Here is a 144,179-nt window from a genome sequence, read left to right on the forward strand (position 1 = left end):
TGCAAAATAGAATTCGCCTGATTCAAGCCTGTCGAAAACGTTATGCATTCACAACTCACCAGGAAGCAGAAAAAATACTACTCAGTTTAGATAAATGGTCACTTCAATAACGTAAGGAAAAGCAATATCACATCACTAATATCTATCTGCCATTTTCATGAAAACATTTGTCCCACTTGGTATTCCTGCCGCTTGTTCTAAGTCATAAAGTGTTGGTTTTATAAGCATCTTCACTGGGATGGAAATTTTAGCTTTTGAGATTATAACATTACCTCATAAATCTCTTGGGAGACTAAGCAATATACCTTCCAGAAAACTCATTTTAATAACTCATTATGATGGACATATTGTAAAGAATACAAATCCGGCAGGAGTTCTTTGAACTTGACAAATGTCCTGCATCTCATAGATGAGATTTAATCTAATAGTAAGTTTAAGTTCATCTGGTATTTAAGGGGAGGGGTGAGAAGGGAGAGCAATGGAGTATTTTCTTTCAAAGAAGTGATAACTGGCAACAGTGAATTAGCTTTGGCTTACTGTAGACACAGAATAGAGTTCTCTCTGCCAACTGATAGACCCACATCACCATTTGAGGATCAACCTTCAGACTGACACTCCTGTTTAGAAATGGATCAGTACAAATCGTAGAAAAATTGGGACCCAGGTGGAATGCCCTCCCGAGGGGGTAACAGAAATATGACCAATTTTCCAAGTACAGCTCCTCCACAGCACTTTGTCATCTGGCAAGAAACTGTCATTGAAAAGGTCAATTACCTTTGTTCATGGTGTTTCTTCCTTTAAAAAGACCATTTCTGGTTCCCAGCCCTGGTGTCCCAACCGATCTCTTCTGATCAGTTGCGCTTCCCCAAAAACCTTTTCTCAACCAGCCTAGACACTGCTTCGAAAACTACCTATAGTGACTGTCCAGACCTGTGATTCTTTGTTTCATTATTTTAATCTCCAATTCATCACAGACCAATATTTTTGTAATACCCAGTTAAAATTAACTACTAGAAAAATTATATTAAAAAAAGGCATATAAAGTGCATGTTCACTTTTTAAAAATTACTTCAACAGACATAAAATTACTCTGTTTGATAGCTGCAAAAGTTTCTTCATGCTTATTCTCAATATCTGTGCTTATCTCTGTGCAGACTAGTCAAACTCAGTTTGTGGACCAGGACCCATTCGTCAAATGCATCTTGAGTGGCTCCATTCTAGATAACACAGATCATTTCTTCTACTCTTCTCTACAACAAACATTTTGGCAACTTCCTACGCAGTTATTAAATCTCCTGAATATGCCTTATAACTCTAGCTATAGGGAAACCTCTTGAAAACAAAGACCATGTCACTGAATTTTTAGTCAAAGAATGCTTCATCAGGTCTCCTCAACTTTAACAATACAAAAAAAAACCAAACAAAAACAGAAAACAAAACATTTTTCTCCCTAGTGAATTTACCAGATTCATAAGTATGTAGATCCCAGGGTAAGTAAAGGGGAATGATCTACCCTCTGATTCAATAAACGTTTTCTCTAAGGCTATCCAAAGCAAGCTCTGAGAACCCAATCCCACAATGCTAATGCCTGTTACATACAGTACAGTAGGGTACTGTACGTACATATAGTACAGTATAGCAATGTACATACATATGGTAATGTACATACAGTACAGTATAGTAATGTACATATAGTACAGTATGGTGCTGTATGTACATATAGTACATATACCATAGTACAACTATCCTTAGCAAAATGCCACCTTTCTGAACAGTCACCATTCAGAAAGTACTAGCTACTAGGAGCATACAAAGATGATGAAACGTGCACTCTATGTTCAAGGAGGTCTTAAGAGAACCCGAACCATAGGATAAGTGTGTGTGTGTGTGTGTGTGTGTGTGTGTGTGTATATACACACACACACATGTATATGTACATCTATGTCTGTGTGTGTGTGTGTATATACACACACACACATGTATATGTACATCTATGTCTGTGTGTGTGTGTGTGTATACACACACACATGTATATGTACATCTATGTCTGTGTGTGTGTGTGTGTCTGTGTGTGTGTGTGTGTGTGTGTGTGTGTGTATAAAGACAGCGATATAGAGAAAAAGAGAGACATTGAGATTTATTTTAAGGAGTTGGCTCATGGGATTGTGGAGGCTAAGTCCAAAATCTGCAGGGTGGGCGGGCAGTCTGAAGACCCAGGGAAGACCTAATGTTGCAGTTCAAGTCTGCAAGCTGTTTGCTAGAATCCCCCTTTGCCCAGGGAAGGTCAGAGTTTTGCTCTATTCAGGTTCTCCACTGACTGGACAAGGCCCACACAGATTGGGGAGGGCAATATGCCTTACTCCAAATCCACTTATTTACATGTTATTCTCATCCGAAAACACCCTCACAGAAACTTCCAGAATACTTGACCAAATATCTGAGCACTGTGGCCCAGCTAAGATGACACATAAAGTTAACCATCACAATATCCTAATTACAGCCATGAGTCATGTACACGGAAGACAGTAGAGCAGGGGAGAAGGTGTTAAGGGCCAATGAACAGAACACATTCTTTAAGACTTCCTCCCATTGTTTTTAGGATACGGACCAAATTCTTAATAGGACTTTTAAAGCCTTGCATCATCCGGGGCCCAGTTCCCTGTTAAGTCATGTCTACGGCTACTCTATCCCTTGCTTTCAGAGCTCAAGCTACTGCCTTTGTTTTGACGCCTCAATCATTCCATGTCCTCTCCATACGTGGGGCTTAAATCCTTCCTCCCCACCCTCCCCACATCCTTTTACCTCTCACCTCTCACCTCCTACTCATCCTACACTCTCAGCTCAAACTTTATTTTCTCAAAGAATCTTCTGTGACCCTGAGCCCAAGGCTACAGTCTAAGTCAGGCTAGTTTATTTTACCTTTTCATTAACTGTGGTCTTCTTCTTTTTTGCACTGACACTGACCTATAATTATAGATTTATTACTGTAATTAGTTGATGACTTCCTGCTTCCCTCCACTAGATCAAAAGCTCCATGAGAACGAGTGGTAGGTAGGACTCTCCTACCACTGTAGCCCGAGTGCCCAACTCACCATTCTGTCCCCAGAAAAGCAGGCACCCAGTAAATGTGTTGGTTGAAGAGATGAATGAATAAACTCCAGAAACCAAAGGCAAAATGTTTCATAGGTTTTCATGGCTATTCAGAATGAAAAAAAAAAAAAAGGAAGGAGAAAGCAAGAAAAGTTACTAGAAAAACATGGAGTGAAGTTCCTCAAAAAATTTAAAATAGAACTACCATATCATCCCGCAATCCCACTTCTGGGTAGATATCCAAAGGAATTGAAAATAGGATATCAGAAAGCTATCTGAACCCCCATGTTTACTGCAGCATCATTCACAAGAGCTAAGAGATGAAAACGACCTAAGCGCTCATCAAAGGATGAATAAAGTATGATGTGTGTATATACATTACATATACATTACATATACATTACATACATGTACATATATTATATATACACACATCACGTATATGTTATATGTACATATATATTATGACAACATGGATGGATCTTGAGGGCACTAAGCTAACTGAAGTAAGTCTAACAGAGAAAGACAAATACTATACGACCTCACTAATAAGGGAATCTAAATAACCAAACTCATAGAAATAGAGACTAGAATGGTGGTTTCCAGGGGCTGAGGAGGAAGAAAATTGAGACGATGTTGGTCCGAGGACACAAACTTGCAACTAGAAAATGAATAAGATCTGGGGATCTAATGCACCACACAGTGATTATAGTCAACAATACTGTATAGACCATAATATTCCAAAGTTGACAAGAGATTAGGTCTCAGACTTTCTTGCTATAGAAAAGAAATGAGAATTATGTGACAAGACAGAGGTACCTGAGGCTAAGGTGGCAATCGTATTACAACATATAATCAAATCAACACGTTGTACACCTTAAACTTAAACAATGTTATATGTCAATTATACCCCAATAAAAATAAGCAAATAAATATCAAAACTATTGAAGTAGGGTTACTTTCTCATTTATCAGTAATATTCTATCACCAAAAGAAGGCAAAGAGGAGCTCCAAAGATCAACTATGTTCCTACATTATGGCAGAATGAGACTCCTAGAATGACTTCCTTCCCGTCTCTTCCCTTTTCCTCACACCAATATGAGGTCATAAAGTCCTTCAAAATCACCAGGCTTTGGTTTATTTATACTTTTGAATACCTTGTTGGCATTTCGTTACCTTTTTAAAAAATATGAATGCTCACTGATTTTTGAGATTAAAGATAGAAATCTGAAAGGTAACCGTGTAATAACACATCAACCAGATAAAACACACAATACAATTAAGTAATATTAATAGCACACTAAAAATATCAGCTCTTGCACATGTGTGTCAAAGGATGACAAGGATAATAAAGGTCGAAAGCATTGTTCGGTAAGAGCATACTGAGAAGCACAGTAGATGAGGTACCTTTAAATAAACTGCTTTCAGAATAAGGACCTGTTGTTGCAAATTACAACATCAAGGACGCAGTAAAAGGAACTGAATGCTCTAAAGGTTTGTAAATTAGAGCAAAAATGAGAACTTTAAGTATCGTTCATTATCCTGGCTTAGCGGAGGAGATTTGGAAAGTCAATCATAATTACCAAGCTAAGTTGCAGAAAAACACCAGCAGAATCAGTCTCCACAAAGAAGTTACCGCTGATGGGAAAAAAAATATCCATCAAAGGCACCCAGAAAGCTTTCTGCGCTTTCGTTTTCTTTGAGTCTAGATGGCAGATAATTTTATCTTCTTTTGGAGACTTTTCTGCATTCTTATTTTTCTAAATTTGAAAAAATGTGCAAAAACAACCAAGAAGCAGTTTAAGTACAAAAAGGATACAATATATTTAAAGTCGTGAAAAGTTTTTCAGTCAATACTTTTCGAGATAGACAGCGAACACTTTCTATTCACTTGCATTTCTTCATTTGCTTACTTCACGTGTAGTTTCTGAGATCGACCACTTCTGGGACATTGGCCGAGGTCCTATGAATACAAAGATGTCACCAGTCTCCTCCTGTTACTTTCCCTCCAGGGCAGGAGATCTGGACACTGACAAGAGTCCAGGGAATAAGCCTTGCTAGTTCATCCTCACGCCACTGATCATAAATTTAATCAGCTACAATCTCTATTAAACGTACACTATGCATTTTATTCAGTAAATTTTTTTTTACTGCGCACCAACCCCCCATGTCGAGTACCACGGACATATCAAGGATAGAGACAGCCCTTGCTTACAAGGAAATCACCAGCACAGCCTGCAGATCAAATGTAGAAACCTATAACGTTTTTCAAACTTGCGTCTATTTCTTGGAGCGATATTTTTGTGACTCTGTTGAATATTTGTTTCTTGATGACCTGAGTAAACTAGTCCAGTTCCTGAATGAGCAGTATATCAGTTAGGACTTCATTTGCCTGAATGCAGCAAAAAGCCCAAATACTGTGGTTTACCCATTTGGGGTTTATTTTTCTCACCAAATAATAATAATAATTAGGAAGTAGTTAGTTCAGAATGCTATGTAAGAGACTCAGGTTCCCTCTGCCCTTCCATCTTTCCATGAACTTGTTACCTTCCATAGTGGGATTTCTACAAGAGAAGGTGGTATCCAGCAATATGTTTGACTAACAAAGGTAAAAATAGGAGTCATATCCTAGTTAATATCTACCTGAGAGCAGGTCTGAGTGTAAGAAAGTGCTAGCCAGCAAGATGTGTTCTTTCTGGGAGGCCCACAGTGAGCCTGCAGTGACCCCACAGGGAGTGAGCCGGAGAATACAAGCTCCTTATTTCACTCTCTGTCAGCACTTAGATCTCCCACTGGTATTCCCCGTCGGCTGAACCCAGTTGGAAACCAGAGGACAAGAGGATAGGTCAGCTTCCTGGGCCACAGTGCAAAATAGAGAAGTGAAGAAAATGGAAGCGGAGAGACAAACAAAAGATCTCCAGCACAAACCCTACAAGACAGGCATTTTCGTTGTTCCTTTTTTTACAAATGTAGAAACACAGGCTCCAAGATGTTAGCTCACTCCCCTGAAGAGCAAATATGAAACCAGTTTTGCCTCCAGAGCCCCAGCACTCATCTATCCAACTACACCATTAATCAAGATGGACTTGAATGGCCAAATGCAGTAATAGGATAGAATCTCTACCCCTAGTCTTTGATGTGTAAGAGATGCGATATATGGACGGTCTAGCTTTGTATAGTTTATTCCAGAATTAAGACTGCATTGGGAAATGACCCCCAGATTACCTAAGCTGTAGATCAGTGATACCCAAAGTCTGGTACCCACACCTGCAGCATCAACGTGGCACACTGCTGTTCTGTTACGTGCAATATACTCACTGCCAACTCCCCATCTACTGACTCAGAAGCTCTGGGACGAGGCCCAGCATTCATATTTAACATTCCCTGCAAGCGATTCTGACATATGCTCCAGTTTGACAACCCCTGCAATAGATGCTCTACCTCTGATATCGAAGGAAAAGTCTAAACCCTTGAGAGTCACGTCTCTCAACCTCCTTAGCCTCGGCAGCCATACGCAGGAAGACCCCTCAGCCTACCATATGACAGCGTGCTCCATCCACCTGTGAAAGGAGACGTCACCAGACTTTGAATCCACACAAGCAGGTGACACATGCTACCGTGGTGCTGGCTGATGCCCTATTTTGCAGTTAACCTCAAGTGGCCTCATTCACGAGAGAACTGGTCATAGATGCTGAGGAGAGGAAAAAGGGGAGTGAGCCATCAGCACCCCTAATCCTCTTCCCTACAAGCTTTGCGTTCCGTCATAGCTCTGGAGCAACTGTTCCCTGCTCCCTGAGGCTAAACCAGGACACGCCACTTTGCACACAAACATGATGATTCTGAGCGGAGCTTCCATTTTTAGGTTCCCAGTAATTGACAGACTCCTGTGGATTAAATAATCACTTCAAAACTGTGCTTTTTCTACCATTTGCCACGAATGTGAAATGCTTCTAACACTTCAGAGTACGCGAGAACCGTCTCAGGTGCTTCTTAAAACGCAGACCACCCCCCAGGCCTCACTTCCCGGACTGATTTCATATGCCAGGGTAGGGCCGGGGGAATCTGCATATTTACTAAGTTCCCTTGGTGCTTCTCGAGCATCTGTTCCAGAGACCACACTGAATAATAACACTAAGTGGTCAAAGATGCAGGCTCAGGAGCTGGACAAGCCTGGGTCCAAGTTCTAGCTCCACCTCTAGGGCATCCATTACCTTGGGTAAGTTATTCACCTCTTCGTACCTCTGATTCCTACTTTGTAATCTTGGGATAAACTAAAGTACCTATATCACAGACTCGGGATTTTTTTGGTAGCTCTTTAATAATTTTAACTCATTTTCTTGAAATGTTATTAGACCAAAAAACTCTTCTGCCTTCTTCCAGTGGACCAATGTATACTAACAACTCCCTCCCTACAAAAAACCCAGTGTTCTTTCTTTTCCCTATTCCTTCAACAGACAATGTCCTCTATACGTATATTTAATGGCGCATCAGGATGACTAAATGGACAGTCACGATGTAAATCTCGCACCTTACTAAGGAAACTAGTGCCTTAGAAATCTGCTGCTAGCACATGTGACTCTTTGACACTTCCTTTCCTCATTTTCAAAAAGAGAAATCTTCCTTACCTGTGTCAGCTGATTTCTAGAGCATTTTCCCAAATAATCAGGCCCAACAAATTTCCTTTAGAAGAAAACAGTGAACTACCCAACAAGCCCTTGTGTCATCATGTCACGTGATGGTCTACACAGATCTCGCTGTCAGTGGGCCACGACGTGGACACGGCCAAAGAGACAAGCTTATCAGGCTTATTTTAACACTGTCACTTCCTTTAACAAGGAAAAAGGAAGGGTTAGGACTAGCTATTACATATTCCATCCAAGTGTCTGCCTGTCCCCTTGATGGGACACCAACAGCAGCTTCAGTGTATGGAGAGCAGTGTTAAGGGTAGGCGGACGCACCTCACTGAAGTTTCTTCCTGATGAAACAGTATACGTGGAACAGGTTCTGAAACTGGAACACTTAGTTGCTCTAGAACTTGTTCTCTCTGAAGAATCCTTCACTCCCTTTGGACTTCTCTTATTCCACTGCCATTTGACATTTTATTTATCTGCACTTGGGTCTCTATTTGGATTATAAGAAACATGAATGCAAGAAGCATATTAACAACCTTACTATTAGCCATAGTGCTTAGAATCTTGCTGTGAGCATAACATGCCTGTAAATAAGTTGAGCCATGTGACATATCTGATATTCGACAATTTCTGACCTTTCAAAGCAGCAATTTCATATGGTTCAACCTAACACGCTCTGTCTCCTCTGCCTGGAAGCCTCTTCTCCATGCCTCTTTGCCAATAATGCCCACTCTTGCTTCAAAACCTAGTTTAATTCATCATTTCCAAGACCAGTCTCCCCTAACAAGGTCAATTCCCTCTAGGATAGGCTCGTGTGATCCCAGCCATTGTTTCTCCACAGCTCCAACCTTAGTTATAATTTCATATTTTTGACTAATTATTTCAATACCACCACCCCGTCTCACAAGAAGATAAATTCCATGAAATCAGACTGTGCTCTTTTGCTCACCCTTGTTTCTCTAGTACAATGCCTGGTACTTAGTAACTATCAATAAATACGTGTTGAATGAATAAATGGGTTCCTTTAATGCACATGCATCTGGTATGACCAGGATATTTCCACGATACGGCAGAGCAAAAGCTACTCAACTCTCCAGCTTTTCCCCATAATTAAGTAGCTAACTAAACGTACGAGTCCCATAAAAGTTGAGACAGACTCAGCGACTCAATAATGATCTGCGTGATTTTTGTGACCTCGTATTGCTTGCTACCTCCTTTCAGCTTCCTTCCTGCTTTAGCTTCCACTAGTAGGTTCTGTCCCCATTTTAGGCACCGAGGTAAATTCCCTTCTGAGCTAGGGCAGATTTAAGTTCTTAACCTCAAAACCTTTGAACATTAATGAATCTGGTTGTCGAGCCTCTGATTCACCCATGGGTCTGATGAATTGCCACAGTCCTTTCAGTCCAATCCTGCCAGCTGCTTGGGTCTTAGAGTCTAGATCTCTGTTATTCTGGCCCCGTAGCTCCAAAACCTTTCCTTTGTCCTTATCTGCGTGCAAGGCATTGTTGAGTGCCTGCTTACCATCCTAATCCCAGTTTTGCCACCAGAATGTCCCACCAGGGACATTGATGAGTGAGGATAAGATAGCACATGGATTCATCACACACATTTAGGAGCATTTCAAGGAAGAAAAAGAGAGAAACTCACAAATATAGAATGCTAATTCTTAGCACAGTTCACTGAATTCAGAGAGAATGAGCTCTAAAGCCTGACTTGCCCCTTTGTAACCCTAGGTAGTTCTTCAAACTTGCAGATAATAATACACTTAGGTCACTAAGTTGTTGGTAAGATTACATAAGAAAACCTCTGCATCTAGCACGATGCCTGGCAATATAAGAAATGTAGACTAAATTGTAACTATAATGATTCTTCACTAACAAAAAGAGACTGTACCTATTTAAGTTATACGTTTTTCCCCAATACCAGAATAAAAAGAAAATTGCTTTCACTCCAAAGTCTTTACTTGATCGCATCTTTCTTGGCATGCTGTATCCTGTAAGTGACTGGACTGGGTCCATTAAAAACAAGTGGTCATTAAAGACGCTGGTAGCTGACATTTGTACTGTTCACTAAAATCAAATAACTATTTTTGCTTCTAATTGCTTTTCTGTATTTTTCCTTTTTTGCGTTACACGGGCCTCTCACTGCTGTGGCCTCTCCCGTTGCGGAGCACAGGCTCCGGACGCGCAGGCTCAGCGGCCACGGCTCACGGGCCCAGCTGCTCCGCGGCACGTAGGATATTCCCGGACCGCTGCACGAACCCGGGTCCCCCGCATCGGCAGACGAACTCTCAACCACTGCGCCACCAGGGAAACCCTGTATTTTTTCTTTTAATCGCATCCTAATTCCCAGATCTGAGCAAGTCTGGAGACCGTGGCTTCTGGCGAGCACCATCGCCATTAGCATCCCCACTCTCTGGGGATCTCCAAATTTCATTTCTGCAGTTTGGGGCCCATTTGTAGGTGCTTCTTTCTGAGCAGTCACCAAAACTAATCTTTGACATAAAACTGGTCCATTTCATATGAGAATTACTGTCTGATCTATTAGCTTTGGCACCATTAACTCTAAACCATGCAACCATGCTCCTTAAGCATCTATCCAGACACCAATGCTGTTGATCATGCGCCCTTTCTGCAAGCAGGGGTCTCACACCATCTTTACCATTTTTTATTTCCAGTTTCTTTCATTTGTTTATTTCTGTATAATATACACAATACTGCATTTTGCATCATATAAAAACCATTTATGGGAGGATTTCTAGGTTTAAAGTGGTTTAGTTTCCTGTTAATTTCTCTGTATTTTTTTACGCCTTCCTCTTTTTTTCTATGTGGGTGGGGTTTTCCTTTTAATTATTTGTTTAGTTTTTAAGTAGCTCATTCAATAAGGCTTAATATCAAAGTGCTTGCAATGAAAACTCTCCCTCCCACCCTAAGTAGTCACTGTTGTTCACGTCTTATTTACTATCCAGAGATTTTTATTCACATACCGACCAACACAGCCAAGTTTTTCTTCTTTTTATACAAACAGTAGCATACTATACCTGCTGTTCTATACTTCACTTCTCATCCATTTAAATTTATTTATTTATTTATTTATTTGTGGTACGCAGGCCTCTCACTGTTGTGGCCTCTCCCGTTGCGGAGCACAGGTTCCAGACGCACAGGCTCAGCGGCCGTGGCGCGGCATGTGGGATCTTCCTGGACCGGGGCACGAACCCGTGTCCTCTGCATCGGCAGGCGGACTCCCAACCACTGCGCCACCAGGGAAGCCCTAAATTTATTTTTAGTATTTTGCCACGTGAATGCACATTGAGCTTCCTTATGCTTTTTTACAACTGGATATTCTCCCATGGCAGGGATATACCATAACTTATTTAGTCAATGTACTACAATGGACATTTAAGCTAAGTCTAATCTTTATTACAATGATGCAAATCATTTAACATAGATCATTTCAGTTCTATTTGAGTATAATCATAGGACAAATGTCTTGAAGTAGACTTGCTGGGTCAGAGAATATATATACACATTATAAATTTTCACATATACTACAGCCCTCTATAGGGTTAAACCATTTACACTCTAAACAATAATGTGTCAGAAACTCACCAACAAAATACATGAAGTTTCTAGAATTTTGCGATTTGATAGGTGAGGAATTATATCTCACTGTGGATTCATTTACATTTTTCTATGAGTGAGGTTTAGCATCTTTTCAAATGTTTAAGAGTAATTTTTATTTTCTTATCTCAGACTTGTATATTTATAAACTTTGGCTCTTTTTATTTTATTTTGAATTTTATTTTTTTATACAGCAGGTTATTAGTTATCCATTATATACATATTAGTGTATAAAATGTACATATCTCAATCCCAAACTCCCAATTCATCACAACAACACCCCTCCCCCGCCACTCTCCCCACTTTGTGTCCATACGTTTTTTCTCTACATCTGTATCTCTATTTCTGCCCTGCAAACCAGTTCACCTGTACCATTTTTCTAGCTTTCACATATATGCATCAATATACGATATTTGTTTTTCTCTTTCTGACTTACTTCACTCTGTATGATAGTCCCTAGATCCATCCATGTCTCTGCAAATGACCCAAATTCGTTCCGTTTTAGAGCTGAGTAATATTCCATTGTATATTGGTACCACATCTTCTTCATCCATTTGTCTGTCGATGGGCATTTAGGTTGCTTCCATGACCTAGCTATTGTAAATAGTGCTGCAATGAACATTGGGGTGCATGTGTCTTTTTGAATTATGGTTTTCTCTGGGTATATGCCCAGTAGTGGGATTGCTGGGTCATACGGTAGTTCTATTTTTAGTTTTTTAAGGAACCTCCATACTGTTCTCCATAGTGGCTGTATCAATTGACATTCCCAACAACAGTGCAAGAGGGTTCCCTTTTCTCCACACCCTCTCCAGCATTTGTTGTTTGTAGATTTTCTGATGATGCCCATTCTAACTGGTGTGAGGTGATACCTCATTGTAGTTTTGATTTGCATTTCTCTAATAATTAGTGATGTCGAGCAGCTTTTCATGTGCCTCTTGGCCATTAGTATGTCTTCTTTGGAGAAGTATCTATTTAGGTCTTCTGCCCATTTTTTGATTGGGTTGTTTTTTTCATATTGAGCTGCATGAGCTGTTTATATGTTTTGGAGATTAACCCTTTGCCCGCTGATTCATTTGCAAATATTTTCTCCCATTCTGAGGGTTGTTTTTTCATCCTGTTTGTAGTTCCTTTGCTTTGCAAAAGCTTTTAAGTTTCATTAGGTTCCATTTGTTTATTTTTGTTTTTATTTCCATTACTCTAGGATGTGGATCAAAAAAGATCTTGCTGTGATTTATGTCATAGAGTGTTCTTCCTATGTTTTCCTCTCAGAGTTTTATAGTGTCTGGTCTTACATTTAGGTCTCTAATCCATTTGGAGTTTATTTTTGTGTATGGTGTTAGGGAGTGTTCTAACTTCATTCTTTTACATGTAGCTGTCCAGTTTTCCCAGCACCACTTACTGAAGAGACTGTCTTTTCTCCATTGTATGTCCTTGCCTCCTTTGTCATAGATTAGTTGACCATAGGTGCGTGGGTTTATCTCTGGGCTTTCTATCCTGTTCCATTGATCTATATTTCTGTTTTGGTGCCAGTACTATATTGTCTTGATTACTGTAGCTTTGTAGTATAGTCTGAAGTCAGGGACTTTGATTCCTCCAGCTCCGTTTTTTCCCCTCAAGACTGCTTTGGCTATTCGGGGTCTTTTGTGTCTCCACATAAATTTTAAGGTTTTTTGTTCTAGTTCTGTAAAAAATGAGTAAACTTTGGCTCTTTTTAATTGAATTGTCTTTTCATTATAAATTTTTGAACTTCCTTTATATATTGGTAATACTAGCCCTTTGTCTATAACATGTGTTGAAAATACTCTATGCTTATCATCTTTTTATTTTGGTTATTATCTTTTAGAAAGAAAAAGGAGAAACTTAAGTTCATTTAATTTTTATTTTTATATAGCTAATTTTATCATTCTTTTATTGTATGGCTTCTGGATTTTGAGTTCATGTTAGGAAAGCCATCTCATCCTGAGGTTTAAAAACATTCTCCCATGTTTTTGTCTAGCAATTTTATAAAATTTTTTTCTACTTAAAACCTTGATCCATTGGAATTTTTCACAGTGTATGAAGCATGGATCCAAGTTTTTTTTTTCTTCCCTTAGATGTCTGCTCAGTAGTCCTGAGATGACGTCTTAATGGTCCAGCTTTTCTGAATGCTTTGAGAAGTTGCTATCCTCAAATATTAGTCCCATATTTAAATACATCTACTTCAAGACCTCAAATTCTATCTCACTGATATTTCAGCTCACATGTATTATACTTTTTATTATGAAACTTTATTGTACATTCTAATATCTGGCAAAGCTATTTATCCTTTAATATAAACTTTATATCACCTTGTCCAGATCGCAAAGACAAAAACCCACCTCTTGGCCTCTTACAACGGAGCATGTCTAATATATAGAATAATTGAGAGAGGGCTGAGATCTTTACCACACTGAGTCCTTCTGCTCAAGAGTACTGATTGCCTTTTAATTTGTTTATGTTTTCTACATAAAGATCTTGTCCATTTCTGGTTAATTCCTTGGTAATTTACCTTTTGTGTTACAAATGGAAGTAGAGTCTCTTTTTTTAAAAAAATGTAGTTTCTAACTAGTTTATTTGAATATATGAAAACTACTGATAATGTGTATACTTTCAACCCAATAACTTACTGAATTATTATTTCTAGGAGTTAATTCTCTTATATTTTCCAGGTATACAATCATATCATCTGATAATAAAGATATTTTATCTCCTCATTATACATTTTTATATCTCTAACATTGTTCTTGATCCAATTATGTTAGCTAGTACCTCTAATGTAATATAAAACACAGTATAGCACATACCTAACACCAACTTCTGCTGACTTCAGTGGGAAATAATCTTCTAGTGTTTTTTCATTTAATATCATGCTGGCTTATGGGATGGGCTGTTCCTTAAGATGATATTTTATCAACTTAAGAAATAATTCATGTAAGTTTATTATTTGTACTTATTCTGAGTGGAAGTTGAATTTTATCAAACGCTTTCTCAGCATACACGAAGAAAATCATGATTTTTCTCTTTATATCATGACTGATCTGGTCCAATATAACAAAATCTCTTAATAGTGACTATTATTTATGAATACTAATTATTTAGGCATAGGTGCTGGCATTGGGGTTAGTGATCTATAGTATATGTTTTCCCTTCTCAACAATCTGTGTCCAATTTTAATAACAGTTCTGTACTTTTTTAAAAAATGGAAAATTTTCATCTCTCTTTTCTATGCTCCAGACCAGTTTAAATAGTATTATAATTTTCTATTCCTTAACAGTTTGGTAGAACCCCAAGGTGAAACTATCCTGATGCTTTTTTTGTGCGTTATCACCTTGGCATTTTTCTGTTTCTTCTACAGAAATCATTCTGCTTTTATTACACATTTTTTCCTGTGGACACTTTTGGAAAATTAGCTTCTCTATCAAAATGTCCATTTTAATTGTGGTCAATTGCCACACACACACATACACAAAACAACTTGTAGGAAAATGGACGTTTTGTACGATTCTTTATGGAGCCTCATTCCCATTGGTTTTCAGAACCATGCTGCGGCCAGATGGCTCTGCTGCCACCTACTTTACCCCTGTTTCTACACTGAATGCTGCAAACAGAAACATCACTTTTTGCCTTTCACATTGTGTTCTTGACCTTCAGGAACTGTTGACAGTTTCTGGGCTCTGTCAAGACTGGGCTCTTCCTCTCGTGTTTTCTCTGGTTCTTTGGCGTGGTCTCTGCAGGAACTCAGTTTTTTGGGGGTTTTTTTAAGCCTTTTCAAATATTTTGGATCATTTCCAGATTTGATTTTAAAAACTGGAGTTTGTTTCACATTTTTCTTGATGTTTTGGGACAGTTTGCAGAATGAGAAGGGGAAATACTCAGTTAAGGAGCCTTTTTCCTATCAGATGTCCACCTTTTTGTCATTCTTTCTAAGCATTTCTGTAGTGTTGAAATTATTTGGGGTTAAACTTGAAAAGAATCAGAATCAGAATTTTGTTTTAGAAAAACTGTAAATATCTAGGAAAGAGACTCAAACCATGAGAGAAACTCCATGTTGAAACACAAAAGGTCTAGTAAAATGCCTCTTACCCTCCTCAAGTCCTGAGTCTCTGCATTTACATAGAGTGGGCGCCATAGATTTAAAGTGAACATCAAGAATATAAGAAAAGGGAGAGACGCACAGTCTTATTATACAATTATAAGAAACTTATAGGCTGGTTGATTGAGTACAATTCTCACATCTGAACAATATTATTTTATCCTTTTTCGTACACTGCCCACACCCTCTGCCCAACACCCAAGAAAAAGAAAACTGTTGCCTCCATAACGTAACAGTGATTATTTGCCTAGACTCAGCAAGCGATCGCCTCCACTCACCATTTCCTAGGCAAAGGTCTCAAATAACAGACAATCCGAAATCCAGTCTCTGGTCACGCAATATGAACTGTGCTTGCAGAAATGAAATAGGGACTGCTCAGAACTCCGAAGAGGAGGAGGTGTTAATGCATTTTATAGGGTTGGCAGCAAGATACAAAAGTTTTCTAACCCAAAATAGAGATCAGAAGCAACTTGGTGGGAACATATGCATTAAGCAGGTTTTCACAAAGGCCTCTCAATCTCTGTCCACACCATTCATTTCCTACATGGCACAAACTTGCAGATTAATGGACCATACTTTCACGGTTCCTCCCACGCTCTTATGGGGACAGACAGAGGCTCACAACTACCCAAGAAATCAAGAGGTACAGGACGCCCTGGGCCTTGACAGGTATTTTGAAAAGCTATAAAAATGGGTCAATTGTTCTACAGGTCACTAGGTACCTGTTTCAAAGAGGCATTCAACCTATCACTCAATACTGGGGAAAGAACCTGGCAGACAGAAATCAAATGTCAAGGCTGACATGTTTTGTGGTTGCTGTCATTTTAACCCAATAAAGTAAAAATGCCAAGGCACAAAACAGGGAAGTTGGAAGTAAACATTAAGAATTTTTTTTCTTTACAGAAGAGTTCACTACAGGGATTCTTCTAAAGATTCCACTCTTCTAAGACTATTTTTGGGGAATAATCTAAAATTTTCAGAACCTCTCTCTAACATACATGTGAAATTCTAATAGCAATACCTATTGCCAATCGTTGGAAGAAACAAATTTTTTTATGTATTGGGGTCCAATTTGATTTCAAAACCACTGTAATCAATTCTAAACTCTATATACTTTTCATCTTTACTGAAAACCTTTTCCTCTACTCTCTCTCTTAGTGGTGACAACATATTCCCAATTTTTGAGGCTGAAAACTACAATCATATTTATTTGCCCAGTTTTCCCAATTAGCTGTCAAGTCCTGATTATTCTTCCTTCACACGACCAGTCTCTCCCAGGTGCCATAAACCATGTAATGTTTTATTGGCATTCTCTTTTCTAGACCCCTCCTAACTATTTTTCAGGATTCCAGCCTGGTGAACGTAATGCCTATTTCACTTTCCTGTTCAGACCTCTTCAGTGTTTCCTATTTTCTATTGGCCAAAGCCTCAATGCTAAGTCTTGACCTTCAAAGCTCCCCATGATTCACCCCACTTCTATTTCTAGCATCCTTTACCACTTTCTCTTACCTCTGCAATTGTAACCAGTTTCAGATACTACATGGCTCTGTCTAGGCTTCCCCACTAGACAGAATTTTATAAAACTTATAGCAAGGGTTGTTTCTCCATGAAGCTTGCAAATGATTCTTACATATTTACCTGGGCATAGGGCAATTATAAGAAAGAACACGGGAAAGGAAAGGCACCAAAACTTGCATTTAAATATTTCCTATATTGCAAGTACTGAGAACAAATACGGGTTTATCTGTACATTTAGATTTCTGCACACATGCACAAAAACTGGATACAACAATTTTACAATAAAAAGATACTCTTTTTTAAATTACTTTTTGTTTTCGAAAAAGTATTTCCATTAATAAGTGAGAAAACGTGGCCCAAAGAGGTTAAGTAACTTCCCAACATTGGATCACAGGGCGAGACAGATTTGAGTCTATGCCTACCTATCTGGTGCTAAATGTTGTTTAATTTTATGCCTCATCTGGTTAGCCTATCGATGGGAGGTTTCTCTCCTCCTGTTCACTTGAGGTGACCGAGCTTGTGTTCATGTTACCTATTTACTAAACAACCAAACAGTTATGACAGATCTTTAACACGAGGAGAGTTAAATAACTTGCCAAGCATTAGCTGATGAAATTCCAGTTCTCTGATTTTCAGCTGACTCTCTGTCCCCAGGTGGATGCTACCTTCAAGTTTTGTGAATCCAGTGAAAAATCAATCACAACACCTGTAATGTTTTGTCACATTAGAGAGGAACAAATGATGGCAATCTGAAATCTATGAGCCCCTTGACTCTGTTAAAATCTTGGGCTGCATTTCAGAGAGAAATATACTACTGCCCAGAGAAATCCATCGAAAGACGCATTTATCCTGACTGGGTATAACACTGCTTACCATCACCACAAAAATTTTGTTTACTTTGGCTTCAATCATTAAGACAATTCTATTTACTACCCTCTTCCATTTGCCTATGTCGACGCCCAAGGAAAGAGTTAGGATGAGTCTTCTGTAAATGGATTGCCATGATTAATTTATACTGCACAGTATACTGAACTTAACAGTTCACAGTGTGAGCCCTTAACTTCATTAAATGTAGCTTTTCAATTGTCCAGGGAAGGGTGGGGTTTCAAAAAATAAAAAGATGGAGCGAATGGACCGCGGCAGCTGATTCAATTACCAATGCAATGCAACGTAAACCATATTAAACATTTAAGGTTTAAGTCACTCCAAGCAAGATCAAATACTTTCTGAGAATGTGAGCAATCTCCTTTATTAAGAATTCAGCCTTAAATGAAAAAAGGAAGAATCCAGTAAGATGAAAAATTACATAATCACCCAACATACAGTCATTATCGTTTATATTTCCAGTAAGTAATTTTGGAGAGGAATGGGGATAAGGTATATGAGTTAAGAGTCTGGATCACTTGTCTCCTTGTACTGGATACAATGAGAAGAATAATTTGTCCTTTGTCAATAAGTGTAATGGGCTGTGACTTTAAATCCCCCGTGGGGAATAACTCTGTTTTATTGTTTATCTGCAATGCGAAGACTCCCTCTGAAGACTTGGTACAACACATCATTCAAGCAGATGAAAAATGCACTCTGTGTAAGTGCTACCTGCACCTTCTTTGTAAAGAATAGCTTTCACTGAAAGAAAACTGTACAAATATTTGTCCTGTTTTGAGCCCTAAGAAGCATTAGCTGTGTTAGCAAATCATCAGCTAGCTGGAGAACTTCCCTGAATGCAAACAGAAATACAGGAATAATCAGCTGAAGAAACGTCACTACCTAGCACAAAATTTTTTTTGAGATTCTCGGTGTATTTACCCATATGGGTCAAGTGATTTTAGAATTCAAACGGGGACACACTGGTTTAGTGATTTAGCATGACTTCGGAGAGGTACCCACTGGCTAATGATCTAGAAAATGAAGGATGCTGGTGCCATGTATGATGGAGAGTAGTGTGATGTAATAGAGGCTTGGTCTGAAAAGGGTTGATATAACCAATCATATCAGGAATGCAGGGGCATCTCATAGGGCAACAGAGTAAATGTTCTATTTCTACGTGCAAGTTGTGAGTTATCCCTTCAACTATGAATGAAATTGGCCTGAAGGATAATTCAGCTACACAAAAATCCAGAATCTGGGGTAAGCTATCTGATTCTTCCAGCTAGGACATTTTTATGGGAAAGAAGTTGGGGAGTGGTCTGTAATAGTGAGAGGTCATCTGCCCATAGGAGTTGCCAAATTTTAAGTCCAAAGGCAGGCAACTCTGAAATAACAGGGCCTGGGGAAAAATAGAAAAACTGGAAAGTTTTGCTTAGATCTTATTATAAAACCACCTTTTCAAGTGAGAAATTTCCACATTTAATTAAAAAATAACTATAACATAATATATATATTTAACTCCTTAAAATTGATAATGAACATGATATACAGTAATAGAAGTACTAAGTGTACCGAACCAAAACACATGACTCCTAACTCATTCATTCATTCATTAAGTCATTCTTTCATTCCTTCAACCAATATTCATTGAGTACCGTCTATGTATTTAGCACTTGGATAGCAACGAATAAGATAAAAATCCCTACCCTTATGGAGTTCATGTTTCATCATCTTACTCCTCCTAGATGAACACAAATTACTCCATCTGAACTTGAATCAGTAACTGTTCCTGATTTTCAGAACTTTATTTGGTAACAATAATGGACATCTGATTGCCAAAGAATACAACATTCCCGAAATCTAAGAATATCTGTTCAGAAACAGCAACTGATCACTAATCCTTCTACTGTCTGCTGAGTGCGTTCATATTTTACAAACAAAGCTAACAAAAACATTTCCTCCTCAGACCCAGAAGGCTTCTATCCGTAAAAACTAGAACAAGAAGAGGGATCAGTAAAAATAGAACAGATGTAACAACAAAATGTCTCAAGTCAGCACAGAAAGCTTTCTCTTTTGGGCTAATAGATGATACCCTTTTTCCTAACTCATCACAATAAAAAGTCTCAGCGTGAGCTTGTTAAATCTTCCCAAAGGAAGAGAGTAAAAACAGAAATAGAGAAATGGAACAAGAAATGGAAAGACAGAAACAGGAGAAGAGAGACACAGAGAGATAGACCAAGACAGACAGAGACAGAACAAACCAAAGTCATCCTATTTATAGCCATGAGGGAATCGGATCTAGTTTCAGACCAGTGGGTATCAAAAAGGGATATATCAGGACTCTTCAACTGAAAATTACAAACTACCCTACCCAAATGAACTTGAGCAAAACTGGGAACTTATCTGTTCATGTAATAAAACGTTCAGGAATATTGGTTTCAGACAGAACTGTTTTCAAATTCCCAAATGACATAATCTAGACTCAGTTTCTCTTGTCCTTCCAGTTCAGCCACCCAGGCTGTTGGCTGCATTCTTGGAGAATATTCCCCGCTGTGGTCTCAAGGCCACCACAGCAGCTCCAGCCCTCACACCCTCTTTTGTTGAAGCCCAGCTGAACAACAAGAAACTCCTGGCCAGTATTCCCAGGAAAAAATCCCACTGTATCTTTTTTTTTTTTCTTGATCAAGCAGAAAAGTCATTTTATTATAAACAGATTCTTGCTTAAATTCGGATGGAGGACAAATAAAAGACAGACTCTACACGTACAGGGAAATAGTTCCCCCGATAGTCAAAATTTCCTGACCTTAGATGGAAATATAGTTTTATACTAATTCTCTTGAAAAGATAAGAAACAAAATAAGGTACAAAGACCAAAATGACAGACTTAAATCTAACTAGATCAATAATTAAATCAAGTGCAAATGAAAAAAGTAATCTTGTTCAACTAGGACCTTTGGCAGTGATACTAAGTAGAGAAAATTTTTCATTAGAGAAATCCCACTGTATCTTCTTAACCCTGGTCGGTCAGGGTCCCCTGCGGTCAGGGAAGCATGATATGCTGACTGGCCTACATCTAGGTCAGATGCTTCCACCCCTGCTGAGCCCCTTCCCACACTCCTGGGTTGAACATATCGGCGGGAGGGACTGTCTGTAGAAAAATCAGAACAGTTACCAAAAGAAGGGAAAAGGATGCCGGGAGGCAAAAAAATAAAAACTCAAGTGTTCCAGCGACAGTGTTTATCTGCGTGTAAGTGAGAAAACTAAATTAGGAGTTCTTTAAACTTAGACTCCTTGAAAGATGGTAAGACAAACCCTAGAGACAATGAAGACCGAGGGACGACCGGATAGAAAACAAAAGAGAACAGATTATGACCGTGGTATCAGGAATCAGATCTGCTGCTGGCACAAACTATGCCCTCCTTGTTTGAATTATAAAAAGGCAACTGCCCTGGGTGGACAAATTAAAAACAGCAACCATTCTGAGCAGACGGGTTACCAACAGGCTCTCCTTTCTGTGGGCGGGTTCAGCCGGGCAGGACCAGGGCTGGTTGAAGAGTGCTGGTCTGATTGCAGCATCCCCTTGGCCAGACACCACTGTGCAGCATACAAACTGACAATCAGAATGAGTGGCCCTGTTAGGAATCTTTCTCCAGAGGAAAAGGAGTTGTTACTGGATTGGGAAGAAACATGGCTTTTCACACCTTAAGGAAAGGAGGCTGTTGAAGAAATGAAAGCATTGCACTGAGACCTGATGTTTCGGCATCTCGGGGCCTGCTGTTCATTTAATGAAGGTATGCACCAGATTTTGTCAAATCCAACGTACCACTGATCATAAAACTCTCTATTGTGGCCCGAAGTGAAAAAATGTTGCCAATTGAACTGTGGCATAATACCAATTACAACATGTAACCCAGTATCAGATGTGAGAGCAGGAAAAATTTGCATCTTACAACGGATAAGATACACTTTTAAAAGAAAGCTAGAAAGCAACTGTCAATGAAAATAAAGTGTCTTCTAAATCAGACAGGCAACGGTTATACCAAAGTACAGGATATGATTCTGGTCTTCAAGAAAATTTACTTATTTTTTGTTTTCTATATGTGTTTTTTGAGAACTGTGACCTGGGGAGCTGCTAGGCATGGAGGTGACGTTAGGGACAGAAGGACCCTGTTTCCGGTAGCCTGCGCTGGCTAGACCCACAGGAATGCCATCCCCGAGTAACCCCTGTGGTCTTCAGGGAAGGTCTTCAAGAAACTTTAAATAATTAACCAGGACTATCTACTCAGGAGACAATGAAATGCCTAAAATTGATTGCAAACTGCAGTGTGTTTGACATTTGTGAATTCTTCCATGGAGAAATTTGGAAGAAGTTTCTTAGGAGAAATGGTTTCATCAGACTAATTCTCATCAGAACACTTTTTCTATGACCCTAAAATGTTCATAAATCACTGCTGTCAACAGGGAAAATACGTTTTCTCAATACATAATTTAAATCCTAGGAAAACCAGGTGATTAACACTAACAACCAAAAGCGTCCAAGAGAAGGGATGAGAAAACTGCAACAACAAAAATAATATCAACGGTAATAATAATGGCTGATATTTATTTCATGATTATATGCCTGACACTGTTCTATGTGCTTCTACATGTATTACCTCACTTACTATGTTTAAGCTAAGGGTAGAAATCATATCCCCAAATGGAAGCCACCGGAAGGCTTCACTAGGTTGTAGACACAATGGGTTTCTTCCAGACCCTGGAACATTCGAGCTCACTTTCTGCCTTGGGGATACTGCCCATGCTGTTCCCTTTGCTAGAGTGTTCTCCCCCAACTCTACCTGCATGCTTCTCCTTTTCCAAATCTCGGTCCTTCCTCACAGCACCAATTCCATGTCTAACGCTGGTCTCTCCTTTTTGCTTTCTCTTGGAAATCTGTTCTTTTCCTTTATAGCATTTACTCCAGCCCAAAAGTATGTATTTGTACATTTCCCCAAAATAAAAAGCACTAGCGGGCTTCCCTGGTGGCGCAGTGGTTGAGAGTCCGCCTGCCAATGCAGGCGACACGGGTTCGTGACCCTGTCCGGGAGGATCCCACGTGCTGCGGAGCGGCTGGGCCCGTGAGCCATGGCCGCTGAGTCTGCGCGTCTGGAGCCTGTGCTCCGCAACGGGAGAGGCCACAACAGAGAAAGGCCCGCGTACCGCAAAAAAAAAAAAAAAAAAAAAAAAAAAAAAAAAAAAAAAAGCACTAGCATCTATATACACCTACTGTGTGCAGACAATATTCCAAATGCTGAGTCTGGTATCTTGTTTTAGTCTCACACTAACCCTACAAGTTTTTTTTTTCACATTTTTTATATATAGGGAAGCGGAAGCATAAGGAGGTTTTGAAATTTGGTGAAGCTCACCTAGTGAGTCAGTGGAGGTGTTGGGATTTGAACCCTGGCGACCTCACTCCAAAGATATTAACAACTTGTTTAATGGTCCCCACACTAGATTAGGTTACATGAGAACAGAGCCTATGCCTTGTTTCTTCATCACTGTATTCTAGGCCTCTTACACAATACCTGGTACACGTTTGCAATAGGCCCACTAGAAACAGCTGCTGAATAAATGAGCACATATATTAGGCAGATGTAGCAGGCACCAAAAAGTTCTAAGTATTCTGAAAGGGAAAAACTTGAAATTGATTAGCTGTATCCATTAATTTTTTCCTGTTAAATTAAAACTGTTCATTGTTCACTTTTCATGGGGGAACATTTTGTTTTAACTCACGAAACACAATTTTTTTTTTTTTTTGGCCAATGTAGAAACGCTAGACGAGATAAAAATAGAAGTCCCAGGAGTCTGTGCATCTGGTACTCTTTCCTATCAGGGGCCAGCCCTGCCCAGACCTGGGGGACGCTCCGTGTAGGTCCTTGCTGGTGTTGCATAGGGAAGGAGGTTGCAGTGCGGCTTTTAAATATTTACCCCCCAGAGCAACCAGGGCCACATAGGGCCCCACGAATCCCTACCGGATCGTCCATGGGACATCCTAAAAAGCTTTTATACCAATGAGGGCACTGGATTGAAGAGCAGAAATTGTACCATCTCTTTATTTTGGAGGAGGGGACTGTAGAATTTTTTTAAATTGACGTATAGGTGATTTACAACGTGGTACCAGTCTCTGCTGTACGGCAAAGTGACTTCGTTTTACACATATAGATATTTTTTAAATATTCTTTTCCATTATGGTTTATCCCAAGAGATTGGAGACAGCGTTCTGTGCTGTACAGTAGGACCTTGTTGTTTATCCATTCTAAATGTAACAGTTTGCATCTACCACCCCCAAACTCCCAGCCCATCCCTCCCCCCGCTACCGCCCCCTTGGCAACCACAGTCTGATCTCCGTCTGTGAGTCTGTTTTGTACATAGGTTCATTTGTGCCATATTTTAGATTCCACATATAAGCGATCTTATCTACCATTCCTTTACACTGGTGACAAGTTCCTAACACAAACACCTGGATTAAAGCGGCCCTTTTCCACCCCTTACCCCATTCCTTGTGTCAGTAACAGCACCAGCCTGAACTTGGAGACTGACATACACCACCTTTCCATGTTAATCCATCCATCCTGACCATCAACATGGCCAGGGACCAGCAGACTTTTTCTTCAAAAGATGAAATGAACGTTTTAGGCTTCTAGGCCATATGGTCTCTGTCACAACTATTCAAATCTGCTACTGCAGCGTGAAAGCAGCCACACACAGCATGGAAACAAATGGGTGTGGCTATATTCCCCTAACACTTCCTGTATGAAAAAGGGCCTGACTGGCCTATAAAACTGCAGTTTGCTGACCCCTGGGCATAGACCTTATTTAATTAACAACTGTCCTTCTTAAATTGTCATCTCCTTCTGGTTAAATTTCCATCTCATCTGGGATAAATTTTCAACCTGCTGCATCCTATCTTCTTCGGAAAATCCAGAAAAAAAAGTGTCAATAAAAGAAACTAGGAAGATTCAAATAATGAAACAGCATTTGCATGAAAAATGTAACCATTTCTATGGCTTGCTCTTTGCCTGTCAGATAAAACAGTGTATGTGCTGTTTTCTGAAGAGACTTAGCTCAGAATTTTCTCCATTACTTTAAATAAAATATGGAATATTCATTGCTGCATTTCTTCCCTTGCTAAATATGTTGATGCAGAAAGAAATGAAGGGAATTACTATCAACTCTGTTAAATCAGACTCTGAGTTTACAAAAGGTAAATTAACAGTCTAAATCCTCTAACTTACTGTTCTGCGGAAATTCTATTCTATGGATAATTAATGACACTGAGAAGTCATTTTAATTATGTATCATTTCCATAAACTTTTATTCTTTTTAAGAGTTTTAAGAAGCTGACGGAAATAGTCCAAGCACATAATTCTCCTTATCCACAGAAACAGCAACCTCGTGGTGTCTTTCCGATTACTGTAGGATGGTGTTAGCTGCTAAGAGAGCTTTTAGATTGACGTGGAGATGACATATCTTATTTTCAAATACTTTTTTGACATTTCCAAAGGATTACCATTCTGTCTTTTCTTTTTTTAAAGCATTTCTGTACCAGGCTTTTAAAAGGGATCTAGTACAAGACACACTTTGAAGTCTGTACAGAATCCACCTTAGACATCCTACAATACATGTCAATACCACAACCACTAGGGACCCTGAAATCCTGGGAAATACCCACTCCAGGAATCCCAGGTCTTTAGAGCAATAATAAAGGAAGCCAATTAACACCCACTGAACAGTATTCTAACAGACACTGTGTCCAGAGCTTTGTAAACATACTCTCCCGTTGCATCATCAAGGCAAGTAAGAACACAACTCAGTTTCAGGTTGCCTCAGATAAGAACTCATTTGGGAAATGTACGCTGTCATACTTCTCAGCATCCGTTTTGCCTCAGTTTTTTCTTTTATGTTTAATAAACTTGAAAACTGGATGGTTAAATGGCTTGATATATAACTGTGGATCTTGACTTTCTAAAGTGTAAACCAGCTTTCCTCACTTTACATCTGGCCAATGCTTCCAGCACTCATTTATGGTGGGATTTCCAGGTTAGCCCACAAATACTATCTTAAGACAAAATGGAGCTGAAGATTTCGAGTCATGGTGTTAGGGAGAGGAGGTAACTCGCTGTTAGAAATACCCTGTTCTGTTCCCAACCCTGTGTCAGATTTTTCCACTTCCTTCTACCTTTCGGTCCCTAAAATAAGCACACTACTTTCTGGAAAGATCTGGGACTGACAATGGCCATTATGTATTTATGTATTATTATGCTGACTATGGGCCAGGCATAGTGTTGTATACCTGACCCTCCATAAATGCGGACGCAGAGCTCTTGAATTCAGGGCCCGTGGAGGCAGAGGGCTGACTGTACCACACCAGAGCGTATAAGGGATTTCAGCATCTACTTATTTTGGTATCCACGGGGGTCCTGGGACCAATCCTCTGTGGGTACCGAGGGACAACCGTACTTCGTGCAACCCTTTGAGGTGTAAATTATTAACCTTGTTTCCCAGGTTAAAAATCATAAACTCAGATGTTGTGATTTGAACAACGGCACACAACTAGATAGTGGCTGGGACAGAATTCACCCCGGGTCTGTCTAACCCTGAAGCCTATGCCCTTGACCACAATGCTATGATTCTCAATATTAACTATAGGTACAAAGATCTTTAGAAAATCTTCATCTTGCTTAACTGAAACTTTATGCCCAATGAACACCTCTCCATTGCCCCATCCCTCCAGTCCCTGGCAACCACTGTTCTACTCTCAAATTCTCCTGTTTTCTAATGACAGCTTTCAACTTGATTCTAGAAAATCTTTCCCAATTCATCTACCCCTACCCGTAGCACTCCTAGAAAACCCCCATCCTCACACGATCTTCCGTAAAGAAGGCTCGCTCTAGTGCCCCAGATGGCTCAAAATCCGTTCCTCCTACTCTTCAAGGTTAAAAGGAAGCCAAATTGCAGGAGTTAGAATCACAGGTCTGTCAGTTACCAGCTGAGTAACCTGCAGCAAATTACTTAACCTCTCTGGGCTCCAGTCTCCCTAACTATAAAACTGGGATTAACTTAGGTAGAGCACCCTGGAAGTAAACTCTGAAATAATCCTCTATGTGAAAATTTGGATTTCCTAGGAAATATTCCCTGGAAAACTAGTAGGGGAGTGGGGAAGTGGGGCAGGGATGAGAAGGGAACATGTGACATCAAGCAGAATCCCAGAGAGGGAAACCTTGGATCAGTCCCATAGCAGAGCTCTGGAAATAGTGCAGGTCTTACTTGGAAGTCATCTTAATCGGGGTCAAGAGAGCTTGAGCAACTATACTCCTGCACTGCTCCATCCCTGGTTCAGGACCGTGCCAAGGAGACAAATCCCCAAGCAGGCGCCTGTAGCCTGGGGGCAGGTCTATGACAGAGAAGCAAGTGCTGTCATTGGGGGTGAAAGAGCACTGAGGCTAGTCTACATGAAAAAACTAAAGGGAGCTGTGTGGATCTGGGCAGAGCATGGATTCCATCTGCCAAGGGACTAATAATCGTTCCTTCTCATGGGGTTATTCTGAGGGGTTTTATTTATGAAGAGCTTATAAGAATGTCTGGTGCATAGTAGGCACTATTAAGTGTATGTTACACCAAACAAACAAAAAGGCTACAAAGGTGATGATGTTAGGAGTCCTCAAAATGGTAAAGGAAACTCCCACTAGAGCATGTCCTGAATTTAAGAGCCACGGGTCAAGGTTATGATTGTCTCGTTGTCCGAAATGAATGGACTCAGGAAGGAATAAAACCCAAGGCTTACATCTCACCAAAATCATCCAGACCACCCTGGCTCAGGAACCAGAAAAGTGCTCCCTAGAATGAGAAGGAATCATGAATCCTCTGCTGCAGAATCAGGTCCCATGGGTAGGGGAAAAAATAAAAACCACTATAAATTCATTTAGAGACATAGTCTAGTTATTCCTGGACAGAATTAAATCTAAAAAATATCAGTGACTGGTCCCCGTCAACTCTCAAATTCTTCAGTGAAACAGTAGGCAAGTTCAGAAAAACTGGTTTAAATTTCCGCTACTGAGGCTCTATATTAAAGACTACCTTTCTGTTCACTTTTTTTTTTTGCTGCACTGGGTCTTCATTGCTCCACGCAGGCTTTCTCTAGTTTCGGTGAGCGGGGGCTACTCTTCATTGCGGTGCGCGGGCTTCTCACTGCGGTAGCTTCTCTTGTTGCAGAGCACAGGCTCTAGGCATGTGGACTTCAGCAGTTGTGGCGTGCAGGCTCAGTAGTTGTGGCTCGCGGGCACTAGAGCGCAGGCTCAGCAGCTATGGTGCACGGGCTTAGTTGCTCCGCGTCATGTAGGATCTTCCCAGACCAGGGCTCAAACCCATGTCCCCTGAATTAGCAGGTGGATTCTTAATCACTGCGCCACCAGGGCAGTCCCTTTCTGTTCACTTCTGATGAGCACATTTCTCAAGAGAACGTTGTCTATGTCAAATCACAGGAGAAAAGATCTCTGTGATTTCCCCAAAGAGACAAGGAGGGCGTGTTAATCTTTCAGCAAGTATCATGCTGAAACTAAAAAATTCCTATTACTTTTTGGATTTACATTGTGTCTCCCTAAGCTCTGGGGACCATGGGAAGGAAAAGCAGGTTAGCCAAGCAGTAGTGAGAAGTGCTCCCCAAGGGACATACGACTAACCTCCCAGTTAACAGCTCTATTTCAGAGAACTGCGAGTTGTCATGCATTGAACTAATCATGGCAATTAAGGACAGACTGAACTCACAGTTACTGCAAGTGGAAAACAGGAAAGCGTTCTCGGAAAAATCTATGTTAATCATCTTCATACCATGATTATGAAAAGACTTGGTCTTTTGCCCTTAGCCTGCTTGCTGTCCAGCATCTAACACAATAGTGCTTATGCCCAATAAATGCAGGTGGGAGGGACACAGTAACAAACACATGCACACATATTACTTAAAAGCGGATACTGAGAGACCTCCCTGGGGGTCCAGTGGCTATGACTCTGCGCTCCCAATGCAGGGGGGCCGGGTTCAATTCCTGGTCGGAGAACTAGATCCCGCATGCATGCCGCCGCTAAGACTTTGAATGTTGCAACTAAAAACCCGGTGCAGGGCTTCCCTGGGGGCACAGTGGTTGAGAGTCCGCCTGCCGATGCAGGGGACGCGGGTTCGTGTCCCGGTCCGGGAAGATCCCACATGCCGCGGAGCGGCTGGGCCCGTGAGCCATGGCCGCTGAGCCTGCGCGTCTGGAGCCTGTGCTCCGCAACAGGAGAGGCCACAGCAGTGAGAGGCCCGCGTACCGCAAAAAACAAAAACAAAACCAGGTGCAGCCAAAGAAACAAATATATGTTTTTAAAGTGGATATTGACGGTTTAGGCGGACTTGAAGACACTTTCCCGTGCATTCCTATGAAGCTAAATATGACGTTTTTGAAATAAGGATGAATCACAGAGAGAAAAGTAAAAGGCCTCTTAGAAGTAGAGAAAAAGTACAGGAGGTGGTGATAGAAAGGACAAGCAAGGAGCCATAAAAATGAGCTGTTCCCCATAAGCAACTGCTTGGTTCTCTTCCTACACACTTTTGTGTTCCAGATTCCATTTTCTCTAGCCCATGTATTTCTGCTTTATTTTTTAATTTAAAAATATCTATATTACCTCCATCATGGAAAAATATATGAACCATAATAACTGGAGTCCAGGCTGAATGAATCGCAGGGCAGCCTGTTTACTATTTGGCCTCAGCAACCCATGCTGCTAGCCTCCCAGCATCCTCAGAGTTGCATATATGATCCAGTTTCTGGGTTTCCTCCCGGTTCAGAACATGTTAGGTGCTAGTTCAAAAATATCTTTATTTGCTGCTTTAACTTATCCATTAAATACAATCCGTAAAACCCTTTGATCCAGCAATCCCACTCCTGGATATATATCGGAAGCAACTGAAATCAGTATCCCAAGGAGATATCTGCATACCCACATTCGCTGCAGCATTTTTCACAATAGCCAAGATCTGGAAACAACCTACATGTCCTTCGACAGGTGACTGGATAAAGAAAATAATGTGTCGTGTGTGTGTGTGTGTGTGTGTGTGTGTGTGTGTGTGTGTAACTGGAATATTAGTCTGCCATAAAAAAGAAGGAAATCCTGACATTTCTGATAACATGGATGAACCTGGAGAGTACTATGCTATGAAATAAGTGAGGAAGAGAAGGACAAATGCAGCATGGTACTGTATGGTATCACTTATACATGGAATCTAAGGACAAAACAAATCTGATTTTATAAAAACAGAGAATAGAATGGCCGTTGCCAGGGGCTGGGGGGAAGGGAGAGATGGGATGATGTAGGTCAAAGAGTACAAATTGTCAGTTATTAGACGAATAAGTTCTGAATGTGTAATGTACCTCATGGTGACGATCGTTAATAAATGGTATTGATACTTGAAAGTTGCTCAGAGTAGACCTTAAGCTTTCTCACCACATACATACATACAAAAAATTAACTATGTGAGGGGATGGATGTACTAATTATCTGAATCTTGGTAACCTTTCCACAATGTATATGTATATGAAATCATCAAAATGTATATTTCAAACAGACACAATTATTTTGTCAATTATTCCTCAATAAAGTTTAAAAACAATCTGTTCCTTCAACACTACCATCTTCTTAGAAATAACGTAGTAAGGTAAAATAGGAGATAACCAGTCAAATGTGAATTTCAGATGAACAACTAATTGTTTAGTGTATGTATGTTGCCCGTATTGTATGGGACTGCCCCCACGACCCTCAGACAAGAATTTTGAATTTTCCATTTCAGTTTTATGACTTTGACAATGTGGAGCTGAAAAGATGTGAAAGGAGAGACAGACCTTGGAGAAGTAGGGATGAGGGTATAAATCAGATCAGAAAGTGTTGAGGTTTCCTTGGAAGAAAAGAGGAAGAATAGAGGGATAGGAGTAGGAAGAAAAGGAGCGGCAAGGACTTGGCTTTAGAAATGCTCGGATTTTGCTCTTTTGAGTCAGTGAAGTAGAGAGATTTTGGTGGGGCAGCTGTTTCCAAGTGAATGTCATTGAATGTGGCAGTGATAGGGAGAGAAGATTTTTGATATGTTTGGATGGATGTATTTTCCTCCCATCGATAGGTTTTGTGATCCACAGCACTAAGACTGAAGGGTTTTGCATTACTGTTAGTGGAATATTTCTTTGAAAGTAACATCACACAGACAATGGACCATAAGGGCTCTACTTATATATAAGGGGTATGCACAGACACACTACGGGCAGGCAGAAAGTGAGACATGGGATTGAAAACCCTATCTTCCCCGCCCTTCAAACCCCATATACCCTTGTATGCCTTCTTAAGTTTGTAAGTTTTTCATGGGTTCAAGACCTCATTAAAAGAAGAAACACATACTTCTATAAGAGAAAGAAATTTCATCATTTTAAAAAACTCATTTAGGACAAAAATAGTCCAGAAAATACCCACGATAAAGAAAGGAATGTGCTATGTGAACTACACTGCTCTTTCTTACTTCCTCTATCATCACTGCTCCGTCCCTGTATCATCAAGCATGTCAGATTTACAACAAACTTTCACTACACTGTGTCCTAAGTTTGATGTCACCTTAATTAAGCTGGTGATGGCTGACACAGATAGATCTTTTTAAAATGCACCACTAATAAGTGGCTCTTCTTATTCTTCCCACCTCTCAACTACACACTATTATAATATCCCAGTTATGATTTACATATGCACTCTGGCATCAGCATTCAGTTCTAGCTCACAGATATGAATAAAATATACATATAATGGCAAGGGCACGTCTGAGAAAGCCTGCCCTTCAAGCTGGACCTCAAGAGCACACATGTGTAAGAAATGGAGCTAAAGGAGAAGAAAAAGACATGGAATTCCCTGGGAAGTACCCCGGGGATCTGGTATAAAGTCACTTCTCTAGTTTACTGCCTACTGCACCAGAGAACGGACCATAAAAATGATACCAGGATGAAGAGACAAGATAAAGAAAAACCAAAGCAATGCAGTCATATCGCCTTGTTCTGATAACCAAGCCTTCCAAATGACAAAATTTAATATAATTTAATGGAATAAAAGGAGAATTTGTTTTTTTCCCCCTAAGGTCAATTTTACTTTTAAAAATCAGAACAAATCTAAGCAGTGTGGTATTGGCATAAAAACAGACACATAGGTCAGTGGAACAGAACAGAAATCCTGGAAGTAAGTCCACAGCATATAAAGTCAATTTATGGCAAAGGAACCAAGAATATACAATGGGGAAAAGACAGTCTCTTCAATCAATGATGGGAAAACCAGACAGCCGCACGCAAAAGAATAAAACTGTACCACTATCTTATACCATACAAAAATAACTCAAAATGGATTAAAGACTTGAATATAAAGTCCTGAAACTATAAAAGTCCTGGAAAAAAATACAGGTGGTAAGCTCCTTGACATGAGAGTTGACAAAGATTGTTTGGATTTGACACCAAAAACAAAGGCAACAAAACTAAACAAATGGGAATACATGAAACTAAAAACCTTCTGCACAGCAAAGAAAACGATCAACAAGATGAAAAAGCAACCCACAGAATAGGAGAAAATATTGACAAATCTTATTCCAGGTAAGGGATTAATATCCAAAAATTATAAAAATATAAAGAACTCATACAACTCAATAGCAAAAAAACCAAAACCAAAAACAAACACACACACACACAAAAATTATAAAACAGGCAAACAGGCAGAGGATCTGAACACACTTTCTTCCAAAGAAGACATACAGATGGCCAAGAGGTACATGAAAAGACGTTCAACGTCGCGAATCATCAGGGAAATGCAAATCAAAACCACAATGAGGTATCACACATTTTAGAATGGCTATTATCAAAAAGACAGGAGATAACAAGTGCTGGTGAGGGTGTGGAGAAAAGAAGACCCTCGTGCACTCTTGGTGGAAATGTAAATTGGTGCAGTCACTATGGAAAGCAGTATGGAGGTTCCTCAAACAGTTAAAAAGGGAACTACCGTATGATCCAGCAATCCCACTCCTGGGTATATATCCAGAAAAATTTAAAACTTATCCACAGGAAATGAAAATACTAACTCAAAAAGATATATTCAAATCCATGTTCACTGCAGCATTATTTACAATAGCCAAGACACGGAAACAACCTAAATGTCCACTGATGGATGAATGGATTAAGAAAATGTGATATATACATAGTGTACACACACACACACACACAATATTATTCAGCCATAAAAAAGAAGGAAATTTTGCCCTTTGAAAAATCATGGGTAGAACTTGAGGTCATAATAGTAAGTGAAACAATTCAGACAGACAGACCAAGGCAAATACTGTATGATCTCATTTACATGTGGAATCTAAAAACAACAACCAGCCCCCAAAACAAAACAGACAAAAAAAAACAAACTCAAGGAAACAGAACAGATTGATGGTTATCAGAGATGGGGTGGGAGGGGGTGAAATGGATGAAAGAGGTTAAAACATGCAAACTTTCAGTTATAAATTAATAAGTCCTGGAGCTGTCATGTATAGCATGGTAGCTATAATCATTAATACTGCATTGTATATTTGAAATGTGCTTAAAGAAAATACTACATGGAAAAACAATTTCTAACTATGTGCAGCGATGGCTATTAACTAGACTTATTGTAGTGATCATTTCCCAATATATACAAATATCAAATTATTGTATTTTATACCTGAAACCAAGATAATGTCATGCATCAATTATATTTCAATTAAATAAAAAAAAATCAGAACAGATCATATATGAATTTTAAAAAATAAACTGATGCAATATTTTGGTAGGGTCTGTCAACATTAACCAGTATGTTAATCTAATTTTCAGCACATCACCTCTGGTAGAAGGGCAAGAAAAAGTGTGAGAGCTGGAGGGAGCTGGGAAAATACAAAACACACAATTAACTGGCATAATTACTTCTGAAATAATTAAGAATATGTAAACATTAACTTTGATACAAGCCAGTTTGCAAATATTTCATTAAAGTAGAAAGAATTCATGCTTTTAATGGATTTCCCATGATTTTCCTTCATTTAACAGTATTTCCAGTTCATGTTGACCTCTTACAGGTAAAGTTCAATCCCTCTGCCAGACACATTTTACACACCAAGTGCTCAGAAGTACAGGAAATGAGAGGAATAGAGAAATGGCGGGGTGGGGGGGAGAAAAACAGAAATGAGGGCACGAGAGAGAAAACATAGTCTACAAATGAGCCAGAAATAGCCAGGAAGGGGGCAGGAGGGTAGCCACTGGGCAAAAAATGATCATTATAAACCTGACAAAAATAGGAACAGGAGGTAAGGTTTTCAGATGAAAAGGTGAAAGTGAATTATCAATAGCTGAACAGGTATTATTAAATCCTGACTATCCTCAGGAGAGCACAGTGCTTCTGCCCATAAGCGCAGCGCTTGGGGGTGGCTGGAAAGCATTAACATTTAGGAGAACCTTTAGCTACAGGATGAACTAGGAGTGTTTTTCTATGTTTGATCCCTAACTCTTGGCCATTCTCTGGGTACCAGTGTCTTTTGCGTGATGGGGCATAGCTGAAGGAACAGAGCCATGGTATGTGTTCATCAGATTCCACCCACACTGTTGGCATTAATGCTGTTTCGTCACCAAGGAGAGAGCAGCACTAAAAACCATTTGAGACGGATGATAACGGACAGTGAACCTGTGAAGCCGCCATCTGACTATGCGTACGCCAACCTGCCGCTGAAGTTCTGCTGAAGAGCAGGAAGAAGTTTCCTTTAGTGGCCCTCCCTGGAATGACCATCCCTCTCCAACAAGACATCCCCCAAGCGGCAAAGACCTTCATGTTTCCTCCTCGGTGACCAAGAACTCTCCAGCTCCCTTTTGCTCAAGATACACATTTTGGGGCTTCCCTGGTGGCACAGTGGTTGACAGTCCGCCTGCAGATGCAGGGGACATGGGTTCGTGCCCCGGTCCGGGAAGATCCCACATGCCACGGAGCGGCTGGGCCCGTGAGCCATGGCCGCTGAGCCTGCGCATCCGGAGCCTCTGCTCCGCAACAGGGGAGGCCACAACAATGAGAGGTCCGCATACCGGAAAAAAAAAAAAAGATACACATTTTGTATTTTACTCTTACAAGAAAGTCATCAAACATGAACAAAGAAAGGGACTTTTAACGGATCAAGATGCCGTTGTCTATCCAGAGTTATGTTTGCATTCTAAAATACATTCAGGACTTCTGGCAAAATTAGTTGCTGGGGGGTGTGGGGGTGTGTGGAGCATTCGCTGGCATTCCAAAAACCCGCTACATGGATGAATAATGCCTCTCCAATCTCATTAAGGAAGGCTTGTGTTTAGAATGTTTTTCAGAGGCTGGGGAAGGAGCATGAGCTTAGAAAGGAGCAGCTCCATGTGGAATTCACATTATCATACAATTGATCCATTTAGTCCCAGGATCTTCTCCAGGAAACTGAAGTGGTTTATGGTACCCATGCTTTGGGCCACTTCTGGCAGAGCCCATACCCTTCAGTATGAAGTTTTCTCCTTCTCTATCTGAGCATCCCTCCCCACATGTGTCTAGTTATGGGGATCTCTCAGTAGCTATTATTTCCGTCCTTTTTTCCCTCTCCTTCCCTCTTCTTTCCTCCATCCAGCACTCCATCTATCTACCCATCCAAGAAACTTACAGTGGTTCTCCAAATGGCAAGGACCACCGGCCTGCTAGCTCCTGAGGCAGAGCTGAACAAGCCTGACAAGGCTGCTGCGCTCACGGAGTTTATGTTCTAAAAGGGGTGGGGAATAATCACCGAGTTTAAGGATAAAAGGCAAATAAACAAAGCAGTATGATAGAAAGGAAACTAGAAGGAAGGGTGACCACTTTCTAGAGGGTGGTCAGGGAAGGTATTTCTAAAGCAACAGCATTTTGTCTGAGACACGAAAGAAGAAACAGGCCACCATACAGAGAACTGAAAATAGAATATTTGAGAAGATATAACTCGTAGGAGAATTTTGAGGTGGAAATGGCTTTATATGTTCAAGAACCAGAGAAGAGGATGACATGCCCAGAGCATAGTGAGCAGGACAGAGAGTGGGTACGTGGTCAGGGGGGAGAATTTAACAGGAAACAGAGCTCATGGAATCCTGTGACTTAGCAAAGAAGGTGGATGGTAATCTAAGAGTCATGGAGGCCAAGGGATTTTCAAGTGGGGGATGACAAGGTGGGATTGGTGCTTTTAAACAGATCCCCCTGGTTAATCTGTGGAGGAGAAACTGGGCGGAGGGCACTGGGGAAACAGCAGGTGGAACACTTTGAAAATTCCTGTAGCAATTCAGATGTGAGAGGGTGGAGGCTTGGACTTGAGCAACGCAGGGGATGGACAGAGGCAGATGGATTTCAACTACATTCTGGAGGTAGTAATAAGAGGATCTGCAAATCAACGGGATGCAGGGAAAGAAGGAAAGTAAAGAATCAAGGCTCTTTGGCTTGCACAACTGGAAAATAAGGAGACAGGCAGAGTTGAGGGAGAAAATCATGAAATTAGCTTGGGACATGGTAATTTAGAGATGCCTAAGAGATATCCCCGCAGAACTGACAACATTATAGTTGAATAAATGAATCTGAAAGGCACGGAGTGGTTAAGATGGGAGAGCCTCCTTCTAGGAAATGACCGAGGTCTATGGGAATCTCCCAGCATGTCTTCAGCAAAACGAGTCTACTGGGACCACACCTGTCAAATACCTCCTGTGGACAAGATGTTATAAAGGATAGAAATGCTGAGAAGCTGAATATATAGCAACAGTTCTCAGAGAGCATACATACATTAAAAATAACGTAGAATATGTTCAGTGCTAAATGAATGACTTGAGAAAAGACCTGAGGTAGACATGGCTGGGAGGCCACAGGGTCACAGTGTGAGGAACAGCGTGCATAAGGTTCAGCAGACGTGAGTTTCATTCTTAGCTCCTTACTGGCTGTGTGAGCTCGAGCAATTCTTTGAAGTTCCCTAAGCCTTGGTCTCCTCATCTTAAAATGGGCATATTACTGCTATACTCAAGGTGTTAGTATAATGTACGGTGGAGAGTGTTATTCCAGTGTAAGACTGGCATCTACCATGGACAGAAGCAAAGAAGCAAAGTTCCCAGAAGAGGTGGGATTTGGGTTGGGTCTTGAAGAACAGGTAAAATTGGGGACCACTGACAGGCAGGTGAATTCAAGATGTTTCGGTTCAGGAGAACCTTATGGAGATTAGCAGGTGTGGCCATTTTCCCCACAGATACCGCAGATTCTACTGCACCATCCGCCAACCCGTAAGTTCCAGACACAGCATCTCCCTATTTGTGAAACGTAATATAATAATTTTTGTAAACGGGTCTCAGATAAATTGAGGTGTGACCACATCCTATTCAGAATATAAGAAAAACGACAATTTACCTTTATTTTCAGCCAATGCACCAGTGATCACCATGGAAGGAATATGCAGCCCACTAAGAATCAACACATATAAGTTTTATATATATATATATATATATATATATATATAGGTTATATATATATATATGAAATATTGAATATATACTATATAGAGAATAGAGAATAGACTTCTATATCTATATATAAATTGAAAATATCTATGTAAAGCTCAACATATCAATATACAAGTTCTCAATATAACGCTACTATAAATGCCAAGAAAATAAAAGCTCTTCGTACTTCTTGCGGGGGTGGTCAGAGTGAACTTGGCCGTTTCAATGCAGGAAAACTTTCAGGTTGCAAGATCAAGTGGGTCTTCTTTGGGATCACCCCCGAAGTATATGCTTTTAATTTGTCAACCTCTTTTTATAGGTATTTGCACAGTGATTTACACAGTGATTTAAACTTCAGGGTAATTTATCCCCCTGAGAAAGAAGCCCCCACCTGGATGTTCCACCTTGAGTGGCACAGGGGTTATGTTTTGGAGGCTGTAGAGAACGAAATGTCATCAAAACACTCTCCCTGGCTCTGCCGAGAACAGTATTTTCCTAGTCATAATAATGAAAATGCTGTTGGTTTCGAATCAATCTATAGAAAATGTGCAGAAGACTTAATTAAGGTAACCCTGTGGAATGTAAATGTCATCAGCCTCAACATTACAATTACTAGTGCAGCTGACAGATGCTGGGAGGAGGGAGGTGGGGAAGAGAGAAAGGAGGAAGTGAGTATGCGGACGTGGGGAACTCTTCCATTCCATTAGGACTTAGTACTGTTTGATTTTTTAATAGGGTGCATATCGTTGTGATCATTTTTAAATAAAGTAGAAATACAGAAGCAAATCCTTGATGAAGTAAATAACACCTTTGTAAAGTCAAAGACCACATTTCCTAACTAACCCAATCCTACCTCTGCTCTCCCAGAAGAAAACATTTGTATATTTTACGTATTTGTGGAACGCCCACAACACTTTGGCTCTTCGCATACTCCAGAGTTAAGAGCGTGTCTTAAATGTGACTAACAGACCACCTGCCACAGCATCATTTGGAGCCTGTGTTAATTTAAAAAATAATAACACCACCACCACCTTCTGAGACATCATCAGAGACTAAGAGATTCAGATTTCTGATGGTGGAGTCCAGAATCCATGCCTTTAATGAACGTCTGCCCCTTGCAGGTGATGTTTGTAAACACTGCAGAGGTAAGCGTCATTGTTCCAAGTGTTCCATTCCCACCAAAGCAGCCTCTCCTTGGAACCATAAGTACTCAGCTCTTAGTATATATGCTGCCAAGACAAGCACAAATACCCTTCCTGTAAGAATATGGAATTAGAAGTGAGGTTCCAAACTTGACCCCAAAGCTGCCAGAATGAAGGGCTTTACTTCAGTATTGTTTGGATTGATTTGGTTTGGTTTTTAAAAAATCATACAAATTTTCTGAAGCTTGACAACTACAGCGCTTTGAAGTTATCCTTAAACAGAATTATATTCAAGATATCACACCACTGATGTAGCAAAGATACTTATGAATCAGAAAGGATTCAGACCAAAACCCTCTGGAGCAGGGATCAAGGTCCCTCATTAACTTTGAGGCGTCTCCTGGTTTGACCTTGGATAGGTCCTGGAGGGAGAAACAGGAGTGGCCAGATTAGCAGGGCTCACCCAGGGCTGCTTGGGAGACTGGTAATTACTACGTAGTGTAGAAGAACACTGAACAAGCAGCAAGGCTGAACTAGTGTGATTAGTGCCTAATAGCTGAATAGCAACCTTATTTATACGGTGCCCCAAGCGGGAACTCAGGCTATTTTACCATGCACTATGAAGGGCCCGATTAATCCTTACTGCCTTGTTACATATTACTTCTCCGACAAGTGAGGGGGGATAGGTGTATAAGGGGAGGAGGGGAGAGGGTGTTGTGTGTGCAGGGGAGAATGGTAGGTGTGTTCCAAACTACTTCCACAGTTATTTTCCAAAGGGTAACTCCATCAATGTCACATCTGCTTTAAAGTCTTTCAGTGTTTTTACCTCCCAGATAATGTTAAAACTTCATAACAAGGAAAGAAAGTTCCTTCACAATCTGTCCTGTGCTTATCTGTCAAACTGAAGCAATGAGAAGATCTTAGCAAGAGCATACCCTCCCCACACCTGCACTCATGGCAGACATCACCAATCGATCAGTCAAGGCCCCCTTTCCAACTGAGTGCAGCATAACCTTAGATTCCTTCTCTCTATAATATCGCAAGAAACTCCTGCCATTTAAAATAGTTGGCATAAGAGGTGATACCTGGGCTTCCCTGGTGGCGCAGTGGTTGAGAGTCCGCCTGCCGATGCAGGGGACACGGGTTCGTGCCCCGGTCCGGGAAGATCCCACATGCCGTGGAGCGGCTGAGCCCATGAGCCATGGCCGCTGAGCCTGCGCCTCCGGAGCCTGTTCTCCGCAGCGGGAGAGGCCACAACAGTGAAAGGCCCGTGTACGGCAAAAAAAAAAAAAAAAAAAAAAGAGGTGATACCTTCCATTCCCTGTTCTAGGTCATGCTGAACCACAATTCCCTAAATATTCCCTCATCTTTCTTTTGCACTGGCCATTCCAACTACCTAGACTGTCTGTACTTAACTGTCAGGTAAACTTCTATACATCTTTCTATTCATCTAACTCAGTTCACACATCTCCCCCTCCATGAATCCCTTATGATTCTTTGATCCCAGACTTAGTGGTTGATACCCCCACAACATTTTGTAACTATCATAAGAGATTATTTTCTTCATGCACTGAGATTACTGGTTGACATACCCACCTCCTGGCTTGTGAGGGGTACAGACTTGAACCTGAAATCTGGAATAAGCAGCATACTGTTACAAGATCTCCAATTACTAGTATCAAATGAAATATGACCCAGATCAATGGCTTCCCACAGATGGCCAGCAACCTTGTCTTCACTGGTCACAGGTTAGAGACCACGTAACGGTAGCGCTTCGTCTTCACTCCTATTTGATACATATTGCCCTCAGATCAAGGCCTGCATTATTTTCACTAGTTGAGAATCTGGCTTATGTAAAACCAAGGTGTATTTTCCTCCCTCTCTTCCCCTTCCCTGAGCCTGTGACTCTATCCCCATTAAGACCTGGTCCCAAAACGCCTTGCTTTTATTTAGCATTTACTCCACCATGCTTTCTAGGATTTCATCATAAGTTCTAGGGAAGCTGAATTGTACAGTCATTAAGAGCATAAACTCTGGAGTTAGCATGACTGGGTGGGTACCCAGGAACTCCTTGTGAGCTCTGAGATCTCCCTGTGTCTTTGTTTCCTCATTTCAAAAGTGGTGATGAGAGCCTCTACTTCATAAAGCTATTGTGAGAATGAGATGGACTAACTAAAGTTCTTAGAATGCTGCCTGGCATGGTAAGCGTTCAACAGAAGATACTCATCATCATCATGACATCATCATTCTGTAATCAAAGGTTTCTCCAGAGGCCCCAGGATCAAGACATTCAGCCAGCTCTCCCCCTGGGACTCAGCTCTGAAGGAAGATGACGAGATGACAGCAGCAGGATATGAAGAAAGAAAAATCATAGCGAGAGGTGAGAAACGAGGACAGAGAAAAGATTGCTTTATCTCTGGAAAGCCTTTAGTAAGGGGATCTTTTCAACGCCATGGGTATATTTCTATGCTGAGCTCAATTCTCCTAATCAAAACTTTTACAAACATCTATTTTTAGCTGCTTAGTAGAGCACAAAACAACATAAGACTAAGTCCATGTTCACAAGAATCTTGCAAGCTAAAAGAACCAAAACATATATAAATCTTTAAAATATAATATTTATATATAATGTAAATATATAAAATAATTCATGCATATATTTACTAGCTTTGGTAGAAATTAATCACAAAGATATTTAATGATTTCATATTTCAATTTTTTATCTATAGCAACAAAAAATAAACACAGAAGCCTCAACCAAAAGTTAGCAGAAGACTTATGTGAAAAGTCAAGTTGAGGAGAAAACCCAAGAGGCTAATAAATAGTGAGATACATTTTATTTTATTTTATTTTTTTTTATACATCATGTATTAATTATTAAAACATACTCTGGTAAACATTATATATTCAATATGAAACAGGAGGAAAGGGGGCAGGGCACAACCTTTAAAAGAATTACATAGCCCGAGGACACAACATAAACTGATTAGAACAAAATAGGTCCAAGATGGCGGACGAGTCTACTTCCACTAGACCTTGAGCCTCAGTATACACTCATTGTAACACATCAGCAAGCTAGGCGACACACCCACAGGTGCCACGACAGTTCCAAGGATGATCATAAAGGTCAAAAAGTGGGCGGTGGCTCAATTCCTAGAAATCCCCACCCCTTCCCCAAAATAGCTGGAATACTCCTCCCACTCATCAGCGTATGAAATTACTCACCCCTATAAAACTAACAACCCCATACCCTGGTGCTGCCCTCGCCTTCTTTTTTTTTTTTTTTTTTTTTTTTTATTTTATTTTTTTTTTATAGGTATACCTGGATTTAATTCTCACTTCTACCGCTTGGTAGCTGGATAGCCTTAGGCAAGTTTCATACCTCCCTGAAATTCACTTAATTCAGTCTGTAAAATGGCATAATAACTTATTATAGCATCCTTTTAGGAATTTTAAATCAGTTCTTGAAATAAAAGTACACAATATATAGACAAGTATGGATTCCTCAATAGATGTTTGACCTTTCATTTCTCCAGTATCCCACCCGCATCAAATAAAGAAAAATACTTTTTAAAATTTACGAATATTTCATTGTTGTAAAGTTAAAGCCATAAAAATAATCAAATGGCCTACTATCATACCGTTAGAAGAAAAAAAAAAGGTGTTCATGAGAGTTCCATATTAGAATACAAGTTTTCCTTAGGCACCTGTTTATGTATGCTATTCTGCTCTTTACAATAAATAATTAAATTTAAAAGACTTAATTCCTCACTTTTAAGACCTTATTAGTTTACAAATTACATATTGACCTATGCTAAATTTTATACCGACCCATGCTAATGAATTCAGTACAGAAAACAAAAAACACTGCACTCAAGCAAACTACATATATATATATATATATATATATATAACTTATATGAGAATTGCTACTCCAGCTTTCTTTTGGTTTCCATTTGCATGAAATACCTTTTTCCATCCCCTTACTTTCAGTCTGTATGTGTCTCTAGGTCTGAAGTGGGTCTCTTGTAGACAGCAAATATATGGGTCTTGTTTTTGTATCCATTCAGCCAATCTGTGTCTTTTGGTGGGAGCATTTAGTCCATTTACATTTAAGGTAATTATCGATATGTGTGTTCCCATTCCCATTTTCTTAATTGTTTGGGGTTTGTTATTGTAGGTCTTTTCCTTCTTTTGTGTTTCTTGCCTAGAGAAGTTCCTTTAGCAGTTGTTGTAGAGCTGGTTTGGTGGTGCTGAACTCTCTCAGCTTTTGCTTGTCTGTAAAGGTTTTAATTTCTCCATCAAATCTGAATGAGATCCTTGCTGGGTAGAGTAATCTTGGTTGCAGGTTTTTCTCCTTCAACACTTTCAATATGTCCTGCCACTCCCTTCTGGCTTGCAGAGTTTCTGCTGAAAGATCAGCTGTTAACCTTATGGGGATTCCCTTGTGTGTTATTTGTTGTTTTTCCCTTGCTGCTTTTAATATGTTTTCTTTGTATTTAATTTTTGACAGTTTGATTAATATGTGTCTTGGCGTATTTCTCCTTGGATTTATCCTGTATGGGACTCTCTGTGCTTCCTGGACTTGATTAACTATTTCCTTTCCCATATTAGGGAAGTTTTCAACTATAATCTCTTCAAATATTTTCTCAGTCCCTTTCTTTTTCTCTTCTTCTTCTGGAACCCCTATAATTCGAATGTTGGTGCGTTTAATGTTGTCCCAGAGGTCTCTGAGACTGTCCTCAGTTCTTTTCATTCTTTTTTCTTTATTCTGCTCTGCAGTAGTTATTTCCACTATTTTATCTTCCAGGTCACTTATCCGTTCTTCTGCCTCAGTTATTCTGCTATTGATCCCATCTAGAGTACTTTTAATTTCATTTATTGTGTTGTTCATCGTTGCTTGTTTCATCTTTAGTTCTTCTAGGTCCTTGTTAACTGATTCTTGCATTTTGTCCATTCTATTGTCCATTCTATCTCCAAGATTTCGGATCAACCTTACTATCATTATTCTGAATTCTTTTTCCGGTAGACTGCCTATTTCCTCTTCATTTGTTAGGTCTGGTGGGTTTTTATCTTGCTCCTTCATCTGCTGTGTGTTTTTCTGTCTTCTCATTTTGCTTATCTTACTGTGTTTGTGGTCTCCTTTTTTGCAGGCTGAAGGTTCGTAGTTCCTGTTGTTTTTTGTGTCTGTCCCCAGTGGCTAAGGTTGGTTCAGTGGGTTGTGTCGGCTTCCTGGTGGAGGGTACTAGTGCCTGTGTTCTGGTGGATGAGGCTGGATCTTGTCTTTCTGGTGGGCAGGTCCACGTCTGGTGGTGTGTTTTGGGGTGTCTGTAGACTTATTATGATTTTGGGCAGCCTCTCTGCTAATGGGTGGGATTGTGTTCCTGTCTTGCTAGTTGTTTGGCATAGGATGTCCAGCACTGTAGCTTGCTGGTCGTTGAGTGAAGCTGGGTGCTGGCGTTGAGATGGAGATCTCTCGGAGATTTTTGCTGTTTGATATTATGTGCAGCTGGGAGGCCTCTTGTGGACCAGTGTCCTGAAGTTGGCTCTCCCACCTCAGAGGCACAGCACTGACTCCTGGCTGCAGCACCAAGAGCCTTTCATCCACAGGGCTCCTTAATTTGGGATGATTCGTTGACTATTCAGGTATTCCACAGATGCAGGGTATATCAAGTTGATTGTGGAGCTTTAATCCGCTGCTTCTGAGGCTGCTGGGAGAGAGTTCCCTTTCTCTTCTTTGTTCTCACAGCTCCCAGGGGCTCAGCTTTGGATTTGGCCCCGCCTGTGCGTGTAGGTCGCCGGAGGGCGTCTGTTCTTTGCTCAGACAGGACGGGGTTAAAGGAGCCGCTGATTCGGAGGCTCTGGCTCACTCAGGCCGGGGGGGTAGGGAGGGTCACGGAGTGTGGGGCGGGCCTGCAGCGGCAGAGGCCGGCGTGACGTTGCAGCCTGAGGCGCGCCGTGCGATCTCCCGGGCGAGTTGTCCCTGGATCCCGGGACCCTGGCAGTGGCGGGCTGCATAGGCTCCCCGGAAGGGCGTGTGGCTAGTGACCTGTGTTCGCACACAGGCCTCCTGGTGGCGGCAGCAGCGGCCTTAGCGTCTCATGTCTGTCTCTGGGCTCCGCACTTTTAGCCGCGGCTCGCGCCCGTCCCTGGAGCTCTCTCAAGCAGCGTTCTTAATCCCCTCTCCTCGTGCACCAGGAAACAAAGAGGGACGTAAAAGTCTCTTGCCTCTTCGGCAGGTCCAGACTTTTCCCCGGACTCTCTCCCGGCTAGCCGCGGTGCACTAACGCCCTGCAGGCTGTGTTCACGCCGCCAACCTCAGTCCTCTCCCGGCGCTCCGACAAAAGCCGGAGCCTCAGCTCCCAGTCCCGCCCGCCCCGGCGGGCGAGCAGAAAAGCCTCTCGGCTGGTGAGTTCCGGTCGGCCCGATCCTCTGCGCTGGAATCTGTCCGCTTTGCCCTCCGCACCCCTGTTGCTGTGCTCTCCTCCGCGGCTCCCAAGCTCCCCGACTCCGCCTCCCGAAGTCTCCACCCGCGAAGGGGCTTCCTAGTGTGTGGACACTTTTCCTCCTTCACAGCTCTCTCCCGCTGGTGCAGGACCCGTCCCTATCCTTTTGTCTCTGTTTAGTTTTTTCTTTTGCCCTAACCAGGTACGTGGGGGGTTCCTTGCCTTTTGGGAGGTCTGAGGTCTTCTGCCAGCGTTCAGTAGGTGCTCCGTAGGAGTTGTTCCACGCGTAGATGTATTTCTGGTGTATCTGTGGGGAGGAAGGTGATCTCCGCGTCTTACTCTTCCGCCATCTTCCCGGAAGTCACATTTTATTTTTAACATTAGCACAATTTCCCAATGATAAGCACTGTGACAGCAAGGTGATATAATAGTATAGTGGCTGACGTTTAGTGTGCGCTAACTCTGGGCCAGACTTGTTTCATGTGTTTTACTCTTTTATTTTTTCCCCCAATTCTTTAAGGTAGCTATATCATTCTCCACTTTCTGATGAGGAAACAGAGGTTGAGAACACACACAAGACACACATTTAGTGTGATGGTTCATTGTGTCAAATTGACTGGACCACGGTGCTCAGATATGTGATCGGACATCATTCTGAGTGTTTCTGGGAGGGTGTTTTGGGATGGGATTAACATTTAAATAAGTGGGCTTCAAAGTAAAGCAGATTACTCTCCCTAATGTGGGTGGGTATCATCTAATCAGTTGAAGGCCTTACTAGAACAAGGATGCCTTTGGACCTGAACTGCCACTCTTCCCTGAGTCCTACCCTGCCAACGCACCCCATCAAATTTTGGTTTCACCAACCCTCCACTACTGCTTGACGCATTTCCTTAAAATAAATCTCTTTTTGGCTTGCTCTCTCTCACACGCGTGGGCTCACTCTCTCAATATATAAATGCACACACGTACACACAATCCTTCTGGTTCTGTTTCTTCACAGAACTCTGATTCATACACTTAGTATGTGGTGGAGCTAAGTTTTAAGTCCAAGTTTCCTGAGCCTTACACCTCACCACTAGCCTTTACAGCTTCCCTATAAATGCTTTGTTAATACAACAAAATTATGTAACCTTTGGGATAACAATTTAGCCACACACATTAAGAACCTTTTAAAAGTTTATACATTCTATGGGTTTCTTCTAAGTAAACAAATTCAGACGAAGGTCTATGTACATAACACTTTTCATAGCATAGAAAAACGTGAATCAATTTGAATGTCCAACAGTGAAAGCATTAAATAAATTATGATGCATACATAGAGTAACTACTAGGCAGATATTAAATTATGTTTCTGAAGAACTATGCCAAGGGGAATTACCCGGGAGATAATATCAATTTTTTAAAACTAGCTAAATTATTATATACATACTGTGATCTGAATTATGTTAAAAGTGAATGTGTACTCATAGATACTCAGAGGAAAAACTGGAGACAATTATATAAAAATGTTCAGAGTTTGTTTCCTGGGTGGTGTCATTCACTCATTTTCTTCTTTATAGTTTTCTGTATTTCCCAAAAACTTTATAAAGACTAATGTTTTGGTGTCTTTCAGTGGTGGTGTTATTTGGGGGTCAAGGCAAGAAAGGCAGCCAGGAGACCACGGGCTTTTGTGAGAGAAATGTGTGACACATTAGGAAAAACAGATTTTCTGGAGTAAGAAAATGGGTGTTCCCAGCGAGTTTCATTTACTTAATTCAATGAAATTTCCACAAGAGGCAAATTTATAGTTAGAAAAGAGATGAATGGGTTCCAAGGGCTAAGGAGAGTGCAGAATGGGGAATGATGGCTAATGGGCATGGAGTTTTACAATTCTGCTGCGTTGGTGGTTTCACGACTTTGTCAACGTACTAAAAAACATCGAATTTTATACCTTCAAAATGAACTGTACGGTATCGGTAGGTAAACTGTTTTCCAAAGTGGATGCATCATTTTAACAATACTACCAGCAGTGCAGGAGAGCTCTATTTCCCTTTAGTAATTTTTAACTGTATATTTTTCAGCTGTTTTCCTAGTAGCTGCTCTGAGGCTTATAAAATGCACCATAACTTACATGCTAACTTAATTTTAGTTAGACGTAGAAACTTTACACTTATATATAAGTCTATCCCTTGCTCCACTTTTAGTGCTATTATTGTCATATGTAGCACATCGATATATGTTACAATCCAAAATATAAGTATTTATGTAATCTGGGGTCTTTTAAAGAGGTAAGTATATATTTATAGAGTTTGTTGTAGTGAACTTATTATTTGCCATTTCTGGTTTTTTGCATTTCTTCCTGTGTATTTGAGCTACCATCAGGTATCATTCCCTTACCCCTAAAGAGATTAGTTTCCACCCACTGCCTCTGTGCTGTTACTGTCAAATATTATATTTCTAGACATTATAGACCTAACAAGTGCTTTTTAAGTCAGTTAAGAAAAAACAAAGATGTTCAATTATATTGTGTTTTTAAATTACCTACATAATAATTACCTTTAGCAGTGCTCTTTGCTTTTTTATGTGGATTTGAATATGAATCCAGTATCAGCTGCTTTCAGCATATAGAACTTCCTTTATCATTTCTTCTGAGATACGCGGGCCAGCAACCAATTCCCTCAATTTTTGTTTATCTGGGAATGTCATTATTTCACCTTCACTTTTGAAAATTAGTTCTACTGGATATAGATTACTGGTTGACAGCTGTTTTCTTTCAGCACCTTGACTAAGCCATCCCAGCCCTGCACTGCTTTCAATGGTAAGTCACCTGTTCATGTTATTGGAGTTCCCTGGCCAATAATGAGACTTTGTTTTCTGCTTTCTAATTTTCTTTTTGATTTTGCCTTTTAACATTTGACTATGTTGTGTCTGGCCATGGATCGCCATGTATTTTATCCTACCTGGAGTTCTCCAAGTTTCTTAGATGTAGAGATGAATATTTTCCATCAGATTTGATAAGTTTTCGGTCATGTAAAACTAGACATTTTCAATAGTATATAATAGCAACTCTGCATACTGAGCCAGCACCACCACCGCCTCTTCCAGGGCTTGTTACTGTTTTCTTAGTTGCTTTTTATTTGTTTACTGTTCTAGGTGGACTATTTCATTGAAATGTTTCCTCCACAGTGTGCAACTGCTGAAATCACTCCTCACAGGGTGAAGTCTTGGGTATAAACACAATTTCCCTGGGCATCTGAGCTGATCTACCCTTATTGGTATTACACCCAGCCGTTAGTCTCCATTAGTTGCTATCTGATTCCACTACTGTCTTTGACAATGTCCTGGGGCATAAATTGCTTCACAGCCTTACTTGATTAAGTTAGAGCCCATTTTCAGTGTACCTAACTACAGAACTTTGCCAGTCTTTGAGGCCACTCAGACCTTAGAAGGGCTCTTCTTAATTGTCTCTTTCCCTAGTACTCTCCGTTACACTTCTAAGCTGGCCTACCATTTTGCTTATTGCTATCACTGAGGTACCAGCCAAAGGACACCACTACTAACTGGATATCACCAACATCTTCACTGTTTTCAACAACACCCCTAGGCATGAATTTCACTGCTCTTTCTTCCCAAATAAGTCAGTCCTCTTAGGGAATTCTGTGGAGCTCTCTGTTTTTTTGACCTGACTATCTCCCGGGCAGTATCTTTGTGTAAATGCAATGGCGGGGGTGGGGAGGGGATGGATAATGGCCTGCTTCTCCAAGAACGACACCCTGCTCTATGAGCGGGGCCCTGGGAAAGGATGGTAACCCCTGATCTTCTCAGCTTACCCCTCCTGACGTGGAAGGAGGGCTCCCTGATGATCCCCACCTTATAGGCAAACTGAGGTGGGTGTTTCAGGGCCAGTATCCTTGGCCTGCTATGCCTGGGGTAAAACTTCTACTCTAGGAGTATGACTGGATAAGAGAAGGGAGACCAGTCTTCTCAGCAGCACCTATAGCAAGAAGCTGGTGGTTGGGGGATGAGAGATGCCAGCGGCAAGCCCCTCGTGGGGGAAAATGGTAGCTGTGGAAAAGAAAGGCCCATCTTCTTGGCTACATATGCCTGGATTAAAGTTTCTATCACACTGAGCTGGGGAGAGGGGAGAGGCAGAAAGTCAGGGCTTAAATGCGACAGATCCTCACTCTTCTTACCAAGATTTAGTAGATATTTTTAATGTTTCTCTATTTTCTATAGGTCCTGAGGACAACTTCCAGAGATTTATAATGTCAACCATGTAATTGCTAAATATATATATACACACATACATATATATAACTTTATATAATTATATAAACTATATTTAAATATTTATATATTTACAGTTATATATATACACTTGCCATATGTATAATCACACACATACATTTATCACATATAATTTTCAGCAGTTACATGTTAGCTTTGCTAGAGACAGGGTCCATTAGGCTCCTCACAGCATCATTCTAGAAGTCAAGCCGATTGAGTTTCATAAGAAAAGTCATGGCTACCTTGAAGCCAATAGCACCCTGAAAAACTCACAGCGCATGACTGTGGACTGTCCAAATGAAGGGAGAATACGCTTAATGGGAAAGTCGCATTGTTGACAGCTTTTTATATTGGTGGCATACTCCACTGCTCTCTCTCTCATAAACCTAGTGCACCAGCAAAAACAACGTCATTGAAATGCAGCTCAGAGTTCTCCCCTGCTTTGGAAATGAAACTCCAATACCTAACTACAGGATTAAGCCACTTTGTTTACAAGCACCTGCTAGAGGCTGCAGAGAATAAAGCTAACAATTGCACTTAAATACATGGAATCTAAGTCCTATAACCCCAGAGGCTAAAAGTCTAACAAATCCACTTTGAAATCTCGGAAGTGAAAAATCACATGTAAAAATGTACCTTTAGTGGAAGCCCTTCAAGGCAACAATAAAAGGCCTATAGAGAAAAGAAGTAAACATCTTTTGGGAAAAAATAAAAGGTAAACAAGTAATTTCAATGTCAAGCAGAAAATGCAAGGTTAGGCCATTTGGAAGTTTATAATTTATTTAATACTGAAATCTCAAAAATCCATTTTATACTTTACCACAAGTTATGGAAGTTATCACAGCAGAGGGGCAAAATATTGGAAAAGCTTCTCTCTCCAAGTACTGTAATTTAGCTACGGAATACCTAACAAAAGGCAGAAGAACAGCAAGGAATAGCAAAAACAAAGAATTAGAGAAATAGACGTATGGCAGACCAAAAACACAGGGAGATGCTTCAACGGCTACTGCTGAGAAAGCAGCCCTGGGGAACAGAGGGCTGAGAAAGAACTGGTACCATATAAATGTCTGATGCATAGGCACTTCCGTGAGAGGCCCAGAAACAACACCATCCCCTAGCAATCAATTCTGGAGAAATACAACGTCAGCATTATGTCAAGAAGCCAGAAAGACAAGACCTCCTCTTTACTGCATCTCAGGAGGAACCCTTGAGGCAGTATCTTGAACCAAACATCCCTCTGCTGGAACAACTGCCATGCCAGTGATGGCAGGAGTCTGAGACTTGAGAACAGAACCCAGAGGGTGAATCTGATCCTCTTCCCGCTTCCTCCAGCTGTTATCACTGAGAGTTTAGCAATATTCTTGTTTGAGGGTATAAAGCCAGAAGAATTGTTGAAGGGCAGTATTTAAAGGTCTTACTATCTACCTACCTCTCCATCTTCAACCTGAAAGCCCAGCAGGCACCGGACCCTGCAGCCACAGGGAGCTGCACTCAGTGTGGTCTTTGGCCTCCACGGCTGACCTGGTCCCTGCGCCTGGAGGCTCTTTTCTACCTTTTCTACATCTTGTTAACACGTATTGTTGTTAAGCCTCATCTCAGGCAGCCCACCCTCTTGGAGGTGGTCCAACTTTGCATTAAGTTAGGCCTGGCTCCTCTGGGCTCACCCAACACCTGGGGATTCCTTCTGTCACACGACTGTGTTATACCCTTTAATTTTCTCATCTCTAGACCAGTGTTCTTAAATTTTAGCATTCCTGAGGATCACCTGGATTGCTGGTTGCTACTTCTAGAATAATTGAGTATATTTTAGGTGGGGTCTAAAAATGTACATTTCTAACAAGTCCCAGGTGATGCTGACGCAGCTACTGCAGGACCAGGACAGCACTATGAGAACCACTTCTCTAGGCTACCAGCCAGCCCTGTGCCTGCAAGCACCAAATTCTGTGTGCATCCTTGTGTCACCAGCACATGTCCAAATGCCTAGCACTTACCCGCTTCCGTAAGTGCTCAATGAATGAAGTTAGTTCAACAAAACTGAGAAGAACTAGCTAGCATTTATCACCTCACACAATAAAGAAATTGGAGTAACACAAACACAGTTCCTCAAATATGGTAGCCATCGAATAGAGCTATGCAACAGGTGAAAAGGAGCTAAAAGCCCTCTTTTTTGTTTTAAGTAGTATATTGTCTGTTCAGCTTTATATAGTAGTTCTTTTTTTAAAAATTAATTAACTTTTTTATTTTTGGCTGCGTTGGGTCTTCGTTGCTGCGTAGGTTGCAGCAAGCGGGGGCTACTCTTCATTGCGGTGCACAGGCTTCTCCTTGCAGTGGCTTCTCTTGTTGTTGAGCATGGGCTCTAGGCGTGTGGTCTCCAGTAGTTGTTGCACACGGGCTCAGTAGTTGTGGCTCGCGGGCTCTAGCGCGCAGGCTCAGTAGTTGTGGCTCACGGGCTTAGTTGCTCCATGGCATGTGGGATCTTCCTGCACCAGGAATCAAACCAGTATCCCTGGCATTGGCAGGCGGATTCTTAACCACTGCACCACCATGGAAATCCTTAAGAGCCGTTTCTGATGGGTACATTATCAACTCACTTTTTACAGTTGTCTCTTGCAAATATGAATAGACACATCACACAATAGTAAATCAAGCAAAGAACCACCTTAGAGGAATTCAGAAGTACCTAAGGCTTCTGACACAACCACATTCTTTTCCCCAGAAAAGGAGTCAAAGGTGCAATAATTAACCCGAATAAACTTGTAACTGTCTTTACTAAGAGTCTCAACCTTGAATTTGCCTGATCAGTCCCTTGGTTTTGCTCATAACTGCTCACAACTCCGTGGTCCTTCTCGGGGTGCGGGGCGGGGGGGCGGTCCCTCTAACTCCCCAGGTGTCTTCAGCTAACCTCTTCAGGCTGCGTCAGGACGACTGCAACTTTGTTCGTATTTTTTTCCTTCCTAATAACATCACCACTTGGAGAAGCAACGGTACATGTTTTTAAAAACGGTTGTAAATCATATGAACCATCCTTCTGCTCAGAACCATCTATGGCTTCTCGCCTTACTCCACATAAAGCCCAAAATCATTAGAAGAGTTCCCGAGGCCCTAGCTCAACTTGCCCCACCGCGACGCATTGTTCCTCTGAATTCAACTACTCCAGCTCTCGCCCTTAAACCCTCCTCCCCAGCCACGGTGGTCTCTCACCGTTCCCACTTGAGGGACTCTGAACCTTGTCATTCCCTCTGCTTAAAAACTCCTCCCATTAGCAGATGCCAACTATTCCATACAGGATGGATAGACAACAAGGTCCTACTGTACAGCACAGGGAACTGTATTCAATATATTCAATATTCGATGATAACCATAATGGAAAAGAATATGAAAAGGGATGTATATGTGTATAACTGAATCACTTTGCCGTGCAGCAGAAATACAACATTGTAAATCAACTATACTTTAATAAATTAAAAACTAAAGAAGACTCTTCCCAGATATCCACACAGCTCCCTCCCTGACCGCCTATGTGTCTTTACTCAATTATCACCTCCTCAGTGAGGCCTTCTTTGACTCCATTCTAAAATTGCAATTCTCCCTGCAACACTCTCTATGCCTGCCTTATTTGCTTTATTTTTCTCCCTGGTACTCCTCACTGGGTATTTCTTATGTATTTCATTTATTCATTTGTTTATTATCTCCCCCACTATAATGTAAAGTGCACGAGGGCAGGGACTTTGATCGGTCTTGTGCTCACACCTCGAAGAGATCTTGGTCTAGAGCGTGTGCCTGTGGTGGACACAGAGACGCGTCTCTTAGAACCCCTGTCAAGGGCAGATTTGCTGCGCACCTGCAGGAGGTGTGATGAGTGGAAGGCCTCCAGTTGTCACCCTCCTCCTGAGGCCACCACCCCCAGGCTCTGCCCGGTGGGCCCTGACACAGCTCACTGTGACAGGCAACGTGCACCACAGGCCCCGCTCCGTGCGGAGGCTAGAAGTGTCAGGGCCTCTATCACCATTCGACTCCTCCCTCGGCCCAAACCTTCCACAGACGCCCTCTAATAAACATACTGGACTACAGTTCTGTCTCAGCGTCTGCTTCCAGAGACCCCAACATGTAACAGCACTCAATAAATACTTGTTAAATGAGTGAATATACAAATGAATCCTGTATCAAGAGTAGCCCACCAGGACTTCCCTGGCGGTCCAGTGGTTAAGACTCTGCGCTTCCACTGCAGGGGGCACGGGTTTGATCCCTGGCCAGGGAACTAAGATCCCACATGCCACGCAGTGTGGCCAAGAAATAAAAGTAAATAAAGATGGCACTGTAGAGCCTGTTCCCTCTCTTTGCTCTCTTTCATGTGAGGGTTCAATAAGACAACCATTGGCAAACCAGGGAGCGGGCCCTCACCAGACACTGGATGTGCTAGCACCTTGAACTTGGACCTCCCAGCCTCCAGAACTGTGAGAAATAAATTGTTTAAAAAAAAGAGTGGTCCCACCAACACCAGTGTTGCGTCCCCAGCTTGATCCCCAAGAACACAGGAAGTTAAACCTCCGAAGGAGGGATAAAGATATCTGAAGACTGAGGAGTTGACCACGCAAAGATAGTAGGACATTTCAGGCCGAAGGTCCAGGTCTGTGCCTCCAGGAAGCCTGGAAGAAGGCCTGGGTGGCTGAAGTACAGGAGAAAGAGACAGCGGGATGGAAGGAGAGGAGGAACCAGTGTTCTTTTCTCTTCTCCCATCACAGCCTTTAACGGCCAGTCAGCAAAAGCCTTGATCCGCATGAAGACTAGAGCCCAAATTCTTAGCAACAAGAATGCTGGTTCCTCATTCCTCTAAGAAAGCAAAGACCCCATGGTAAGTAGAATAATGTCTCGCCAGGATGTCTACATCCTAATCCCTGGAGCCTGTAAAAATGTTACTTTATACGGCAAAGAGACTCTGCACATGTAACTAAGTTAAGGGTTTTGAGATGGGAGACTATTTCCGATTATCTGGGCGGGAGTATAGACAGGATCTTTGTAGAAGGGGGGTAGGATCAGAGAAAAATTGGAAGATGCTGCATTGCTGGCTTTGAAGATGGAGGAACGGGCCGTGAGTTCAGAAATGCAGGCGAAGTGTCTAGAAGGTGGCAGAGGTGAGAAAATGATTTCTCCCCTAGACCCTCCAGAAGGAACGTAGCCCCGCTGACATCTTAATGTTAGCCACGGGAAACAAATTTCAGACTGCCGACCTCCAGATCCATAAGATAATAAATTTGTTTTGTTTAAGCCATTAAATCTGTGCTAATTTCTTACAGCAGCGAAAGTAATACAGACCCATTCTTCAGAAACATAATTACCTGATGTTCTCTCCCTCTAGGGAGAGAGGAAATACCTGTCTTCCATATCAAAGACGGATACCCTCCCCCAGAGTGAGCCAATGCCCATTTATGTACAGAGAAATACACATACACATATGCACGCCCTCTAACAAATGTGGTTCTCCTATGAAGACATAACAGGTCCCATAGTCATATCCTTCTGATAACTCAGTGTTGTGAGTGCGTGTGTGTGTGTATATTTGCCTTTATATACATATACGGACATTTCCAGAGCACCAACTTTATGCCAGGATTATACTTAGCCCTTTAGGTATATTCTTTCACATATTTCTCTTTATACCCATGACAACCCTGTGGGGTAAATATTACTCTCTGCACCTTACAAAGGAACAAACTTAGGGTCAGGCAGATCTGTTGTGGCCAAAACCACAATTCGAATACAGACTGAATGCAGGTCTACCTCTCCTCAAGTCCATCAATCTTCCTCTGAGATATTTAGGGATTCCTCACTACAAGCCTCTTGCTACCTGCTTCCACTATGCCATCCATCTCCCCTTATTCCTCCCATATACACACACCCTCTGCTCTCCAAGCACAATGAAATTCTTTCTCCTCCAGCCAGCTAGCCTCCTACTACCTGGTCTTCGGTCAGCCATCTCCTCCAGGTGGAATTCTCCTCCTTCTCATCTTTGCCTCGTTCCTCCTATGCATTCTTCACAACCTGACCTAAACGCAAAAGGCCTCTGAGAAGCCTTTCAAGTCCTAAAGGGGTGAGGTACACCTGTTGTGTAGTTTTATAGTATTCTGTTCTTCCACAGTCACTGTACATATCGCATTTCATAAGCTACTGCTTACCAGTCAGCGTTTGCTCCCTTTCTCTGTCCCTACGATGTAACTTCCATGCAGGCAAGGATCACTTTGACCTTGCCCACTACTGTACGCTGGGTGCATCAGACTACAAAGCCATTATAGAAACTTAACATTGATTATGTATTTAGGTAGGAGTGAAAATACATCTGCTTTCAGTTGTTATATTAAGTCATACTGCAAATGGGTCTTAGAGCTCTCAACTGTTAACTAAAGGAAAAATGCTCATGTAACGTTTCATTGTTTGTTTGTTTTTTCCAGCGGCCATGGCTCACGGGCCCAGCCGCTCCGTGGCATGTGGGATCTTCCCAGACGGGGGCACGACTCCGTGTCCCCTGCATCGGCAGGCGGACTCTCAACCACTGTGCCACCAGGGAAGCCCCAGTATTTTTTAATGATAATCTCAAAGAACGATTCCCAGACTTGATCTCTGACTGCGTTACACCATTTACTGTGAGTTCTGAGTCATGTAAAGTAATTGGAACCTACATGAAGATGTCTTATTTCCCAAAGCAAAAGGTGATAAAGAAGTCCTTTTTCACTTGTATTCTCTTTCATCAAAGTTAAGACCTTAAGAAAACAGTCTTTCCTGCTCCGGTTAGTTGTCACTCTGTGATCTAGAGGGATAAGGTTCAAGATTCATATACAGCACTCTGTGAAAGGAGAAGGAGGAAAACATGTTCCAGAACACAAAATCCTATCATATCAGTTTAAGCTACGGTATATTTGCTGATCAGTGTTGTGTGGTCTTAAAGACACGGAGGTACATTTCGAGGGCTGGCATTTCAAGAGGAGCTGCTGGGATGATTGATGAGTACAGCAAGAACAGAGTGACAACAGTGGGGATAGTAACAGCGATCAATGACGACACTTCCTGTGCCAGGTACCAGGCGTGGTAGGCATTCTATCCATTACTGCTCACCAGCACCTTGAGAGGAAGCTACTACTGTTAACCCCATTGTACAGATGGGGAAACTGACCTCAGGAAAGACAGAAGTACTAACTCAAACCTAAATATTTTTACTGTAAATCCTGTGTTCTCCATCACTGTGATAGCTCTTGGCACTGACTGTAGGTTCCTCATCTGCTCATTAACTGCATTCTTTCCATAGCACATCTCAATGTGCTCAATGTTCTCAAATGTGAGCAGTGACTTCCTTTTAGAGGGTGATTACCCGAAGAAGATTGTCCTTTATGCTGTTTTTAATTGTACACGTATGAATATGAGTGGTTCTAGGCTACGGTTTTAAAACAGAAAATTAATATGTTCTAGGAGTAACAGAAAGGAGTAATAAAACAGAGTTGAAATGGGTTCAAACAGGGTTTAGTGACAAGGAAGATTTGTCCTCAGCAACTGTGCAGAGGAAGAGCCCTCATCCAGAAGAGCTGGTTTCGCTTCCTACGTTAAAGGGCGCTGTGGCAACATAGGAAAAGCCCCAGACCTCCAGCCAGAGGACCTGGGTTTAAATTCTGTCCCTCCCCTACATCTTGTACAAACCTGGGAAGACAGGAAAACATCTACCCCGATGTGCTCATACAAATTGAAAATATCTACCATACAGGGCTTCCCTCGTGGCGCAGTGGTTAAGAATCTACCTGCCAATGCAGGGGAAACGGGTTTGAGCCCTGGTCCAGGAAGCTCCCACATGCGGGGAGCAACGAAGCCCGTGCACCACAACTACCGAGCCCGCGTGCCACAACTACTGAAGCCCGTGCACCTAGAGCCCGTGCTCCGCAACAAGAGAAGCCACCGCAATGAGAAGCCCGCGCACCACAACAAAGAGTAGCCCCCGCTCACCACAACTAGAGAAAGCCCGAGCACAGCAAGAAGACCCAATGCAGCCCAAAATAAATAAATTTATAAAAAACAAAATCTACCATACATATATGGTAGATTTACCATATATATGTATAAAAGCTTAGGATTCAATACAAATGAATTGAGTCTGACTTCACACTGAATCTGAAAAATGACAAATTCCAAAGGGAAGTAATTCTGGCACCTGCGTGTTGCACAAGACTATCAGTGTTGTCATCTGAAGTATTTTTCTAGAAGATGTTGGGAAGTGCTTAACAGGTCATACAAAGAAAAGTATTGCTTTCGGTTCAGAGCAATAAGACCAAGATAGACCCTCAATGGCAATTATCAAATGGTGCTTGGTATTTTCAAAACATAGCATCACTGGTCTACAATCAAATACCTATTAAGCTAGGTTTAAATTTTAATTAATAATTGACAGTTTCCAAATTCCTGTCTTGTACCACTGTCACTTTATGTATATCCTAATAATAAGCACATACTTAGACAATGTTTAACCTGATTTTAAGAATAATTTAACATAGGCAGCTACTTAGCCCCTCTCCACCCCATCATAAACTCTCTTGTGCAATACAGCATTTGGTATCTCGTTTTAGTACATAGCCAGCCTCATTAACATAAGTGTTTGTCCCTTGCAAGTCCCTTAATTCCCTCATTAGATAGAAATACATTTTCCATGAACATAAATGTACTGTGCCTCTAATATGTGCGAGATTCCTCTCCAGGCATTCGGCCGGTGGATGGAGAAGAGGGTGTTTCACTAGCAGCTGTTAGAATTAGGAAGCTCGGTGTAGCGTAACCCACTCTAACAGACCCAGAGAGCATCTATGTGTAAAGTTGCTGGTGGGATACGGTACCTTTGGTTAAAGGCTTGTCCCTGGAGCTAGGAGACCTGTTCACGCAGAAGGGTCAGAGAAGCTGAAAACGACTGTGCATTCCCACCCTCATGGTACCAACCCCCCAAATCAATAATAACTACCAGACACCCTGGAGAGAACAGAGGTCGATGTTAGATGAACTCTGAGTGTTCCCCCTGCACTCTCCTCATTCCAGAGGACCCAGATCAGCACAGATGTAATGACAAGGGACTGACAGATAAGTTTAAAAGATCAGAAATAGAGCCTCCTGTAGCCAAAATGGAGACTTTTCCAACCATTAGGCACATTTCGGAGAATTTGATAAGACTGGAGACCTGACAGCCACAAGTCACCTGGTTAACTGGTTCTTACCATTTTTTTAAATTGTGTGTTAGCATTTTGCTACCTCTCTAAGCCTAGGCTAAGAGATCTGGCAAGATTAAGAAAGTGAATAAAGAGTACAATGCGGTATTTAATGTATGTGCCACCGAAGAAATGTGCTTTTCTATGTGTAATACATTATAATTCGTGATAATTGTTAAAGCTTCATCAATAGAATTCTCCGAGATTTGGTTTAGTTTTATCTAGGCTGCTTCCAAATGTCTTCTGCCTATAATAAGCAACACGTAGCTTCTTCTAATTTCCCAAGGATTACATATATTACCCAAAAGGCACTAATTCATGCTGGTTTCATAGGCTGTCTCCAATATGACATAGTCTTATTCTTTTCCATAAAGCTAACTGATTAAGTTAAAATTACATGTCATTTTGTTGTTTCTGTTGTGCTATTTAGGTAAACATGCCCACGGATTGGAAAATAAAAAGCCTTCTGTGTACTATGTGCCCCTAAATATGGTCATCTTAAACACTCTAAGACATTACACAGTATAAAGTAGTCAACAAGTCAATGATGCTTGCAGACACAGCTCTGAGGTTTCGTAACTATGCAGCTCACTGACCCAGATAAAGAACAGCCATTTGGATTTTGCTCCAAAAACTTGTTTTCTTCTCTTTCTCTCCAGGGGTGAAAACTCATATGCACAAGAAGTACAATCACAACTTACCTCGAAAACTACCTGAAACTGCTGACTTCAGGGAGGAAGAGAAAATAAGGAGTATCAAAAGGAGGAAAGAGGGAGGAAAGAGGGAGGAAAGAGAGAGGAAGGCCTTGTAATGACAGCTGAGAACTGAATTCCCTAAGAAATTATGCAGTTAAGTCGAGATTTGTGATTCAGTGTTATTATCACCAACCACCGTTCCCTTGGGGACCCCAGGCATTTGCCAAGATACAGGCTGAGCGCTCTGTCTGCCCCCCGCCCCATATAAATGCCTGCTCTCATCCCTGACAGATACACAACAGTCATATATGGAAAATGTTTCTCAGAGAAGCAAGCTCTCTCCACAGAGAGGATCCCTTGGGTAGCAAGGACGTGTCCATATTAAATGTTTATCTGTTTAAATCGATTAACAAGGCTCATATAAGGACTGCAAATCATGGGACAGGACAAGCCTCACACCAAAAGCCATACATACCCACAAAGATGTTTCTTAGGAAGACAGAATACAGCCACTGAGACACAGACATATGGAGTCAATGTATCTCAGTGAGTAATTTGAAAGACATGGTGGGATAGTCATGGATAGCAATGATCAGAGAAAGTCACCAAGGTGGGCCATCTAATGAGAAATAAAGACCTTCTTCACTCTATGAGATGTCCTCTACAACACAGACTCCCAAGTTACACAGTTGGGGCAGATCTCTGAGCATCTTTATTCACTGAAATCAGAGGGCTGTTTGCTGATAAGGATCACCAAGGGCTGATAAAAAGGCAGATGTCACCAAGCCTCTCTATAAGCTTGCAGCCGGGTCCTACCACCTTGATTGTATCAACTCACCTGGTAACCTAGCATTGGCGTGATACATAAACGCATGAATGTTTGTCTATCACCCACTGCGTCACAAATTGAAAGGGACATCATCATCAAGGACAGCTTCAATCACAGGCCCCATGTTCCTCAAAAGCCAAGCACATCTTAAACCTCAGGTACCATTTGTCATCCCTGTAAACCGCCACAACGTTAACAAGCTCACTCAGAGACAGCTTGGTACAGATCCGTACAAAAAGCCAGAAACACTCAATAAATGTTCTCATGGAAAAAATGAATTAAGTGAGAAAATAAAACATAGCCTGGAGAGATTGACAGAGCACAAGTCCCTGAGAACCCTGAAGGCCGTGCGAAACAATGCTGTTCTTGATTCCAGGTTGGCGAGAAACCATTGAAGGGTTTAAAGTAGGGCAGTAACGTGGTCCACTTGGCCAGCTTCACAGATGACTGGCTGAGAGGAGAGGATGCATTTGAGTCAAGGGCCTTGTGCACGTGGTACCACCCCTCCTTTATGAAGCTCATACCAGAAAAATGATGGATGTACTTTTTTCTGAGGGTCGTCCCACCTTGACTCTGGAAGTTCCATGAGGGCAATAGCCCAAGTCTTAACCTCTGACCTCCTCGGTGACTACGTAAATGAACACAACTTAGCTAACTAATGGATGAGCTGTTTACTTGTAAAAATCCTCTAAAAGGGGAGAGAGGAGGCTGAATTGTTTTTTCATACTGGAGCAAAATCCGCTATCCAGTAATTACAGATTCCCAAAGCCTTGGTCTCTACAAAACAATTTTCCATCTTGAGATATCAAGTCAGTACTGAACCCATGATTTTTTACTCTCTCTGGGAAACTCTACCTTGCAGATAATCCTCCCTGTGGTCTTTTCTCTTCTGCTGCTGACAAGGACGCTTCCTTTCCACCATCTCATTAGTCTCACGCATGTACGGGTAAAGATTCTCTCCATGACCAAACTCGAAGCAGGCTCTTTTGAGCCCAACTGGACCCCATCCTTGGGCATGTCCCTTAAGAGCCCAATATTAGCAAGAATCCTAAATGGGTTTAACAAGATTCCCCACCCTCAGTATCTGATCACCCTGACCTGCCTTTACCAGTATCTGATCACCCTGACCTGCCTTTACCAAGAATCCTATTAGGTCAGTTTAGCCAGAATCCCCTCTCCTACTGGCGTTTCCTCTTAGTAATTTCCCATCCACTGACCTCCATCGTGCTCCTTAGCTATGAATTCCCACTTTTCCTTGTTGTATTGAGTAGAGCCCAATTTCTCTCCCCTGCCTCTCAACCCCATTGCAGTGGTCTGCATACCTATCACAATATTCCCCCTGAATAGAGTCTGCCTTTCCATTCTTTGTGTCATGAAGACTTTTCTCTTTATTAATACACAAGAGGAGTTATTTTCAAGGAGTCTTTCAGCTATCACTGATAATCTAAATGTAGATTTTACTTTCATGGACAGGGAGAAGAAGTGACACTTTTCAGAAGGATTTCCAACAAGATTTAAAGAGCAGACAAAAAGGGTTTCTGGTTTAGTGTAAGGTAACTGAAATGTTGGGTGAATGAGAACATCCTATTTAAGGTAAAATTTTTGTTTATCTGTGTTTCTTCTCCATCAATGAACAAAGCTTATTTTCCTATACTAAACAAATTCTTTAGAAGTACATTTTTAAGCATTCTACAGGCATAAGGATAAGGCAGGAAGTAAAGATAAATGAGATTACAAGGAAATTAAAATAGAAGAAAAAAAAAATGCTTGGACCAGAAAAATGTCATCATGACTTCACACAGCTATCACCAATGGGGTGTTAAAGACAGGGTGGCCCAAGGCCCTTATGTTCTGAAATGAATCATGAGGTTAGTGTCCAACCCAGGATAACACTTTACTTTGGAATTCCCCATAGCAGAAACCTCTGTAAGCTACAAAAATCCTTTTGTATTTCAGTTTTCCATGGTACCCAAGTGTTCCAATGAAAATGTCTAATATAGTTTCAGTAGCAGATGACTTTGATGTCTTGGTCTGTTAATATGATAAACTGAAGACCTACCACAATGTCAATCTTAATTACCTTTCATTTTGATAGGTGGCTTTCCAAAAATACATTTGCACATAAAATGCTAACCAATCCATTCACAAAGTTTACCAATCTGGGTCAGATTTTTCTGCCAATCTTGACCATAGATTTTTAATAAAATAAAATGTTTGAAAGACTTAGCGATTAGTGGAAAGACAGATCATAAGAAGCAAATGAGAGGTTTGGGATATTTTAACAGCTTTACTGAGATATAAGTCACATCTATACAATTTACCTAATTAAAGGGTAAAAGTCAATGATTTTTTGTATACTCATAGAGTTACACAATCTTCACCACAATTAATTTTAGAACATTTTCATCACTCCAGAAAGAAACGCAGAACCCCCAAGTCCCTGTTTCCCCTGGCCCCTGGAAATCAGTAATCTCTCTGTTTTAAACGATTTGCCTATTCTGTAAAGAGAATCATACAATATGTGGTCCTTTGTGATTGGCTTCTTTCACTTAGCATGTGTACAGGGTTTATCCATATTGTAGCATGTATTAGTAGTGATACTTAATTCCTTTCTGTTGCCAAACAGTATTTCATTTGTTTATTCATCAACTGCTGGACATCTGAGTTGTTTCTACTTTGGAGCCATTATGGAGAATGCTTCTATGAATACTTATGTACAATCTATATGTGTAGTCTCGTAGTTATACAACTAGGAGTGAAACTGCAGAGTCATATGATAACTGTTTATCATATGTGGAACTGCCAGACTGTTCTCCACAATGGCTGCACCATTTTACATTCCTACCAGCAGTGGATGAGGATTCCAATTGCCCTGTGAGAACTTTTAATTTCAGGACGCCATGTCTGATATTTGAAAACGTACTAAAATGGAGCTTTAGATAGATACTGAATATCTCAGGAAATAACCTGTTGGCCTAGAATTTTCGCTTGGAAGTTTGGACATCACGTTTCTCCACCAAATTATATTTTTACCTTCCCCCTTTAAGACAAGATCTATTAAATTCTGTTTAGAAGCATTAGGCTAAAAGACAGGAGGGAAAAAGAAGTACCAAGCAGGTTTCTGCTTTTCAGACAAGTATTTCTTCCGCTAAATTAGGCTCAAAACTACACCAACCTCATTTTATGGGGTTTCGTACCTGAACTTCCAGACGATGCCTAGTGTAGCAATTACAGATTTGAGACTCCATGTTTAGCACCTGCATTACACCTGTTGCATCATTTATTATTATCCAATTAGACTTAAACACACACACACACACACACACACACACACACACACACACACACTGCAAGGTTTATTTTTCATCTGTTTTCCCTCCATTTCCTCTACCTCAAAGTTTCTGTGCTGTGATGCCTTGTTTGGTTACAGTACTTCTTTGAACATGTTACGTATATTAGTTACCTGAAATAGATCTAAATCCTTTCTCATCTAAAAATATCTTTCTTTCACTTGAAAGCAAATGATGTTTTGACAGCACAGAGGAGTTGTTTTCTTTGGTAAATTATAGGCACTACTCTTTCTTCTTCTAACATCCACTGGAGCGAATGAGAAGTCAGAGGCCAGTATAAATCTCTCCCCTTTGAAAATAGCGCAGTCTTTCTGTCTGCAAGATTCTGAGATTTCTTCTTTACACTCAAAGCTGAAGCATTTTCCTAGGTATGTGTCTTTATAAATCCTGCCTAGAACTCTGAGAGCCTTCCCAATCTCTGACTCAAGTCAGTCTTTAGCTCAAGGAAAACGTCCCCTATGATTTATTTAATCTGCCTCCCCTGTCATTTCCTGTTCCCTCTGAAAGCATTGCTATTCACTTGTTACATCTCCTGGATCTAACTTCCAAGTATATTCTCTTTTCTCTCATAATTTCCATATATTTGTAGTAATTTCAATCTATATTTTACAATATTTCTTTCCCTTCATCCTCAAGGATGCTAACTGAAGTCTCTATAAATGTCCATCCTCTCTTTCAATTAAGATTTTAGTTCCAAAGCCATAAAAGTAAGTGTGGATGAGTGTGTATATGTGACGCTGCCATTGTGAAATCTATGTAAGTTCTCTATCATTTGCTTGTTCACAATGTAATGTCTCTTTAAACAGTGCTCTTTAGCAAGAGGTCATCTTTCCTGCTGTCTTGCTTACTCTCCCTCTCTCTGGCTGCAAAGTCCAAGTGAACATGTTTTACTTTCTCAGCACCAGCTCTGCCCATAGGCAGGCGGTGTCTCACCACTAGTCCCAGGGAAAGGCAGCAGGCACAAAACTCTCTCCTCTGGTTTTCTCAGCTGTGAACTCACAACCTTCTTGCTTCAGTAATAAAGCCATCTCAGCCCACTTACATAATAATGATGCAACCCTTTCACAAATAGGAATGCCAGGGAGCTCTCCCAAGAGCCGTCCTGAGGACACGTTCCCTCATTCTGAGGGTTCTACCAGCTGAGCCCCAAACCCTAAGGCTAGGTGACAGGGCTACCTCCTTCCAGATCTAGAGCTTGAAGCCTATTTCTCACCTTTCAGTCCCTCATTCTGGCTACCCTGGTAGCTTCCTGACACAGGAGAGGTAAAAATAATATTATTAAAAATAAGAGTAATAACCAACATTTCTGGGACACTTCTTGTAGAACATTTAGTAATAAGCTGGAGAAGTTTTTTTCCTTGGAGTACTTATTCATTCTTCATTAGTCAGCTCAAATGCACACAGCTCAAACAGTCACTATGTCTCTACACATAAAATAAGGCAGAGGTGGAAGAAATTACAAGGTGGCGTGGCAACATTTTAATGCTTCACTACTGAAGATTTAGATAAACCTCACACAGTGGAAAAAATCCAAGCAAAGGTGCACATTCAGGGGCTCGAGAGGACATGGCAATCAGTGTCTTAGAAAGAATCAAAGCTTTGTCATCAGACAACCTTGATATCGAATCCCTAGTATAAATTTTACTTGTCTGCAGCTCAAACCCTCTCACTTGTGAAATGGAACCCAGAAGACCTCCTGCACAGGGTCTTTGCAAGGAATGAATGAGAAAACATCTTTAGGACCCGGCGTACAGCAGGTGCTCAATAAGGGTCAGCGCTTTGTTCAAATTTTTTGTTTTTTAAAACAAAGCCTCCCATGAATCCACTGTCTGCTTTGTTCTAACACAGAGCCCCCCCACTCCACCATAGTAGAAACTCCCTGGGGGTTGAAAATGTTGCCCATCTCGTGCACCATTGCATTCCCAGGTCTTAGAACAATCCCTAGCACTAAAACTTGCAGAATGTTGAACAGGAATATCAGCTAATGTCTTAGTTTAAAAAGAGCATTAGCGGGCTTCCCTGGTGGCGCAGTGGTTGAGAGTCCGCCTGCCGACGCAGGGGACACGGGTTCATGCCCCGGTCCGGGAAGATCCCACATGCCGCGGAGCGGCTGGGCCCGTGAGCCATGGCTGCTGAGCCTGCGCGTCCGGAGCCTGTGCTCCGCAACGGCAGAGGCCACAACAGTGAGAGGCCCGCGTACCGCCAAAAAAAAAAAAAAGAACATTAGCATTCACTGTTTCACTTGAGCAGCAGCACAGTCTCGTTATTATTTTCTCCTTTTGTTACATGAGGAAGCCAAAACTCAGGAAGGTCATGTGACTTGTCCAAGGAAAGCACAGAGAAGAAGGACGTTCAGCCCTCAGATCCCAAATCAGTGATCTCTGCTCTTGATCGTGCTACCATACACTCTGGTACCAGCCACTCGAGCAGAGAACTTACTCTGCTGCCTCGACCCTGGGGGGAACAAGTTCCAGTATAATTTCTATCTTTTTGTGAAAAACAACCTATTGCAGTGGGTCATGCAAGGCCCAGGACCCAAATGATGCAGAACGTCCATCGTCATCAGCCCAGAATTCTCATCCTTTTCAGCAGCACAAAACTGGCCTCAGGCAGCTGAGAACACAGACGCTTCACAATCACGAATTAAATTTTCCAGATCCCAGGAGAAAAACACGTTTCAGGACAAGTTGCTCCAGGCCAAATTTATTCACAGACCTGGAGGGAACTTCAGAAATCCTTTGTTAAATGAGGAAAGTGAACGCCTTAATTTTAGAGAGGAGGATACTGATTTCCAGAGAGGGTGAGTCACCTGCTCAAGGTCACACAGCAAGTTGGTAAAGGAACTGGAACTAGCTAGCACAGGTTTCTAGCCTCTCCGATTATAACATCATCATCACTCTCAGAGTCCAGGGAACGTGAGGATGAGTTGGCCATGCTGATTGAAGGTGCAGTTGCCGATAGCTCTGTATCCCATAATGAACGCTCCCTGTGGATGGAGCCCTGTGTGCTACACGTTCCACACATTTGATCTCATTAAATCTTCTATTAGTTTCATTCACATACGAGCTTCAATTAAAGCAAGTAGGAAAGAAAAAACTTGCCCAAAGGCACATAGCTAATAAGTAGTGAAATCAGCAGACCATTCTCTCCCCATATTAACAATTCTAAGAGTGAGCAAAAAAAAAAAAGAAGACAAACCAAAAAAACCCTGTCATCTGCTTCCTTCTAGAAGATAAGGTGATGAATCAACTAAAGCAGTATGTTCTTAAGACTACTGGCTTGCTTGACGGGACTTTCTTCAAGACCCTCACCACACTATGATGAGCCTATCCTGACCAACCCCTCACCTTGTAAGACCAGCCTTAGAAGTCACCCAGCTGCAGGGCTAAAATACTTTAAATATCTTCCTCTGACCCCTGTCTTCTGAGAGGCTGTGAAGACTCCTATGAGGTGATGTTCCCTTTCCTGCCTGAGGTCTGATAAACCTGGCTTTGCTTTATCTATACGTGATTCTGGGAGGCTTCTGAGGCAACTACCTCAGCAGGTGGCAGAACGGAAGCTCAAACCCGGATGAGCTGAAATACAGACTCCGTGCTACTCACCATTGCATACTATCCCCCCTTCAGCAACTACTACTTCTTCATAGCTCAACTCAACTCTGCCCTTCCCTGATTAGCAAAGTCACATTCAAAGGCTCCTACCTCTTCTTTCCAATATATCCTGTGTTCACTGTTGTCAAAGCATATTCTTCAGTGTATCTACCCCTCCCCACTGTCAACAGACTATGTGTCATGAGAACAAGAGTCACGCCTTCATTCACGCATTCACTCACTCATTCATTCCCTTACCAAATATCTTTAAAGCACCTGCTATGTGCCAGGTTCTGTGCTAGGTGTTTATTCATGATTTTATTACCATCATTTCAGCGCATAGAAGGCATTCAATATATGTTTATTTTAAAACTGAACGGAGAGTTGACTGGATGGATAGATGGGTGGATAGGGCTATAAAATGATCTTACTTTGTAGGAACAAGCTTAAGACACCCAGTGTTGGGCTGGGGTGCCTCTTCCTCCCTGACAGGTCTTGTAGACTCTTGTTGGATATGAAATGAAAGGAGGAACACACATGGCTTTTTTCTTCCTAATATAGGAGAGGCAGCTGACAGATCCCCAGAGAATAATGCCAGAAAAATGAGACTCTGGTCCACTTCTTCCCACGGGGAAGTGCTACAGCCCAACAGCTGGAGAAAAGGGATTCGTGCCAGTAGCCTGACCACATGACTCAGTGGGGCTCCAAGGTTCCCCTGAACATCGAGCGCACCGTTTCTCTCCTCATTCAGAGTGACCAGTGAAGCGAGCCAGCAGCTTCCCAGGCTTACTGCACACCTCCTGCGTCTCACCCCCCTCACCCTGGGCCCCTCCAAACAAACCCAGCAAAATGAGAGAGCAGGATTTCAGGAGAGCGCTGAAGTCGACGTCTCTCTGCTTTCTCTAAATGACTGTAAAGGTGACAGTGACACAGCACCAGCCAGTGCTACAGACTGAATGATAGAGAGCAACTGAAGAGATCACTGCAAAAATTCCTGTAGTCCTGCAATGCCTCCTTTTTGGCTTCCCTCCTTCATGGTCATGACCAAAGAGGCTTTACAGAAAACCACACACGATGGAGAGTTCCAAAAATGTTGTTTTCCCCCCATCTCTCGGGATGCACTGTGGTCAGTGGTTGCCGAGAATATTAGAGAAGGGGGGTCAGTGTCCATGACCTTTTCCCAGACACTTCTTCATCCTCTACCTCAAGGAGACAGGAAGAAGCTCAGCGCACCACCACCTCCCTCCCTAAGACCAGATGCAAGGGGGCAGCGCATCACCACTGGCCCTTTTCACACTCAAACATGGTTTTGTTTACGAGGCTAAGGGAAGAATGGTTATCCTGGGTATGAGCCACCGATAGAGAAGAAAGCCAAGGGAATAAATCAAAAAAAAAAAAAACTCTAAACAAAACAGCAAGAAACTAGCCCAGAACTTCAGCAGAGGTAACAGGGTAAATTCTGACTCTGGTTTCCTCTAGGGATGCGGTCAGCTGAACCGGCACTGCTCTCTCCCGTACAGGAAAAGGAAAACAGGACAACCGGCAATTTCCTAACTTTCTTCAGAAATTCAGAGGACCGAGATCAGAGGACAACCAACTAACCCAAAACTTTAAAAAAGAGAGGGGCTTGCACACAGAGACGGGATACCAGGACCTGCTTTCCGGGGAGGGCACCTAAAATGTTTCACAAATTATTACAGGCCTAATGCGGGCTAGGGAGAGGGGAATCCCGGAGGCAGCAGGTACAAGAGGAATTCCCACCCACCTGTGGGCTTTTCTCCTGGAAAGAAAGATTGGGAAGGGGCCTCAGAAAGCATCCCTTGAGGTCCTGGGTAGAGAAGAGCAGCCTCAGAGAAAGGCAGGAGGCCTCGAGTCCCTGCCCAGAACATCCTTTTCAAGGCATCCAAGTCTTCCGGCGCTGGGGGAAGGGCGACAAACACTGTCCCCAGGGCCACATTGTGACTGCCACATACACTAAGGCGCCTCGTCCTTCATGGGCCTCTACCTTCATTTAAAAAATATTGAAAATTACATTTTCCCACTGTGTTGGTATAAAGTGAAAATAATCCAAGCTGGAGACATTATTCTGTATTTATTATCATATTCATGTTCTCTGATGATTTGGAATAAATGAAAGCATTGGTGGAGAACTCCAAAAGTATGATGTGTTCTAGACACTGCATCCTGGGACTAGTGGAAAAGTCAGCAGGGTCGTCACTTTCGGGCAACGGGAAACAGCCACTGCAGCTGGGGGAAGGGAAGAGAGAAAAGCCCCCGACTCCTCAGAGAAGGACAGATCTACAGCTGAGGGCTCAGCAGGAGTTCAGGGTCACGTTGGAGATGCAGGGACACCATCACAACCACAGAAGCCCCACGTCCAAACACAACCAGCCTAGCCATCTAGCAAGTAACAGCAGCCCATGGCCAAGAGCATGGAGGAAACCCTCTCTGTGGGAAAAGGCAAAACTACAGGGGGCACAGTTCCCTGTGCTATACAGTAGGTCCTGAACTCTGCTCAATATTCTATAAGAACCAAAATGGGAGAATAATTTTAAAAAGAACACATACACGTATATGTATAACTGAATCACTTTGCTGTACACCTGAAACTAACAACACTGTTAATCAACTAGGCCCCAATGGAAAATAAAAATTTAAAAAACAAAAAAAACAAACAAACTATAGGGTGGAGAACAGATCAGCTGTTGCCAAGGGTAGGCGGTGGGAGACGCGTTGGCACAGGTATTGACATTAGGGGGCTTTTCGGTGGGGACGTGGAAAGGAACCGTCCTCTGCCTCATTTGTGGCTGTGGATACAGGACTCCACGCATTTATCAAAACTCAAAAAACTATACACCGAGAAGAGTGTTTTTACTTTACGCATATAAGTTGATAAATTTGCATTTCGTCGAGCTAGAAATGCACTCGACTGCTCGCTTCACGTAGCATCCTACATTCAGCAGCTTTTCCCAGGCACACTGCCGTTTCCACACAGCTTGCCCATCAAGAAGGAAAAATGTTAAAAGAAAAATAAGACGAAGGTCCCCAAATGAAAAATTTAAATATATATTATTAATAGAAGCGCTGTTTGGGGCTGAGACAAGGTGAGTTTTGAGGAGAATATAAAACTTTTAAAAACATAGGATACATTCTTGTACTAACTACAAAGTCTCCCTGTGTTACTATTCATTTATTGCTTGGATAAAGAGATAAAGTGAAATTATGAATGTGTCTCTGCCGTAAATAATTAACCTCATCATGGGAGAAAGCGGGAAAGCTGGTTTAAAAAAGAAAAAAAAACGCTCCCTCTAATAGTAATTGATACTTATCTCCTCTGTCTCTCTATTAAAAGCTGCTCATAACACTTATTACTGTCATGAGGAGAACGAATACTTAATCCATCATAATTCCAGACCATTTATCCATAGATTGGAATGGGGGCAGTGCTTCTCTTTCGCCATTCATAAAACAGGAGCTCCAATAAATCACTCAGGAAAGACTGCCATGCAAGTGCCTTCTCCTCATGTTTTGGCTTAAAGGAATAGGTCCTTGACGCCATGATGATAAATCAAATGCCCATGCAGTGACTGGACCCGTTCACAGACTTCAGATTTGAGTGAGTAACTGTTCTCTGCCCCCATCAGTTCAGGAATGTGACCCTCTGTTTATTCATGAGAAAGACACGCTTCCCGAGTCTCACTGGCAAGAGGGTGTTGATGGAGCGATTTTACCAATCATAATGCATACTTTACTGGCTCTTGCCCTCCCCTGCTCATACAGGATCTCTGATCTGCTGTAATGCTTCACCCGGGGAGCCCAAAGCCTCCACCCCTGAGTTATCTCACAAGTGTTCAGGGTCCAGACTGTCAGCTACCGTCACTATGAGGCACCCACATGTCTCCTCCCCCGATGCAGCCGTGTCCTCTGCCCGTGAAGACCCTTGAGAGCATCGCATCGCTACCACCGCTGGTGAGACCCACCATGAGTGACCGAGCCCAGGTATCCATCCACGGCCCCCTAAACCACCAGCCCTCAAGGTACTAGATGCCATTCTCCACCCTCCTCACGCCACTCTGATCCCCACCATGTCACCCAAGCAGCTACTTGTCCACCAGCTCTAAGCCCCTTATGATAACACCTTCTTTGCATTCTCCCTAAAAATCTCCCCAATGGGCCAAGCTGGCACAGACAGATGCTACACTTTTCATACCACAGTCCTCCCTCCAACCCAGGCCCTCGAACCTCTAACAAACTTTTTTGTGTGTGTGCGGTTCGCGGGCCTCTCACTGTTGTGGTCTCTCCGGTTGCACAGCACAGGCTCTGGACACGCAGGCTCAGCGGCCATGGCTCACGGGCCCAGCCGCTCCGCAGCATGTGGGATCCTCCCGGACCAGGGCACGAACCCACATCCCCTGCATCGGCAGGCGGACTCTCAACCACTGCGCCACCAGGGAAGCCCTCTATCAAGCTTTTTAAAAACTCTTTTATTTGCTCACGCAAGTTCCTTGATTTCTTGTTCGTTTTTACTGTGATAAAATACACATAAAATTGACCACTGTAGCCTTTTTTAAAGGTACAGTTCAACGGTATTAAGCACGTTCATGTTTTTGTGCACGTATCACCACCATCCATCTCCAGAAACCTCTTCACCTTGCAAAACTGGAACTCTGTACCCATGAAACGCCAACACCCTGCCCCTAGCCACTGGCAACCACCACTCTACCTTCTGTCTCCACGACTTTGACTGTTTTATGTGTCTCATGTAAGTGGAATCATACGATATTTGTCTCTGTTGCTCGCTTATTTCATTCGCATAATGTCCTCAAGGTTCAGCCAGGGTTTTCCTTTGCTTTTTCGAGAAAAAAACAAAACCCCGATGCAAGACCACTTCTCAAAACCTGTCCAACAGTTCACCAGCTACATCTGAATTTCAACTTGGGCCCAAGGTGAGATGCGTACCTCAAAAAGCCTTATATATCAAACCTCTAGATTTCACATCCAACTTCTAATACCTTTCCCAGGGCCACCAACATCTCACCGCTCTCTAGCTTACCCATAATTTTGAGTGTGAATGAGCAGAAACAAGTCAATTAGTGACAGGATACCTTCTTTTCTACTATTCTTCCTTCGTAAAAGAAGACACCCCAACTCACTGCTTTCCAGTCTGCTATGTAGTTTCTGAGACTCACATCCTCCTATTTTATAGCATGTTCCCATCAATCGTCTGACATCAGCTTCAGCACAACCCTATAAAATCAGGCAGAATGAGTACTATTTCAAACACGCCTGAGGAAAGTGAGGCTTAAAGAGGTTAAATAACTTGTCTGAGGCCACACAGTAAATCAGTGTCTGAGTCCAAACTAGGCATCTTGTATCCATAGAACATTTCTTCCATCTGCTATAACTCACGACATCTGTCTTGATAGGAGGTTATGATCGAAAGGGCATTAAAATATTCTACAGTTGTTCCAAGCCTCACACCCTCATTTCTTTCTTTCTTGCCCCCCCTTTCTTTAAATGGGGTATTTATATTTCTCACGCTAAGAAAAAGGGATAAGATGAGTCTCATTGAAGAAACTTAATTCTCAGCATCTCTAGCTAGAGCAGCAGTCTGAAGGCAACCTTTCACGTAGCTTCCTGAGCAAAAGAAGGTCAATGCATTGCTACTATTTCCTTATAAATGTAAAATGCTTATTATCAAGCTCTAGGCTCATTTACCATATTCAATAAAAAGTAGTTTCTCAGAGTTTTTTCACAGTTTTTATAATTCACTTTTAAGAAATTATCTTATCTCAATCTACACAGGCAATTCTAGTACAAATTAAAACCTGCCATTGCAAACAGAACACTCTACAAATCCTTTCTGACATCTCTTGGCAATTAACCCTATGACACAGAGATGTTATCATAAATGAAATACTGAATGGAAGCATAGTCAGGTCCATGATTTATATATTGAGTTTTCAAGATTCTGGAAAATAACTTTCCTTTTCTACCTTTCAGTTTTCTCTTCTGTTCATCAAGGGGATCGGACTCGGCCACCTCAATTGTTCCATAATTCAAAGCTGACAACCCTTCTAGAAATCTTAATAGTCTGATTATTACTGCAATGTCCACTAGGTGGCAGAAGAGGCAATCTGGCAGTAGTCGGAAAAGAATGGCTAAAATTCTAGCAATTCTGGGGGCTGCTCGAAGGACAACTTGAAATGTGGTCTCATCATTTTACAGATGAGGAAACTGAGACCCAGAGTGGTTATATACCACTTTGCCTTTTTCTCTGAAACAGCAAGCAATATACTTAAACTCCAGTTTGCTCACCTGTAAGATGGGACTAACTGCTTCTACCTAGGTCTGAGTTTATAATGAGAGGACATATATGAAAACACCTAACACAGTGCCTAGCCATGGTACGTGCTGAATAAAAAGTATCCGTCACTATTTTTACTTAAAGAGTTATTGTCAGAACTAAAAAGAGAAAGTAGATTTTCTGAGATGTCAGAATTATAACCATGTTTAAATTATTAATAACCTGGGAGAGATCTTACCATCCTGCATTTTGCCACTTTTTATAGGTAGCTGCTTCATCTGAGCTGCATGCTCTATTATTTAATGTGTGTATTCCCTTTCTTTCTTTCTTCATCTTTCTGAGGAGCATTACTACTTCTTTAGAGCACTATTTTTGCAAATTTTAAGTTTCAAATTTCTTTACCAATACCTACGAATATCCACCTTGAATTTGCTGTCACTTGTTGCTCAGTTGTTGGAACTTAACAGGCATCAAAGGAGATATGATAAGCTGGCTTCAGGATTGAAACCAATAGCGTTAATACCTAATATCTAATGGGAGGTTACTCTACAGCAGACTTTGCACTAAGGGCTCTCTCTGTGTGAGTACACTTTGATCCTTACACAAAACTTTGAAGGAGGTACTTTTATTACTCTCATTTAGAGATGAGGAAATTGAAGCATAGAATCTACATAGAAATGTAATACATTCCACTGCATAGCACAATGTTCCCAGCAACCCTGGAATTATTCTTGCCTTTAATAAAATACACGAAAATTGTTCATTTCAAAGATCAGACGCTTTCGAACAACTTCCCTTCCCTCAGTTAGGAAGCTGGTACCATTTCAAATTACTCTGTAGACCAACAACAAGAAGAACACGAACCAACCTACCAATATCACAGTGTCATCCTGTCTCAAGCATTTTCTCAGACTCTCTACTTATTTCTTTTCTTAATGAGATTATTTATAATATTTGTAAATTATATTGTAATTTTATAATATTATATGTAATTAAGGAAAACTATAAATATGTATAATATTTAATAAAGAACATCATTTTTCACCAGCTGATGTGTTTTCCTATTTTTGTTTTAGGGCAAAATACTAAGAATACTCACCTCATAAAGCCCCTGATTTCCTAGCCCAGTGCCCTCAATCAATTCTGTGATTTCCCCCAAATCCCAGAGATCTAATCAGATCTTCATACAGCCCTCGGATCAAACAAACAACTTCTATTCTTCGCTCCCCAGCCTGCGGCCACAACGCATTGTTCTTTCCTCTCTTCCCTTCCCAAACAGAGTAAGCTCCTTGAGAAGACGGATAACATATTATACTACTTATGTTCTCCCTGGGCCTCCTAATACCCAAACGCTTCCTGATTTTTTTTTTAACATCTTTATTGGAGTATAATTGCTTTACAATGGTGTGTTAGTTTCTGCTTTATAACAAAGTGAATCAATTATACATATACATATGTCCCCATATCTCTTCCCTCTTGCGTCTCTCTCCCTCCCACACTCTCTATCCCACCCCTCTAGGTTGTCACAAAGCACCGAGCTGATCTCCCTGTGCTATGCGGCTGCTTCCCACTAGCTATCTAGTTTATGTTTGGTAGTGTACCTATGTCCATGCCACTCTCTCACTTTGCCACAGCTTACCGTTTCCCCTCCCCATATCCTCAAGTCCATTCTCTACTAGGTCTGTGTCTTTATTCCCGTCTTACCCCTAGGTTCTTCATGACATTTTCCTTTTTTTCCTTAGATTCCATAAGTATGTGTTAGCATACGGTATTTGTTTTTCTCTTTCTGACTTACTTCACTCTGTATGACAGACCCTAGGTCCACCCGCCACACTACAAATAACTCAATTTCGTTTCTTTTTATGGCTGAGTAATATTCCACTGTATATATGTGCCACATCTTCTTTATCCATTCATCTGTTGATGCACACTTAGGTTGCTTCCATGTCCTGGCTATTGTATATAGAGCTGCAATGAACATTGTGGTACATGACTTTTTTTTTTTTTTTGCGGTACGCAGGCCTCTCACTGTTGTGGCCTCTCCCGTTGCGGAGCACAGGCTCTGGACGCGCAGGCTCAGCGGCCATGGCTCACGGGCCCAGCCGCTCCACGGCAATGTGGGATCTTCCCAGACCGGGGCACGAACCCGTGTCCCCTGCATCGGCAGGCAGACTCTCAACCACTGCGCCACCAGGGAAGCCCCTACGGCTCTTTTTGAGTTATGGTTTTCTCAGGGTATATGCCCGGTAGCGGGATTGCTGGGTCATATGGTAGTTCTATTTTTATGCTTCCTGATTTTGATAAGACAATAAATGACCAAAATAAGAAATATTAGGAACCTAAATGATCTAAGATCTTGGCTTAGATGCACAGCCCCAAATCTGTCAACTATTCACCCCTTTCTTATTAAATATGCTGTCCAAGAAAACATGCAAGTTGTTGTGAAGCATAAGCATAGCAAGGCTTCCTTCAAAACTAAAATATAAAGATTGTGTGGAGTCCAACGAAACACTGAATAAGCCTTTACTATGTGTGATGAACCAGGCCACATGCTGGTAACTCAAAGGTGAGACACAGTCCTTCACTTCTGGATTCAAATCCAGAAATTTGAAAAATAAATAATTTAAATGATATATGTGAGTAGAAGGATAGGGTCTTATGGTCCCCTTTACTCCTACGTCCTTTTTCATCTTTGCCCCTGGTGAGCAATGTTATGCTATGAAGGGGAATAAGCACTGAGTACTCATGGGTCAAACTGGGCCCCTCTTACTTAGATGAGGGACAACACCAAGAAAAGAGTAATGCAGACTTAAACACATGGGAAGGGGCAAGATGAAGCTGGGAGCAATAGAGACCAAAGGAGAGGGGCTTCCAGATACCCAAGGAAAACAGCTTTGACAGTGACTGAAAAATGACTTAGGAAAGGGGAAAGAAATATGCATAGGCTGAGTTTCAGGCATATTGGCATTCAGCTGCAAACAAGAACAGGTTCTTAGTGGTTACAGAGCGAGCCTGCCAATCGCACTTGCCACTTCAATATTACAGCAAATACATATCAGTAATGCTCAAGGCTGATATAAAATACAGAAGTAATATTGAAGAGGGAGTTGGTAATGTGGTTCTAAATACCAGATGATGGGGGTTTACCCAACTCAGGATGGGATGGAATGGAGTGGAATGCATTTCACATTAATTCATATCATCCCAAACCTTACAGCTGTCACCACAATGTAGAAATTTTAGCCGGCAAGAGTCCACCTCAAACCTCACCATCAATGTTACAGGTTGAATTGTGTCCCCACAAAATTTGCATGTTGAATTCCTAACTATTAGTACATCAGAATGTATTTGGAGATAAGGTCTTTAAAGAGTTAATAACGATTAAATGAGGTCATTGAGGTGAGCTCTAATAAAATATGACTGGTGTCCTTATAAGAAGAGGAGATTATAACACAGACACACACAGAAGACCATGTGACAAAGACACAGCGAGAAGGTGGCCATTTATAAGCCAAAGAGAGAGACCCTCAGAAGACACCAACCTCGCTGACACCTTGGTCTTGGAGTCCAGTCTACAGAATTTTGAGGAAATACAATTCTGTTGTTTAAGACACTGGTCTGTGGTACTTTATTACGGCAGCCCCAGCAAATTAATACACCCAATGCCTATAGATATCACCTATGGCCACCCTCATTCTAAACTCTAAGGTCAAACTTCTGGGGAAGTTGCCTTTTTCAGATCACTTGCACGGACAATGGAGATAATAAATACAAGTCTACAGTGGCCTTGCTCACCTCACAATTTCTCAGCTGCCTCAAAACAGGAAGTTTAATTTTCCTTCTTGTCACTATCACAAAACCGCATGCATGGCTAAGCTAATTCATCTTGTAACACGTACCGTCTCAAGCATGTCACGGGAGATCTATGGGTTTTTTCTCAAAAACTAAACACTTGAGTATGTTTTTAACAAGTTTTTCTCCCAAGGTTCAAATTTACGGGGTTAAACATAAAAACAAGAAACGTAAAAAAAATCACTTGCCTTATGTTATGGGATGTATCCAGTCAACCATGAGAGTAAAATGCCTATTTTTTCATTTTAAAAGGGACGTGCTTATTGATAAAGCCAGTGTTGTCTGTTCCAAAACTCAGCAGTACTGTTTAGCAGAGTACAGACCAAAAGACCCCAAGTGGCTCCAGGTAGCAAGTGAGTTTATGAGACAGAAGCCACGGCCGTATTAAAATTTCCTACCACTTCCTTTTCAGTCAGCTTCCTTACGCTATTTCTGATTCTCTTGAAAGAAAGAGACGGTATCTTATACTCCCTAGTTAAATCCACATCTTCTCTTCCTCAGGGTCCTACACGATGTCAAACCCATAGGAAAATATCAATGGATATGCCCCAAACTCTGAACAACAGCTACTCCGCAGATCTTTCTATTGAATGGGGGATTGAGAATACCTTACTCATGATTTTTAACACTTAAGGAAGAGCGAATATTTATGCTAAGGCACCAGAAAATCCATTACTATGCAAGCAAAATACTCCTGCCATGAAATACAACCAGAAATTCAGGTAATGTGTACAAGACTATCCAACGCATTTTTTTTTGACAAAATCTTTTTTAGGCAAATACACAGATTCAGACTTTATTGCTTATTGCCAACATCATCACAAAACCAATAAAGTAAGGAATGTTGCAATGATACCAAAAAATTAAAAGGTTGGGGCCTTATAACCTTTATGGGACAAGTTCAATGTATTTGGCCATCAACCTGGTCCTTTGTCATGCTGGCTGCACTTCACCCCAGACCTCAAAATCCACATGGAGGACTTCTCCAGACAGCTGGCAAGGAGGGGGCATTTGTCTGTCTGGCTCTTTCCATCTTATATTGGTTACAGGGAACTATCTTTCCTGTACTTCCAGGTTGCTGTATCCAGTGCCTCAGGACCACTAAGGAAGTAAAATCTGGGTCCCCCCCCTACGGTGTTTCATTCATGTCCAAAAGTAGAGAGAAACCAACTCACATGAGACAACAACCAAAGGAGAAAACAGAAACAGAGACAGAAAGCCTGAGGTATCTAAAAAAGAGTACTAGGTTTGTGTCTCAACATAAAGACTAACCAGAGAAGCACCCCCAAACACATATGAAGCACATGTTATATATTTTTCTTTTACATATATATATAATTCTGTGGTATTTGTATATACCAAGAGAACAAGATCATATTCCAGAAGTAGATTCAATCACATATGGGAATTTAATATATATAGTTAAGGTCACATTTCAAATCAAGAAGGAAAATTTTTTAATGGTGTCAAAAAAATAGCAGTCTCGTAAGAAATAAGGCTGGATCCCTCCTTCATACCTTACAGCAAGGTAAAAACCTAACGGACAAAATAATTAAAGAAAAAAGAAATCATAAACGTACCAGAAGAAAACAAAGGAAAGTTTCTTTGATAACACCAGAATAGAAAATGCATTCTTAAGTATGACATGGAGCCCAGAAACATAAAGAAAGGATCTGGATTCAATTACACAAAAGTCTTTAAGGTCTACATAGCAAAAAAACAAAAACAAAAAAATCTTTAACTCATATCACAGAGTACTAATTTACACAAAGAATTCCGACAGGTGACGAGGTTAAAACTAACAATAGAATTGAAACATGGGTAGACAATATGAACAGCTGGTTCAGAGAAAAATACAGCTGTTACATACATAAAATGGTTCTTAAAACTTTCTTTTAGAGAAATAAAACCATAATGAGACAGCAAAACTGCTAGATGGAGTACTAATATAGGTAATTTGGTAAACATCACATTGGCAAGACTGTGAAAACTGTATTTTTATATGTGGTTCTTGGAAATATAATGTGGTAAACCTTTAATGGCTAGAAATTTAATGACATCGTTATCTGTCAAATTGTAAAGCATATACCCATTCGCCAAGGAATCTCAAGTTTAGGGATGTGCTACAAACACACACACACACACACACACACACACACACACACACACATTTATATGTGAAGTCATGTGCAGAAGATATTCATTGTAGCAGTATTTATATTAGCAAAACCCATGATATAACCTAAATGTGCATTAACGGGAGAGCAGTCAAATAAATTACATTACATACATACAAAAGAGTAATTGTCAAATGTTCAAAGGAAGAAACTCTGTAGCTGCTGAAATAGAAACTTCTCTGAGATACACAGTTAAGTATCAAGGACTAGGGCAGGACAGTGTTTATAACACATATAGCTGTATAAAAAAAAGTACCTATTCTTGAATATGCACAGAATATACTCTGAATACAAATATTCAGCAAAGTGTTAAAGTTGTTATTTGTAGGGGAGAGAAATAAATTCAGAATCAAGGTTTGGAGAATCTGAGAAAGGAATAGCTTTATGATTGTGGTGCTATGTAAATGTGTTACCTACTCAGAAAAATAAGCATACAACATTTGAAGACTCTTCATCCCCTAATTTATAGAAACTTCCTATGAGCTCATCCTACTTTGTTACCAGGACATCCTTAGATACTCTGAATCCCAGTATAGACTCCATTTCTGTGTACTCAAAGAGGAAAAAAGTCAGAAGAAAAGAAACACAACAAAATGTTAACTATAGTTATTTCTATGTAGTAGGATTACAGATCATTTTTTTCTTCATTTTTCTGACTTTCTATACTAAATACATATAGTTTTTTATAAATAATATTAAAAGATTTTATATGCAACAGTTAAAATATGAGGAGAGAAAAAGACATTTTATCTAGTGCTAATCAAAAGAAAGCTGGAGTAACTATATTAATTTCAGACAAAACAGCACTCAGACTAAGGAAACTTATCAGTGCTAAAGAAGGGAATTACATAATGACAGAGTGGTCAATACTCCAAGAAGGTAAAATAATCTTTAACATGTATGCACCTAACAACAGAGCATTAAAATGCATGGGTCAAGAATTGATAGAACTGAAATAAGCAAGTCCACTCTTATAGGTGGAGGTATCAAACACCTCTCTTCATGTAACTGATAGATCAAGTAGACAGAAAATCAGTTATAATAGAAATGAACTGAACAATACTGTCATTTAACTTGATCTAACTGACTTTTATAAAATGCTGCATCCAACATCAGAATAACCAGACTCACATGAAATATTCTCAAAGACAGAGCACATTCTGAGCTATAATACACATCTTAACAAAGTTGAAAGGAAATAAATTATACAAAGTCTATTTTCAATCAATAATTAAAGTAGAAATCCATAACTTATATATATATATATATATATAAATATATATATATAACTTAAAAAGCCAGTTCTTTGGGGAAAAAAACCAATAAAATTAACAAACCTGGGCTTCCCTGGTGGCACAGTGGTTAAATGAATCCACCTGCCAACACAGAGGACACGGGTTTGAGCCCTGGTCCAGGAAGATCCCACATGCCTTGGAGCAACCAAGCCTGTGTGCCACAACTACTGAGCCTGCGCTCTAGAGCCCATGCGCCACAACTACTGAAGCCCATGTGCCACAACTACTGAAGTCCGCGGGCCTAGAGCCTGTGCTCCACAACAGGAGAAGCACTGCAATGAGAAGCCTGCTCACCACAACTAGAGAAAGTCCGTGCACAACAACAAAGACCCAACACAGCCAAAAATAAATATATAAATTAAAAATAAATAAATAATAAAATAACTTCACTTAAAAAAATTAACAAACCTTTAGCCAAGATCACCAGAGAGAGAGAGACAGAGAGAGAGAGAGAGAGAGAGAGAGAGAACAAATGACAAAAATGAAAGAGGAATTATCACTACTACTTCCATGGACACTAAAATGGTAATAAATGAATACCATAAACAAGTCAGTGGCTACAAATTTAATAACTCAGATTAAGTGGCCCAATTACTTTAAAGTTACAACTACCAAAACTCACAGTGAGAAATAGATAAATCTATGAAACAAAGCCTAAATTTATGAAACAAACTGAATCAATAATCAATACTCTTCCCCAAAAGAAAGCATCAGGCCCAGACAGTTTCACTAGTAAACTCCACCAAATATTTCAGGAAGAGATGATGTCAATTCTTCACAATCTCTTCCAGAAAACAGAAGCAGAAGGAACACTTCTTAACTCGTTCTATAAGAAGAGAATTACTCTAATACCAAAACAAGATGAAGACATCACAAGAAAGGAAAACTAAAGATCAATGTCTCTCATGAATATAGATGTAAAAATCCTCAACAAAATATTATCAAATTGAATGAAACAACATATAAAAAGAATTATATGCCATGGCTAAGTCATGGGATTTACTCCAGGTATGCCAGGCTGGGTCAAGATTAAAAAATCAATCAATGTGGGCTTCCCTGGTGGCGCAGTGGTTGAGAGTCCGCCTGCCGATGCAGGGGACGCGGGTTTGTGCCCCGGTCCGGGCAGATCTCACATGCCGCGGAGCGGCTGGGCCCGTGAGCCATGGCCGCTGAGCCTGCGCGTCTGGAGCCTGTGCTCCGCAACGGGAGAGGCCACAGCAGTGAAAGGCCCGCATAACACACACACACACACACACACAAAATCAATCAATGTAACCACTACATTAACAGACTAAAGAAAAAAAGTCATTTAATCACATTGATTGATACAGAGAAAGAATTTGACATAATTCAACACTCATTTATTATTAAAAACTCTCAGAAAAGTATAAACAGAGGGGAACTTCCTCAGTTTGATAAAGAGCATCTACAAAAATGGGACAGCTAATATCATAAATAATAGTGAGAAACTGAACACTTTGTTCCTAACGTCAGGAACAAGACAAGGATGTGCTAACAACTCCTATTCAATACAATATTAGAAGATATAGATAGTGAAGTAAGACAAGAAAAAGAAATGAAAGATATAAAATACAAGGAAAGGAAGATATACGAGTACCTGTTTTCACAGATGACATAATTATCTATGTAGAAAATCCCCAAAAATCAACAAAAAAACTCCCGGAATTTCTTACAAAGCTAAATGTAGTCTTCTCACATAATCCAGCAATCATGCTTCTAGGTAACTACCCAACTGATCTGAAAACTTATGTCCATACAAAAACCTGCATGTAAATATTTATAGCACCTTTATTCATAATCATCCAAAACTGGAAGCAACTAAGATGTCCTTTGAAAGGTGAAGAAACAAACTGTTGTATATCCATAGAATGGAGTATGATTCAGTAATCAAAAGCAATAACTGAATAAGAAAAGGTAGAGTAGAAGATGTACTCCTGATGTACAGAACCTAGGGGCAAGATGGGAATAAAGACGCAGACCTACTAGAGAATGGACGTGAGGACATGGGGAGGGGGAAGGGTAAGCTGGGACAAAGTGAGAGAGTGGCATGGACTTATATATACTACCAAATGTAAAACAGATAGCTAGTGGGAAGCAGCTGCCTAGCACAGGGAGATCAGCTCGGTGCTTTGTGACCACCTAGAGGGGTGGGATAGGGAGGGTGGGAGGGAGACGCAAGAGGGAGGAGATATGGGGATATACGTATATGTACAGCTGATTCACTCTGTTATAAAGCAGAAACTAACACACCATTGTAAAGCAATTATACTCCAATAAAGTTGTTAAAAAAAAAGATATAGTAGAAGAATCTTAAACTCATATTGCTAAGTGAAAGGAGCCTATCCGAAAAGGCTGAATCTTGTACGATTCCAATAATGTGATATTCTGGACAAGGCAAAATTACAGAGACAGTAAAAGGTCATTGGTTGCCAGCATAAAGAGGGATGGGAGGAGCGTTAGAATGGTGAGGCACAGGGAATTATTTATTTATTTGTTTGTTTGTGTGTTTGTTTTGGCTGTGTTGGGTCTTCGTTGCTGTGTGTGGGCTTTCTCTAGTTGCGGCGAGTGGGGGGAGCAGTGAAACAATTCTGCATGATTCTGTAATTATGGATAAATGATACTATGATTTTTTTAAAACTCATGGACCTTTACAACACAGAGAATGAACCTTAATGTACACAAGTGTTTATGAAATTATTTAGGAGATCGGGGCAATTTCAGTAGGGAATGTAAAATGTGACAAAACAATCTAATTGTATTACATTTCTATGAAACAAGCCCACTGAAGTGGAGTAAGAAATAAGTTAATAACCTGAGTACCTTTGGAAATGAGCGGGGTCCATAAAACTAAACACAAAAGAAACTATGTATGCATAAGTACTATACTCTACCTGGTAAAGTTCTTCCCCAGAGGAATATGGGTTAAAAAAATTATCCTATTGCCAGACTTGTAAAATGAAATGGAATAATTCAGCAAATGGACACCCAATAGTGAGAGCCAGGTTTCTCACTGTTTGGATGTGAGTTTACAGATTAGCAAGGGAAGAACGTAGAACGATCCATTTTTGATGGATTATAGTTGGAGAGAGCAGTATAAATTCACATTTAGCTTAATCAAGGAATTTGGTAAAGTTGCAGGATACAAAATTAATGCACAGAAATCTCTGGCATTCCTATACACTAACAACAAAAGAGCAGAAAGAGAAATTAAGGAAACAATCCCATTCACCATTACAATAAAAAGAATAAAATACCTAGGAATAAACCAACCTAAGGAGGTAAAAGACCTGTACTCAGAAAACTATAAGACACCAATGAAAGAAATCAAAGATGACACAAATAGTTGGAGAGATATACCATGTTCTTGGATGGGAAGAATCAACATTGTGAAAATGACTATACTACCCAAAGCAATCTACAGATTCAATGCAATCCCTATCAAGTTACCAATGGCATTTTTTACAGAACTAGAACAAAAAAATCTTGAAATTTGTATGGAGACACAAAAGACCCCGAATAGCCAAAGCAGTCTTGACGGAAAAATTCGGAGCTGGAGGAATCAGGCTCCCTGACTTCAGACTATACTACAAAGCTACAGGAATCAAGACAATATGGTACAGGCACAAAAACAGAAATATAGATCAATGGAACAGGATAGAAAGCCCAGAGATAAACCCATACACCTGTGGTCAACTAATCTATGACAAAGGAGGCAAGGATATACAATGGAGAAAAGACAGTCTCTTCAATAAGTGGCAGTGGGAAAACTGGACAGCTACATGTAAAAGAATGAAATTAGAACACTCCCTAACACCATACACAAAAATAAACTCCAAATGGATTAAAGACTTAAATGTAACACCAGCGACAGTAAAACTCTTACAGGAAAACATAGGAAGAACACTCTTTGACATAAATCACTGCAAGATCTTTTTTGACCCACCTGCTAGAGTAAGGGAAGTAAGAACAAAAATAAACAAATGGGACCTAATGAAACTTCAAAGCTTTTGCACTGCAAAGGAAACCACAAACAAGACAAAAAGACAACCCTCAGAATAGGAGAAAATATTTGCAAACGAATCAATGAACAAAGGGTTAATCTCCAAAATGTATAAACAGCTCATGCAGCTCAATATTAAAAAAAACAAACAACCCAATCAAAAAATGGGCAAAAGACCTAAATAGACATTTCTCCAAAGAAGATATACAGATTGCCAACAAACACATCAAAGGATGCTCAAAGTCACTAATTGTTAGACAAATGCAAATCAAAACTACAATGAGGTATAACCTCATACCACTTAGAATGGGCATCATCAGAAAGTCTACAAACAACAAATGCTGGATAGGGTGTGGAGAAAAGGGAACCCTCTTGCACTGTTGCTGGCAATGTCAATTGATACAGCCACTATGGAGAACAGTATGGAGGTTCCTTAAAAAACTAAAAATAGAATTACCATATGACCCAGCAATCCCACTACTGGGCATAAACCCAGAGAAAACCACAATTCAAAAAGACACATGCACCTCAATCTTCACTGCAGCACTATTTACAATAGCCAGGTCATGGAAGCAACCTAAATGCTCATTGACAGATGAAAGGATAAAGAAGACGCGGCACATATACACAATGGAGTATTACTCAGCCATATAAAGGAACAAAACTGGGTCATTTGTAGAGATGTGGACAGACCTAGAGACTGTCATACAGAGTGAAGTAAGTCAGAAAGAGAAAAACAAATAACGTATATTAACACATGTATGTGGAATCTAAAAAATGCTACAGATGAACCGGTTTGCAAGGCAGAAATAGAGACAGAGACGTTGAGAACAAATGTATGGACAACAAGGGGGGAAAGTCATGGGGGTAGGGTGAATTGGGAGATTGGGATTGACGTATATACACTAATAGGTATAATATAGATAACTAATAAGAACCTGCTGTATAAAACAAATAAATTAAATAAAATGAAAGATTTAAAAAAAAAAAGATGCCTTAGAAAGCCCTTCAGCCTTCAGGGCCAAAAGCCCATAGGAGATAGCCCTCCTGAGTCTTCTCAGATGAAGGCTCCTTGCTGGAGACTGAGGCCTGCAGACTTGGACTCCTGTCTTACTCTAGTGGACTGAAACTTCGGATGTGCTCCGTTTAGACTCTGCCCAGAAACTTTATGGTGGGATGAACTGGGAGATTGGGATTGACATATATACACTAATATGTATAAAACAGATAACTAATAAGAACCTGCTATATAAAAGAATAAAATTTAAAAAAATTCACATTTAGCTTAATATGGATACTGCTATAGAAATGTTTATAGATTTGTGTATTTATATGTGTGCTATTTTTTTTTTCATTTATTAGTGTATACCTATTTATTTCCTTGTTCTGTCAGCTGAGAGGGCTTAGAAGCAATGAACCCACCAACAATGATAACAACCAGCACCCAGTTCTTTGCTCCTAATACTCTGGTCCAATAAAAGGAACTGAGCATCCTTGGAGAAATGGCCAATTCTGTAACTGGAGTGAGAAATATACAAGAAAGAAGTACTGGGGCAAACAAACACAATGATGAGGGTACGTCAAAGGGACACAAGAGCCAACCAAAAGAATTCCCAGTGGCCAAAATTGGAACAATGTGAAGAACAAAATAAGACAGTACTGAATTATAACCCAAAGTATAACATAAATATCCATAGGTCCTTACTGATATTAGTAAATGATGGGATAAATAAACAGGAGAGAAGATAAAAATGTCCCATGCAGAGGAATTTCATATAATTTATGCAGCTACTCCACCCTCAAGGAATATCTCGAATGTGAACTGTGAATAGTGTCTTCCTTCCAAAATGTACAGCATGGAAAGAGGGAAAAAAAAAAAAAGAGTAATTTACAGTGGAGAAATCTGACAAGCATCACCTCACCCAGATGATCAGGGCCACCATCAGCAGTGATGAGTCATGCTGATAACATGCACCCTTGATATGATATGCAGTCTCCTTCTCCAAAACATGTACACCTTCGGGCTAATCATGAGGAAAAACATCATGCAAATCCCTCTAGAGGACATTCTACAAAATATCTGACCAGTAGTCCTCAAACTGTCAAGGTCATCACAAACAAGGACAGTCTGAGAAACTGACACTACCAAGAAGAGCCTAAGGAGTCCTAAGGATTAAATATAATTCAGTATTCTGGATGGGAGTGTAGAAGACAAAAAGGAAATTAGTTATAAACTAAGGAAATCTGAATCAAGTATGGACTTTATTCAATAATAATGTATCAATAATTGTTCATTAATTGTAACAATGTAATACAAGATGTTAATCGTACAGAGGAAACTGGTTGCAAGATATATGGAAACTGTCTGTACTACCTTTACATTTTTTCTATAAATCTAAAAGCATCCTAAAAAATAAACTTTATTTTTTGAAAGCAACTAAATAATAAAAAATATACTATTTGAAGAATGACACTAGAGCAAAGACTTAAATGAGAAAAAAAGTTTCAACTCAATTGGAATAAAGATATAGGACCTCTGGGTAAAGGAAATGGAGTGATGACTGGTAACAGAATCTTCTCCCTCAAAAATACAATCAAATGAACCAAAAATTAGTATCCTCCTCCAAAACTGACCCCAATAACAAATAATCAAGAGGGAAGGAGGAATTTAGTATCATGAACTTAAAATAAATTGGCATCTGAACAAATGAATGTAAAATTAAATAACAGAGTTAAGGAGGCAGAGCCAGCCCCTGTTCTAATTGTCACCCCTGAGATGCCAAAACATGATTTGAAAATAATCCCTAGAACTTTCACTAGTACTGGAAATTAGGGGAGAAACTAGCTACTATGTGGGTTTCATTATCTTTTCCCTGTTCTAAGTAGTGGTAGAAATAGATACTGGGACTGATACACTCTGAGAAAAAGAAAAACCTTAATTCTTAATTGGAAAAATGATGCGACAGCAGAGAGTATTCCCTTCACCATGGGGCATATTCCCTAAAGTGGTGTACTAACTTCCAGTCTAGGGCATTTAATACGATCTCAGAATATAGAGTGGTGCCCAAGCTGAGAGAACGCCCACCACACCACACACCATCTCCTTCATCACCATTCTTTCATGTACAGAACTGGAGTAGAACAACATAACCAATATAGTAGAACAATGGCCATGGAACCATGGGACTGAAAGGCAAGTAGATCAACACTCTCTAAGAGAAAAGAAAGGTAAACAAGATGCAAAAAGAAATAAAAAGCTTAACATAGCAACGGAAAAATCCATCACCCTAAAGATGAAAAAAGTTGTGTATGTGAGCACACATGCATCTATAGGCATAGGTGTAGGTATGTGAACAAATAAAATGGAACCCAACCCACTAAAGTACATAATCCAAAGAAGAGAGTATTCCCACAAGTGCTTTACTCTCTGGAACACTATAATAAGAACACCAACTCAATAAAAACAAGACTTCTAAAAGGATACGATGGAAAAGAAAATGAGAAGAAAATACAGATGAAAGAAACTAATTGAAGACGAAAAGTATTATCATTAACAGGGCCAATAAATAAATTAGAAACGAAAAGGATGATGAAAGATACAACTGAAAAGTGTACTGATATTTTTGACTAATAGGAAAGATTAGCGACAAACATAACAAATGTAAACATAAAAGGAAAACAGATGAAAGTGTTTAAAGAAAAGCTAAGAGACGAAGAATCCAGCTTAATTACCGTTGGTTCTGAAGTAGGCTAACCAATACCTACAGCCCTAGAAGTGTAATACAACAAAGGAGCACTTTCCTTAAATGGGAATTTAAAGAAAACCTGACTCTTTAGAACAAAAAAACACAGTCCGTTCCATGGAAATGGACACAGAATATTCAACACTGAATTCTCTCTTAGATTAACATATTATATTCCCAGCTCAGAAAATGAATTCAATTCTTATTATCCAAGGGGAAAAAACAAAGTAAATAATGGGCTGGGAGAGAAACACAGCCTAGCTTCACAATTTTCCACAAGCAAAAAGGGAGCGGTGGGAGGGGTGGTTTTATAAAAGAACGTTAACATTCTATCCTTGGAAAATGTAAAAACTGTATACAATAAAAAGGAGGAGTTTGGGGAAGGAAGACTGAAAGGTGCCTTCATTTCTTTTCAGGGCACAATGTATAAAAGGGAATTTTGTCATTAATTTCAACCATTTAGTGTCTTTCCTAAGTTCTTGGTCTTAAAAAGATCTTTCAGGAATAAATGAATCATTGGCTTACCAAGTGCCAAGGTCTGGCTCTGAATATAAATGGGTATATGGTACAAATTGAGGGTTATCTCTACCCTGCCCCATTGTTTTTGAGTTAAACATTTGCTTCCAGGGTATGCAAACGAAATTGGACATACCATCAAGGAAATTAAACTGATATCATATAAATACAATTTCATTTATTAGCATAGCTTTGATTTATTACTCTAGAACAGGGCCAGGAAGTGAGCCTTTTAGTCTTTATAGTCACAACTACTCAGCTCTGCTACTGCAGTGCAAAAACAGCCATAGACGGTAAGAAAAGGAACAAGTGTGGTAGCTGTGTTACAGAACTTCATACACAAAAATGGGCAGCAGGCAGGTTGTAGCCCATGGGCAGGAGCTGGTGAATCCTTCCTCCAGACCTCAACTTTGTGCATATCATGCCAGAAAAAAAAAGAAAAATTTAAAAATATTTTTAAAAAACATTTTAACCTTTTGCATACGTTTTGTGATAGGTGTTTCTTGTTGAAATATGTGCACATTGTTATCTTCTAAGGAGTTACATGGTTGGCATCAGAAGAAGAAAAATTGATCTTTAGGGTTGAGCAGGTATTTCTGCCGTTGGCGAGGTCTGGTTAATGCATAATGCAGATAGACAATGCATACTTTAGGGAAGGGAGGAGGCCAAAGGGCAGAGAAAATATTTTATGTTTAAACTTTCTTGTTTTGCCTTAAAATTTCAATTTTTATTTCATCAAGTTCCACTATCCAAAAATAGAAAATACTTAAAATTATCATATTTCTGTCCTTTTAAATGTATTTTTTAGACAATACTCTATTAACAATTGTACATACTAATTTTTACACTCAACATAGTATGATGAATAATTCTTATACAACTCAAACTTTTATAAACAGGATGATTTGTAATAAATGTGTACATTTCTATCACATAGTCATTTCAAGATTCAACTATTCATCTCTTCTAGTTGGGTATTTGCTATTCCACTCTATCCCTATAATGTAAGGCTTAAATTATCATCTTTGTACATAAATCCTTTTACATACCTCTTATTTTTTAGAATGACCTGCAGAAGTGTAACTACAAAGTATGAATATATTTGAGGCTTGCAATATACATCTCTAAATTCCTTTTAATTTTTACCTGTAGTATATGAGAGGTGCCTATAAAAAATTTAAAGTAATATATGCTTATCTTAAAATTAAGAACCACTATCACCTTAAAAAACAATCTAGGTTACAAATTAACCTTTACTCCACCCAATACAAGCCGTGTATCACATGATGGAAACAAAGTTTAACTGTTGTTCTCTGGTAAGACATAAGACATCTATTTATTTGCTTCAGATTTGGGGCTACAGAAGTGAGTACCACAGCAAAATCACAGAGCAGCAATATTAATCACCACGGACATTTCATTGTCAGTGAACATAAATCAAAAGGCAAGCACCTTCCCTCCCTGAGTGATATGAAACCAGCATAAACATGGAGAGAGAAATCTGATGCTTGTCAATGGCTGGTAAGTATTTTTCACTCCTCCTACAAATAAGTAGTAGATTGCTGCACATGAATACCTTCTATCCTGTGATTTATTTTCTCTACCAAGTATTACTCAGACGGGAAAACTGGAGCTGAAGCTTTTCCCCAGCATAAAAATGCCAATAGATAAAATAATCTAAATGTCAATATAAATTGCCCAAGAATCCAGGAATCCATTCAGCTTAAAACGATCATGGCCAATTCAACTGCTTAGAAACACTGCCTCAAACCAGATGTGTAGGAGACCATGTTTACCATTTTTTAAGCAACTGGAGAGACTAAAAACAGTACAGAAACTCTCTCACAGAGCTAGATTAGAACGCCATCTCTGCTAACTGTTGCTGTGTGATTTGGGGAAATTAACCTATTCAAATCTTTTTGCTTCACTGTAAAATGGGGGAAATCATACCTATCTCATAGGTTGTAATTAAGGATAAGTAAGATAATGTACACCAGAGTGATTACTATGGTTCCTGGAAATTAATCTCCGTCGATGTTGGTTGAATCAGAAGCTCTTCCTACAGTCAAAGGATCCAAAACTTGTATTGTATCCACCTCAATAATTTTGTATATCTCTTAATGAAAGCAAAAGTAAACTTTGCCTTTATATTTCACTGGCTTAAACTAGCTTAGAACTTATTCTAAATTATAAGGGCCCTAATTATGATGCTTCTGTAACTCTGTTTAATTACCTTGAACACAGAACAAGATAAGTAACTTAAAGCCTCATAAGCAAATTTATGCTTCAGAACAGCCCTGATCAAAGTGAATTATCCTACGAGATGCCAAGCCTCACATTTCTCAACCTGTGTTTGTATAAAATCCAGACATCATTTCACTGTACACATTTTATATGCATTATTACTGTTTCTTTCGCTTTTATTAAAGAAGAGAAATGATTAAAATCCCCATAAAGAGCATATTAAGAACTCCCTAGGGTGAGTAGACACAGTATTGTATGAGATACTTATTGAATTCATCGGAGTTGGGTATGATGTACATATATTACGGAATTCTTAAAAATGCATATAGGCTCCCCTGGTGGCCCAGTCGTTAGGAGTCTACCTGCCAATGCAGGGGACTCAGGTTCGAGCCCTGGTCCAGGAAGATCCCACATGCCACGGAGCAACTAAGCCCGTGCACCACAACTACTGAGCCTGCGGGCCACAACTACTGAAGCCCATGTGCCTAGAGCCCATGCTCCACAACAAGAGAAGCTACCGCAATGAGAAGCCTGCGCACCGCAACGAAGAGTAGCCCCTGCTCACCACAGCTAGAGAAAGCCCGCGTGCAGCAACGAAGACCCAATGCAGCCAAAAATAAGTAAATAAATAAATAAATAAATAAATAATTTTAAAAATGCATGTGATTGACTTGAAGGCAGTGCTTTAGTGGAGAAAATTTCCATTTGAACCTTTTAAAAACAGACACTACAATATCTTCCTGACAGGTAAACAAGATGATAGGGAATCTACTGGAGTCCATTATGCAAATTCACTGCTGGGCTTTACGAGCGAAAAATAGGGCAGGTGGCTGCAGAATATGGGAGCAGAAGGTAGTTCCAACGTGTTTACAAACCCCGCTGTTCATTGCTGCACAAGAAGAATCCCGACGTGAGTTCGCCACAACTCCCCTTTATAATTGTATGGACGTCTTAGGAACAAGTTCTTCCAGAAGTAGAACCTGAGCCAATGATTTGAGTAGAATGATCTGTTAAGGAAATACTCTCAGAAGAAACCCGTAAGGGAGTGGGGAAAGGGGGTAGAAAGGGAGCAGCAGGCAAGAAGGCTGCCCTGCAGGTGAGAGTGCACACTCGCCTTGATCCTGCTGGACTGTAAACTGACACCTCAGAGTCTCTCTCTGCAGTCCATGGAGCTGGGCTTTTGTGCTAATATATCAGAAAGTGTAAGCTGAGGGAAGAGACAGGCCAATGGTCAAACATCTCTGATTCTCCCTAAGGGACATGGGGGCTTCAGGACCCAGGAACCCTCCTCAGAAGTTCATAATTGTTTGCTTTTAGCACCAAAACATACAGAGACCGGAGAAGTGATTCAAGACGATGCAGGTGGGTGTGTCTAATTCTTAAATCTGAAAATAATTTTAGAAAAGCGTTTCGATTATAAGAATATGGTTTCCCCAATGGTAAAGCTTTTCTTCATTCCTTGAAGTTATTTCTCTTGCCATTTTCACCAAGTCATTGAGTGTGTTTATCAGTTATGTCTTAAAATTCCCCCTCCCATAATAATGAGGTTAGTAGATTAAAGCAAAGGGATTAACATGCTTTTCACTGATAACACAGTGATTCAAGTCGATCCCAGTTCCCCACCAATGGAGGGGAAGATGTCTCAAGCGAATGTGCAGAACCATCCTCTACTTGGTACACAATTCAAAATGCATTTCCTGCAGGTAATGAATCAATGACCTTAGGTGGCATCTTGATCTGTAGACAAGTAGTTTCATTCATGAGAGAGTAACTCATCAGCAGGAACTTAAAGTGTGAGAGTTGACCTTTCTGAAAACTCATAAATATTTATATGCAGACTTTCTCAGCCCTCACCAACCCCACCTCTACAAATCCTGAAAAACTCCTTGCCTCCTCTCTGACAGCGGCAATATTCCTTTAATGATGACCAGGTGGGGCCCAACTTACCATTTATTTGGTGGCTCCTTGTCTGAACTGGAGAAGTCATCCACCTAGTTACTCCAAAACACTTTTTCACTTAGCAAGTGAAATAGTGACCCCACCTTTTATGTTCTGAACAACTGAACACTAGCCTATATCGTTTTCATATATAATTTTTTCATGTCCCTGCAAAGCACAGACACTCTTTGTGAATGGAGACTGTTTTATTACATCTTTAAACATTAAAAATATGGACCAAAATTGATCGAGTACATCTACTCATTCAATCAACATTTTTAGGATCTTCCTAAGTTCCTACTTTGAATAATGCTTTTATAATTTCCCATATTACAATCCCTCCTTCTGGACATTTTCATTACTGTATTTTTTGCCTGTCGTCCCAAATATCTCATGTAATATATCTAATATTTTGACAAACCCACAACTGTTTCCCACCACAAGAATAAGCCTATTTTTTCTCTAGGGTTGGGGCAAAGAGTGCTGCTTTGAATGGTTTGAGAACATCCCCATTCTTTAAAACAAAACTTTAACTTCTCAAGGTCCTATAAGAAGAAAACATGCAGTGAGTTGGGGTAGACCTAGAATACTTCCTTCAGAGACTTAAGCCAACAACCAAGAATAAGTATAATGAGAATAGCAGAGAATCAGGTTAAGCTACGACACTGAGCCACACTTTTTGAATGTGTTTACAACACATTCTTATTATGTGTATGTTTCAGTGAAATGCAGGCTTTTAATGAAATGGAGCAAAACATTTCATGAAGAGTTAGGGGGCTGATATCTAAAGTATGCAATTTTCTAAATTACTGTAATTGAAGTTATTGTTAGATTTCAAGAGAGATGACTTCAAGAGTTCCCTAATTGGTCCCCAAGCATGCCAAGATTTCACCAGATAATGAAATGCTTCCATTAACACATGCTCCCTAAAAGTCCCCAGAGTAAACTGCTAGCTTGCAGGTTAGTGAAGATGCCAAACATTTCACTGCTCTGTGTTCCTGGTGGGTGAGTTGATACAGAGGAGAGAAAGGTTCACATGCAATTGCTTATTGTACAGCACGGGCTTTTCTGGTGCCTAGGTGAGTAGGTGTAGGAGGCTACCAATAATTCATGACAGAAATTCAGAAAATTTTCCAGGGGCAACAGAGACATTGACATCTCTATAATTATGTTGTTTACAAAGATGTATAATAAGTAATTTTATTTCTCTACTAACATAAGTTCTATATACCTGGTTGCTGAGGAAGCCAAGCAAAAAAAAAAAAAAAAAGCTTGGTTGTGCATATCCTGCTCAGGGTCAACGACTTCCTTGAACACTGATTGTGTTTGCCTCTGTGAACTTGCCTGAACACGTACAGCCAGAGATGTCTACACGTAAGATCACCATACCACTAGACACCAACCCACACCCCTCATGCCAGGGCCAAGATCCCATTAGTGAGGCAGAGATATCTAGGTAGGTAAACTCAGAGACAAAACGAGCGGGAAAGACGTGGTTGATTGGAAACCCACTGACTGTGTTTACTTTTCTGCGATTATATTAGGATATTTCTTGCTGTGACACAAAATGGCCACATACTTAGAGGAAGACAAAAAAAAAGAAGTTGGGGGGTGAGAGAAAAATAGGAAATGGAGAGGAAGCAAGATAGGATTATGCTGGCCTCAGAAAATGAGTAGGAATATTCCCTCTGCCTATATTTTTTGAAAGAGATTGAATAGAATTGGTATTATTTATTCCTTAAATGTTTGATAGAATTAACCAATAAAGCAAGGTGAACCTGGAATTTTCTTTATGGGAAGCATTTTTTAAATAAACTTTTATTTTAAAATTTAGATTTATAGAAAAGTTGCCAAGATAGTAGCAAGTCCTCATTTATCCTTCAGCTAATTTTACCATATGTGGGCACAACTGATATTTATGTCCAGGTAATTCTTTGTTGTGGCGCTGTCCCATGCATTGTAAGATGTTTACTAGCATGCTTAGCTTCTACCCACTAGATGCTGATAGCACCAAGCTGGGACAATCAAAAGTGTTTTAATGTCTTAATATTCCTAATGTTCCCTGTGGGAAAAGATTATCCCTGGTGGAGAACTACTGCCGTAATGTTAATATCTTACACAACCATGGTACATTTGCAAACATTAAAAATTAACACTGGAGCATTATTACAAATCAGATAAAGCAAGCTACAGACTGGATTTCACCAATATTTCTATTAACATCCTTTTTCTGTCTGAAGATCCAGTACAAGGTATTATATTACATTTAGTAAGGGAAGTATTTTAAAATCAAATTTCTTTAACTTTATATAGGGCTATTCAGCCCTTCTCTTTTGGGGTCACTATGGATAAAAAGTATGTCTCTCACAGACTTTATTTGAATTAAGTTGTTAATTTTTTGACATACAATTGGTTGGTCATGATTTTTCTTATTATTCTTTTATTGTCTGTAGACTGTGTGATAATATTCCTATATTCATTCCTGATACTGGTAATTTATACCCTCTCTATTGTTTATTGATCACTCTGGCTAGAAGTTTGTCTATTTTATTGATCTTTTCAAGGAAAAGCTTTTAGTTTCACTTATTTTCTCCACTGATCCATTTTCTATATTAGTAATTTTTCCTTTTAGCTTTACTATTTTCTTTTTTCCACTTTTGGATTCAATTTGATCTTTTTTTAGCTTCTTGTTTTGGAAACTTCAATTATTATTTGAGATTTTTCTTCTGTTCCAATATAAAGCTATAAATATACCTCTAAGCACTGATTTGGATGCATCCTGCAAATTTATGTATTTTGTGTTTTCATTTAAATTCGCTTTAAATCTTGTCCTTAGTTGTATAGCTTATGCTTATAATAGCAGTTTCAAAGTTCTTATCTGCTGTTTCTGTCATCTTTTTCTCATTCCTGGAACTTTTTCAATTAAGTATTTTCCTCCTATATATTGTTCATATTTCCCTTGTTTTTATTTTGGATGGATGCCAGATATTAATTTGTTGAGTACTGAATTTTATTGAAATCCCTGAAAGGGAACTGGACTTTATTCTCTTAGGCAGTTCAACAGTTATTTTAGATCCGGATGATCTTTTCAAGATTTGTTTATAAGCTTTTAAGGGAACATCTATTGCAGCCTTAACTCTAGGGCTAATTTAGCCCCACTGTGAAAGTGTTCTCATCCTGGAGTCTCTACTATAGTCTATGTTTATTCAGTGATATCTCTCCACTCTAGCTGGTGGGAATTCAAAAGCCTCTTGCTCTGTATGAACTCCTGCCTACAGCTCCCCTGTAATCATTCCTTCCCCGCCAGCTGTTCTTTGTCAAATCTCATGGAGTTTCACCCCACATGTATATTCTGATATTCGAAGATTTAAGAGGACTCTTCTGCAGATGTCTGCAGAATGTGTTTTCTTTTTCTGTCTGTGTGACTACCTTCTGTCGAGTCCTTTACACCTCAAATTCTAGCTGCCTCAACATCCCTGAGCTCAGATCTCCATCTCTTCAACTAAGCGGTATCACCAAGCTTTGTTGGGTTCTTCCTCCCTGGACCACAGCGGAGAAGGTGCTTCTAGGAAGAAAGCTGTGGTACACATAGTGTTCGCCTTGTGGGTTTGCCTTCTCTGGTGAATCACGATCCTATTTTGCCTGTTGTCCACTATTCAAAAACCATTGTTCTGTGTACTTTCTACATGTTTCTGCCAAGCAGGTAAGTCCCATAACAAATAGTCTTTTATGGACATGGATGGAATTCTCTATGCAGCCTTCTGTTGGGACTGTCTGCCTATACAATTTTTACTGATGACCTAGAAAGTGCTAGATGTGCTGGGTGCTGTCCTGGGTACTTTATTGTGATAAATCAGTTAACTTTAACTGATGTGTGAGGCCATTATTCTTCCCAAACACTGAGGGTGCAAAAGCAGTATGGGTAGTAACTGGCTGATTTGCACCCAGGTCCTCCAGCCTCTTAGTTCAGTACTCCTTCTCCTCAAGAAGCAGTGTCCTGTTTATAGGGACTTCATGTTTATAGGGATGAGTCTTCTACAATTAAATTTCTCCATTTAATGTCCTATTTTTTTAAAGCTATCACTTGGCCTTACTCTCTGCTTTGAGAAGTGCTATATATTAATATGCTCATTTAATAGATAGGTCAACTGAGTGTCAGAGGGCTCTGTGATTTTTCTCAAGATCCTACAAATAGTAAGCACTAAGGGGAAGCTGAGAATTAATAAGGGGGAGAATGAATAGGCACTTACATCTCTGAAGGTCTACGACAGCATTCCTTCCATTATAGCCTACTGGAGAGCACTGGTTATTTAACTGGTTGTACGTTACTTTTTCCAAGAAAGCAATCCTTAAAATAATAAATCCTTAATTGAAATTAGCATCTTCAATCTACTCCTCCAGTTCACCATCTCAGATCTGATCTCCAGAAAATGAAATGAGGTTTAAATGCACTGACATTCTGTCAACCATGTCCTTAAGGAACAGATTCCACTGTCGGCTTTGTTTGAAATGACTGTCATGAGTTGACTTGTAAAAAGTAATTTGTTCTTCCAGGTTCCATTATTTCTGTACTTTCCTGTATGCATGTGATACTTTAATAAAACTATCTACTGAAAAAGAAAAGTAATTGGTTCTATAATTTCATACATGTCAAAATCTGCAACACACAGTTTCCTAATTGCTGTTTTGTGTGTGCACACAGGTGTAAAATCAATTTAGTTGCTCGGGTAGTTCGTTAGCAATGTCTATCCACAACCAAGTAGTAAAATGTAATGACTGTTCCGAGCCTGTGGCTCAAGCTTTTCAAAGCCTTTGTGCCTCATCTATGAGATGATGTCAAGGTCATATAGCCTTCTGGGCCTCAGTTTCTGCAACTATAAAATGGCAGCTGGAGATAATTAGCCTAGGAAACATTAAGATTCCTTCTATTTCTGACATTTTAGATTTCTACTTTTAATTACATTTAGCTGGCATTGTAGCAGCTAGGAATACCTATTAATTAGCACGTTCGTCCTCACCAGTACAATCATCACCCAGGTTCGAAACGGTATAAAGTCATCTTAATAAAAATAAGATACAATATTTTCTATATAAATGAAATATTCAGCAGCTTCTACTTATTTGAAAATCAGTGAAAGCCTTCTAGAACGTTAGTTATATAGGACAAAAGATATTTTTTCCCAGTGGCTCTCAAAATATAGCATGCATCAGAATCCCCTGGTGAGCTTCTTAAAACACAGATCACTGGGCCCTAGCCCCGGGAGGCCTGGGGTGAGTCCTGAGAATCGAAACTTCCAACAGATTCCCAGGTGGTGCTTATGCAGCTAGTCCTACCACCACACTTGAAAAACCACTTAGTTAGCCTATCCTACTGCTTTCCTCTTCTCCAGCACTGCAGAGATTAAGAAGTGTAGAGAAGTAAGCTCATCTGTCCAACATCACATAGTAAGTTCCAGAGTCAGGTCTTCCGGTCATCAGCCCTTTGCACCGTTTCTGCATGATCTCCTACACTGCCTCAGGCTTTCTGTAACATTTAGAGACCTATCTCAAAAGTATGTTGTTAATGTGTTTCTCTGGATCACGATGCTACATGGTACCTTTTATAGACACAGTAAAGTGCACAAGCCATGACAGAAGGCTTGGAACATAAGAAATAAAAACCTCAGGGAAATTACATGTCCTTTACTCCCATCAGTATAACTGATGGGAGCGAAGGACATGCCTTTCACTCCCATCAGTATAACTTGCTATAGCACTTTTCACTTCAACCTATTGCTTTTGTTTTTTCAACTCCCTTGACTTTTCCAAAGTGCTAATATTCATTTGATTGCCAGACATGTCAGTTAACATAAAGCCACTTTACGTAATAATGTTACCATTTAAAATGAAATATCAAGGGAATTTTTCGTACATGACAAAACTACTAAGAACACCCTAAGCAGAGCACATAGAGACTTTAGTAGTACATAATATGGATGTGTCTTAAGATGGAAAACCCAAGAATCCCAATTCTAAAACCTGTAACTTTTGTAGGAACATGCAGACAAAAGATCTGTGTTCTTCTAACTTGGTGGCATTGTTGGTGCATTTTGCAAAACAAAGATGTTAAAGGGAGCTGTTGTGTATTCCATTCCATTTTCTAACTCCTTCCCCTTCAGCCGAACCTCTTAGAAGAAACAACCCTTGAAGGAAGAGGCAGCAGAGGAAGGGAAAGGAGAAGAAATGTCAAGAGAGGAAGACAAAGCTGCTTCTCAGACCAACAGACCCTGATAAACCCAAGAGAACTCAGTGAGGCTGGCCAAGTCCTAAGAACGAAAAAGACTCTGAGGCCAGTCCAATGATAGGCTATTAATTGGGGCTTTTCATGGTCCCTTGTGGTCTAGCTAAGCAATAAATCACAAGTCGTGGGAATGATGGAACTTTGTAACTACATGTCAGAGGCACTAGACCGGATTAATAGGGTTCTAGGAAGCGGGCTGATTACATCAACGTCAACACCTTCTAAACAACTCTGAATTTTAGTTCTGATTTTTTTTTAAAGAGGAGAATGGGTCATGAGCATTGATTGAGACTTGACTTTAAGTGGTTTAAAAGAATAGCAACCATTAACCGAAAGTACATAATATTTTTATCTTTCTTCTCCTATTGGACCCTTTCTTTTTTATTGAATTGCTTATTGCTTATAAGCTGAATTGCTTATCTCGAACCATGAATCTCAACTCCAGCTTCCCATGAGAATACCTAGGGAGTTTTAGAAAATAATAGAGGTCCAAGTCCGAACGCAAACCAATTAAAGGAAAATCTCTGTAACTGGGGCCTCCTCAGATGATTCTGACATGCAGCCTGTCTTGAGAAAGACTTCTACAAATTTCTCCGTGAGAGTTATACAATGGCCAGTTGTATTTCTCCTCGCCACGCAACATCAAGATATAGTTTCTATAGAGGAACTCAGTAATTATTTCCACTCAGATAGGAAGAATTGTAGATGGGTTAAAACATAGACTCTGGCATCAGACTACCTAGGTTCATATCCTCCAGCTTACCATTTATTAACTAGCTGAGTAAGCAGGTTAAGTCACTCTACCTCCCTGTGTTCACTTCCCTCGTCAGTAAAAGGAGGATAATCCCTTTACTTGCAACATAAGATTACTGTGAGATTCAATCACTTACAACGGTGACTGTTACAAAGGAAGCACTATTATTATTTCCAAACGTCTCCTGGAGACAGGATAGTATTGAATGTAATGGCTGAAAACACAGACTTTAGAGAACAATGAACTCATTTTCAGGTCCTAGTTCTGCCAATGTACAGTGTGATCCTGCAAAAGTTATCCAATCCTCCAGGTTATCCATAACATGGAGATAATCATATGGTTATTATATAGTTGCTGGGGAGATTAAATGAAACAACTTACGTCACAAGCTTAGCACAGAGCCTGGCTCAACAATGAGCTCTTGTCATCATTATAACGACTAACCTGGGAGGACGGAGTGGATTCATGAGACACTTCAGTAAGATCTTCGGTTGACTTTTCCATCTCGGGTCAGAGGGAACACTGTATTTATAGAGGTCACCAGTCTTCTCTCTAGGAGAGTGACGAGGAGAGTGAAAAATGAGAACAACCCGCAAAGGAACGGGTAGAGCTTGAAGCTGCAGACCTCAGTTATCTTGGGAGAAAACGGATTATCATCATTAATGTCTGCTCTTTCCAGCCCAGATGCAACAGCCAGAGGCATCTTAATTATAAGCAGCTTCAGAAATTAATCTTCATAATTCTAACACTTCAGAAATTAACCTCTTGTCCTGAGAAGGTCAAGTTAAATGCCAGTCCCAGACGGAACCTGAGGGGGCATTCGGATGCCACAGCAGCAACACAGTTGGCCACACAGCTATGCGTTCTTCCTTCAAATTGCCATCGATTTCTCCAAAAGCATAGCTCGAAAGACATTTCAAAAATAAAGATCTAAGGGAGAATTCTTTTTTTCTCGATTTTAGTCAGAGCCCATCTGGAGACTCAGTAAGAGTTGAATTTGTATTTGGCTACAAATCTCATTTTGCATGGGGAGATGGGGAGAGGAAAGGGGCTGTTATATCTACTGACTTTTGCAGGTCAGAGTAGCAAAGAAAGACATATCTGATTCCTGCTGATGACACGGTACAGCTTTCTTACTGGCTTATTTCTTCTTTAAAAATAAACATCATTTTCCTAATTCTGTAATTGAGGACACAGATATATTTAGCCTCTGGTTAGAAGCAAGAAACCATGGATCCATAAAAAGTAATATAGCCCAAACGTGTGTGCATGTTCCTATGTTTTACAAGTCAGTCAACACATCCAATTTATGCCACCCAAAGTAGCTCTCTGGTCAGATCGTACATGAGAGATGAAAACAATAACAAAACTACCACTGTTTTCATAACAAATGCTTATTATTTGAATGAACTTTTTAAAGTACATAAATTTTATGTACAATTATGAAGCTGTCACGAATAAAACATAGTGTTAATGAGTACCAGGTGGTAGATGGCTCCAGCTAGAAATAACATTACTATTAGGTTTAAAGTAAAAAAAAAAAAAAAAAAAAAAATCACTGTCATGTGAAAGCAACAGTAAACCCAAAGATGGATTTGGGTCACCACTCTGCCCACATCTTACAAAAAGCTAAGCTTTTATAAGCAAATCCTATAATAACCTTTTTTATCATCCTCCCATTTTAAGGTGCTTAGAACTTTGCTCTATTAAGTGGCAAAACAAAAGGAAAAGGATTATTTCTCTCAAGATATTCAACCACAAAACTATAACAGAGAAGGAGTTTAGACATTTTTTCTGGTCAAGTTATTTATGCGCCTGTGGTTCTCGATTTCCCTATCTGTAAAGAAGGGATGAGAGACCCTCATTTCCAAAGTTTACCTCCCCCATCCCAAGTAAAAAGTACTGAATACAGAAGGAGGGAGGGAGTTTTTTATTATGTGACTGCCTGCTAAATGCCAACACTTTCATATGGGGTGTTTCAACTAACCTGTACAAAAAGCTTCTTAAATGAGTTTTAATACCCACTTTCTCAACAATGGAAACAGGCTCAGTGAAATTAAGCCACGTATTTATACAGAGAACAGAGTTGAATCCACATCTGCTAAATAGCTGTCTGTCTCCCTTGAATGGAAGGACACAGCACAGGACTGATGTGACCCTGCTAAACCTCAGGGAGATAAAATTCCAAGAAAGGAAACCTTTTCTCTGACCAGAAATGCCATGTCTAGCAGCTGCAAACATGTGTTCTGAGAGCACTTAAGTGTGGTAGGAAGACAGACTTATAGAATGGATTAGCAATGCCTCCAAGGTACCAGGGTGTTACGGATTGACTTGTGTCCCCCCCGCAAAAAGATGCTGGAGTCCTAACCTCATTACCTCAGAATGTGAACATATTTTGGAGAAAGGGTATTTACAGAGGTTATCAAGTTAAAATGAAGTCATTAGGGTAGATCTTCATCCAATATGACTGGTGTCCTATTAAAAGAGGAGAAATTTGGACACAGACAGAGACACATACAGGGAGAATGCCGTGGGAAGACTGGAGTTACACATTATCACAAGTCAAGAAACTACCAAGAGCTGGGAGAGAGGCCTGGAACAGACCCTTCCCTAGCACTTTAAGAAGGATCATGGCCCAGCAGACACCTTGATGCCAGACTTCTAGCCTCCAGAAGTGACAGGCAATAAATATCTATTTTTCAAGCCACGCAGTTTATGGTACTTTGTTACAGTAGCTCCTAGGAAATGAACACAAGGGGCAAGAATATGAGACCATGAGAGACACCTATTAATAATCTTCTGTTAGAATATGAGTGGCCTCATTTACCTCTGAATGGTTGGCCCAGCGCCTGGAAGAGAAGATGCTCAATTCAAAAAAGTTTTTGAACTGATTAATACGAAGAGAATATAATGGGAAGTTTCCCCTTTGCCAATGCTGTGTGGATGCAAAAGCAGGTCACACATCGCTCCAGCAGCTATTCTTTGGAAGAAAAGCAAAGATTCAATGCTTACACAGGGGAGGAGAGACACTTGGATGGAAGATCCCAGCAAAGTGGAGAATGAATAGTTGAACTGAGTGAGGAAACTGACAGTGTCTGGGTTTGGAGTCACATCTCTAGGGAGGCCGTCTGGAGGAAAATTAGAGTGAAGGAGATTATTATTAACCTTGATATGATTTTTTTTTTTTTTTTTTTTTACTTGAGACTCAGGCTAACAATGTGTTTAGAGTGAAGAAGGGACAAATGCAATTTACTCTGGGATTGAACGCCATCCGATGAGGTTACCTCACTCATTTTAAAACGTTATCTCACTGTGTCCGCTCATTTCTCAGCACCACGCTATTTGCATGAAGTATGTTCAGATAAATATATTTTAGCAGGATGTTCATGAACCACAGCCAATAAAAAATGTAAAATTAGCATACTGGAAATGCTTAACTCTCATGGACGCAGCCTCTTCAGTTCAAGAGCTACTGAATTGAGCTAATAGGGGGTGATCTTAGAGTTTTCCGACACCAGATTGACACATCTCATGGGCAGCTTTCAGATCCGCTCCCACGAGCTATTCATGCATCTCTGCCTCAAAGGAAATTCACGTTGGCTTCCACAGGAAATGGAGACTCGGAGAATGTGACTGAAGTACAGCTCTACCCCCAAACAGCTCTGGTGAATGCAAATTGTCTTGAATCCAAAAATAATCCTTACAATTGTTACTATTAACATTTGCCGCCTACTTACAATGTACTGAGTACCTTTCCTACACTATATTAAGAAATTATCATGAAGACCCATCCAATACTTAATTGCACTTCTACAGAGAGGAATTATTATAATTGCTATTCTATATCAAGAATTGCTACTCCTACTGCCCAGTTTCCATCCTTCTTCACCATAACATAATTGTTTGAGATGTAAAGGTGAAACAGGAAGCCATCATCTCTGGTTCTGGGGGTTATTTCTTCTTTCTTTCACTTACTCAGCGAATTTGTTTAGAGAGAGCAGTAAGCATTGGTATTACTCTAATTAAAAAGACAAGGAAAAAAATAAACTTTGCTACATAAATTTATCTACGGTCACCATACATCCCAGATTTTTCAGAGGATAGTCCTAATTTTAAATATTTAGGTCACTTATTCCTACTTGGAGTGCAGAAAATGAAGTTACCCTCAAAGATAGACGGGATCCAGGAGTGTATTAGGTAAGCTATGGCAGCCAGACCTCCAGTCTCTGGGAAAAACTCAAAAAAGCTTGAACAAGAAGATAAACTCCCTCAAGGAATGACCAGAAAGCTCCCTTCAAATAACCATAAACATAATGATGACAACTTTGAAAATCCAATCCAAAACCAGACAAAAACCAAGGACGAATGACATTGTCTGCAAGGTACACCTCAAAATCTAGTATGATATTTGTTATAGAAAAGCAACCACTGTTTACTGAGCAGCCTCTTTGTGACAACACATTACATAAACTCTCATTCAATCATTGTTTCCCTTTTTTTTTTCCCCCCCACAGGAAAAAAACTGATGCTTAAAGAAGCAAAATAAATTGCCCAACATGGCTAGTAAGTGGCAGAGCCAATATCTGGATGCAGTTTTGATGCTAAAAGCTGTTGTCTTTCCACTGAATTGATTTTAAATCAGCACACATCCTAATCCGACTTTTATAACCAGACTGCACGTAGGTTACAAAGCAAGGCCTCTGGATCCTGCATTGGCAGATACCAGTCTCAGAGAGGAAAAGGAACAGAAGAGCGACTTCAGCCTTGAAGAAGGGGAGGCTCCTCTCTCTTAGTTTGAGCTAATACACAGGTGAAGTACTTTATAGCTGGCAAGATTATCTCATTTGATACAACAGTCCCCAGATTTCAATTCCTCACAAAGAAGAGAAACATTCAGAGACTGCAAGATCCCTCCCTCAAAACTGGTTTGTTTGGAGACAGGCAGAATTTTCACTAATGCTACTTTTTTTCTGATTTTTAAGACTCCCTGTGAAGTAGTGAGACACTGATATTTTAAAATTATCAGACGGAAATGGATGAAAAGACGGTGTATTTCAGGGACCTACTGCCTTCACTTTCTTCCTATTCAAAGCAGCAAAAATCAAAACAGCATAGAGATTCAAATGAAAGCAAGAAAGAGTACAGATGTTCCTGGCTCTGGTTCCATTCGATTTTTTTCCATTAGTTTCAAAAAAAAAAAAAAAAGGGTAAAATTGAGACTGTGAAAGACCCGGACAGTTAGAGGACAAAGATAGTATCTACTTTTCCTTCCTTGACACATCACGCTATATATATTTTATGGCGGTTACATTGAAGCGATTAATTCATAACGGGACAGAAGCAGCTCACAAAGACTTACAGCTTATTTTTAATAAGTGCTAATACATTTATGCCTTTCTTGCCAGACTCCCCTTCTAGAAACACTTGCCTTCCCAGATTATATCCATGAAAATTAATGATCTGTCACTAGGCTTGCCTCTGTCTTAATGAAGTAGTGACTCAGAGCGATTGCAGTCAGGTGTGAGAAACTTGTTTCTCCTGTGGATGATAAAAGCCCTTGCCTCATTCTTTGCACACATTTAATTAGGCGAAAGCCAAAATAGATAATAATAATCACTGTGGCACAATGATGCTGCATATTTCAACAAGTGAAAAGGGTTTTGTTGGTGTTTGAAAGCTCTTCTGCACGGAGAAGGCAATCAACAGAAGACGTATCAAAAATTCAAATGCACTGGTACGTTCTTTGCTTTGTGAAAAGCAAAATGCATGATTCATAAAAGTGAGTATCTTTATTGAGCAACTCATAACCCACAGGGCTAAGTGCGGTGAACAAAATAAAGAGGAGGGTGTTGATAAACAGTAACTGAAGGTGGAAGGCAGTGGCCTACACCAAGTGGAGAAGACAGAGAAGGCCCTGCAGGGAGATGGCGCTGGAGTTGGAATCTGCACCAAGATCTGCCAGGAGGAGGTGTGGGCGAAGAAAGACTCGGACCGAGGCCACGCACAGCGCAAAGACCCAGGGGAGAAAAACTGTGTCACATCGGGCATAATTCCTTAACCCTGACATGAGGAATATTTGGGGCTGGATAATTATTAGTTATTGGGTGTTGTGATGTGCACGGTAGGATGTGCACTGTAGGTGGTTTAGGAGCACCCCTGATCGCTACCCACTAGATACCAGTGGTACCCCACTCCCCTGGAGCTGTGACAGCCCAGATGTTTCTAGACATCGCCAAATGTCCCCCGGGGGGGCGCGTAAAAATCTCCCATGGTTGAGAATCTCTGTGCTAGAGAAAAAGATAGAGAACAGGTAGGTGGAGCAACCAGGAGAATTACATCTACAGGAAGGAAGGAAAATTAAGCAGAGCTAAGCCAGCTATGCTAGCACTATTTCAGGCCTCACGACCTCAGAGATGCTCGTTGCCAGGCATACGGCAGGGTTCCATGTCAAATTCACAGGGACCAAATTTTAGTCTGACAAAACTAGAGACTTCGTCTGTCTCAAGGAACCGAGGAACACTGAGGTGCTCTGTGCCTCCGTCCATCCTCAGCCTCCTGACCAGCCTGTGAAGCCACTCTACCAGCCCGAGCCATGCAACTGGGCTCTCCACAGCCTGCCTCCACGAATTCTGCCTTCCTGTCTGTGTCATCAGCGAATACCTTGGTTCTCTACAGAAGAGAGAAAACATACCATCTCAGAAAATGAGAGAGCTGAGTGCCCCACGATTTGAGAGACAATGGTTTCCTGCGGGTGATGATTGTAGATGGTACATTCACAGGGTCAGGAAAGAAGTAATAAGCAAATAAGGAATCTGGGATTTAATGTACACTTTTAGACACATTTTCCTCATCTGTTTTGTTTCTTTATCTATGAAATGGGATCCGTTTTATTAAAAACCTGTTTAGTCAACGAATAGGTCTGAAGGGAAATGAATTCTAATAACCTGCCCTTAAGTAAGCCATTAAAAATCATGGACTTACTGAGTGAGACGGAGGCTGAGAAGCACAGGTGGTGAAGCAGCCATGGATCATCCCAAGAAAGTTATCTTTGCTCCAGGATAAAGTACTAACATATAATTACAGAAAAGGTTGACTAGGATCAGAAGTAAGGCTCAACTTTCCTCTGAGCCCTAAACCTAGACGATGCTCCACAAAGCCTGTTCCAGCAAAAAGACCGTTCCAAGCCTCTCTTTGAGAGGACATGAAGTAAATGAGCACATCTTCCATTTAAAGGAAGTCTAGAAACAGTGCTCTTTGGGCACAGTTACTTACTTTCTTCTGTGTCTTATTTCCTAAAATTAGAAATTTTCTAAGATACTTTACAAATAAGGGCAAGTGCAATTTTTACTTCATTCTGGGCAGGAGAAAGTTAATGGCCTTATTTTTACGTTTAACCTAACCCTCACTTAGCATCAATACATTCCGTGAAGTTCTAGGCACTTTACTCATATGAATGCATTAGGCTTCATAAAAACACCTGCCTCGTGGTACTATTATTTCCCCCAATTCAAAGGTGGGAAAAATAGGCACAGAGAGATCAAGTGACTTGAACAAAGTTGCACAGCTACGAAGTCAAGTGGGCAGAATTTGAGCCCAAGCAGGTTGATGAGTCAACCACTCCCCAAATTGTTTGTCAACAACAACTCAGAAGCAAGAGACATGAGCGTCGCTTGTTTGCTTTTCTCTGTTTGGATAGAACCAAGAAATAAGAAAGAAAAGGGTTAATGCACACAAAATAGGATTTTAGAGTAATCATAGGAAAAAAAATTCCCTGGCTATTTGGGTTTAAAGGGAGCACACCAGGGATGGACCTAGCGTCTGTCATACAGAGTGAAGTAAGTCAGAAAGAGAAAAACAAATACTGTATGCTAACACATGTATATGGAATCTTAAAAACAAACAAAAACAACGTTCTGATGAACCTAGGGGCAGGACAGGAATAAAGACACAGATGTAGAGAATGGACTTGAGGACACGGGGAGGGGGAATTGTAACCTGAGACGGAGTGAGAGAGCGGCACGGACATACATACACTACCAAATGTAAAATAGATAGCTAGTGGGAAACAGCTGCATAGCACACGGAGACCAGCTCGGTCGGTGCCTTGTGACCACCTAGAGGGGTGGGATAGGGAGGGTGGGAGGGAGACGCAAGAGGGAGGAGATATGGGGATATATGTATATGTATAGCTGATTCACTTTGTTATACAGCAGCAACTGACACACCATTGTAAAGCAATTATACTCCAATAAAGATGTTACAAAAAGGGGGGGGGGCAAATAAATAAATAAAGAGAGCACACCAGGTTACTTTCTTCTCTTGGATCCCAGTCTCTGAAAATTTAAGAAAAAAATAATAACGGACTGCTAGTCATCATTTGCCAATTATGATGAGAAATGGGCAGGGCGGGGGTGGAGGAAAGATGGGATGTCCTCATAGGAGACTTTCCGTTCGCTGGTTCACTTTCTGGCAGCATCATGATCAATCTCATGGAATCTGATATCAAACATATGGGCCTTCAAGTGCCAGAAATTTCTCTGTGTTCTGTTTCCCTCAACACTTCACTCTCAAGGTCATTAGACCCACCTGTATCTTTTCATTTTCCTCAGTTCTCTGCAACACAGTACAGGGACATGTTACACTCTGTAGGCAAGCACCTGGAGAGGGTAATTTCAGGTTTGGGAGGCATGAAACAACAAAATGCACAGTTCCATTACTGACATAAACACATTTCCTGATAAAATGAAGCCCGCTGGGCTTCCTATGGTCAATGCTGATGTCACTATAGACACTGAAAGAAAGAATATTATTTGGATAGAATTGGAGTCAAAATAGCATACCTGATTGAAAGATGACAGGGCTATTCACACATTTCTTTTGTTAAGTGTCGGCATAAAAAAAAATAATTAGCAAACTTTGAGAGTTCCCTAATCATCAATCTATTTTAATACTCATGGGTTGTAACAGTATGAAAATCTTTGTTTTTTCCCAACCATCAGGCAAATGCTAAAAATATATAAATAAATGATTCTTTAATAATGCATTCATCCTTCAACCAGAGAAGGAATGGGTAGAGTTTGGTAAGAGGATAAAGCTATTTCTGAACATAATAAGAAGGAGAATTTGCAGGCAGACAGTTGAAGAAAAATGTTATAACCTGTGCGTAGAGTGAGATGGAGTGGGCTGGACTCCAAAGCCCAGGATTGGCCCAAGACAAATTCCATTATTCAATCAACAAACACTGACTGAGTTGCTACTTTGTTCTAGGAACTGTGCTACATGTTGCAGTACCTCACTTAATCCTCCCAATGATAGGGTTAAATGAACATCACTAGCCTTTTTATCTTTAAACAGATTAGGACCCAAGTCTCAGACGGACTAAGTCCCTTGTCCAGGCCCTGGCATTATAAAAGGCACATGTGGAATCTACCCGCAGATCTGTGTTCCAAGAGCTCAATAAATGGTAGCTTTGGAATGCTGATCACAATGATATGTTTCCACCTCAGTATTCCAGCATGCCACACAGCTCTCCATAAAGACTGCCGACTCAGGGAGCCCAAGAAGTCAATTAAGCCATAAGTGAGTTCACACCAGGCACGGGACAGAGTGAAGGCCACCATGCAATAGGGGAGCAACCTCGGCATTTATAAACCAGTGACAGATGAGTTACTGAGCCAAGACAAGCTTAGCAGCCATAAAGCCAGGGTGGGTTTCCTTCTGTGTGGAACTTTCTTCTTTCCCCTCTTCACCTGGGCCACTCAAGCTCATCTGAAAATCTCAGATAGATCCCACTTCCTCAAGGTCCTACCCTGCTTGACTAGATCAAATTCCCACTGTATGCTTTCGTATGTAGCACAGGAATCTCTCCTACATACAACTTACCAAGGTCAAGGTTTACATTTGATTGTGTGACGATGTGATTGACATTTCTACCCCCACAAAACTGTACTCTCCCTCCTGGTGGCGGGGACCATTTGCATTTGTAAAACCACTGAATCGCCATTGCCTGGACAGGTGAGGCATGCACCCAGTACATATTTATCAGATAGGAGAATAAAAGGTTCAGATCCCATGACGGCAGCCAACATGCCAAAGCTGACTCCCAGAGGCCATTTCCCCCCTACAGATGCTCTTTATAAACAAACTTGGCCATGCAGACCACAACACTCATGAGGTTTCCCAGTGCCGTGGACACAAAAAGCTCAGGTCAGTGCTGCGTGCCAGCTTTGTGTCTTATCTCCTTTCGCTTCAGCCTAATTTCTTAGACGAGCAAGTATCACCCTAGCAGAAAAAGCAAGTCAGGCTGTCCAAGGGATGCTGGGACACATCGCACAGAACGTAAGGAAAACATCTGGTTCCACATGCTTATTACCTGCCACTGATGGAGAGAGGTTCCTAAGAGCCCTATCACACAAAGCAAAGAGACTATGCAGGGGAGACAGACCACGTGTACAATCACCAGAACACGTGGGGCCAGTGCACTTCAACTTCAGCCTCTTCCCAGCTGTAAGTAACATGGGGATCCGATCAAAGTATTGGGATGAGAAGTGTTTCTGTAGTAAAGCTGCTCACAATTGCCTTGAATAGAAGAAACTGTTTTATTGTCGATTCTATCACCAGCTTCCTACTACCAAGTAAAGACTGTGAAGCACCCAGTGACCACTTTCCATGTCCATTTTAACACAAGAGCCTCTGCTTTCCCCAAGAACACGATATTCAACCTCTGAGGGCAATTTATTCTGTTTCTTTATACCGGGTGTTGTTCTCAAATCTCGGGCTCCTTCTTTAGCCAAGGATCAGGAGGCTTTCTGCTATGATATCATGTGTCACCCCACTTTATCTTTCCACAAGTGTCACGTCTCATCTCCATTCTTGACTGAATTTCTTTGACACAGCTGCCCCCTCCCCCAGCCCAACGTAGGCAGTGTTTCTCAGCCCCTAAGACCCTGCTGCATCTTGCACCCACTGTGACAGCTGCCACGTTGGATCCCAGAGGACTGTTCACTTACCCATCTCTCACCAGTCTGTGAGCTCTGTGAAGGCCACCTCATCTCAAGCGTGCCTTTCCAGAACCTGGGTGGTCTTGCCTGCAGAGGGCGACCAGATCTGGCTTTTTTTTTTTTAAATAATTAATTTTTATCGGAGTAGAGTTGCTTTACAATGTGTGTTAGTTTCTACTGTACAGAAAAGTGCATCAGCTATATGTGTACATATATCCCCTCTTTTTTGCATATCCTTCCCATTTAGGTCACCACAGAGCACCGAGTAGAGTTCCCTGAGCTATACAGCAGGTTCTCATTCGTTACCTATTTTACACATAGCAGTGTATAGATGTCAATCCCAATCTCCCAGTTCATCTCACCCCTCACCCCTGGATCTGGCTGTGAATCTCAGATTTGAATCCCGGCTGTGCCGCTTATTCAGGCATCTGCAAAGTGCAAAATGCCAGATAGTAAATATTTTCAGCTTTGCAGGCTCTGAGGCCTCTGTCGCAATGCCTTATGTCCAGAAATGTTATTCTTTTCTGGACTGTTTTCCCAACCATTTGAAAATATTAAAATAAAAAAAAAAAAAAACATTCTCAAGTTCTCAAGCTATAGAAACACAGGTGAAGTCCATAGCTTGGACTTCTACGTTTATCAAGCACGTGACCTTGGGCAGGTAATACATCTCTATGTGACTTGGTTTTATCACCTGTAAAGTGATAGCGTCCCCCTCAGAGGCTTTTTGCAAACATTGTATTAGTTAATTCATTACAAGCACTTAGAACATTACATGGCGCAATGACATGTGCTCGATCAGTGTTGCTATCACTGCTGTTATATTTTATTTCCTAATAAACGATTTTTTAAAATATATTTGAGTTCAGAGTGTGTTATCTCCCCATATTTGACCACTCAAGGGCTGAATGGTCGATTCTGTCTCTCAAACATCTAGCTCCCGTTCATCACTCCCCTTGCTAATGCCTTAGCTCAGCATCTCGTCATTACCCTCCAGGGCTACCACAGAAGCCTTTTCATGGGTCCCTCGGCCTTCACTTTCCCCTTCCCCCTGTCCTGTCCACGTTGGTCATTAGAGTGATCATTCTAAAACCCAGATGTAACCATGTCATTCCTCTATGACAGCCTCCTTTCACTCTTTCCCCAAAATGAGTCCTGTGAATCATTAATTTCAAAAATTGTAAAAACACATTTGCTTTTCTTTCTTTTTTTGAAAAAGCTACATGTTTAAATAAGAGTAGACAAAGCATGGGGGAGAGAGAATTGTATGAAGGTGGTCAAAAGGTACAAACTTCCAGTTTTAAGAAAAATGAGTAGGAGGGATGTACTGTACAAATTATTAATAGAATTAACACTGTTGTATGTTATATATGAAAATTGTTAAGAAGGCAAATCCTAAGAGTTCTCATAATAAGGAAATTGTTTTCTTTTTCCTTTATTTTGTATCTATATGAGATAATAGATGTTCACTGAACTTACTGTGGTAATCATTTAATGATGTATGTTAGTCAAATCATTATGCTATATACCAGAAACTTATACAGTGCTACATTTCAATCACATCTCAATAAAACTGGAAGAAAAAAAAGAAGGAAAAAAAAGAAATCTTTGCCCAACCCAAGCTCACTTAAAAAAAGAAAAGAACTGTTGCTATAACCAAAGTCTTTTTATAAAGATCATTATTTTGAGAATTAAGTAGGAACAAAAAACAAACAAAAAATAGAGTAGACAAAACTGGATACAGCAAAATTAAACAGACAATTGTTTTCACTGTAGTACTTATCAGAACGCTTAACACACTAATGTGCATTGTAAATCTCCAAGAAGTTGACAAAGGGAGGTAATTTCCCGATATTAAGTGAGTCCCTGTTCTCAATGTTTGTCTCCCAGGATTACTGTTCTAAGGGACATACTTTGGAAAATGCTCGTCCACGTAAATTCCTTAGCTTGGCGTACAAGGCCCTCCATGGTCCAGTTCCCAACCAGCCTCACTGGGTACAACTGTTCATCTGGTACAACTCTAGCTCCTCTGGGATCTTCGGTGCCCTTGGGTTTGCTGTGCCTTCTGTCTCGAATGGTTGTCCCTCCCCTGATGTGCCTTCCTTCTTATCCTACTCACTTTGGGAAAAGTTAAGGGGTTTGCCTTCAGATTCTCCTAGACACTTACTCATTCCTTGATGAAGTCTCCTACAGATGTGTTCATTCCTCACTTACCACGTCGCTGTTAATATGTACATAAATATATATTTCCCTCAAAACAATGACTGTGAGAGAACAGAAACTACATTCTGTCTGTTCATTTTCTTAAATGCATAGAAATAAAGTCTTTCATTTCCAAATCTGATTTTACCCTCTAATGGAAACAGCAGAGAGAGCGTCACCTGCGCTCTCTGGTTGAGAACAACGAACAGGTTAAGTAAGTTATCCTCAAGTCAAAAAACAAAATGAGTAAGTGCCAGAAAGCAGGTACAACAGCCTTTAACTCCCAGCCCTGGGTTCTCTCCATCGCACTTCACAGTCTCCCCTAACAAAGCCCAACTAATGCTTAGTTAGTAACTCCACTTGGATGAATGCCCTTGACGTGGACTTGGGCTACAGCAGCAGCCAGAGGAAGCCCAGTGTTGAGTCAGCTGAGACCCAGGCTCCAATGCTCCCCCAATGGCCCATCTATACACAGTAGGGTCAGAAATCTCCTGCTGAAACCAAATCACAGGTTTTTACAGGAGCCCACAAGGGACTGCTACCAATGATCTCAGGCTCACTTGCCCTCTCCTTGGCCAGCCTCCTAGGCACCCTCTTCTTCTTTCTACAGCTCCTAGCATGGAGTCTCCTTTCCTGCCCTTCCTTCCCAGAGCTGATACCTCTTATTCTATCCCCACAATGGAGTCTTTTCAGCACCATCTCCCACCTTTGCTCCTTCCTCCAAAAACGTAGAGGCTAACCACAAGGGGAGAGTAAACAACAGGTAACAAAAATGACAGCCACACATGAGTGACGACGGGGTGGTCTCAGCTGGAACTGAGAAAACGTCATCAGCTCCTCACTAAGCACTAAGCACCTAGGATCCTAGATGCTGCAGGGCTAAGCACTGCCATCGCCAGTCACTTTGGAATGAGCTATCTTTACAGCCCCTCTCTCCCCTTATTTACCACCTTATGATAACCTTCATTCCTCTGCACCTTCCAAAAGTCTTTTCTCCCCTTTTCCCTAGTGAACATGTCAGAGCCATATTGGCCTGGGTATTTATACCTATTCATACTGAAAAGGGGACAGAGAAAAGTCTCAAGCTCTCTCAAAAACCCTGCAAAGTTTATAAATGAAGTTCATGGACCTGGGAAGAAAGAGAAGGCACATTCCGATGGGATTCTGAAAAGAATTGGAGGAAAGTATTCCTACAGAAGTAGGGGCAGGATTAAGGGAATCTAAGAGGAACGGTTAGTAACCCAAGTACTAGCAACAGCAGGAATCCACAATGCCTGCCGTTGCAACTCTCAAGGTTGCAGGGGCAGGGAGAGGAAGGGGTGTCACTGGAACCAAAGAAGGATGTCCAGGCAGGACTCTTAGCTGAGTGAACGGCAGCCACTGCTGAGCTGCAGCTCAGGTACAGGAAAGGAGCAGGGAATAAATACCCCAACTTCTTTCCTCCCGCCCTTCAGTCGCCTGCTGATGCCATTGTTTCACATGGTCAGAATTCATGTTTGTTATTTCTCACTACAGAGAATGTATGTGAAGTCATCAGGCACCTATTAAATGTCCGATACCTGTTTATTTTCTTCTTCTAATTTTTTTTCTTCTAACAGAAATTCGCTTAGGATGAAATCTGTGGAAGCATAAAGCCACTCCTGCAGGGTCCCAACCTGCCCCAGAAATAGCTTCATTTTGCTTTACAAGAACTTGAAAAACGTGTCACGAGGCTTTACTGGCTCTCTTATCAAAACATAAAAACTAAACACTGGAGGTGTCAGCTAAAAATAGGGACTGTGAAATCAGACGGATCTGGATTTAAATCCGAGTCCCACCACCTTCTCGCCATGCGAACTGGGGCAGGTTACAAACCTCCCGGCCAATGGTGTCCCCATCCCTAAAATGAGGATAATATTTGAATCAACCTCAAAGACTTGTGGAGTAAAATGCTCAGCCCAGTGCCTGACCCAGAGTAAGTACATCAGAAATCAAGGGATAGACATTTTTTTTCCTAAAAGGTTAACAGCATAAACTCTTGATCCAGAGTCTCTGACCCCAAATTCCAGTCTTATCACCTACTGGTTCTGGCACCGCTGGGTGAATTACTTAAATATCTGTGCTTCTGTTTTGTCAACTGTAAAAAATGAGAATATACCTGCCACATAAGGCCGACGGACAGTAAATGAATTAGCTCATGCAGGGAAGTTAGAGCAGTAAATGCTATAGAAGAGCTGCCTGTTGTTCTCTAAATCCACAGCTCCAACCTGTTCAGCCTTGAATGGCACTCTGACAGGGACCCACAAGTCAGGGATCCTGAAGCCCCCTTCTCCTGACCATTTAAGGACACATTAGGTATCTAACATGATTAGAGATGCATAGTGAGTAAAATACGTCTTTGAGCCACTCAGAGTGGAAAGACCACCAGTATGGGGGTCTGGAGATCGTGGACTGTCTACTTACGTGTAATGAGCTGCACGGCTGTCTGTTTCATCTGGAAAAGGACAATTAGATGCAGTGGGGTCCTGTGAGGCTCACCAAGATCCCCTCCCTGGTCTCACACCGCTAACCTGCAGCTTCTGGGAACAACAGTCGTGTCAGCTCACAGCTGCCACCCTTGCTGCCAGCTGCCCTCCGCTGCAGGGAACTGCCCTGCTCAGGGTCACAGGCCTTCCCAAGGGCTGGGTACAAAAGCTCCGCCCTCTAATCTAAAAAATAACACAAATGAGTGTATGTGCAAAACAGAAACAGACTCACAGATATAGAAAACAAACGTGTGGTTACCAAAGGGAAGAAAGAAAGGGAGAGGGACAAATTAGCAGTACAGAATTAACAGGTACAAACTACTACGTAAAAAATAGATAAACAGCAGGATATACTCTGTAGCACAGGGAACTACGGCCATTATCTCGTGATAACCTATAAAGGAGTATAATCTGCAAAAAAACTGAAGCACTATGCTTTATATGTGAAGCCAACATAAAATTGTAAATCAACTATACTTCAATTAAAAAAAAAGTCTCACCCTTGGCTTTACCTTGTAGTAACTCTGAACGGACATCCCAGCCCCAGGGCTCCCCTTAAGATAGGTGGAGGGGCCCCAGTAACAATTTCATTGTGGAATAGCTATTTCTCCAAATAATGAAAGTTCATTGGCTTCTGACCAATAAAACCATGGGTCCCAAATGGCACACGAAGAAAGAGTTCTCACTGTTATTTGCCTAAAATTATTTAATTGTCATGTAAACTCTTTAATCTGCTCTCAGCTCTGAACGTTTTTTCCTTCCAGAATGCATTTAACACGAAAAATCTAGAATCAGTGGAGTTTTAACTAGAGAATCCCAGCTGGGTTTTAACACTTGAACTCAGGGTCACTTACGATACTGTGTTTCAAGCTAGGCGGTTATGTTAGAATACACAAATTCTATGAGACAGAATTTTGTTTAACTGAATTATTAGTGGGCAATTCCCTCTACCTGACCTTTCCCTCCACAGGAAGAAGCTTCAGAGACCATGATGTTCCCAGCCTCTCTCCCACCCTCCTGGACAAAGGAAGTCACAATGCCATGCCGGGGAGGTGAGGCTGCCTAATTCTGAGGTTGACTATTAGAAAACCCACTTGCATAAAGATTATGAGCATATCCTCCACCCCCGACCTTAACAGTAGTAAAGTGATACTTCGGGTTCTGCTGCCTTATTACCTTGTCTTATACCTTTTTTTTTTTTTTTTTTTTTTTGCAGTACACGGGCCTCTCACTGTTGTGGCCTCTCCCGTTGTGGAGCACAGGCTCCGGACGCGTAGGCTCAGCGGCCATGGCTCACGGGCCTAGCCGCTCCGCGGCATGTGGGATCTTCCCGGACCGGGGCACGAACCTGTGTCCCCTGCATCGGCAGGCAGACTCTCAACCACTGCGCCACCAGGGAAGCCCTTACCTCGTATCTTAACTTGGATGTCTTAAACCCTTATAGGTGTAACATTAAAATCCCAGTACGATTCTGCGATGAGAATTCTGGCAAGGTTATGGCACTAGAATCCAATCTAGGCTGTCACGCTGCATTTCTAATGAGGTTATAACGTGACAATACTGGCTTGGCAAATCTGTGGAGGTTCAGGTGTCATAAATAGGGAGGTAGGACTCAGTTTAGTGCTGACTGTTCTGCTTGGTGATCCTCTGTAGAGCCAATGCCTCATGGGGTTTTTAGAGTAAAGGGCAAGGTACAGGAGGCAGTTGAGAAAAAACACTATTGAAATTACTCTTCAGTTAAAATGGAATTTTTTTTTCTGACTAATTTTTATTGGAGTATAGCTGATTTACAATGTTCTGTTAGTTTCTGCTGTACAGCAAAGTGAATCAGTTATCCCTATACATATATCCACTCTTTTTTAGATTCTATTCCCATATAGGTCACTACAGAGTATTGCGTAGAGTTCCCTGTGCTATTCGGTAGGTTCTTACTGGGTATCTATTTTATACATAGCAGTGTGTATATGTCAATCCCAGTCTCCCAATTTATCCCTCTCTCCCCCTTTCCCCTTTGGTAACCACAAGTTTGTTTTCTACATCTGTGACTCAACTTCTGTTTTGTAAACAGGCTCATTTGTATCATTTCTTTAGATTCCACATATAAGTGATATCATATATTTGTCTTTCTCTGTCTGACTTACTTCACTCATTTTGACAATCTCTAGGTCCATCCATGTCACTGCAAATGGCATTATTTTGTTCTCTTTTATGGCTGAGTAATATTCCATTGTATACATGTGCCACATCTTCTTTATCCATTCCTCCATCGATGGACACTTAGGTTGCTTCCATGTCTTCACTGTTGTAAATGGTGCTGCAATGAACATTGGGGTGCATGTATCCTTTCAAATTATGGTTTTCTCTGGATTTTTGCCTAGACATGGGATTGCTGGATCATATGGTAGCTTTATTTTAAATCCCAAAGGATTCATGGAGATAAACAGGCTCACTGGCTACACAGGCGTGTTGTTCTAGGATGATTCCCTTTCCACACAACATGCAAATCTCTCTCATCCTCACATCTATGGCCCCTATACTCATAACCAAAAGCATTTCTCTCCATTCCCGGTCATATCATATATAAGGCAAATCCCCAAACACTGATCTAACTCCCACGTGCCTCCTGGGAGGACCGTGTCAATAATGAAAGAGGGCTTTCAGCCAGTGAAAGTACTGGTCTCAAGAAGTTTGTGAAAACAGTCCAAATATTCTGGAAGAAAAAGAGGTCTCTATAAATCTCGGCCTGTCTGGAAATCAGAGATTCAGTGGCCTGAGAATATTTGGGGGAGATGAAGCTGATTTAGTATTTGTAAGATTTTTCCCTTCCTCATTATCCCATGACAACTGGGGCTCCATGAGTATTTTGTGTTTTCTCAGGGGCTTTTGTGTTTCAATCCCAATACATCAAACTGGAGTTCTTATAGAATATGTGATCCCCACTGACTTTCAACTCCACCAGTCCACCCTCTCCTCTCCATTCATACAGCCAAGCTTGCAACGCCTCTTTCCTGGCCTCAGCAATGGCCCGCTAACTGGTACCCTGGCAGCTCCATCTCTACACAGCCATCTGAGAGGGCACGTTTCCCGAAAGGCTGTGTACTGTGAAGGAGAGGAAAGCATCCTCGAACAGCTAGGAGCTGTCCTGGCACCATCACTACACATTAGAGTTGCTAGAAGCTGCCCTTAACCTCTAACAATTAAGCCTGAGTAGTTTCCGGTTGACTGTAAATAATTTCACAGATCATCAACATCAGACAACATCTGATGGATGTTAGCTCTCTCTGTCATCCTGCCAAAACAGACATGAACACGGTCCGAAGCACAGAAATGGCCAAATCCCCCTATCCCCATCCCCACTCGGGATAATGATACTGCTGCTTCTTTACTAATTACCGCTCTAGCCTCACTCTTTTCCCCTCTTATAAGATTAGATTTCTTAAGAGTCCCAATCATAGAATCACACCATTCTAAGACAGCATGCAATCCAGAACAAAGTGTCACATCCTTGAAGCCTCTTCAAATCACCTAACACAGCCCCGATTCTATAAGTCCTTTCTAACCCCCTCTTACGAAGTCATCTCTGGTCTTCCATGAGTATTTGCCCCTGTTGCCGTGACCACTAAACCAGCTTCTGGAACCACAGGTGTGTTCTGGTGGTCTCTGGCTGCAGAGCACTGACCACAGCGTAGCTCAAAAAGCATAGAGCTCTTCAGCCAGACCACCTGGGTTCCAATCCCAGCTCTGTCCCAACCTGGACAGAATTCATGGAACAGCTACCTGAGGACTCTGAAAAGTAAACAGTAGCATGCAAATTGGGGAAGAGGGCCAGAATTTGAAACACTACCAAATCAGCAGGAGTTTAACCATTTTTCTCACTGGTGTCTTATGGCCTGGAATCAGTACAACCCAAAACCCAGAGTCAGGCATCGGCACTGACAGAGAGCCCTCCAGGAGAAGGGGAGACAGTAAGTAAGGTGAATCCCCTGTTTCTTTTTCTCTTTTCTTGCACCTCAGCCAAAAAAAAGAAAAGAAAATTCATAGCCATGGAGGCAGCTACAGTAACAGCACCAAAAGGCTCCCTCAGAGGCCCAGAACTCTGAAAAAGCAGAACCTTCCTCTCCAATCAGAGAATCTGTGATCCCAGGGAATGGGGTGAACCAGTTACTCTTGTTTTGCTCTCTGTCCTTCCACTGCTTGGCCCCAGACATGCATCATAATTGCCAAAACTAGAAACAAGCCAAGTGTCCTTGGATGGTGAATAGATAACACAAATTGTGTCATACCCAGTGATAGAAAAGCATACAGCAATAAAAAAGAACAAACTATTGACAGACTCAACAACTTGGATGAATCTCAAATGCATGATGCTGAGTGAAAGAAGCCCATCTCAAAAGGTTTGCATGTTATACTGGATTCCATTTATACAGCATTCTGCAAAAGACAAAAATATAATGACAGAGAACACATCAGTGATTGCCAGAGGCTAGAGGTAAATGATTTACTCAGAGGCTCTTATGAGAAAGATCTGTCTACTCATCAGAGCTACTGGATGTACTCCACTGCTTCATGGGCTAATGAGATCCCTGTCATTAGAATTATTTAGAACCCCAGCTAGGTAATAATACACCAGAGATGTTATATGAGGAATTCATGCTTTAGAGTTTGGATAGATGCCTTCTAAATAGTCCATTCCACCTGTGAGAGACCCTAAACCTAACTTAAAGTCTGCTTTTCATTAAAGTACACCTGGCCATACCTAACATTAAATAAATAGAGTTCCTACACTTTTTGGATTGATGACTCACAGAAAAACCCTCGACAAATAAAAAAATTTTGTGCAAGCAACAAATTTGTATTGGAATGCCAACTTTATGGTAACTATGGGGCTAAGCTCAGCTAGGGAGACAGAAAAATATAAGACATGTTCCTCACCCTTTGGAAATTTACAATATTGCTGGGAAGAGGAGTCATTAATATGTTAAATAAAAGTTAAATAACATACAATATTTCAGTAGTAATACACAGTAATAATATGAAATAGACCACGAATAAGAGTATGTCTAATTTCCAAATTCGATGTATGGGCAGTAAAGACTGTGCGGACGAGGGGAGTTTACTGGGTATCTTCCATATGTCTCCGCCAGACCCCAACTCTCTCCTGTCTCTATCTATCAAGTCCATCATATGGACATGAGGCTGAGCCATATGGATACTTCAAGAGTTGCTCTTGTTTCCAAATTCTGAGTAGATTCAGTCAGTGGGAAGCCCAGCAGATGAAGACAGTGGGGTAAGAGTGAGGTGAGGGTGTTTATTCCTCTGGTTCCTGCCTTGTGCATTCACTGCAGACTCCCACTGGGTGTCCATCTCTCTAGAGCCCCTCTCAAAGGTCTGGTCCCTACTGCTCTTCTGTCCCCTTCAGCCTACAAATGGTAATGGTTTTCAGCTATCACTAGCCTCAGGGAGATTTGCCATCCCTTCTTGATTTTCCTTAAGCCTGGTCCCACCTTTGTTAATAGTCCATTCATTAAATGATCTTCAAATCTCTCAATTTGAGTTTGCCATTTGCTGGAACCCTGACTGATCCCATGGAGAAAGAAGGATCTGCTCGGTGTGTTGTAGTGATCAGGGAAAGATTTTTAGATTGGAGCAGGATCTTGACATATGAGTAGAAGTTCAACATTATTCTGGTTATAGGGCTTGTCCAAGGGCTAGTGATTACATTAGGCATGGACAAGAATTCAAAATCAAGACAAGGTACAATGATGGAGAAGCACACAGCCTACTAAGGGTATGGCGGGCCAAGCTGATGTCAAGGAGAATGGTGGGTGTATGTGTATGTGCACGTGAGGCAAGAGAAAAGAGAAAAATATCCAAACAGTATTTAGTGAGCTCATACTATAAGCCAAACACTGTGACAGGTACTGGGGAAGCAGTGATGAGCAAAACACACTGTCTATATCTTCCTCGGGTGTATTAGTTACCTACTGCTGTGTAACAAATTATCCCAAGACTCAGCAGCTTAAAACAACAATGAATTTTTGTTCATCCTTACACTCCTTTTGGGGGTTATTTATTTCAGATTGCTTTAGCTGGGAAGTTCTGGTTTTGGTGTCTCATGAGTTTCCAGTCAAGATGTCAGCTATGGTTGCAGTCATCAGAAGGCTAGTTTGGAGCTAAAAGACCTGATTCCAGGATGGCTCATTAACATAGCAGATAAGTTTACTCTGGATGTTGTCAAGTGGTCTTACAACATGGGCTTCTCTCTGGCGCTGCTTGAGCATCCTCATGACATGGCATCTGGCTTCCCCCAGAGCGAGGGATCCACAAAAGAGCAACGTCAAAGCCTTAATGTAGCCTCAGAAGTCACAATCTGTCATTTCCACAGTATCCTACTGGTCACAGAGGTTAGCCTTAGTCTCTGTGGGAGGGGAATATATACAGATATGACTCCAAGAAGGGAAGGATCTCTGGGAGCCATCCGGGAGATTGGCTATGACACCGAGCTTACCGTTTCTACAAATAATAACAATCATACACACCAAAGGAATAATTATAAGCTGTAGTCAGTACTGGAAAGGAAACCCACAGAACCATTAGGTCATCTCAGGAAAGGATCTGATTGAATTTGGCAGTAGAGATGGGCAGTAGAGATGACATATCAGTCATAAGCTGAGTTAAGAACATTTGACTAGGAACCCTTGGCGCTGGTCACGTTTACTTCTTATACACAAACCGTGTTTCCACCTGGAATTTTTCCTTGCTACATTTCCAGTGGCAAGGAGCAGGGTAATCCTCAGAATCCTCTTTTTCCTTCTGCTTCCAGTATTCTACTTCTTCTACCTGTTTCCTTTGTCTCTCCCTACTCTAGACCTATTCCCATCTTTCCTCTAGCTAACAGGCACAATCTCCCTCATTTGCTAATTTCCTCATGGCAATTATAGTTAAAGTGAGAAATAAAATAAAAAACAATCAATACATGTAGAATATATGCGTCACTTCAATCTCCCCATCTGGAAAAGTAAAAAAACACAGAACGACAACTACATATTACACTAGACGGTATTGAGAACACTAAGAACCAGCCCCCTGTATCTCTCATTTAAGTCAGATAACAGAACTGACCTCTGGTTGCAAAAACACGTGGCAGGGGATTCTGTCAGGCATGCACTGCTAACATCTCAGTCTTACAGTGAAGAACCTTCTTAAACAAAATGGAAAAGCAGAAGCACAAGACCTCGTGATGCTCAAAGGATCTCCTCTGCCTTTTTCCTTCCCCAAGAAAATGACAGACAAGGCACAGCCCAATGAGTCCCATGGATCCCCAGGCCAATAATTGTCCCTAGGGAGAGAGAACATTCTAAGGATGAGCACTTCAGAATCTCAGGGTAGGAGGGTAGGTAGGAGTCTGGAACAGCTCCTCAAGTGACTGAATCATATTCAGCATTTATGGAGATGTCTATATACCCTTAGAATCTCTGCCCTTGCACCATGGTTCTCAAGTTCTCATGCATCGGGATTGCCAGCAAAGCTTCTCAAGACCCAGATTTCTGAGCCCAAGCCCCAGAGATTCGATGCAGAGAGTCTGGGGTGGGGTCTGAAATTTGCATCTCTAACAGGTTCCAGGGATCCTGATGCTGCTGGTCTGAGGACCACACTTTGAGAGCCATGACTTTATGCCTGATTACCAACTTGGGCTGCACACCGGAATCACCAAGGGACTTTAAAAGAACAGATGACTGTTAACACCCCTATATTTTGATGTCATTGGTATGAGGTGTAGCCTAGACTTCGGGATTTTTCAAAGCCGCCTCAGGTGATGTTCACGTGCTGCCCACAGGAGACCCCCTGGTGCTGACCTGACTCTAATGCCATCCGTGTATCTGCCCTGTGAACCTGCTCAGCGCTGCCTCGTACAGAAAGTGCTCCCGGGAAACAGTGGGCGAGCACACAGGCTTCACGCTGGACTCTGGTACCTCAGGATTTCAGGGGCATTGCCTCAGGGCTCCACCGCTTGCTACTTTTTCCCACTTTAATAAGAGCAGCTCCTCTTTCATCATTTCCTATATTGTTCTCCATCCTAAAGGTTTCATTTGAAGAAAGGGTCTCTAGGCTAAAAGAAATATTTGAAAAGCACTAATATAAGAGAAAGGTCACTAAAGTGAAAATCAGCAGAACTTGCTTCCAGCTCTGTAATCATTTACCCTCTCTGAGCTGCAGCTTTTCACTTGATCTTCTGTAAAAACAACAGCTAACATTTGTTACCATCGTTTGTGGTTATAGACGCTAGTTTGCAGTAATATAAATAGTTGGCAATTTGCTTCACGTGATCGTCGCAACAACGCTGTAAATTAAATGACACGAGTTCCTATTTTATAGATGGAAGAATCATCCACAATTCACGTTACATAACATGCCTACATTTATCCAGCGAAAACAATATTCAACCTCAGATCTTCTGAGTCCAAATTCTGATTCTTGCCATAACGATGCTGCCTTTAATGTCTTCCCTTTCATGACTGACGGGGATCTCTGCCTCATCTCCGTCTTCTCACACGAGGGCAACAATTTCCTACAGGTTCTATCCCTCTCCGTCAATCTGAGACTCATCTCATCCAGGAGTGACTTAAAGGCAGTGGTCCTCAGAGTGTGGTCCCCAGACCAGAAGTATTTCATCACCTGGGAACTTATTAGAAATGCAAACTCTCAGGCCTCACCCTAGACCTACTAAATCGGAAAATCTACACCTGGGCCCCAGCAATGTGTGCTTGAACAAACCACCCGAGCGATACTGATATAGGGCCAAGTTTGAGAGCTACTGGCTAAGGATCCCTAATGCCATGATCAAGAGCTCTATCACTGAGTAAACTTGGTAGCACAGCTAATAATGCTGCAGAAGGCTGATATGGGACTGCAAAAACCAACTGTTAAATTTTCAGGACTTTTACAAGACAGTTGGGAATAGTTACACCATGGACATCTGCACACACTATAATCCAGAGCTCCCCACCTCTCCTCTCTCCCCCTGCCAAAGCGCTAGTTTACTAGCACACAGCTACAAGAAAACTCTGATCACTGATTTCAGTTCTCGGACGTGGGCTGCAACCATATTCCTGAGGTCAAGGTTCTACCCTAGGAGGAATCGATCCTGCCTTGATTATGCCAGCTGTCCCCACCTGCTCCGTTCACCAGAAATTGGAGAGTACACAGCCTAGTTGCTTAAAAATATCATTAGCTTACCAAGGTTTTTAGAGTAGAGCACAGAAGCCCTCCATGGTCTGACTCTTAACTTCCACTCCGGTGTCATCTCTAATCACCCTCTGCTGCCTACCCTGTCTACACTGGGCTCCAACCATACTATAAATTATCTCCCATCCCGTACTTCATTGTGCCATGTCCACCTCTGGGCCACTGTACATGCTATTCCCTGAGCGGGGAAAACCCTTTCTGTTCCACCCATTCTCTAGATCTGAGTTTGGGTACAATCTCCTCCAGGAAGTTGCCTTCATACCTCTTCCCTCCGTCCCAACACTTCCCGTGCCCATTCCCTACCTTCCAGCCTAGGCTGGGTGATGACATGCCCTTCCTCTTGTCTCCCAGGGCGTCTGTGATGCCCTTACCAAAGTACTGACCACGTGTATAACCAGTAATCGTCTGACTGCTTGTCTCTCTCTGTAACTAGAGTATAAGCTTCTTGAAGGCACAGTTAGGTTTTAATCACTACAGTATCAACAGCAGCTAGTACAAGGGCTCGTGACAAGTAGGTATTCAATAAATGTTTACTTGAATTCACGAATGTCTTCCCTGGTTCTGTTGAGTTATATGCCTAAATGTCTGGATATTGACACTTCTTAGATCTGCCAAAGCCATGCTTCACCATCTTCCATTCACTATCTAGGGTTCTCTTATTATGAGCTGCTGCCTTGGACGATCAGAATTAATCATGGCCATCCCCAACCGTGTTCAGCCTACCTAGTGATTTATTTTTCCCCCAAAGTTTACAGCTGGATAAGTATTTCTACTGTCACACAAATGCATCCTCCATCACCTCAGTCTGACTTTGAGATGTAGTCATTTCTCCCTGCCTGTCCCCAAATCAGGATGTCTTTAAGACCTAAAACTCTATGATAGATGCATACCAAATTACCTACCAGTTCACCTCCTATGCATATTCCCAACAGAACCACATACTTTTATTCACCAAAGACACACACTAGAGTGAACATAGTAGCCCTATTCTTAACAGCCTAAAACTGGACACAATTCAAATGTCCATCAAGAGCACAGTCATAAATTGTAGCATATTCCTACAGTGGAATACTATACACAGCAATGAGACTAAAGCACAACTACCTGCAACAAAACGAATCACACAAACATGATGCAGGGTGAAAGAAGCCAAACAAAAAAGCCATGTTATATGGTTCATCTAGATGGCATTTCAGAAAGAGCTGAGGTTAATTCATGGCGTTAGAACTCAGGACAGCAGGAAGTTCATTTAGAGAAAGTAAGTACATGGGAGGCTTCGGAGGTGCTGCTAATATACTGTTTCTTGATCTAGGGCTGGCTACACTATATTTGGAGAATTCATTATAATTCAACTGATAATTCACTGAAAATGTGTCCATTTCTTGGTACGTACATTATTCTTCAATGAGAAGTTTTCATTTAAACTGTTAAAATGTCCAAGACATGGTAATGGTGCAGCATGGGGAGACAAAAATGATCAGGCATGCGTTCTCTGGTTTTGAGATGGTTAGGGAAGAGTTTAGACACGTACATGTGGAAACAAAGCTAACAGCGTAAGGCAGAGCTCATAGTGGCGTACTGGAGCTGGCTTATATAAGCCAACCGTACGCATCTCTTCCCAAGCCCACATTCAGTGACATCCAATCAGTAGCTTGAAATGAACCATGGTGAGAATATTTATACCACAGAAATCGGCACATGTTACACATCAGGGCTTTTACCCAGAAAGCTGGTTGTTAAACATTTACCAGCGCACCACCAGTGACAGAAACCTCAAGTATTACTGGAATTAACATAAGCACCTTCATAGCATCTCAGCCTGTCTTAGCCTCACCATAACCCAGTGACAAAGAACACAAGCCTTCAAAAAAAAAAAAAAAAAAAGTTCTAGAACCAATCTTTTCACAAGGTAAAAATAAAAGTGCCCACGAACAATGCTCTGGGATGCATTGCCCTACTGCCCTCCAGTGGTAAATAAACTCTTGCGTACTTTTCTGGAGATAGGATTCAACCCAACCAATACCAGGCACAGCACATAGTCTTTGGTTTAGTTTATGACGCCTACAGCTGAATATCATTGTTTCTACAAATTTTGGAAATTATAGAGGAATAGAATTGATAGGCCATATGAATATACAAAGCATCAATAATTCTCTTTCCAGAATATGCAAGGACTGGAAACAAAGTATCATTCAGAGAATAAAGAAGACCCTGTATCATGATGTTAGTGCAAGCTGTACTCCGCAATCCAGTCTAACCCAGGAGGCTATTCACAAATTTACAAAAAGCTTGTGGAATTTCAGAAATCCTACAACCTTGGAAATAATGCATTTTGTTCCATGAGAATCATACACTGAATAATACATCAGACACAGAGGATCTGAAATCCAAAACAAAAAATGAGACTGGGGAGAATTTCAGGTGACCGAAGCCACGCACTCAAAGCAATGCAATATTACTGACATTAACATTGCCTAAGTACATAGTTTATTTTTAAAAATAAAGAAGAAACAGAAGAAAAAGGAAAAGGGGGGAGTGGAGGGAACAGCTTTCATCTCCTACAATTAAAATAGGAACACCCTCTGTTTTGGAATTATGCGTGAAGTAACGCAAAGGAAAGCATTGTCAGGAAGTATTGAATCCCTTAGATGTAAAGATATTAAAGGAGCTGTGAACGTTAATTTGTTGATCATCATGGGGCCTGGAACAGTTTGAGAAGGCAATGCACAGCCAGCACATGGGGGAAGAACAGAGGAAAGTCAAAGTGGCCTCCAAGCACGAACAACCAGCCCCAGTTCTCCAAATCTTCCTGCATTTGGAGGATTTCGAGCGCTTTCATCCAAGTCCCAGGGCTCAGCTCAAAATACAATCTGGCGTTCCTTTCACTACTCTAGGTGCAAAGAATTTTATAAGATGTTGCATCTTTTTTTTTTTTTTTAACTGACGAGAAACCAAACCTGGAAGAACACAGAGAACAATGTTGCTATGGTTTCTGAAACATTCCCAGCCTGCATTTGTAGATGGTTGAGTGGGTAAGACGCATCATAACAGGCATCCTTTCGGCTGCCCAGAAGCCCTCACTTGACTTCTTTTGCTTAAGACCCGGCCCCTGGCCACCAAAGTGGCACTTGACCCCTGTCTGGCCAATCACAGCACACCATTACTCTGGATAAAATGACTGATCAAGGACCAAAGCAGAGACAGTATGGATTCCTTCCTTGAACTGGTCAACATGCTTTGTAGGAGGTGTATTTTATCTTGAAGGCTACACACAGGGGAGAGAGGCAAGAAACAGAAAGAGATGGAGCCCCAAGGACAGCATTTGAGCTTCCAGATCCAGCCATGCCAGGAACCAAAATGACCCCCAGATTTCTCCGCTGCATGAGCCCCAAATTCTCTTTTTAATGTTTGCTTAATTGTTTTCCTGTCAGTCACAACTGAACAAACCTGACAAATATGCTAGGGGCAAGGGTTCATATCAGAGGTCTCAGAAGATCTATTTCACCTGGACACTGCTTTATCAGCAGTGAGTCTGGGGAAAAGAAATGGATTATTAAATGGTGAAGTATGATAAGCCATGAAGAACCCCAAGGAATCGTGTAAAGCAAAGGCCAGAGCCTACTTAGAATGCAACGTCCATCACTCTTGAAAAGGAAGGAAATGGATTTGTTTTAGGTTCATCAACTCCAACTTTACGGATCAGGGTACTCAGCCCCCTAGATATTAAACACCCTTTAAACTACTGATTCTCCAAAAGAGAGATGAATAATATTACTGAGTAGAACTTACAAAACTCTAGTGTTTTACTTACATTAACTCAATGGATCCTTCCAACTACCCCATGTGGTGGGTTCTACTGTTTTCCCAATTTAATGGATTATAAAAGGGAGACACAGAGAGTTTAAGTAACTTGTCCAAAGTCACACAGCCAGAAAGTGATAGAGCCTGGATTTGTACAATGTTCCAGTTCTGGAGTCCATGCATTTAACCAGTAAGCTATACTGCTTCCCAGAAAACACAGAAAATGGCAGCATTGGGATTTAAATTCAGCTGTATAGGATACCAAATTCCTGCCACCCCAAATCTGCCCTGAAAAAATAATACTTACGCAGCCCATGGAAGGAAAGGGGCTTTGATGCACGTTCTTCTCTCCAGTCGATACATATTTGGACCACCACGAGACGTGTCACTTTTCCACCTTCATCTTGTTGCTACCAGGACTGAGTGTTGCCACAAGAACCATCAGTTTAAGTCCACAGGATAGACTACAACCTCCTGACTTCAACCAACGCCGCTCTTCATGGCACCCAGTTTTCAGACAACCTCGCTGCTGACCGTCAATCCTTTTATACCAAACTGTCAACAGAGTCAATGACTAAAATACCACAAATCTGAGCCCAAATACAGCCTTCTTCCAAAAGTCCCCATTTCTGTCAAATAGAACAGTATGGTCTGCTAATCTGGTTTTCAACCTTAGATTTCTTCTTCCTTCCTTCCTTAATTTCTTTGTTCCTTCCTCTCCTTCACTTCATGTCCAGTCACCAATCCCTGCTTCTTATACGTGTCCCAGGCAATTCCATTCAGGTTTCTTCCACACCAACCCAGGTCCCCCATCTCATTCCTGGACTGTTAGAAGAGCTACCCCATCAATCCCCCTACTCCGTTTTATCTACAGTACGTTTTCATTCATTTACTCATATATTTACCTAATCTTCACATTTCTACCGAGTGGCAGACTCTATGCAAGGCGGGCAAAAAATGAGGCAGTCCCTCTGACTCACATACCTTCCTAAAATGCCACCTGGAAATTGTAACTTCCTCATATCAAGCCCACCTGAGTTTCCCACTTCCCAGGGAAATGAATGAATGCCTGGCTGCGTATCTTTCATTCAAGGCCTTTGGAAACTCAGCCCAAACCTACCCTACCGGCCCTATTTCCCACTAGGCCCTGTACGTGCTCCTGGCTCCTTAAAGCTGATAGGCGTCCAGCTCACCACTGGCTGGCACTGTTCCGCAGTCCTCGGAATGGCCCTATGACCACCTCCTGATAACCAGCACACTGAGAATAAGGATTGTGGGTCTTTTATTACTTCGTAATGTCAAAAACCATGCCTTGAACAGTTAGATTTTCATCCATTCCCTCCCTGAGAGCTTTGGATCAGATCTAAGGACTGTGTCATTACCCAGACAAAAGTTGCCCCCCAAAATCACATCCTGGGAAAGTCCTATAGAGAACATGGAGTCTTTACAACCCAAACAGGACATTTTATCTCCCCTGCCAGGCGTTTTCTTGGAATTCTGGAGAGTAGCTTGTATCTGTAAAGTGGGAGGAAAGGAGGAAGAAAACACTGAACCACAAGAGCTGGTGTCTTATAAGAGATCCCAATAGACTGTGACCTGATAAGGGCCAAGCCTGCCTCCTATGTGGGGTGTTTACTCACTCATCTACTCAACCAAATGGCATTTGGTACACACATGTGCAGACAGGGCCTGAGACTGGTGTCGACATCACTTTCCAGAATCAAAGATACAAGGCAGCGGAGGAACACTGCCTGTTCGAACTCTGGTTGCCTCTGGCCCTAGGCTCTTCAGTTACCAAGGAAACCACAGAGGAAGGATTGTGGTTAGATCCTCAATGTCTAGAGCATGTGGCCTGGGCCTTCCCAAATGACTTTTAATGCAGCCTTTCCACAAAATACTTGAAAGCCAACTTCCCCTCGCCCAAAGGTAGCCTTCACGGATACAGAATATTCTTCCCAAACTTGACAAGGAAGGTGAATGAAATAATTCTGCATATGGCCTTGCATACCATCTTTAGCCACGGTACACAAGGATATTAATATGGTAAGTCAGACGAATTGAAAGTTACTACCATGACCTGGCCATGGCATGACCAATAAAGTTGCCTGCAAATGTGTAAGGCGTTCCTCCAATACAGATTCAGCCCCAACACTTTTAAGAACTAGATATATCAAAATGGCAGCCCAAATTACCATGAAAGTCACCAGATTTGGAAGAAAAAAATGATGGGGGCTCATTATGATTTCAAACTTTAATCCTTGTTATGAACAGTTCAGAACGATGAGACTGAGCTTATACTGACTTGAATATTCAAGGGAGATGATACTTTGCTGCCGCATTCAGTGACGCTTTAGCTCCCCCACCCCAAGCTGCATGCATTTTGCTAGAAAAAAATGAGAGTGCTCAATGTTTATGAATAAAGCCCACAGGTTTTAAAATATTGGAAAGTATGTGTCTGCCACAGAAATCTTTGCTATTTATGAATTCACACTCTAGTGTGACACCATGGTTTTGTGAAATAGAATGGGAAATAGATGAGAAGGTGCTAGAAATATTAATGAGTAGAATGCTATGAATTCTTTTGGATTTTCAACCTCTATTGTGGAGGAAAGGCAATAATGTTTCCAATTTGATTCTGGGCTTAAACACTCTGCATCTCTAGGTCTCCTAACAGCTTTGTGCATGACTATTAATATGACTGTAGGACCAGACTTTCAGGTGGATACTGTTGCCAAGGAAACTGCCTACCTACCATCCTGATATGTCTATTTCAGATAGAGCAGACAATTCAGCATGCATGCCTTTTTTTTCCATTACAAAACAAAGCTGGCAAATTGTCCTCAAAAATTTTACGGTTGCAAAGTTCTGTAGGAAAGACGGGAAATTTACAGTCCATACACAATACCCTGTCAGGTATTTTTCCTATAGAGGAGCTTACCTCTGTAGAGCAGGAGGGAAGAAGAAACATCGACAGCCATGTCTGGGGACTTCATATGACCCAAATTGGCTGTGATTTGGAAGTCGCCCAGCTTGCCGCCTACCTGGAGTTTTAACTCATCCACTCAACCAAATGGAATTAAAAGCAATCCTTCTAAAGTGGTAAAAATGACAACAAGTTCCCCTGTCCTTTCTCCTCATTGAATTTTAAGAATAAATGTAATATGGAATAAGCTGCTTCTTTGTGCTCTTTTCCCAGAGGGTTTCAAATAAATTGGAGACACCAGTAGATAAACCTGCCTTTTCAAACTCCCAGTCTCACTTGTATCATTCAGGTAGGTTTTTTCACTTGTCTTCTCTGGATGATGGAAATCTGTTTCAGTCATTTTCCATCACATATGTCAGCTCCTCTTATTTAATTTGGGAGTGCTGCGTAGTAGTTAAAAATAAAAATAATTCCAAGACATCTCAGTTTAAGCCCCAGCTCTGACACTTCCTAGCTGTGGATTTAAGACATTTATCCTCATTTATTCTCGTTTGTCTCATCTATAAAATCAGGATATCTACTATAGTCTCACACATTTGTCTGCAGTTCATATGAGACTATGTGAATATTTACATGTGATCACTTAAATGTAAACATTTTTTTTGATTGAAGTGTAGTTGATTTACAGTGTTGTGTTAGTTTCAGGTGTACATCAAAGTGATTCAGTTATACATATTATACATATATTTCTTTTCCAGTTTCTCTTCCATTATAGGTCATTAGAGATACTGAATATAGTTCCTTGTGCTATACAGTAGGTCCTTGTTGCTTATCTAGTTTATATACACAAGTGTGCATCTGTTAATCCCAAACTTCTAATTTATCCCTCCTTCCGCCTTTCCCCTTTGGTAACCATAAGTTTGTTTGCTATGTCTGTGAGTCTACTTCTGTTTTGTAAATAAGTTCATTCACTTCATTTTTTAGATTCCACATGTAAGCGATATCATGATATTTGTCTTTCTTGGTCTTACTTCACTTAGTATGACAATCTCTAGATCCATCCGTGTTGCTGCAAATGGCATTATTTCATTCTTTTTTATGGCTGAGTAGTATTCCAGAGTGTGTGTGTGTGTGTGTGTGTGTGACAGAGAGACACAGAGCAGAGGGAGGGCGTAGGCACAGTCTACTCAAGATAAAATCCTCTGATATGTAGTCTACAGCACTGCCTCAAGGAGAAAAGGTGGGTCTCAACTGGGGATGATTTGCTTTCCAGGGTCAATGTGGCAATGTATGGAGACATTTGTGATTGTGAAGACTGGGGTGATGCTATCGGCAGCAAGTAGGAAAGGCCATGGAGGCACCTAAGCACCCTGAATTACAGAGGAGAGCCCTGCACCCGACAAGGAAGTATCTAGCCCAAAATGCCAACAGCGCTAAGCTTAAGAAACTTTGGGAAAGGAATGGAAGAGACAGAGAAAGAGATAAACGCAATTTGTTTTTTTTTAAAAAAAATCCATGATAGAACTTCCCCTGGGGAATGATAAGAGGCCCAAAGAGGATATCTACTCCAGGCCTGGGTGGGATCTGTGAAGTCTTTCTCTTGTTACTGTTATCATACAAGGAGACTGTCCAGCTCGGTACGTGCCCAAATTTTCATACATTCAACTCTCTACCCACCTACTCATCCCGCCAAACACCTACTTAGCCTAGCTTTAGCCAAGTTTCCATGTGAGCGCTGGTCATTAAACGTAAGAAACTCCCCCTTGCTGCAATTCACAAGGGTCGCTCACATCCAGATCCTATTGGGTTAAGACAGAACTACAAGTAGCAACCTTGTATTCCACTGTGCTGGGCGACCTTATGCAAGTCATCGTACTTCTCATGTCTCAGTTTCTTTGTCTGCAAAGTCTTGGTCATAATCCCTACCACACTCTGAGACGCAGCCTGGAAAAGCAGTTAGGAGCATGGACCCTGGAACCACCATGCTGGGTCAAACCCCAGCTCTGCACTCACTAGCTATGCAGCCCCTATCACATTATTAATCTCCTCTGATCCTTGTCTCTTCATCTGTAAAACAGAACTAACAGTAGCAACTGCTTCGTGGAGTCACGAGGATTAAGGAAATATTACACGTAAAGCACGTAGACTATGCTTGGAACGTTGGCTATCATTATTATGACAGTCACCATCATCAACTCGGGTACACAGGGAGAATTATATGAGATTAAGGAGACCCTGTACAAAATAGAGTAAGATGTTTTATTAGCTATTTGCCACCTAACTGGTACATTTAAATACATGTGAGTGTTTTTAACCTAAATTGGAGTCAAACATATGTTTGCTAATTATCCTCTTTGATGTTTATAGAGCGCTAGCTCATATGTCAATATTATTTTAGAAGTACAACTCCTTCTGTTCACTCTAAAGTAGGGGGAGAGGGAAATGAAAAGTTGCCATTAAAATGCCTAAGTGGCGAAACAACAGGATGTTATGTGTTCACAAAGATTTGAAGGAATAAAAGTGATTCCCAATCTTAACTGATTCAGTACTTTATTCTTCCAATTGTTTTAATGGCTCCTTGCTGGCAAGGGCAGAAAATCCAGATGCCTTGGGTCAAGCATTCTGCCATCTGGCCCAAGGGACCTGGGGCACAACGTGTCACTCACCAGCCAGCCCCCTTGTCTGAAACAGTTTCCTGACAATCTCCAAACATACCATTCACCCCCGCTCTGCTACCACTGCTGATGCAAATGTCCAAGGCACCCATATCTCTACCTTCTTAAATTTGATCAGCCTTTCCGTCAAATGCACTGTACGCCATGAAAGCTTCTCAGAGGAACCTACCTCCTCTTTCCCACATGTAACGGCATCTTTTCTTCCTTTGAATTCCCATCATCTTTGACTTACACCTTGCAGGTGCCTTGAAACCAGTGACCCCAACGAAGCTGCACAGGGTACTGGAGACAGAGGTTTCCAAGGGAGCTGGGAAAATGATTCCTGTTCTAATATACAGAACTTGGAAGACTAAGAAAACAATTCCGAATTCGTAATCTGGGGCTTGTGTGTCCAAGCAATTCCTTCTGGTTTAATCAGTGGCTATATCACAGTGTTCATTTCAGAAAACAAGCATGCAAATCGTATCCTCTCAAAAGCAGGAACAGTCAAAGGAAACTTTTACTGGCAGCTTTTGAGTCATGGATTCAGCGAATCGGCAGGCTCAGAAAATCATCAAGTCCTTTCACATATTAACACTTATTGTCGTTTTTTTGCAGACCTGGGAGCTTCTTGACCCAAGAAAGGTAAAAACATTAGCACCTGAACGACATCTCCTCCCCATTTCTGTTTTTTGCTGGGCCTTACCAAGTCTGCATCATTACCCATTCTGCCTTTCATTCCTCCCATTACTTAACTTAAACATGAGTTGCTCTGAAAGATCAATGGTAATGCTCATAAAATACAGTCCTGTTACTTTTCTTTTCTTTAAAAGGAGCATGGTAATTGCAAACTGCAACAAACGGAGCTGAAAATAACTCCCCAGGCAGTTGTGCATTAGGAATTAGATTAAAATGAGCCCAATTTATTTTTAAATGACCTGGTAATTTGTAGGAAAGACTTAAGCTGCTTAAATTTTCTTCAGTGGAAAACGGGGAGGCTCAAGAAATCCCACTTTTTGTTGGTCACCGGGGTAAGTGAAAGGACCCTCTTCCAAGAAGCCAGAAAGGCAATGTTGCTAAACTATTGCAAGACTTATGTTCAAACAGCAATGGGAAACAAGAAAAACCTAATTTAACATGAGTCTAATCTGCTTTAAAAGTCTAAAATAAAGCAGGTTCAATGTCAGCTCACAATTACAAGCGCCAACATCTGTACTTGAAACTAATTTTCTAAGTTTAACTAATTAGGATTTGAAATCCAAGCCCTAGGAATTTTTTTTTAAGGCTTCTCATCTGCTTGCACTATGGCATGAAGGATTCGGTTCTCAGCTCAGGGTCTGAATGAGATGACGTCAAACATTTCCCAACACTCATTGCTGGGTGGAGCTGAGGAACTGAGGCCGGAGCTGCCGTATCTCTGCAAAGCTATCTGATACCCACCGCCTCACACTACTGATACCCTGAATATGTTCGGAGTCAATTCCCATGAGGCTGCCACAAAAAGCATTTCTGCTATTCCTCTGTCTCCCAACATTTAAACTACAAGCTATGGGTGAAGCTGCTTACACATTTAAGGTAACTGGCAGAATTTGATGAACTGTGGTATCAAAGATACTAAAAATTATTCACGAACCCAAATGAGCTTGCCCCTCTCCTTCGGAGGAGACCATTACAATTCTTCTAATCTTCTAAATCCACAGTGTACGTAATGTATTTTAATATAAATGTAAAAATCCTTCAAATGAGCCGTCTACTAGCACCATTCTTTAAATTTAACATGTATTAAATGTTTTCTTGATATATATGACTACTAATTACCCTTCTCCTTTTGCTTGATATCAATCACTTCTCCATGGATCAAATCACTGCGTATAGACAGATAGATGGATGCATGTACACATATAGAAAGAGAGACAGAGATGTATAGACGTATACATATTTCATACATCCAAAATCAAAAGCAACAGTTTGGTTGGTCATTGATACATTACTCATGTCTTTCCATTAACCACTTTAGGGAAAAAGATGTTAATATAAATCATTATTTTTAAAACGAAGGAGAAAAAAGAAAACTTCCACAATTGTTTAACTTATCCTGAAACAAAAAGCATAAGAAGCACAAATATACAGTCCCTTAACCATGTATTTACGGGTGTTGAAAATATGCCACGCTTGAGCGGGGTATAGAAAAGTTTCAAAAGATACACACACTACTATATAAAAGATAACTAGTAAGAACGTACTGGGTAGCACAGGAAACACTATTCGGTGCTCTCTAATGACCTATACGGGAACGGAGTCGAGAAGAAAGTGGATATATGTATATATATGGCTGATCCACTTTGCTGTACAGCAGAAACTAACACAACATTGCAAATCAACTATACTCCCATAGAAAATTAATTTTAAAAAATTAAAATTAAGAACAAAGATGAGCATAGCATTGGGCCAGATGTCTTCTCTTTGTGCCTCCAGAAACTCTTGCCCTCTTGAACCCAGAGCTTTGTCTGAGAGAGGCTTACATACTTGGACTGCATCAGTGGACTCCGTGCCCTTTGCTTTCTGGCTGTGTTTGGCAAGTGGGAGCCCCAGCAGGAGACCAGAAGGAAAGGGATGCAGTCTCCCGGTTCATTCCCTGTGAGGTTTCCCTAGGTTGCCTGCATTCCTCCCCCCCAGGTCAATGGACCTCTCAAGGCTGCTGCTAATACAACTCTGTTTTTCCTGTTCTGGCTCTCTGTCTCTGTCCCCTCATTCCTCCAGGCCAGGGATGGGGACAGGTCCACTGTTCAGACCAGTGTTCCCTCAGTATCCCTTGTGGTTTCCTTACACTCTTCCCAAACCTTTGTAATTAGGTTTATCTGTAAATAAACCCTCATCAAACTATTGTAATCTAAGTGTGCCCTCTGTTTCCTCCCACAGCCTCGCTGATACAGGTGACCTTCCTGCCTTCCCACTCTGCTCAAAGGGACACTTCCCATTTTAACTCTAACAGCTGCCGTTAAGTAGGTGCAAAGATATCCATGATCAAGAGGAGGAAGGGGTCGTTTTGAGTTAAGATCTAGGGAGGTTGTATGAAGCCCATTCAAGATGGACCTTCAAGGACTGACAGGCAAGACTGGTGGAGACAGGGTCCTCACACAAGGTAGAGGAGCAGACCCAACCCTGACGGGCAGCAAAGTGCAGGCAGTCTGCCCAGGCAGCCGGTGCAAGCATACTTACTCTAGGAAAAGGACTCATTAGAAGAAAAATAAGCAGATGCTTCTGAATATTTCCTTTCTGATAAAAAATAAGATTTGATAAATATCCAACCATAGAGGATCAGTAATTAAATTATGAAATATCAATTTCAAAGGAATATTATGCAGTCATTAAAAATGACCATCATCAAGATAAGGATAAGGCTTTTGATAAAAAGCTTAATTCTGTGTCTTGCTTTTGCTTTCAATGAACAATAACCAACCATATAAGCCAACTCAAATACTTTTGAAAATAAAATGCTTTATAAATTTTAAAATGTAAGTTCATGAAAACACACCTATAAGTGATAAGAAGAAATAGATACTGTTTTTATTAAAATCATAGAATTAAGGGTAATTTTTCCATTTTGCTTCAAAATTTGATCTATTAAAAGTTATAAATGATAACAATTCCAATGTAACTACTACATAGTTTAGCCTCTGTACCAAGTACCATACTGTGTCTTACATAAATTAATTTAATCCTCAGAGCAATTCTATGAGATTGATATTATAATTGTCATTTATAGCTGAGAACTTAAGATTTTGACAAGTCAAGCAAATTGCCCAGAATGGTACAACTTCCAAGGCACACAGCCATAAGTAGACTTGAAGTCTGGATGATTTCATAGCTGGTCACTGCATTTCTAATCTGCTCTAATACTGTGTATGTGCCCATGTGTATGTGTATATATATATATATATATATATATATGTGTGTGTATGTGTGTGTCTGTCTCTATGTATTTGTATATGTGTTTTAAAATATGAGTGAAAATGTCAGAGTCAAAGGAAAATAAAATAATGGATCCATTTTTCATTGATAGCCAACTGAAAACTGGGAAATAATGGTACAAAGCACAGCTCTCCCAGCATTCCCTGGGGAGGGTCAAAGTATCAGACATCCAAAATAGCTTAGTTATCAAGTTATTAACTCAGGGTTTATATTCCATAAGTTCCACTCCTTCAATAAGTCTTTAAAAAGAAATCTCCTTTCACAAACTAATCACCACCAAAACAATTAAGCTGATACCACAAGAACTCTTATTATAATTTATACTTGCTGAGATAGTAATGTATCTTTTCCTATCATGATTTTCCCTCAGGCAAAATGAAGCAATTGCAACGCATTTTAAAGTTATTCCACAGATCAAATCACTCAGAGATATGATATAATTAGTCTTATGACAATACATACTTAATTAAATTAGGGAAGAACAATTAATGACAAAAAGGATGAAAACTTCAAAAATTAACATACTGTTAACATTAATATGTCAAAGTGAGAATGTGATTATGGATACAAATATTTATTATTATTTTTTAACCTTAAACTGATTTCAGTTGCTAATTAATTTTTGTTTTGGGCTGCATTAGGTCTTCATTGCTGCACACGGGCTTTCTCTAGTTGCGGCGAGCAGGGGCTACTCTTTGCTGAAGTGCACGGGTTTCTCATTGCAGGGGCTTCTCTTGTGGAGCACGGGCTCTAGGTGCACGGGCTTCATTAGTTGTGGCTCGCGGGCTCAATAATTGTGGCTCGAGGGCTCTAGAGCACAGGCTCAGCAGTTGTGGTGCATGGGCTTAGGTGCTCCGCGGCATGTGGGATCTTCTCCGACCAGGTCTCAAACCCGTGTCCCCTGCATTGGCAGGTGGATTCTTAACCACTGTGCCACCAGGGAAGTCCCAAATATTTAAATTGATAGAATTCTCACAAAGAATAAACATTTGCCATTGAGAGCATTCTTGCCACGGCAGAATCAGAAAATCTTTGTAAGTTACAGGAGCAGAAAAGCTGTGGATTCCCCAGAGTTTCTGTGAAGCATTTTACAAGACAAATCTAAGAAGAGCGTGTCCGTAATCTGACCCAAGGAAGACATTCTTGGTGCATTTTTTTCCATAAAATCTCTATCTTTGAATTTTTGAGATTACATGCTCTTGAATAATAGATTCAATGTTCTTAGCTACATTTTTAGCCCTGTAGAATCTCAGTTTCTTACAAAAGATGAATTAATGTCCACAGAGGACAATTTTACCAACCATCACCAAGCTGGCTATTGCTGAGGAGTGCTAATGAGTTAAGTTTGTAGAAGCCTAATGACACAGACTAAACATTAATCACAAAGTGACATGATATTCAAGCAGGAGTGGAACGAACCAGGAAGACAGAAAAACATCTGTCTTAGCATCTTCTTTTGTTTACAAATCAAATTTCTGACATTATTCGCCCCAAGAGAAGCACTTTAACAAGTCCAACACGGACATAAGGCTTTCATTTTGGTTCTTCTACTTGTTTCAACTGCTTGAGAATACCTCCAACATTTTTCTTTTTTGTTATTATTCAATAGTCTTTTGAGAAGAACCCAGTTATACGTCCGCTCACAAAACAAATACAGGAGATTTCAGAAAAATAAACAGGAAATTAAGAGAAAAAAACTAAAGATGCTTTTATAGAGCAGGGATCTCAAATAATACTGTTAATAAATAACAATAGTGGTTGCAACAGTAGTAGGAGTAGTAGTAATAGTCCATAGGGACTTTCCTTAAATATATTTTTGCCAATGAAGTATGGGGCTGGGTGACAGGAATTAGATAGGAACTAAAGAAAATAATCTTAATACAAGAAACAATCACCAGCCCACCCCCCAGAAAAGAGTGATCCAGGTTAAAAATTAAAAGATGGGCAAAATATACCAGATGAATGCCAACAAAGAGAAAGCAAAGCTTCTGGATAAAATACCCAGAAATAAAAGGTAGAATAGACTATAACCCCAAAGTATAAATACAATAAACATGGGCAGTTTATAATGTAAAGGAATAACTGGTAATAAAATTAGAACAATCAAAATATCTGTGAACCACAAAACACTGCAGCAACACTCATTAGGTAGAAATTATGTGACACAAAAAACTATAGACAAAACATATACTAGAAATCAGAGAATGCAATTAACCTTTATCAGTCAATGACATATCAAGTGGTCAAAATTATAAGATAGAATGAAGAACAATTTAATCAAACAATTAAGTAGGTATATTTGATAAATATCTACTGCTAAATCCTGAAAGTAAAAAATACACCTTCTTTTTAAATACTAGTAAAATAAACATTAATATTGACCATATAAGTTAGAGAGGACATCTCATTAAATTCTAAAAGGTAGAAATTTAAAAAGCAATCATTTTTCTGCACTATATAGGAATATTTAAAGTTAATAACATCCCTTTCACTTAAAAATTACGTAAGTTGTTCTTAAACAACTCTTTGTCAAAGAGGAGATGTAAACTAAAGTTGCACTATTTCTTTAAAAAAATAATAGACAACAGCTAATGCAGTACATAGAGGAAAATTCAAAGCTTTAAATACATTTATTATTAAGAAATAAAGAATGTAAAATGAGATGTTAGACAAATGACTAAAACTCTTAATATGTGAAGAAAAACAGAAGGACACAACAAACATAAAAAGCCACATGAAGGAGGTATATAGAAACCAGTGGAACTAATCAATGCATTCCAAAACGTCCCAAAAGATCAGTCTTTAAAAATAAAACAAACCATTAACTAACCTAATAGGAAAAATGCGGATGCCGTAAAACAAAATAAGTAATAATAAAGAGAATACTCCCTCACAGGGAGAATTTTTTAATTATAAAGGTCGACTTTGCTCAATTTCATCCAAGTAAGCTTGACAACTTAGACGAAACCGAAAATTTTCTAGGCAAGTTACCAAAACTAAAAGAGATTGAAAAATGTAAGCAGATCAATTTTCCCCAAAACAATAAAAATATTCTTTTTAAGAAATAGGTAAAGGTGTCAAATTGAAACCCTTGCTTCCTTTCCCCACTCCACCCCTTCCAAAACAGAACCCACCAGGGCCAGATTAGTTTGTGGGAAAATTTTAAGAGACACTTAAAATGTGAGCATTCCCAAATCAATTTTAACTGTATATTTTTTAAAGGAAACTTCCAAATTCTTTACAAAAACAATTATGAATGTACAGACACAAACTACAGACTAATCTTACTTTTTATTTTTAATACGGAAAGCCTACATAAGATGGCAAGTAAGTCAATCAAGAGAGAAATACCCTGAGCATGCCTCCCCCCATGGGCACACCAGAATTTCAACTACTTACAAAGAAACTACCTATGAGAATGACCTGAAAGCTAGCAGAAAAGATTTTCCACAACTAAAAATATAGACAGGTAGAAGGGGCAGAGACATGGTATAGTCAACCCTACAAACCAGAGGATAATTACCATCAGAAGTTCCCCCCATGGAGCAAGGGGTCAGAGCCTCACATCAGGCTCACCAACCCAGGGGTCCTGCACCAGGAAGAGGAGCCCTCAGAACCACTGGCTTTGAAGGCCAGCAGGACTTAAGTACAACAGAGCCTGATGGCTGTAGGAAAGAGATTACATTCTTGAAGGGCATGCGCAACATCTCACACGCTCTGAGTCCTTGCACACACACAGTAATTTGAAAGGATCCTGGGTCATCCCACTTGCTGACCTTGGACACCGTCCCAGAGAAGGCAACTGGAACTCCCCTGGGGACAAAGTCACAGTCGGCAGCCATTTTTGGTAGCCTGTGCTACCACAAGGACACTGGGGCTGGCAAGCACCTTTTTGGAATTCTCCAACATATTAGCACTGGGGGCTTACCTACCCAACAGGGGGCCAGCATCAGTCCAAGGACCCCTGGTCCTCACACCCAGACAGCCTAGGACACATTCCCACCCACCAGTGGGCTGGCACTAGCCCCAAGTCCCCTGTGCCCTGCAGCCAACCACATTAGGACCTGGCCTCACCCAGCAGTGGGCAAGCACCAATCCTGTGACACTCCCCTCCAGGTCATGTGGCCAGCCTTGCCCAGACCTATCAATGGATGAGTGAATAAAGAAGATGTGGTTTGTGTATATATGTATATGTATACACACACACACACACACATATATATACAATGGAATATTATTCAGCCATAAGAAAAGAGTAACATCTTGCCATTTGTGACAACATAGATGGACCTAAAGGGTTTTATGCTAAGTGAGATATATCAGAGAAAGAAATATTGTATGATTTCACTTATATGTAAAATCTAAAAACAAACAAGTATAACAAAACAGAAACAACTCATAGATACAAAGAACAAACTGTTGGTTGGTAGAGGGCAGGGGAATGGGGGGAAGAGTGAAACAGGTAAGGGAGATTATTAGGTACACAATTCCAGTTTTAAAATAAGTCGTAGGGGTGTAATATACAGGATAGGGAAGATACTCAATAATATTGTGATAACTTTGTATGGTGACAGACGGTAATTAGACCTACCGTGGCAATCATTTTTCAGTGTATAAAAATGTCAAATTGCTATGTTATACAATTTAAATTAATACAATTTTGTAAGTCAATTATACTTCAATTTTTAAAAATGCTAACATCCAGTGTTACGGAAGGTTCCCAGAAATGCACATCTCCTACACCCTTCTGGTGAAGGAGTGAGTTAATACACACTCTGGAGAGAAATTAAAATTATCAGTCATTAAAATTGTTTATGATTCAGAAATACCACTGTTAGAAAGTGCCTTAAGGGAGCACAAATACAAAAAAGATTTTTGGATCAAGGAATTTGCTGCAGTGTTGCCTGTAATAAGGAAAATTTGGAACAGTATGGGACAGTTAAAATAACTGGCACATACATAAGAACGTTGTTATAAAAATAGCATAGAATATTATACATTACAGGAAAATGCTCATTATTGATAGATAAAATTTAATCATACTCTAATCATACTTTCATTTTATCATACTCAGTATACCATAATGGTGGATGCAGGTCAATAGTGGATACATTCTCAAAATCCCTGCAATGTAGAAGACCAAAGTTGAACCCTAATGTAAACTATGGGCTGTGGGTGATAACGATGTATCAACGTAGGTTCATCAACTGTAACAAATATTCCACTCTGGTGGGGGATGGTAGTAATGGTGGAAGCCTTGCATGTTTGAAGGCGGGGGTACATAGGAAGTATTTGTACCTTCCACTCAATTTTGCTGTGAACCTAATAATGTTCTTAAAAAATAGTCTACTCTTCAAAAGTTTTTCTTTTTAGTGGTACAAATGAACTTATTTACAAAACAGAAATAGAGTCACAGATGTAGAAAACAAGGGGGAAGTGGGGAGGGATAAATTGGGAGATTGGGGTTGACATATACACACTACTATATATAAAATAGTTAACTAATAAGAACCTACTGTGTAGCACAGGGAACTCAACTCAATATTCTGCATTGACCTATATGGAAAAAGAATCTAAAAAAGAGTGCATATATGTATAAGTGATTAACTTTGCTGTACAGTAGAAACTAACACAACATTGTAAATCAACTATACTCCAATAAAAAATTGATTTAAAAAAAAGTTTTTTTTAACGATGGCAAATAAGTATTTGAGAAGATGTTCCACCTCAGATATAATCAGGAAAATACAAATTAGAACAACAATGAGATACCATC

At 40.8% G+C, this 144,179-nt stretch overlaps 2 long non-coding RNA genes across 3 annotated transcripts; one reads left to right on the forward strand and one right to left on the reverse strand.

Moving 5' to 3' along the window:
- The first annotated feature begins 40,915 nt into the window (after positions 1–40,915).
- LOC125960304 (uncharacterized) lies at positions 40,916–61,561 on the forward strand. The gene is made up of 3 exons (XR_007469869.1): positions 40,916–40,954; positions 59,170–60,192; positions 61,508–61,561. It is a non-coding gene; the product is annotated as an uncharacterized LOC125960304 (long non-coding RNA).
- Positions 61,562–64,692: 3,131 nt separating this feature from the next.
- On the reverse strand, positions 64,693–109,367 carry LOC125960305 (uncharacterized). Of its 2 annotated transcripts, XR_007469870.1 has the most exons (4): positions 109,259–109,349; positions 108,942–108,961; positions 100,546–100,653; positions 64,693–64,808 (listed from the first exon to the last, which is right to left on the reverse strand). It is a non-coding gene; the product is annotated as an uncharacterized LOC125960305 (long non-coding RNA). The 2 variants fall into 2 exon arrangements; XR_007469871.1 differs by lacking the exon at positions 108,942–108,961 and having other exon boundaries at positions 109,259–109,367.
- Positions 109,368–144,179: the final 34,812 nt, after the last annotated feature.

Source organism: Orcinus orca, chromosome 10 (genome assembly GCF_937001465.1).
Source record: "Orcinus orca chromosome 10, mOrcOrc1.1, whole genome shotgun sequence".
NCBI lineage: Eukaryota > Metazoa > Chordata > Mammalia > Artiodactyla > Delphinidae > Orcinus > Orcinus orca.